This window comes from Pteropus medius, unplaced genomic scaffold (assembly GCF_902729225.1).
Source record: "Pteropus medius unplaced genomic scaffold, Ma_sr-lr_union100, whole genome shotgun sequence".
Taxonomy (NCBI): Eukaryota; Metazoa; Chordata; class Mammalia; order Chiroptera; family Pteropodidae; genus Pteropus; species Pteropus medius.
In genome coordinates, this window is record NW_024349803.1 from 13,810,072 (window position 1) to 13,954,250 (window position 144,179).

The 144,179-nt window shown below is 44.6% G+C and overlaps 2 protein-coding genes across 2 annotated transcripts in view; both read left to right on the plus strand.

Annotated features, from left to right (window-relative positions):
• The first annotated feature begins 2,867 nt into the window (after positions 1-2,867).
• Positions 2,868-68,052, plus strand: CUNH3orf20 (chromosome unknown C3orf20 homolog). The gene is made up of 15 exons (XM_039837365.1): positions 2,868-5,501; positions 6,283-6,423; positions 9,624-9,743; positions 17,683-17,818; positions 18,836-19,120; positions 26,350-26,502; positions 27,275-27,395; positions 33,436-33,567; positions 37,519-37,642; positions 38,105-38,357; positions 52,666-52,969; positions 55,041-55,148; positions 56,340-56,482; positions 66,013-66,147; positions 66,780-68,052. Exons 1-15 carry the CDS (start codon positions 5,015-5,017, stop codon positions 66,874-66,876), a joined length of 2,739 nt encoding a protein of 912 aa, XP_039693299.1. The 5' UTR covers positions 2,868-5,014; the 3' UTR covers positions 66,877-68,052.
• Positions 68,053-99,714: 31,662 nt separating this feature from the next.
• Positions 99,715-144,179, plus strand: part of FGD5 (FYVE, RhoGEF and PH domain containing 5) — a 114,636-nt gene continuing 70,171 nt past the window's right edge. Inside the window, exons 1-2 of the mRNA XM_039837367.1 lie at positions 99,715-99,872; positions 107,739-110,412. Coding sequence (XP_039693301.1) covers positions 99,860-99,872; positions 107,739-110,412 — 2,687 coding nt within the window. The 5' untranslated portion in view covers positions 99,715-99,859. The remainder of the gene's footprint in view (positions 99,873-107,738; positions 110,413-144,179) is intronic.

Genomic DNA, 144,179 nt, shown 5'->3' on the forward strand with positions numbered 1-144,179 from the left:
TCTCCAAACTTGCCAGGCTTATTTGAAGCCTCCAGCCTGAACAAGTGTCGTTCCCATTGCCAGGAATGCTCTTCCTTGTTTGCTAGTCAACTTCTATTTCTGGACCAGTTTCTGTCATTTCCATTGAGTAGCTTTCTTCTACCACTTCAAGTAATTACCTTTTCCTACTTAACATTCTTTGAGCACTTAACTTCGTGCTAGGCATTGTGCCAGCCCTTTATGTGTATCTCATTTAATCCTCATGGTCTTGGGAAGGAGAGACTAGTGTCCAAATGAGGCCCTTGAAAATGTCACACAGGTCAAGTGCCAAGCTCAAGGTCTCATAGCAAGCTAGCAATACTGCCTTCTTTGGACTTCCATTTTACCTGACAAGTCAGAAAGTACTCTGACTTGTCATTGTAGCCTGATGTGCGTGCCTCTCCCCTCATCTCCCTCCTGCTTCAGGCTTGGAACAGAGGAAACAGGCCGCAAATTAGAACGAATACAGCGCTGGGCCCTTGGTCATCTTTTATATGCTTTATAAGCTTCTTAAACAAGCTTTTCATTTCTTTGTGAGAGTTGTTTGTTGAAACTTTGCTTAAAGCCATCTACATGGATCTCTTAGACTATCTGTTAAACCTTGATGCTACAAAATATTTTTCACTTTCTTGTATGTGGCAGCACTGTACTTAGTGTCATGGAGACTACAAAAGGAGAGAAGCCATGATCCCTGTCCTCCATATGCAGAGATGAGACTTAACTACATGGGATTTAATAGCAATTAAATATGTTTGAGTACTGGATTATATAACATGCAAATTCTTCGGCATGACATACAAGTCCTTTCATGATCTGATTCTAGACCACTTTTCTAATTTCATCTGCTACTTTCCTATAGACCTCTGTAGCCCGAACCATACTGGTATATTTTGTAGTTCTCTGAACTCATCATGCTTTAAATGTCTCTTTCTTTGTACATACTGTTCCTTTTGCCAAGAATGCTTTCTCCTTCCTATCTGCCTGGCAACTACTTTTAAGAAAAAAAAAATCAAAAAGATTTTTTCAATTACAGTTGACATACGATATTATATTAGTTTAGGTGTACAACATAGTGATTAGACAGTTATATAACTTACAAAGCGATTGCCCCAGTGAGTCTAGTACCCATCTGACACCATACATAGTTATTACGATATTATTGACTATATTCTCTACACTGTGCTTTACATCCCCACGACTGTTTTTATAAATGGCAATTTGTACATCTTAATCCCTTACCCCTTTTCACCAACTGGCAACTTCTTACTCATCTTTTATGACAACCTTCAGTGTGACCCATCTTGTATGTTCCAAAAATCAATTTTGTAAGTCTCTTGTCTGTTAAACATTGAGCAACTCGAAGGCAAGGCCCATGTCTCAGTGATGGAAAAATGAATAAATGACAATAAAAATTGTGTAATTGGGAAGGAGGGAGGGATGATGTACCACCATGGATGATTGTCGAGTCAAGAATCACATGTGACTTCAAGAATAGAGAGCTAAATAAAGTGGCTTACAGAGATTAGCATTCATTCTCTCACGTGGAATAAGTTTGGAAGTAAATGGTTAAGTGCTGGTATGAATGTGCCATCATGTTATCAGGACCCAGGCTCTGTGGCTCTACTCAGCTACCATGTGTGGCTTCTGTCCTCAATGTAACCTCATGGCTCCAAATGACTGCTGAACATCTCATTTATTTCAGAAGAACGGTATGAACATCTCATTTATTTCAGAAGAACGATAAGGGCAATGGGTAAAGAAAAAGTATTCTCTTCACGAAGGCAGTTTCCTTTAAAAAGATTTCTCAGGGTCCTACCCAGCAACTTCTACTTTTATCTCATAGGTCAGAATGTAGTCACATGGTCACCTTTAGCTGCATTTTGAAGAGCTAAACATATGGTAATGAGTTATTTGTGCATTTCATTTAAAATGACACTTAAAAAAAAAAATCTTTTAGATCCAAATAGACTTTCTCTAAAGAAAATATAAGTTGGCCAATAATACGTGAAAAGATGTTCAGCATCACTGGTCATTAGGGAATGCAGATCAAAACCATAATGAGATACCACTACATCTTCTAGGATGGCACTCCAATCAAAAAGACAATAACACGTGTTGAGAAGGACAGGGAGAAGGTGCAGCCTCTTTGGAAACCAATCTGGCAGTTCCCCAAAATAGTAAACATTTAGATACCATATGACCCAGCAATTTTACTCCTAGGTATATATCCAAAAGAATGAATACATCTGTCCACACAACTTGTACGTGAATGTTCATAGAAGCATTATTCATAATAGCCAAAAAGTAGAAACTGTGTAAATGTCCATCAAATAATAGATCAACAAAATATGGTGTAGCCATATAATGGGATATTTCTACTATAAAAATGAAGTACTAACGCCTGTTATAACATGGATGAACCTCAAAAACATTATGATAAGTGAAATAAACCAGTCACAGAAGGCCACGTATTGTATAATTGCTTTCATATGAAATGTCTAGAACAGGCAAATCTACAGAGACAGAAACTAGATCAGTGATTGCCTAGGGATAAGGGAGAATGGAGAGTGACCACGAATGGGCTTTTTTTATGGGGTGATGAAAATATTCTAAAATTAGATAGTGATGTTAGTTGTACAACTGAAATACTAAAAACCATTTTACACTTTAGAAAGATTGTATGGTATGTGAATTACATCTCAATAAAGCTATTTTAAAAATCAGCTGTTATCTGTAAGACATATCTTCAAAATTAACCTCAAAGGAAAGGAACTGATGGGGGTTAGGGAGACGTGCCTCAAATCAGCTAACATTTCTAGGATTTCATTTGCCTTCTCTTCATCTGAATCCTAGCTTAAAAAAAAAAAAATCGACTCTATACTGTCAGGGTTAGAACCTCTGGCTGGCTGCCCAGATGACTGAGATTCTGAGTGGTTTCTTTGTTCTGTAGACTTATCATTTAAAAAATGAACCTATTTTTCTGAATCTCCAAAGCTGAGGAATAGAGATGCCAGGGGGTCAGCAAATAGACATAGGAAGTCACTTTATGTGCAATCCAGCTGGATGTCAGAAGAGTTTGCTCTATGAGACTCTTGTTCTTTGGAGATTTTGTTGCTGATAGATGGGCAGAGGCAACTCAAAGGCCATGAGGAAGTAGTATCACGTTTGGAAAAGCCTGTGCCAGTAGTCTACAGACAGATGACTCCTGACCAAAAGTCTCTCTCAGCCTCTGATTCCTCATCAACAAAACCACAGAGGCAATGGCCTTCTCACCCCAAGGTGGTCGCACCAGATCAAGGGCAGGTATGAACCTGCTCTGAAAATGCTGAGGGTGTACACCAAGGGTGTGGTCTTTGGCGAACTTGGAGTGGCTTCAGAGGACATGGTTTGAAAAGTGAAAAAATGAAGATTGTCTGGCAAGAGAGGATGGCCATGGATGTGGCGGGGAGCGGTTATCAGGCCAAACGTGGTAGAATTGATGGTTGGAAGGCTCTGGTAGCAAGGATTGTCAGAAGATGCCAGCCCTTCCTCTGCTCTAAAGGCCGACATTACTAGCAAGTGTGCTCATTGGGGCCATTTAAGTCAGACAACAGGGGCAGCTCACTGGCACTGCATGGAAATGCTGGCAAAGGTGATCAGAGTGGGGATCTCACCCTCCTCTGCTCTCAGATTCCCTTAGATCAACCTTTCCTATGTGTTCTGGATTCTTGAGCATCTTTTACAGAGGCTCATATTCTCACAAAGCCCCTCAGGAGTTAAAAGAAATAAGTCATTTTTGTGTAGTGTAAGATCAGGAAGTGACTATTTTTGTAAATGTGTTTCAGATTGATATGTGGACAATAATATGTCCTTAGGGGTTTCATTTTGATCAGATGGATGAAACTTTCAGATCTGATTACAATACCCTAGTTTATTTGAAGATTTTTTTTTGTAGCCATTTCATGTTCATCAGATTGTTCATACTCCCTCTCTTCAACCAGTGATCTATTTTTGCTATTAAATAAGAAGATAAAAATAAATCACAATCTATAAGAATGTCAGAATAAAAACTACCTAGTAGCTTATAGTGGTGTTCAGCTGACCAAGACATGAGTATACTTATCAGCTAACCTCATGGCCCCATATGTCTACTTGAGCACTCAGAGCCCTCAAGAAGTTCTGTTAAAGTGGGGAAATACTTATTATAGCTCATTGATTCTAAGGTACACATTTCCCTCATTTTAACACCTCTGAAATTGTGGTATGTCCTACAGTCAATGGCATCTTACATTGATTTTATTTCCTCGTAAATGGTGTATCAATTATATCACATCTTAGATTTGGTGAAATGTGACAAATGATATTAGTCATTGAATTAAGAAAACTCATTCTCCTCATTTTTTCCTGTCTGCCCTTGGATGTACATGTTGAATAATTCTATGCCTATCCTTGCATCACAATCAGGAGCTTACACAACCAGGAAGCTTATCACCCTCTTCCAGAGAGAGCCAATGAAACATCTTTTTGTTTTTGCAGGTTTTTATTAATAGACCACAAGCAGATATTCCATCTTCAGATCTATAACTATAAAAGGTACCATGAAACCTTTCTCCCTTCCCCATCCTTTCCATTCCTCTAGCCCTTGGGGTCCCTCCTTAGGAACTCAGTTTGCGTGACTGTCCCTGGTACCATTTCTGGAACCTGCTCATCTCCAGATCCTTTCCAAAGTAACTCGCTAATACAGGTCTATTTGAGGTATTTCTGAGAAGAAAAGGGAGGAGGGGCATCCCTTTGCCCTACTCTGGGGGTAGTGACCAATTATTTCCTTATCCTTCCTGGATAGGACCTGCTGGCTCAATGACCTATAAGGGCCATTTCAGCACTTCATTCTGTCTATCTCCAAGGCTTCACCTTAGGTAAGCACTTTTGCTCTCATTCACCTCAGAGTCTTTGCAACTGAAGGTCCCTCTTGTTTGAGATGGACAGTATTACCTAGCAGTATGCACACTCTAGCAACATGAACGACATCAAGAGTAACCGAGAACTGTACCTGCAGTACACAGCCATGGCCCCCAAGCTGTTGGCCCACATCTCCAAATTGCTCATTGTTTGCCGGAATGCAGGCATTGCTGTACCTAAGGGCATCAAAAACATCTTTGAGTTCACTTGGGAGGAGCTCATCACTGACCCCATGGTGCCTACCCCGTCCGACATCTTGGGCCTAGAGATCAACCTTGGAACCCCACCTGTGGTGCTTGTGGAACCAACCCCCGTGCAGATCCCCATCCAGAAGAAGCCACCACCACCACCACCACCACCAGTACAACCACCACCGAAGGTATCCACATCCTCTGGGCCATCCAAGTTCTCCGCCCACTCTCCCACCCATGGCCATCAGGCGCATGTTGGCCAGGAGACCCTGCGCAAGTTCCAGCAGCAGTCTGTCCACCTGCTGACAGAGCTGCTCACGCTGAAGATGAAGGCCATGGTGGAGTCTGTGTCTGGTAAGCCTGGCTCGTCAGATTCTTTTCCATTTTTTCTGGACCCAGAAGGGTCTGCCTGGACTGATGTGTGTGTGTCCCGCACACCCACTCCAAATAGGTATATAAGCTTGCACTGAGAACAGACAGCAGCCATGGGTCTGCTATAGGAATTGAACTCCTCCCATGATCACTCCCAAGATTAACCCCCTCACTCCTCTCTGTTCTCTACGTTTTCCTCCCATTCCTTCAACTTTGCAGAGCCAAGACTGGAAGTTTGGCTGTGGAGAATGGTGCAAGGTCAGAGATACTGAAAAGTGGAGTTCATGTGGAAATGATGCAGAGGTGTAGAGAGGTGGCACCCAGGGGCAGAGGTTATGTGGAGTTGCCTGTCAGGAGGGATGATTGATGGGTGGCAAGACAGAGCCCAACAGAGCCAGAATCAGGGAGAGTTATGAGAACTGGGGTTCACCTATGGTGACAGCATCATCCCAAGATCAAGACCAGGACCGAGAGCCACGTCAGCAATCAAGCCTTCTAGATGTTGTGTTGTTTTAAATACAAACAGCATCTGTACCAAGATCTATGGGTAGGAATAGAGAAGGGCAAGGGGTCAGAGAGCAAAGTGTCACCTGTCAGATTTTGAGAGCTCAAGACCCTTCTATTAGGAGCCCCCTCACACTTGCTTACCCTAGGAATAGATCTTCACTGTACCCTTATTTCCTGGACCATTTATGGAGGTCCTTTTCTGGAAGCATTAGCCCTGTGTTGGGAGGAAAATGAGTTGTTTTGATGATTCTTTTAGTAGGTGCCAACCCCCTGGATATTACAAGGCGCTTCGTGGAGGCCAGCCAGCTCCTCCACCTCAATGCCAAGGAGATGGCTTTTGATTACCTGACTGGCACAGTTGGGAGAAGTAGCTATGGTATTGGATCAGCGTGGAAAGGTGGGTACCCAAGCTTCAACCCTTAGGTGAAAATTCAAACAATAACCAATCAGAATGCAATGGAAAGGTCAAATCCCCGGTTTAAATGTTTGACATTTTCAAGAGTTGAGGTGGATGTGGAGCAATAGAGATTTTCAGAAGCTGAAGGTGAGTGAATAATTGGTACAGTTCGTGTGGAGAGCAGTTTGGTGGTATCTGAGAGGAGGGAGATGCTCTAACATCTTACAAACCAGCAATATCTCTCCTAGGTCATTCCTTAGAGCTGCGCTTCTCAAACTATCTGCAGTGAAGGACCAATTTGTAAATTTCCAAACTTTTGTGGAGCGACCCTTTTAAAAATATGATAAAGATGTCACAGCAACTTTAAATTGTTATATAGTTTTCTAAATGTTTACTCTCAATTTTTGTACTCACCTAGTATGGCCTGATATGGATTATACCAGTCCACAGGTCACACTTGAGAGTTGCACTTAGCATGTATGCAAGAAGTCATACAAGAATATTTATTGCAGAATCATTTAGAATGGGAAAAAACATTGGAAACAACCTAAATATCCATTGACAGGAGAAAAACAAGTAAATTATAGTCTATTTAGACAATGGAACAAAGTGAGAAGTGAAAACGAAAATGAACTAAGCACTAAAGCATATATATCAATAGAGATAAATCTCGAAAACTAGTGTTAAGCAAAAATAAAAAAAGTTATGGAAGACTACATTTGGTATGACACTATTTACATTTAAAGGATTTCAAAGTAATAATATATTGCTTATGGGTACATTATACAAAGTACAAATGTAAAAGTGTAAAGAAGAATGATGCAAAGTTGGGGGAAGTGATCTTTGGAGAGGGGAATAGATCTGGAAGACAGTGACTAGTCACATCTGTAATGTATCTCTTAAGCTTGGTGGATATACAGGTATTCATTCTGAATGCCTGAAAGTCCTCACTGTTAGGAGATTTCACAGAGAAGCATAAAACATTTATACAGTAATTCCCCCTTATCTGCATTTTCACTTTCCATGGTTTCAGTTACCCGTGGTCAACTGCAGTATGAAAATATTAAATGGAAAATTCCTAAGTTTCAAATTTGTGCCATTCTGAATAGTGTGATGAAATCTGCCACCGTCTTACTTCCTCCCACCCAGGACATGACTCATCCCTACATCCAGTGTATCCATGTTGTATAAACTCCCAGCCTATTAGTCGCTGAGTAGCCGTCATGGTTATCAGATTGACTTTTGTAGTATCACAGTGCTTGTATTCGAGTAACCCTTATTTTACTTAATAATGGCCCCAAAGCACAAGAGTAGTGATGCTGGTATTTCGGATATGCCAAAGAGTTCTCTCTTTAAGTGAAAAGGTAAAACTTCTAGACCTAATAAGGAAAGAAAAAAAAAATTGTATGCTGAGGTTGTTAATATCCCTGGTAAGAAGGAATCTACCTATGAAATTGTGAAGAAGGAAAAAGAAATTTATGCTGATTTTGCTGTTGCACCTCAAACTGCAAAAGATATGGCCATGGTGTGTGATAAGTGCTTAATTAAGATGGAAAAGGCATTAAATTTGTGGATAGAAGAAAATACATTCCGATGGATAGCATCATATTGCTCCAGAAAGCATTGAACCTGTATGAAGACTTCAACAAGGGATCCCCTGAAACAAGTGACACTGAGCCATTTACTGTAAGTAAGGGATGGTCACACAGATTTAGAAATACATTTGGACTGAAAAATATAAAAATTATTGGAGAGAGACCACATTCACAAAACTTTTATTTCAGTATGTTGTTATCATTGCTCTATTTTATTGTTGTTAATCTCTTACTGTGCCTAATTTATAAATTAAACTTTATCACAGGTATGTATGTATACAGAGGGTTCGGTACCATCCTCAGTTTCAGGCATTCACTGGGGGTCTTGGAATGTATCTCCTGTGGCTAAAGGGGGTCTACTCATAAACATTCTCCCTCACTTACACGTAAAACATATTGTAATTTTCTATTCCTCAGTTTCCTTGACTTAACAGACAAATGTTTTCCAACATGGCTATACACTTTTAATAATTATCATTTTGAGTGGGAATAAATTTCTTCTGTTTATGTTTCATAATTAACCAAATGCTTAGGTTTCCAGATTTTTTTTTTTTTATAGTGGTATAATATGCACTGGAATAGGCAACTTTAAGTACATCACTTCTTATTTCTGTTTTATTGGTGATTAAGATTGATTACCCCGGAGAGGATTTATTGGGGCAGAGGTTCTCAATACATGTTCAGTTCTGACTAAAGATTGCTTTCTTGATGGGTTTTATGTACACCAACAGAGAACTGATTAGTTTTATTCTGTCTTTACCAGCATTGGCTATTGTTAGTTCTTTTCATTTCTGCTAAGTTATAAGATACTAAAAATTGTTCTAATTTCAGTTTTTGGATTACTATGGAAGGTAAGTGATTGTTTCCATCATCCAGTGTGCAGTCTCTAGTTATAATTTTCGACTGCTTGTAAAGTTAAGTTTACCATTTTCTTTATGAATTTGAATGAGCTGTGTCAATGAACGAATTGCTTAACACTTTCCAACAATTTCCTGCCTAACCAATTAAATGATTATGTTTGGGGAAAGAACAAAGAAAGGATTTAATGAGGTTTATGGAAGAATGATAGATATTTTCCATTAGTGATGGAAGTGCTAAATATCCATTCTTGAGTGGTCAGATAATTAAATGATTCTGCACAAGACAGTATAATTCTGCAAGAGACTGATCTATGTGTTGAAGAAGCATTTGATTCTGTAGCTTGCATAAGGGAAAACTAAATTTTCTCTAAATTTTCTTTTAGCTGGCTCAGTGTTTATTCTTTCAACCTAATGCAGCAGTTATACCTGCATTTGCCCTTCGGTAATGTCACATTTTGTGCTTGTTTGCTGCCCCTGCTGCCTGCTCTAGTGTCATTTCTCTCTTGAGAGATATTGAGGGGGAAGAGGGTGCTGTGGAGATGAACTTTAATTTCTTTAATTACTCTGAGCCTGCTTGTGCATTTAAACGTCTTTTTATTCCAAGATCTGGTTGTTTTGTACAACAGAGCACTTTAGAATATCTGGTCTGCCATACTGCTAGAACAAAAAGTCCATATTACGCTTTTGGTTAAAAAAAATTAAAATTAAAAAATTGAAAGAAGTATCCCTCTCTCTTCCACTCTAGAGTCCCTCATGAACATCGCCGCCGTGGGAGTGAACTCGCCTTACCAGCTCATCTATGAGGCCTCTACTGGCTGTCTGAGTTTTTCCCTCTCGACTGGAAAGGAAGTCAAGAAGAAAGCAGGTAACTGTGGTTCCCAGCAAGACCTCTTAGCCTATCTGTAGGGGTGGAGTTGGGGAGAGGGATAGAAGATTTTCTATTTAGGTTGATATAGTTTGATTTGGTTTTCCGATAAGAAGGATACACAGTTTCCCTGACTGACTATACACAAAAGCTATTGACACAGATTCTTCCCCATGAAACTGGTGCATCTCAACCTACTCACTCCACAGTGCAGTCTCATCATTTGAATGTTTACATGACCTCCCTCCTGGTGATGTGGTCCCCCTCACCTGAGACAACACCCCTCTCAACCCCATATTTCCATCCCCTCAGTCTCCCAACTTCACTCCCTCTACTCAGAGAGATCTGTGTTGCTCCTCTTCACACAGCAAGTGGGGAACCAATATCAGAAGCGAGGTATTTGGATAGCAGACCTAGCAGTGTGTTCTAAACTAGGTCAGTTTGTGGAGGCAGGAAACAAAGATGCAGAGGGCACTCCTATTGAGGAAGACACACAACAGAAGGAAAGACTTAAGAGAAAGAATGGGTGGCAATGGGGCCAAATAGTATCACAACGACCATGCAGCCAGAAGCTCAGAGGGCAGATAAGTTGGGCTGAAGAGGGCAGGGTAAGACTTCAGGGGCAGGGTAAGGCTTCAAGGAACTCCCAGGTCACTCCCCTTCTCCCTGGGCTTCGATGGCAGAGTAAGGGAATAGGGTAAGTGGGGGAGGACTGCATTCAAAAGAGGTGATGGGAGGATTGACATAAGGTAGGAAAACTCAATGACTGTCCAATTGATTCCCACAGACACTGGAGGTAAGGCTGGAAGTTGAGAAGTTTGGATTTTATTCCTGTCCCAGCCCCTGGCTGGCTGTGTGATTTGCCTTCCTCCAGACCCAACTCTCCATATCAAGCTGATCCTATATCCTTTCAGTTAGTGAACAAATGTTTATGAAACAATTGCTAATTGTCAGTCACTGTTCTAAATGTCAGGGGTACCCCTGTGGATTCTAAGACAAAGAATGCCTTCCCTAATGGATCTGGCATCCTCAGCTTCCCTGCACAGAGTAGAATCAGCTGCCCCTCTCATTCCCCTGGTTCCTTTACGTCTGTTGATGTGTTTTCTCTCCCTGTGGTTCAATAACCCGTATCATCACTTCTGGCATCCCACTTTATGTACCTCTGATTTTATCATATCCACTCCTGAGCTGGCCCTAAATTGACAGTCACTTTAAGGGAAAACGAACAGTGATTTCATGATTTCCCACCCCCCCCCAATCACCTCAAAGGTAATGCTTGAGTAACGCCATTACTAAGCAAAAGTTAAATATGTTTCTTTGTCTTTTTGTCTATATAGCTGTTTTCTTCTGCTACCCCACCAAGATGTGATTTCTCATGACTTTGCATCATCCTGATTAGGATGTATGTTCAATGATACTGCATTTCTTATACCTTCTTGATAAGTTTTGGAATTATTCTCACATATGCATGCTAGGATGGGTGACTAACCTTCCCTAATAGTTTATAAGTAATCATGTAACCTTTCTTGCCCAGGAAAGTCCCAGTTTATGCTTATTATCTTGGCATAACTATTAATTATGCCTACTTTCACTGTAAAAACTTTCCCAGTTTGGACAATATAGAGTCATTCTGGTTTTAAGTCACTCTGGTTTGGGACCCCTACTATCTGTTCCATGCACATGTGCTATCACACCTCACCAGCTGGCCCCCTTTGCAGTTGTAGGGCCAAGAAGACTTGGAGCATGCACAGGCTCCAGGGTTTGGGCCTACTCCCTGAGGGGACAACAGGTATTTCTGGAAAGTAGCCCAACTTTACAAGAAGAGAACTGAAGGAAATCTATCAGCAGTAGATCCTGGTTGGAGCTCCCACTCGAGGACCCATGGCAACCAGGGATAGGCCAAACATGGATGCTGAGGCCAGCAGATGTTTCAGGAGGTCATTCAGCTGGTAGCTGGGCCTCAGGGCCAAGTCTCTGGTCTCTGGTGTTAGGAGGAATTGGAGAAGGAACCAGGAATGACTCAGGGTGGCAAATACCAGAGATGGTACCTACACACTAGCCAGAAACTGCAAAGTTTGACTGACAACAAGGAAAACTCCTTCTGAGGCCCTCAGGGCTCAGTTGGAGCCTGAGCAATACACCTGACATGAAGTCAGGTTTTATTCTTGAAACCAAAGTGCAGTTGTTTCTGCATATATCAAGGGAGAGCATGTGGCTCCAGCTGGGTGGGTGGTAGAGGCTCAGAAGCAGGCAGAACCTGAATAGATGCCTCTGGAACTTCAGTCATGGAGGATCTACCTCCATAATTTTATATCACCATATCCTTATACCACCTAATATTTTCTACAGGCAATAAATGTGAAAATAAGTGCAATAAGCACAAAACATTGCCATCCACAGATCTGAGCAGGCAGAAGAAAGAATAAGCAAATTTGCAGACAGGACAATGGAAATTATTGAATCTAAAGAACAGAAAGAAAATATCGAAAAAAAATGAATAGAAACTCAAGGAGCTGTGGTACACCATCAAGTGAACATACACAATGTGAGAGTCCCAGAAAGAGAAGAGAGAAAAAGGGATAGAGAAAATATTTGAAGAAATAATGTCTGAAAAGTTCCCAAATTTGATGAAATCATGAATATAAACATCAAAGAAGCTCAATGGACTCCAAATAAGATAAGCTTAAAGAGACGCACATTGTAATCAAACTTTCAAAAGACAAAGACAGAAAATCTTGAAAGCAGCAAGAAAAAAGCAAATCGTTACATACAAGTAATACTCAACAAGATTACAGGTATATTTCCCATCAGTAACTTTGGAAGCCACAGGCACTGCACTGATATAATCGAAGCACTTGAAAAAATTTTATATCCAGTAAAACTGTCCTTCAACAGTGAGAGAAATATTAAAACATTCCCAAATAAACAAAACCTGAGGGAGTTCATGACCACTAGATCAACCTTGCAAGAAATGTTCAAGGGAGTTCTTCAAGATGAAATGAAAGGACACTAGGTAGTACCATATGAAGAAGCCATATGGAGAAATAAAGATCTCAATAAAAGTAAGTACATGGGCAGTTATAAAAGCTAGTAGTATTGTAACAATGGTTTGTAACTGCACTTTTTGTTTGATACATGATTTAAAAGACTAATAACATTTTTTAAAATATTATTAGTGTAAAAGCTAGTATTACTGTAACTGGTTTATAGCTCCAAATCTTGTTTTCTATTTAATTTAAAAGACTAGTGCATTTAAAAGAACTGCTTGTTTAAGTTTTGGGGCACATAATATATAAAGGTATAATTTTGTGACATCAACAACTGAAAAAAGACAAAATAGTAAGAAGGAAAGTTTTCTCATGTTGTTGAAATTAGGCTGATAAAAATTCAAATTAGAGTTTTATAACTTTAGGATGTTAAATGTAATCCCCATGGTAACTCCAAAGAAAATAGCTGTAGAATATACAAAAAAAGGAAATGAGAGAGGAATTGAAATATTTTACTCCAAAAAAATCAACTAAACACAAAGAAGATAGTAGTACAGGATATGAGGGACAGAAAGCTATAAGGCATATAGAAAACAAAGAGCACAATGATAGAAGCAAGTCCTTTCTTATCAGTAATTATTTTTAATGGCTTAAAGTCTTAAATCAAAAGATAGAGCTTGGTAGAATGGATAAGAACACGTGATCCAACCATATGCTATCTACAAGAGACATAGTTGATATCCAGACACAAACAAGTTAAAAGTGAAAGGATGGAAAGAGATATTCCATGCAGATAGTAACCAAAGAAAATCAGGAGTAGCTATACTAATATTAGACAAAATAGACCTTAAGTAAAAAAAAAAAAACAGTTACAAGAGATAAAGAAGAATACTGTATATTAGTAAAAGTTTCAATACAGCAAGAAGATATGACAATTATAAACATTTATGTACTAATGACAAGCCATAAAAATACATGAAGCAAAAACTGACAGAAATAGATGGTTCTACAATAATAGTTGGAAACTTTGATATGCCACTCACAATAATGAAAAAAAAAAACAGATGAGATAAGGACAGAGAACTTAAATAAAACAATGACCCAAGTAATTCTAAGACATATTCAGAACACAAACAAACAAACAAACAAAAATAGAATATGCATTCTTCTTAAGTGCACGTAAGACATTCTCCTGGATAAGCAATATGTTAGGCCTCAATAGATTTAAAAAGATAGGTAGTGTACAAAGTATCTTCTCCAACCATAATGGAATGAAGTTAGAAATTGATAACAGAAAAAAAAACTGGAAAATTTACAAAAGGAAATTAGAAAATACTTAGAGATAAGTGAAAATGAACAGATAACTTACCAAAACTTACGAGTTGCAGTGAAAGTGATACTAAGGGGGAAATTTATAGTTATAAATGCTTACATTAAAAGATAAGAAAAATCTCAAGCCACCTAACTTAAGGAACTAGAAAAAAGACAAGAAACTAAATCCAAAGTTAGAGAAAGAAGAAAATAATAAAGATTAGAGTGGAGATGAATGAAGTAAAGAATAAGAAAAAATAGAGAAAATGTAATTCTTTGAAAACATCAACACAATTAGCAAATCTTTAGCTAGAAAAAAGGGAAGACTCAAATTACTAAAATAAATGGAAAAAGGGACATTATTAATAATTCTCCAGAAATAAAAGGATTATACAAGACTACTTGGAACAATTGTACACCAGCAAATTGGATAACCTACATAAAATGGACAGATTCCTAGAAACAAAACCTACCAAGACTATCATGAGGAAATAGAAAATTTAAATAGACTTATAAATGGTAAGGAGATTGGATCAGTAACCAAAAAAACAATTCCCAACAAAGAAAAGCCCTGATGGCTTCAAAGGTAAATTCTACTAGACATTTAAAGAAGAACTAATGCCAATCATTCTCAAACTTTTCCGAAAACTTAAAGAGGGAACACTTCCCAACTTATTCTATGAAGCAAGCATTAACCTGATACCAGGACCAGAGAAAGACACTACGATAGAAGCAAAACTGCAGACCAATATCCCTTATGAACATTGATGCAAAATTCCTCAACAAAATACTAGCAAACAGAATTCAGCAGCATATTAAAAGGATTATGCACCATATATCAAGAGAGATTTATTCCTGGAATGCAAAGATGATTCAACATACAAAAAAAAAAAAATGTAATTCACCACATTAACAAAATGGAGAAAGAAAACAAACATATGATCATCTCGATTAATGCAGAAAAAGCATTTGACAAAATTTAATACACTTTCATGACAAAAACACAACAAACTAGGAATAGAAGGAAACCATCTCCATATAATAAAAGCCATATATGAAAAACCCACAGTAAACATTATACTCAATGGTGAAAGACTGTAAGCTTGTCTTCTAAGATTAGGAACAAGGGAAGGATGCCTGCTTTCACCACTTCTACTCAACATAGGACTGGAAATCCTAGCTAGAACAATTACACAAGAAAAGGCATAAAAGACATCCAAATTGGAAAGGAAGAAATAAAATTATTTCTGCAGATAATATAATTTTATATGTAAAAACCCTACAGATCCCACCAAAAAAAAAAAAAAGCAAACCAATGGAACAAATAAATGAATTCAGCAAAGTACCAGGATAAAGGCAACACACAGAAATCAGTTGTATTTTTATACATGAGCAATGAACAATCTGAAAAGGAAATTAGAAAAATGATTCCATTTACAAGAAATAAAATACTCAGAAATTAACCAAGGAGGTGAAAGACTTGTACAGTGAAAACTACAAAATATTGCTGAAAGAAATTAAAAACGATATAAATAAATGGAAACAGATCCTCTTTTTATGGGTTAGAAGACTTAATATTGTTAAAATGTCAATACTACCCAGGGCAATCTACAGATTCAGTGCACTCTCTATCCAAATCCCAATTGTGTTTTTTGTAGAAATAGAAAAGCTCATCTTAAAATTCACATGGAATCTCAAGAGACCCATGAATAGCCAAAGCAATCTTGAAAAAGAACAAAACTGGAAGACTGACAGTTCTTAATTTCAAAACTTACTGTAAATCTACAGTAATCAAAACAGTGTGATGTTGGCATAAAGACAGGCATATAGACCAATGGGATAGAATAAAGAGCCCAAAAGTAAACTTATGCGTATATGGTCAAATGATTTTTGACAAGGTGCTAAGACCATTCAATTGGAGAAAGAACCATTTTTTCAACAAATGGTGCTGAGAAAATTGGACATCTACATGCAAAAGAATGAAATTGGACCCTTACCTGACACCATATACAAAAATTAACTTCAGATGGACCAAGGGCCAAAATGTAAGAACTAAAACAATACAACTCTTAGAAGAAAACTTTGGAGAAAGATTTTATGGCATTGGATTTGGCAATGATTTCTTGGCTATAACACCAAAGGCACAGACAACACAAGAAAAAAGACAAATTGGACTTTATGGAAATGTATTAATTTTGTGCATCAAAGACACTATCCACAGAGTAAAAAAAGGCAGCCTACAGAATGGGAGAAAATATTTGCCAATTCTATATTTGATAAGGAGTTGATATCCAGAATATGAAGAGAACTTTAAAACTCAACAACAACAACAAACCTAAATTGAAATGGGCAAAGGACTTGAATAAATATTTCTCCAAAGAAGATATTCAAATGGCCAATAAGCACATGAAAGATGATCAACATCACTAATCATTAGGGAAATACCAATCAAAACTATAATGAGATACCACTTCACCCCCAGTAGGATATCCACTATTACAAAAGCAAACAATAAGAGTTGAAGAGGATATTGAAACACTTGCATGCTGCTGATGAGAATATAAAATGGTATAGCCACTGTAGTAAACTGTATGGCAGTTCCTCAAAAAATTTAAAATGGAATTACTATAAGATGCAGCAATTTTACTTCTGGATATATATCAAAATAATTGAAAGCAGGGTCTTGAAGACATATTTGTATACCCATGTTCATAGTAGTATTATTCACAATAGCTAAAATATGGAAGCAACCCAAGTGTCCATCAATGGATAAATGGATAAATAAAATATGGTCTATATGTACATTGGAATATTACTCAGCCTTAAAAAGGAAAGAAATTCTGACACATGTTACAACATGGATGAACCTTGAGGACCTTATGCTGTGTGAAATAAGGCAGTCACGAAAAGATAAATACTGTGTGATTCCACTTATATGAGGTACTGAGAGTAATCAAAAAGACAAAAAGTAGAATGGTAGTTCCCAGGGACTGCAGTAGTAGAGAATGGGGAGTTATTGTTTAATGGGTACAGAGTTTTAATTTTACAAGATGAAAAGAGTTATTGAGATGGATAGTGGTAATGGTTGTCCAGCAATGTGGATGTATTTAATACCACTGAACTATACACTTAAAAATGGTAAGATGGTAAATTTTTGTTATGTGTATTTTACCACACTATTAAAAAAATTATAGTCTCAATGGATCCACACTTTCCTCTGCAGAAGGCCTGAGATTAACCAACATCAGAGAAGTGTTGAAACCGATCAAGATGGAATTGAGATTTTTGGTCTTTAATCAAAAATATAAGAAGGGAATCACTTAAGTATCCACAGCAGCACACATCTGTGCTCTCTCCACCTAGAACAAGGCTGCCTTTAAGGAAACATGGCTGGATTCATCATTCTGCACAAGTCTGTTCCTGATACATGCTTTGTTGGCTTACGGAGTGATGTCTCTGTTTTATCAGTGACCCTATAAGTGACCTTATAAAATAGGGATTCCTGTCCCAAGGAAGCATAAACGATTCTCCCAATTATTTTGACTTTCAGGGGATGCTGCTCTTCTGCTCTCCCCAACCCCTCTCCCCAGGAGAAACCATTTTCTAAAACCCCTGTCTAACCTCTTCATCTCCAACTACAGGCAAATCAAAAAATTTAGAAGAGATAACCATGTCATCCCCTCAACGAGGAATGGGAACCTCTGTATCTGACAATGTGGAGATCAGTGACCCCTGCCCAGAAGCCCGGGAGAAGCTGCAGGAGATGTGTCGCCATATGTGAGCACCTCAGTGGTTGGGGGTGGATGGAAGAGGAAGACACAGCCACCAGTAGCCTGTGTGCGCATGAAGGGGAATATCACAAAAGTGTCTGAACTGTGCCAGCAAGTGTCAGGTACCCAGTGCCCCCAACAATAGTGACAGGGTGACAGCCTGTAACCATCCTTCCCACTCACAATCCTTTTCAGTCCTCATTCGACCTCATGAGGAAGACAGAATTTATACCCATTTTGCAGATAAGGAAGCTAAGGCAGCCCAACCAGGCAGGTAAGGCATTGCCTGAGGTTCTGCATCTTGGTGAGCCTGACCCCATGCACTGATCTTTGCCTCCTCACCAGTGATACCCCATTTGCAGGACTTCTTATAGTCTGCAGCCTTGTGCCCTGAAAGTTTCTTTCTTAACATAATTTGTCAGAGTTCTCCTACAAAAAGAAAAAAAGAAAGAAAGAAAGAAAAAAAGAAAAGAAACACCTTTCAAAACAAAAAATATTAACATGGATGATTAATAATATTTATGATTTTGTGGGTCCCACAAGTCCCGGCAAGTTAAGTCTACATTTCTCCAAAATCTCAGACCATGGACCATAAAGGATTTAAAACCTAGTCATATCTAAGCCATATATGTCTTGGACTCCCTGGGCAATTACAGATACAGAGCATGAGTAGAGGGCAACCACCAAGTGTCGCCCCTTACTGTGACATTCTGGAAGGAAGCCTTCTCTCCCTGTAACATCAGGACTGATCCCCTAGGTCCCCCTCTAAAAGCAGTCCCATTCCATAGGTCCTCACCTAGCACTATAGGTGGAAAGGACTGGTCTCAGAGGAGTACCGGGACCTTCCCAATTTTCCTAAAAACACTACTTTTAAGGATGAGGGGTGTGGAGTGGGAACACATACTTTTGGGACAGGGAAATGGAATGGGAGTCTTGGGAGCTGGTGGGGGGCGGGCCTGTAGAAAGCCTCCCTGGTGAGTGAGAGCCAAGTGGCTAGAAGATATGTTGGTCTCCTTCTCTGCAGAGAAGCCGAAAGGACCTTGTGGAAAGGGAGGAATGTCTTCTACCCCATGATCTTACGCCACTACAAGGCAAAGGTGCCCTCTCAACCAATGTCGGCCCCAAAAGGGGACACTCAAACCTCGAGCTCTCATCACCCTCAAACTCCAGGTGCTCAAACTTCTACTTCCACCCCTCACCAGCCTCCCACCCAACATGCTCACTTCAGCCGGCACTCTCAGGATTGGAAGGGATCCAAGAAGACCATCAAGTTGCATTACACCTTCTATGATGGGACTTCCTTCGTTTAGTATCCTTTTGTTTGGTGCTGCCTTTTCTCCCAATAATTCAGCTCTAGGGAACGTCTGGGCCAGAAAAAGCCTTAGTATTTACTTTGAATTTTTAAAAAATTTATTGAGGTGACATTGGTTAATACAATTATATAGGTTTCAAGGGTACAACTCAAAAACACATCATCTCTATATTACATTGTGTGTTCCCCACCCAGAGTCAAATCTCCTTCTGTCACCCTTTTCTATCTCCCCACCTCCCTCCTTTTCTTCTGGTAATCACTGAACTGTTACTGTCTGTATCTATGAGTTTTTGTTTGTCTTGTTTGTTTTTTGTTTTCAGTTTTATTGATCAGAGAAGCCTGGTGACAGGTCCTCCAGGATATTAAGAGTTTCTTCAGGTCAGAGAAGGTGCCCTTTGGAGAAAGTCTGGGTGGGAAGCTGCTGATGAGAAAGTCACCTTGGACCCCTGTGTTTTTTGCAGAGGCCCTGTCACCCACTCTTCAACATGTGCTAGAACTGGTCCAGACCCCAGATACCCGACACATTTGACAGCAAGGCTGAGGTCAGAGAAGGAGAAACGATTATCCCAGATTCTGCAGTCTGAGCTAGATAGCTGTCAAAGAGGGATGACACCAAGCCATTCATTCCTACCCCTTGATTGTAGGACTGTGACTCACTCGATGTCACAAAAAGAATTTGGTACCAGAGCCGGGCCTGGGTCCAGGGCTGCCTCACCTCCATTTAGAGCTCTCTCTCAGGCACCGTTTCATGCCTTTCAGGATTGTTTTCTCTAGCAGGGAGCGGGATAAGGAAGATTGAAGGGGACTGATCAAAACCACTGGACACTCAGTGTCCCCTACCTTTGGAGGAGAGGGTGGTTCTCTGAGTTGTCAAACAGGCTGCCCAGACAGGCCTGCCTGGCAACAGCCCTCTCCACTGATCTGGGAATTCAGAATTTAAGCACCCTGCCAAAGGAGTCCTATTGTTTTTGACCATGAATGAATCCATTCATCACACTCTGCTCGGCCCTGCTTCTAATGTGCCCTGTGATAGTGAACACAGCACACTCCTTCCAGGGTAGCTGCTGCTCACTGTTGGTCATGGGGCTTCTGCCTCCCCCCTTTTCTGACTCTACACTACATCAAATAGGATAATCCCCCTGAGCTCCTTGTGAAGTTGTGTCTCTGAATCAGGGTGCTATCAGCAGGACCAGAGATGGTGGACTAGTCTATGATCAGGCCCAACACCAGCCTGCTGGGATCCTTGTTCTCTTACCTGTCTCAAGAGTGGTGAGGCCCCCCTGATGTGGGACCACCTGAAACCTGCAGGTCATCACTAATGGCACGCTTGACCCATACCCCAGCAATGATCACATCCTGGCAATTAATTTGTTTCTAGGCCCAGTTCTTGGTGAACATGCACAAGTCACTTTATATCTCTTGACCTCACTTCCCTCCATTATAAAATAAGGAAGTTGAACTCAGTGATCTTGAAAAAGAAATTCTGTGTTACTGTGTTCAAATGGTTTAAACACATGTGCAACTTGGGATCTCTCTTGAGTAGAGAAAATGTTTGGAAAACACTTCCTTTGCCTCATGGCTTCCACAGAACAGTGGGCTCAGCAGTTGATTCTGTTGAGAATTCCTGTATGTGGAGGGCCGACTTAAGTCATATGCAGATTTTCGACCACAGGGGCAGTCAGGATCACTAACCCTTATGTTGTTAAAGGGTCATCTGTAGTATGCATCAGTACTTCATTTCTTTTTTTTAAGTGGGGGGTGAAATTCACAAAACATAAAATTGATCCTTTTATGTGTACAATTCAGTGGAATTTAGTACTTTTACAATGTTGTGTAACCACAACCTCTTTCAAGTTTTAAAATCTTTTTATCATCCCAAAGAAAACCCTACACCTATTAAGTGTGGAGTAAACAGCCCCTGATGATCACCAATATATTTTGTCTCTATGGATTTGCCTATTTTGGATATCTTATATAAATGGAATCCTATAATATGTGGCCTTTTGTGTCTGGCTTCTTTCATTTAATATAATGTTTTCATTATGTTGTAGCATGTATCCAAATTTCCTTCCTTTTTATGACTGAATCATATTCTATTATATGGATATACCACTTTTTAAAATTCATTCTTTTGTTTGTGGACATGAGGTTGTTTCCATTCGACTATTGGGAATAATGCTGCTATGAACATTCTTGTATGTTTTTATTTGCACAACTTTTGTCAATTCTTGGGGGTCTATACCTAAGAGAGCAATTACTGGGTCATATGGTAATTCTATGTTTAACTTATTGAGGAACCTCCAAAGTGTTTTCCATAGTGGCTGCACCATTTTACATTCCCACCAGCAATGTATGGGGTTTCCAATTTCTTCATCCTTGATTATAATTGATATTTTCCAATTTTTTAAATTCCAACCATTCTAGTGGGTATTAAGTGATATCTCATTGTGGTTTTGACTTGCATTTCTCTAATAACTAATAATTTTGAGCATCTTCATGTGACTTCTTTGTGTATCTTCTTTATAGAAATATGTATTCAAGTCCTTTGCCTGTTTGTTGATTATCTTTTTCTTGTTGAGTTTTAAGAGTTCTTTATATATTATGGATGCTGGACTCTTATCAGATATGTGATTTGAAAATATTTTTCCTATACTGTGGGTGTCTTTTTACATTCCTGATAGCATCTTTTGGTGTACAAAAATGTTTAATTTTGATAAAGTCCTATTTTTCTTTTTTTTTGTTCTTGTGCTTTGGTTTTCATATCTGAGAAACCGTAGCTTATTCCTGGTGGTTTTTATTTTTTTCTGAAAGTTTTATAGTTATAGCTCTTACATTTAGATCTTTGATCTATTTTGAGCTGATTTTTTTCACATGGTGTGAGATCAGGATCCATCTTCATTCTTTTGCATATGCTACCCAATCATCCCAACGCTGTTTGTTGGAGAGATTATTCTTTCCCTCATTTGAATGGCCTTGGCACTCTTGTTTAAAATCAGTTGACTATAAATATTATGGTTTATTTTTGGACTTTCAATGATATTCCATTGATTTATATGTCTATTATTATGCCAGTACCACACTGTTTTGATTATTGCAGCTTTGTAGTGTTGAAATCAGGAAGTGTGAGTCTTCCAACTCTGTTTTTTTTTTTTTCAAGATTATTTTGGTTACTTGAGTTTTTTGCAATTCTATATGAATTTTAGGATAAGTTTTCTATTTCTGCAAAAAAAAAAAGATTATTGGGACTTTGTAGATATTGCATTGAATCTGTAGGTCACTTTGGGGGATATTGCCACTAACAGTATTAATTCTCTAATCCATGAATACTAGTAACAAATGATCTGAACTGCTGTATGTACAACAATAAAAAGCAATGAACAAAAAGAAATGATACCATTTACAATAGCATCAAAAAGAATAGAATTCTTTGGAATAAATTCAACCAAAAAGGTATAAGACTTGTTCACTGAAAACCATAAAATATTGTTGAAATAAATTAAAGAAGACTGTAAAGAATGGAAAAACGTCTTGCATTCATGAAGAACAACTTGTTTTTGTGTGTTGATTCTGTATCCTGTGACTTTTTTTGCGTGTTTCTAGGAATTGGTCCTTTCAGCTAGGTTATTTAACATGAAGATATACAATTGTTCATATAATTCTCTTATGATTTTTTAAAAATTATTTCTGAAAGGTCAGTAATAATGTCTCCACTTTCATTCATAATTTCAGAAATTTGAGTCTTCCTTATTTCTCTGTCAGTGTAGCTAGAGTTTTGTCAATTTTGTTGATCTCGTCAAAGAACTAATTTTTCAGTCCTCTCTATTGTTTTTCTAGTCTCTGTTTTGTTTTTCTCTACTCTAATTGTCATTATTTCTTTCCTTCTGTTAGCTTTAGCTTTACTTTGCTCTTCTTTTTTATAGTTCAATAAAATGGAAGTTTTGGTTATTGATTTGAGATCTTTCTTCTCCTTTAATGTCAATATTTATAGCTCTAAACTTCTTTCTGAGCACTGCTTTCACTTTATCCCATAAGTTTTGGTATGCTGTGTTTTTGTTTTCATTTATCTCAAAGTTTTTTCAATTTTCCTTGTGATTTCTTCTTTTTCCATTGATTGAGTGTGTTGTTTAATTTCCATCTATTTGTGAATTTTTCAAATTTCCCTCTGCCAGTGATTTCTAATTTTGTTCTGTTGAAATATACTCTCTATGGTTATAATCTTTTAAAGTTTATTGAGACCTATTTTGTGGCCTAACATATTGTCTGTACCAGAGAATCATCCATGTGAACTTGAGAAGAATGTGTATTCTGCTGGTTTTGGGTGGGGTGTTTTGTGTATGAGTGGTAGGTTTAGTTGGTTTATAATATTGTTCAAGTCTTTTATTTCTCTATTGATTTTATGCCTAATTGTTCTATGCATTATTGAAAGTGAAGCAGTGAAGTCTTCAACTCTTATTGTAGAAGTATTTATCCTTTTAATTCTGTCAATTTTTGCTTTTATATATCTTGAGGCTCTGTGTGTGTGTGTGTGTATATATATATATATATACATATATATATATATATATACACACACACACCTAATATATATATATATATATATATATATATATATATATATAACTATAGATAGATAGATAGATAGATAGATAGATAGATAGATAGATAGATAACTGTTCTACTTTCTTGAGGCATTGACCATTTTCTCAATTCAGAATGTCCTTCTTTCTCTCTTATAAAAAAATTTTTACTTAGTTTATTTTTCATATCACTACAGCCAGCTTTGCTCTCTCTTGGTTGCTATTTGCATGGAACATCCTTTTCTATCATTTCACTTTCAACCTAGTCATGTCTTTGAATCTAAAGTGAGTCTCTTGTAGAGAGCATATAGGTAGATTATGTTTTTTAAAAAAAATCCATTCTGTTAATCTCTGCCTTTGTTTGCAGAGTTTAATCCATTTATATTTAAAGTAATTGTTGATATGGAAGGACTTAATCCTTCCACTTTGCTCTTTGTTTTCTGTGTCATATCTTATTTGTTCCTCAGTGCCTCCATTGTTGCCTCCTTTTGTGTGTAATTGATTTTTTGTAGCATGCCATTTTGATTCCTTTCTCATTTTCTTTTCTCCATATTTTTATGTTATTTTCTTAGTGGTTACCTTGGTGTAATGGGTTGAATGGTGTCTGTCCAAATTTTATGTCCACCTGAAATCTCAGAATATGATCATATTTAGAAATAAGGTCTTTGCAGATGTGATTATTAAGTTAACATGCACATGTCGGATTTGTGTGAGCTCTAATACAATGGCTGATATCCTTAAAAGGCAGGAAAATAGGCACATACAGAGAGATTAAGGCCATGTGATGACTGAGATAGAGATTAGAATGATGTAGCTATAAACCAAAGAATACCAAAGATTCCTAACCACCACTAGAAACTGGGAAGAGGTAAGGAAGACTTCTTCTCTGGAGCCTCCAAAAGTATGGCCCTATTAATAACTTGATTTCAGACTTCTAGGCTCCAGAACTATGAGATAATAAATTTATGCTGTTCATGTGACCCAGTCTGTGGGACTTAGTTACAGCAGCCCAAGGAAACTAATACACTTGAGAATTCAATTGACAACAAACTAGTTTGAATTAATACTAACTTAGCTTTAACAGTATAAAAACTCTGCTCCTATACAGCTCCATTCCTCCTCCTTTATAATGTTTTTTATTAGAAATTACATCTTTATATATACATATCATTAACATAGATTTACAATTATTATTTTATGTACTTGTTTTTTCAAGTCATATAGGAGAAAAGAGGCATTATAAACCAAAAATACTATAATAATGGCTTTTATATTTACTTATAGAATTACTTTACTGATGTCCTTATTTCTTTGCCTGTCTCTGAGTTACTGCTAAGTGTCCTTTCATTTCAGCCTGAAAGACTCCTTTCAGTGTTTCTTGGAGTGGTGAATGTCCTCAGCTTTTGTTATCTGCGAAGTCTTAATTTCTCCTTCATTGTTGAAGGACAGGTTCTGATGAGAAATTGGCCATTAATCTTACTGAGGATCCATTGTAATGACAAGTCTCTTTTGCTGCTTTCAAGATTCTCTCTTTATCTTTCTCTATTGGTAGTTTGATAATAATGTGTCTCAGTGTGGCTCTCTTTGAATTTATCCTACTTGGAATTTGTGGAGCTTCTTGAATGTGCGGATTAATGTCTTTCATAAAATATGGGCAAATTTCAGCCATTATTCTTCAAATATTATTTCTGCCCTCTTCTCTCTCTCCTCTCCTTCTGGGACTCTTGTTATATTGGTCTGCTTGGTAGTCTCCCACTAGTCTTTGTTAATTTTTCTTCATCCTTTTTTCTTTCAGACAGGATTAATTTCAATTAATCTATCTTTCGATCCACTGATTCTTTCTTCTACTGCTCCAATCTGATGCTAAATCCATCTAATGATTTTTTTTTCTTTTTATTTATCATACTGTTCAACTTCAGAATTTCTGTTTGGTTAATTTTTATAATTTAAATTTATATTTTATTTTTTATCAGTTGGTGGGAAAGGATTAAGGAGATGGACCCTAGTCCCAACCACTGAAATTCTTTTGTCTGGGATACTCCTGAAATTCCTGCAAACAGGATAGTAGCTGCCCAAATCATATCCCTCTTAGTTGGAACCAATGCTTCTTGGGCCTCCTTAGTAGGAAATGAGCAGGGAAACATTGACCACTCTCCTAGATAGGTCAGAAGGGGAGGCAGCCTAGCAGCATTAGAAATATCACCGGCCTCAGAGCTGAGATACTGGCTCTATCACTTTCTTGTGGTGTGATATGAAGCAGATCATTTCTCTTCACCTTGGATTCCTCGTTTGTTGAGTAATCAGTTCATCCTGTTTTGCTCAGGAGTTTCCTGGTTTTAGCAATGAAAGTCCCACCATCCCAGGACATCCTTCAGATTCAGGGAAACCTTACACATCTTTGCAATGGCGATAATACCTACCACAAGGTGGTTGCGAACAATAGAAAGAAGATACAGGAAAGCACCAGATGCATGTGAGTTTCACGGTCATTTAGTTGTTACTTATACAAAGTGCAAAGAGGGTCTTTGAAGACTTGGAATTATGTACCATTTAACTAACACTTTGACTTGTAGACTTGCTTTTCCTGGGGCACCTGAGAGCAGAACCTGAAGAGTTTTGTTGTTAGTTCTACTTAACCATTTCCGCCAGCTATCCCTCCGGAAACATTGCCATGTGTCAGATACCCACGTGCTGCAGAGGGAGAACCATCACCTGCCTCTTTAATGACACACCCAACTTCTCTTTCCTGGCCCTGTTCAATGCTGAAGGCCAGGGCTGTGTTCACTACAACCTAAAGGCCCGGTGAGTGGGTTAGGGGAATTCTGGCTCCATGCAAATATTTCTGGGAGTAACAAAGAGAAGCACTGAGGTGGCAAATAGGAGTCCTTGGGAAAAAGAGAAGCCAGGCAGTGTCCAGAGGTCCAGGAAGGCAGTGAGGCACTGCCGACAAGGATGTAGATATTTTCAAGCCCTCGCTTGCTGGATCTGTGTCCTATAGCCAATGAGAATGGCAACTCTCCAAGTCCTACTCCACTTGTATCCTCATGGCACTAAAAACTTGATTGCTGGCTAGGTTCATGGAAGGATTCTTTAGTGGAGAGAAGTGTTTCATACTAGGAAAGAGTGAAAAAGAGACCATGGGCATCCCTTCTGTGGAGTGTTTAAAGAGAAGCACATATTTCTGCCGGCCAAAAGTTGGTTTTTGTCTGGCCTTTCATAAAGAACTGTTCTCAGAAGAAATTACTTACTTTGGGTTATATATGTTCCCATTTTTGTGCCTGAGATCCTGTATACTTGAACTTCTGGGCAACAGGGTGCACATTCCATTTCTATCCCTGGATTTGGCTTGAGCCTCCATCATCTCCCTCAATCCTGCCCTTCCCAACAGATTCTTGAAATAGCATCAACAGGTGTGAAGAGGCCTCACACCATATTCAGTGGGGAAAGTGAGGCTGCCTGCAGGACTCCAAGCTTCCTCCAGCTGGGGCAGAGTTTCAGAGCCCTGCCTGCCTGTAGTGATGATGGCTTCCTTCCGGGGCCTGGTGGCAGCTCCTCACCTCTGTGTCTCTCCTAGCTGCCCATATGTCTTGGTCTTGGATGAGGAAGGCGGGACCACTAATGACTACAAGGGCTACGTAGTCCACAAGTGGAGCTGGACTTCCAAAACGGAGACTTTACTCTCCTTGGAATATAAGGTAGGGGTGGGCAGCACAGGTGGGGCAGCCCCAGCAGCCTTCCCTGGGATGCTCAGCATTTATAGTCAGAGGGCCACCTGTAAGACAGGATACCTCCCCCCCCAGGAGTTTGTAGTCTCATTTAGAGGTTCCCAAGTTGCAGGGCAGTGGTCCAGGGCTGGATAAAGTGAACTTATCACCAGCCTACATCAACTGTTGGCTGCTGTACTCACCTTTGTCGGTAATATCTTTCCTGTTTTATTTTTATTATTAATATTATTATATTTTGATAGTATAAATGCCTTTTATTTTAGAAAGTAACCATTATTAATCATTATAGTAGTTGATGGTTTTATTTTTAATACCTATATGTGGCAATAAGAAAAGTTAACAATTCTTTGTTGATCTCCCATGTTTTTGTTTTTATAACTTTACTATCTATGAAATAAAATCTGGTAGTCAAAGGTGTCTGATAGGCACAACCCTTTTTTCATTCATTGGGTTGTTCAGACAGCCATTCATCAAAGATTAATTAATTTATTATTTAATATTGAATTGTTAATATTAAACAACAACTCAGCAAATTTAATTTATTAATAAAGCAATCGAGTGTGCTTGCCACTTTATCTAAGCAGAGTTTCTCATCTCTAGTTAGCACTACTGACATTTGGGGATGGGTAATTCTTTGTTATAACTGTGTAGGATATTTAGCAACACCCCACTAGATACCAGTGATACCCTCTCCTCCAGTTGTAACAATCAAAATATATCCCCATATCTTGTCAGATGTCCCCTGGGGACAAAATTTCCCCTAGGTAAGAATCACCAATCCTGGGGAAAAAAAGATAAATAAGACCCCTTGAATAACTCAGAAGTCTGGGTGGGAGTTAATAAGCACACAGGGTAGAGAAGGATAAGGGCTGTGAGAGACAAGCTCATAAAGCTAGAATTCAGAGAAAGATCACAGAACATAGAATCCACCCAAAGTGACATGAGATTAAGAGCCCCAAGGTAAGACTGTGGAAAGAGGCAATCTTGGAATGCATGGTGGGGTTCAAACATCCTACCTCTAACCTTCTGTCTGGTGCCCTTCCTGTTTATCATCTACATTGGCCACTGCATTCTCATCCTTATATCCTGATTCCTTGAGATCAGTGAACCTCTGCTCAGAAACATACAATCTCTTGAACACATTTCAACCTTCCTACACCCCTGACCTGAAGTGCATTTCCTTTTCTATTGGCCAATCCAAATTTTCCCTTCTTCAAACCCCTACTCAGACTTCTCCTCCTTTGTGGGACCCCAGCCCACACCATTTCTCTCTTCTCACAGTGTCCACAGTCTGGATTAGTCATGTGATGTTTAGTCATACATGAAGAAGTTCTCAGCTCTGGTTGTATATCAGAATCACCTATGGGACTTGAAAAAATGCGGATCCCCAGGCACAGCCCCAGAAGGATTCTGATTCCATTGGTCTGTTTTGAGTTCTGGATTTTGAAGTTTTCAAAAGTATTTCTGATGCTTGGACAGGTTCAAGATCCTTAATCTAGAGCTATATTGAGTTGTTGTCTTAATATTTAACTTTTTGTACCTGTAGGAAAAGTTTATACTGAAAGAAGATAATAAATTGGTTTCAGGCAGGCACCATATGTTATGTGTCAGTGTGGCCAAGTCAAAGACAACTGGAATGAGAGTCTGAGGAGCCAAGTATGAGTGCCAGCTTTCCCAGACTCTGGCTGTGCAGCTTTGTGAAAAACACTCAGCTTCTCTCAGACTTGGTTGTCTCACCAGGCCTGCTCTCCTACCTCACACTGCTTTATGAGAACTAAATGAAATAATGAAGGGGAAGGTGTTTTTCCATCACTAAAGTGTTTTATCAATGTATATTAGTTAATTGTTCTCTTCCTTGGAGCTGCATACAAAAATGCACAACAGGGCCTGATACAGTCAAGGCTGGCATGGAAGACAGTGTGACCCTTGAGTTGAAACATCAGTACGGATGCATAGGATCCACATAGAAGAAGGAAGAGAGAACATTTGGGATAGAGGGAGTAGGATCTATAAAGGCTGGAGTTAGGACTTAGTGTGGCATTGTTAAATGTTCACACATGTCTCTTATAATAGAAATGGGAGCAAGAGGTGTATATGTTGTGGGTGGAGGTGAAAGGTATTGGATGTCAGGCTGAGGAGTGTTCATGTTCTTTTGGAGGCTGCAGTAGCCAGTTTATTTTTACCCAGGTATTTAACATGTCCAGTATTCTTCATTCCTCTCTGAAAAATCCAAATTTCTCTCTGGTATCATTTCTCTTCCACCCAAATAACTTCCTTGAGCATTTCTTAAAATGCAACGAATTCTCTCTCTCTTTCTCTCCCTCTCTCTCTCTCTCTCTCTCTCTCTCTCTCTCTCTCTCTCTCTCTCTTTTTTCATGTGAAAAATGTCTTTATTAAAGGATATTTTTGCTGGATCTGGAATTCTGGGTTGACTTTTTTTTCCTTTCAGCATTTAGAGGTGATGTTTCACTGTGTCCGATCTCCATAGTTTATGATCAGAAGTCTGTTGTTATTCATATCGCTGTTCATTTTCTCTAGCTGCTTTCAAGATTTTATATTTCCTTTGATTTTCTAAGTTTGAATATGGTGTGTCTATTTGTTGTCTTCATAGTTATTCTTTTTGGGATTAATTGAACTTCTTGAATATGTAAATTCATAGTTCCCCCAAATTCAGGAAGTCTTCTGCCATTAGAAAAAGAGGGTATTTCAATTTCTCTCCTTTTCTTCTGAGACTCCAATTACATGTATTTTAGACATTTGAAGATCATCCCAAAAGTTCCTGAGGCTCTGTTATTTTTTGTTGTTTAAATTTTTTCCCTTTTCAGATCGAATAATTTCCATGGATCTATCTCCAAGTTCATTGACTTTATCCTGTCATTTCCATTCTGCTATTATGCTAATCCTGTGATATTTTTAAATTTCAGATGTTTTCAGTTCTAGAGTTTTCATTTAGTTCTTTTCTACATTTTCTATTTCTCTGACATTCTCTACTTTTTTATTTATCATATTTTCCTTTACCTTGTTGAATAGAGTTAAATTAACTGCTTTAAAGCAGTGGTCCCCAACCTTTTTGGCACCAGAGACCGGTGCTCCTCTGAGAATCTACTGCCTGATGATCTCAGGTAGAGCTGAGGTGGTGATGCTAGCGCTGGGGAGTGACTGCAAATACAAAGAAGCTTCACTTGCTCTCCTGCCGCTCACTCTTGCTGGGTAGCCCGGTTCCTAACAGGTCACAGACCAGTACTAGTTCCATAGCCGGGAGGTTGGGGACCCCTGCTTTAAAGTCTTTGATAATTTCAACATCTGGGTCATATCAGATAGGATTGCCCTCCACTGATTATCTGTTGCCTTGAGAGTGGCTCAGACTTCACTGGTTCTTCACATGTTGAGTAATTTTAAATTGCTGACATAGCGAATGTTATGTGGTAGAGTCTCTGAATTCTGATATATTTCTCTGAAGAGTGTTGACATTTTTATTTTAACAGGCAAGACTCACACCACAAACTTTTCTCACCTGCATTAGGCAGCGGCTCGAATCCCAGTTTAGTTTTTTTGTTCGTTTGTTTTCCTCGCTGTAAGCTGTCTTGAGTCTGCCTGCTCATGCCTAGTTCAGAGATCAGCCAGAGATGTGGGCATTTTATTCATAGAACTAGGAGCTCTATTTCTCCAGATCTGTCCTTTTGGAAATGTTTACTTTTCTGTAGTTGCCCCAGGTTCTGACCTTTGGTTCCTTGCACCAGAAAGATGGTAGAGTTTGGACCATGACTGTGGGTTGTCTTCAGGCTAAAGCTGTAAAACAGAAATTCAGCCCATGCTGGTCCTTTCTCTTAAGTCTTGACTCTTTAAAATCTTCCTGCTCTTTTTAAACTCTTCATAGTTTTGTTTTGTGTGTGTGTGCGAGGGGGCTTTTTTTTTGGTTTTTGGTTTTTTTGTTTATTTGTTTTTTAAAGCCTCTTAAGAGCTGATTCAGCTATACTGGAAGACGAACCAACTGGTTAGTTTTTAAGCTGAGGGCTGGCATGCTCAGCCCAGCATTTGTGTGAAAGATCTCACGGAGAGGAAAAGATCAATGCACAGGCTAATAGAAAGACTAGTTGGGGGTTACTAGCCAGACCTGACATGATTAAGGCTAGTGGCGATATTTTTAAAAGGAACCATTTCAGTAAAATAATTCAATGTTATTCAGTCATGGGCTGTGAGGGATAAATGAAAGGAAGAAGGAATTGTAAATGACTTCACAATAGAATGTGTATCTGGGTGGAAACAGAAGTTTCCGAGAGGATCAGAAACCAGTGTGTTTTTAGGTGTGCTGATTGGGTTTGCAAAGATTGTTGGATCCTCATCTAGGGTGAGAGATTGGGGATGATGGATATATATAACTGAGTTGGCTCATGAACTCATGAGAAGACAAGCAGTGACTGAATTTGTAGAACATCTTTATCTGGGGCATTGGAGAGAGGAAAAGAAACCCCCTAGAAAGGAGGGATAATAAAAACAGCTGTACCATGCTAAGCCCTTTGCCTGTTTTATCCCATGAAATCTGCTCAGTACCCTAGGAGACAGATTCTATTATTTTCCCCAGGCTCAGAGAAGGAAATCAACTTGCCTGAAATTGCCCAGCTGGCAAGTGGCAATACTGGGATTTGAACCTTGCCCAACTGTAATGCTTGAGTTTTCAACCATGGCTCTATTCTACATCTCTCTAGAAAGAGAATCGGAGAGGGTAGGGTTTCTCTTAAGTGAGAGTAATCACCAATTTTGAAGATGTCAAAAGACTTGGCAAGAAGACAGCCATGGGGGGTCAAATGTTTTCAGGGTGTTGGAGGGGACTAGCATCCAGATTACACAGTGCGAGGACAGGACTCGATGATGTAGTTGAGCGCGGCGGACCTTTGGGCTAACAAGTAGAATAGCAGAAAGAAATGAAAGGCACAAAGGAGAGTGTTTTCTTAGTTCAGAGCAGTCCTTGGGTGTATGTAGATCAAGGACATTGAAGACTGAAGGAAGCCTTGCCATGCAACAGTGTAGAGCTTCAGTCTCCTAGGCTGTGGGTAGGAGCAATGTGCTTAAATAACTGCACACGTGAACCATCCAGGGGCCTTACATGTGAGTTGCTCTGCCGCATCCTGACAGTACCCGCTCGTGTTTGGTATGGGCCTTTGTGTCTCATGAGGCCATTTCCAAAGTTCCTTATCTCATTTGAACCTGATACTAGCCTTTTAACTGTTACATATTGAAGAACTTTCACTTCAGAGAGGCTCAATGACATGCTAACAGAAGGCAGAACTGGGACTCACCCCTAGAACACAGAGTTCTCAGTAAGAAGTGAGTTGCTATAAGGGCAACTCACCCTCCTTGTGTTCCTATCTGGGACCAATACATAAGAAATATCACCCTTTGGGAAGTGCTAGAAAAGGGTAGTTACCTTTGGCTCCACCTCAGGGGAAAAGTGGTGACATATTTTGTGACCGTAGGGGAGGAGATTGAGCATGTGTGGCTTGGCCCCTGCTGGGTTCTCTTTTGCTATCTTCCCACCCATGTGTGGTGGGGTATGTTCTGGTGTTCTCTGCCATTTGTCAGTTCCCAAGGCAGCTCTGTATGCTGTAGAGCAAGGCTTGGAGTCAGATCTGGTACCTGGGCGGACATATTTTGATTCAGAGATAGTGTTGGCTTCTGGCCCAAGCTGTGTCCCCATCCAGTTCTACCGGAACCAAAGCCAACTCACCTGCCAGACTCCTGTGTGTCTTTCACAATTGGTTCCAAGCCTGGGTTGGAAAGGGAGGGGGCAGTCATGAAGAGAGACTGGAATTCTTCTGTCTTCTCCATGAAAGATACATTCCAACATAAGAACCAGAAAGATTTTATGGCTTCCTCAGTCCCAAGCCAATAGGGGTTTTATGCTTTGTGGTGGGTCAGGAAGGGATGTGTTTGGAGACGGGGTGGAGGGAGCGGGGGCGGATGGTGACAAGAAAAGCAGAGGTCCGCTGAGTACTGGTTTCTTCATCTGCAGGTGAATGAGCAAATGAAGTTGACGGTGCTGGGACAGGACTCCATCACGGTCACCTTCACTTCCCTGAATGAGAAAGTAACACTCACTGTATCAGCCAACAACTGTCCCCACAGGGTAGGGCATGATAAACGGGTAAGGCAAAGTAGACCAGGCACCCAGGCCTGACCCCAAGGCATCTCAACATGTCTTGCCACTCCACATTTCAATGCTTTTGCCCCTCCTTTTCCACCCCACCCAACACTCCTGGATGGCTCTTTCTCTTTCTCTGCTGAGTGGATTCTTACTCATCACTCATGGCCTAACCTTAGTACCTTCTCTGTGAAACTTCTATCAGTTAGGAGTCTTTCAGTTGTGACAGAATACAATGAAGACTGGTTTAAACATGGAAAGAGACTATATTGGCTAAGTAAACAGGTCTGTCAGTAGGCAGCTTCAGGCATGTCTGGATCCAGGCCCTCAACCGCATCCATCATATCTTGCCATCTCTTGGCTCTGCTTTTTGACTTTTGGCTTTATTGTCAGGGAATTCCTCTCCTTATGGTAACAAAATAGTCATGAGCATCTCTGGACTCATTATTCTACCAGCTTTGGTCTCCCCAGGAGGAGGGCTTCTATTTCCTAAGTGCTCTAGTAGCAATGCCAACACCAACATCATTAGCTCTGTTGGCTGCCTGAAATGTTCCCTAAGCCAGGAGTGTGTGTCACTCTCACTAATCAACTTAAGTATTATGTCCATCCTAGGAGCCATGGATGTGATCAGCCTCAGGTGTAAGTAACGCTGGACAAAGGATGAGGCGGGAGCGTTTTCCTAAAGGAAAATCATGGTGCTGTTATCATGAGAGTGAGAGATAATGCTGGACAGAATAACTGCCAGTATTTGTCTCTGTCACCCCCTTCTCCATCTCAGGTAGAATATGCCTTTCCCTCTGTTTGGCCCTCCCAGCTGTACTCTGCCTCCATTCTAGCACACCTTTATTGACAAGCCAATCTTCTCCACGAAATTAGAAATTCCCTGTGATACCTACTGATGTCTGTTGCCCCAGGGCCCAGCATGAGGACTGCTTCAAATTAAGTACTTACTAAATATTTGTTGAGTGGGTCAGAAAGCAGTGGAGACTGGAAACTCAAGTCTTCATTTCCTAGATCTTTATGGATTGTATGGTGTGCCTAGTCCCAAGTCAACATCATGAAGAGAGATGGAGAGAATGAAGTGGACACGATCCATGATTCCTAAGAGTTTATAATCTAGAAGAGGGCAGTTTACATACATTATGAGACTGGGGTGATCAAGGGCTCACTGATGGAGCAGGCCACTTGCATTGCACGCAGAGAGCTTTGCTAAGATTGGCTCACTCGGGATGGCTCCATGAAATAGGAGCAGGAAGGCCGCACCTCCCAGTTTGCCCAGGGCTAATCCCTGTTCACACCTGCTAGCCTAATACAATAGGTATTAGAAAATTATTCTTTTCCATAAATTTGCAGTAATGTTTTGCTTTCATGGCAACCACTTCTCTGGTTATCTGTGAAGTTTGAAACACAGCCTAGAACCAGGACATAAGCAGCTAAAGACCTCTATGAATCCAGAGAAATTACTCTAAGTCCATGAACTAAACATACCCTCTAGGCCAAGGAAAGCAACTTTGTAATTCAGGACTGATTTTTTTCTTACCTAAATGCAACTTTAGCAAGCTAGAACTAGGAGTCCAGAGCTGTGCTGTTCTGTATGGTGGACACAAGTTGCAAATGGCTATTGAGCACTTTCAGTCTGACAAGTCCAATGGAGATGGGCCATACGTGAAAATGCATACTCCATTACCAAGACTTAGTATGAAAAGAGAATGTAAAATTTCTCATTAATCATTTATTTTGATTCCATGTTGAAATGATCATATTTTTATATATTGGAGTAGATAAATATGTTATTAGAATTAACTTCGCTTTTTAAGAATTTTTTTTTATGTGGCTACAAGAATGTTTGAAACTACTCATATAGCTCCCATTATATTTCTACTGAACCATGTGAGTCTAGGAGACAGAGTTTCCATAAGGGAAGCTCCCAGAGTCACTGACAGTGTGATAGAGGCTGGAAGTTATTGAAAAGGACATTGTGACTCAAAAAGCTAAACTGTCTTGGGGACTATTAGCATAGGGATAAATAGACATTAAAATAGCTTTTGAAAACAGTACTGCATTCTATACAACAATCATTGATTTTGTCCAAAAAGACTGACTTGTCAAGAAGCGTCCAGGTCATAACCCCTTGTGTCTGAGAGTGGGGAGGTGTACTGTGTATCATAACTTTCTAACTAGAAAAACAACAGCAAATGAAGAAAGATCAGAATTATTGCAGGTAAAAGGATTTCCAGTCATTGACCTTAGCTACCAGGAAAAGCACTTCGAAACGTTTTCACATGAAATCCTTGAGGCTCAGAGAACTGCCTCCTTTTGGATTCTTGGACCATGAGAACTATAAGAAGCCCCTGAGAAAATTTGCTGGCAAAGAGCCTTGGCTAAGAAGAGGCCATAGGATCTTGGGCCAGTCCCTTCCTTTTATGGGCCTCAGTTTCTCCATCTGTATCATGATGCGTAAGGCCCCACCCAGCTTTCACACACTTTCATCCTGTGTGTGTTTGTGTTTAGGGCTAGTTATCACTCATCAGCAAAATTCATGGCAGTCTAGGAAAGCTGAGTGTGGGAGGCAGGGTGGCCTCCTCCCTCAAAGTCTCTGTCATTGGGAAGCTTGTTAAATGGCTTCCTCACATACCCATCTCCCCAGAAGAAGAGTGACAGGCAGAATGGCAGTCCCAGCTTTTATGGCCCTGCGGCCTGGCTCCTCACTAAATATTTCTATCAAGGCAGCACTTTGGAAGCGAGGCAATGCCTCAATTTAAATGCTTTATTAGCCCAAAGTGCCGCCTCAAATCCTTTTTGGAAGCAGGCTGGGTATAAATTACAAATAAATAAATAAAATTATCCCAGAAGCAGCAGCTGAGGCCAGCAGTTGGAAGGATGGTTGGGGTTTTGCCATTAATTGGGGCATTCGTTACAGAAATCCTGCCTGCAGGGCAAAGAAGGACATGTGGGCTGACTTCATTGTTCTTCAGAAAATCTGCCTACTGCCCACCCAACTCTCTCCACCTGAGGCTTCAATTCTACAGAAGAAAACCTTTTTCACACTGCCTCTGTGTTAAGTGGGAGATGTAGAAAGCATGGATCCTGCCTTTCAGGGACTGACCAACTTTAGGATAAAGAAGGTTAAAAAAAAATGACCAATACCTAGGGCAGAAAGAACAAAAATGGGCAAATGTGCAAGTTTAGCATGAAGAATGACTTCTACTGGCTGAAGAAATCAACAAAGGCTTCCTGGAGAAAAAGTCAAATCTTAACTGCCGTTAACTCAGGAATCTGAGCCTAGTTCTGCAGTATCACTGAGATGCACTGGCAGAGGAAGAAGCTGAACTGCAAGGCAGCCCCAGCAAGTGCCTCACCACCCCACAGGGGGCCCCAGAACCAGAATGACCCTTCAGGGTAACCCCAAATTGAGGCAGGAGGCCAGGGCCTTTGTGCTCACAGGTAACCAGTCAATCTATGTAGTCTTGGCCAAGGGCAGTTTCCCAGCTGAGATGCTCTGGCAGCTGGAGGGAGGAAGAGGGTTCTGGGGGTTGCCTACAGAGAGGGACTGACAGCAAAGGTTCCAGAGAGGCCTTTATTCATCTAGTTATTCATGATGCAACAAGCATTAATTGAGCACCTCCCGTATGATGGGCACTCAAATGTATCCACTTACTTCATAAAGGGCTAACTTCGATCTTCAGGCTGCATAGATATCATGATGATGGAGGTCCAAGACAAGGAACAGTTCTGCCCAGTAGAGTCAGGGAAAACCCTCTGAAGAGGGGGCATGTGAGTCAGGTTGAGCCAGAGTGCAGGAATTCACTGGGTTGAAGGGGAGAGAGGTGTGTCCAAGGTAGAAGGGACAGCACATCCTGCAAGTCAGAGCAAGGCCTGGCCTGGTCATTGCTGGCCTGGGCAGATGACCCCTGGGGAGGCAAGTGACAACACCCTCCCCTTTGCCTCTCTCAGGTGACCCACAAAATCAGCAGCTTGGATGACAAGATGTCTAAGATGAGCCGAGCCCTGGCAGAGATCAAGAGGCGGTTTCAGAAGACAGTGTCTCAGTTCATGAATTCTGTCTTGCTGGCAGCAGGTAAGGGGACAGAAAGGTGGGTGACAGCCTATCATATGGATTCCCAAGTCCTGAGTCACCTGCAAGTCATCTCCAAGGACAACTCTACAGGGAGTTGGGCGTGGCAAGGAGCAGCATGGATGCACTGTGTACCCAGTCTCTACATTGAGTGCTGTGGAGGACATAAAGCTGAATGAAACACAGGCCCCTTGGAAGAAGTGGAATCTAATCTGGGTCTTGATGAATGAATAGAAGTGAGATTGATTCGTTCTTACCTTCAGTCAGCGTTTACTGATCCACTAACTGTACTAAGGTTGGAGCACTGTGCCAGACAAAAGAGGGGAGGCAGCCTGGCAGGAGAACCTACAAGAGTGAAAGTGTGAAGAGGGAAATGAGCTGAAAGGTGCCCATGTGCAGAGACTCAAAGCAGGGAGGGAAGGCCAGGCCACGAGGGAGAGTGACAGCAGTTTCTTCTGTTAACAGGCCTGCTCACCATAACATATCCAGTAAAGGGAGAGGCAGACATAAATCAAACCAGGATGAAATCCTGGTCCCATCTCGAGCGGAGCATCAAGCTAAGTCTATTCTCAGGAGAAGGCCTTTCATTACGATCTCAGTCTGCCCGACCTGAATCTTCAGTTGGAGAGTTTGTAAGGGAAGAGCTTGGGTCTGCTCCTGTGAGCCCCACTCGGAGGGGGGCCATCAAGAACCAAGCTAAAGCCTCGTTTACATCCAGGTGGGCTTGGGCCTTCATTTCTTCTAGCTTTGGTGTGTCAGATGCTGTGATGGGTAGTAGACACAGTGGAGAAGAAAACAGATGAGACCCCTCCCTCTCGGGGTTGGAATTCTAATGGTGGGAAAATATGGAAGAGAAACACATGAACAACTGAAATCATTTCAGATAGTAATAAGGCTAGGAAAAAAATAAATCGGGGTGATGGGTTAGAACAGAGGCTGGCAATTTAGGGCCATATGCAAATCTGGCACCACTGCCTGCCTTTTTTATGGGTGAGCTAAGGATGGTTTTTATGTTTTTAAATGCTTGGGGGAGAAAAAAATCAAAAGAATTTTCCATGACATGTGAGATGATATGAAATTCAAATGTCAAGATCCCTAAGTAAGGACTTCTTGGAACACAGCCATGTCCACTCATTTACATATTATCTATAGCTACTTTCCCCACTAGGACGGAAATCTTGAGTTGTGACTGAGACCATCTGGCCTCCAAAGACTAGAATATTTATACTCCGGTCCTTTATAGAAAATGTTGACCTGGGATGGAGAGCGACTAGGAAGTGGGGTGGGATGTGCTATATGAGGTAGATAGGTTAGGAAAGGCAGTCCTGAGATGATATTATATTGAAGACCTGAAGGATGAAAAATAGGCAGCCACAAAAAGGACTGGGGAAGGAACATCAGGCAGAGGGTAGAGCAAGTACAAAGACCCTAAGATAAGAACAAGTTCGGTATGTGTGAGGAAAAGCAAGAAGACCAGTGTAGAGCCTCATGATGAAGTGAGAGTAATGTAAATTGAGGACAGAGGTAGGCAGGAGCTGGATCAAGTAGCCTAGTTAGTGTTATAGGAAGTCATTCCATAACTTTGACAGGAAGTGACATCATCTGACTTATGAATTTAAAAAAAACTTAAAAAATATATATATATATATTTTATATTTTTATTTTTTAACTTAAAAAATATAAAATAAACACAGGAAAAAAATGAATTAATACTAAATGTATAGCTCAATGAGTACCATAAAGTGAATATACCTTATAATCACCATGTCAAGAAATAGAACATTACCAGATTCTTAAAAGTCCTCTTTTGTCCCCTCTCAGTCAGTAACTCCACACTCCTCTCCACCAGGAAGATTTCTAACATCATAGATTAGTTTTTAATTTTTTTAAAACTTCCTTTAAATGGAACTATTCAGTACATATTCTTGGGAGTCTGGCTTCTTTTGGTCAACATAATTGTGAGACTTGTCCATGTTGTTGCATGAAGTAGTAGTTTGCTTATTTTCATTGCTGTATAATAATATATTGTGTGTATGTGCTACAAATTATTCATTTTAATGCGAATGGATATTTGAGTTGTTTACAGTTTTGGTAATGACAAACTGCGCTAGTGTTTCCATATGTCTTTATTTCTGGTTGATATATGCCTGGATGTGAAATTGCTGTCATAGAGCATATGTATGTGAAGCTCCTAGTAGAGACTATTCATTTTCCCAATTGGTGGTATCAAGCTCCACTCCTGTCTGAAGCATATGAGAGTTCCAGTTGCTCTACATGCTCACCAATACTTGATATTGTCAATCATTTTCATTATAACCAATCTACAATGATGAAATGGTTTTTCATTTGCATTTCTCTGGTGACTCCAGAGGTTGAACACCTTTTCAATTGTTCATTGACCATTTCGAATATTCTCTTTTGTGAAGTGCCTGTTCAGTTCTCTTGTCCACTTTTCCACTGGTTTTTTGTCATTTCTTCATTTATATTTTAGAGTTCTTTATATATTGTGGATACAAGACTTTTGTCAGTTATACCGTTCCCCTGTCTCCATTTTTACTCTAATAATTGTGCATATTGATAAACAAGTTATTAGGTTAATGTTCAATTTTCGATCTTTCTTTATAATTAGTTTTTTTATCCTGTTTAAGAAATTTCCCTATTTAAATAACATAATGATATTCTTCCAAGTTGCTTTCTAATAACTTTTTTTTGTTTTACCATTTACATTTATATCTATTCTCCACCTGGAAATGATTTCTGCATATGAGTAGATTGAAGTAGAAGACAAGTTTTAATTTTTTTGTGTATATTTTGGATCCAGCATCACCTATTGAAGATTGTAATTTTCCCCCAACTCTTTGTGTCATAAATCACAGGGCTCTTTATGTATAAGTCTAGGATCATTTTCTGGACTCTGTGTTTTGTTCCCTATTGTCCAACCTTTTACCAATACCAAACTGTCTTACTATAGCTTTGTATTAAGTATTAATGTATAGCAGAGTAAGTACTCAGACTTTATTATTCTAAATTGTTATGTTGTTCTTGGCCTTTTACATTTCCATATAATTTTAGAATCATCCTGTCAATTTAAAAAAAAATGTCTTGGGATTTCAATTGGATTGTTAATGTCTTTGTAATATTGTAATATTTCAATTCATGAACATGGTTTATCTTTTAATTAATTTATTTAGGTATTCTCTAATCTTGCCATTATATTTTGTAGTTTTTAGCATAGAGGTCTTGTATGTCTTTCCTTAGGTTTATTCTAGAATATTTAATAGTTTTTGATGCTGTTACGAATTGTTTTTAATTTAATTTTTCTATTCATTGTTGGTATATAGAAAGGAAATTGATTTTACCTCAATTTAAATTTATTTTTAATTTACTTACAGTAAGCTTTACTTTTTTGGTGTAAAAGTCTGTGAGTTTTGACATATACATAGAGTTGTGTAACCACCACCATAGCCAAGATACAGAACAGTTTCATCATCTTTCTCTACCACCCCCATTCCACACACACAAATTCTCTCATGCTATTTCTTTGTAGTCAAACTCTTCTTTGGTCCTTAATTCCTAACAACGACTGACTTGTTCTCTGTAGCTATAAGTTTTGCATTTTCTTGAGTGTTATATGAATGTAATTATACAGTATATAGCCTTTTGAATCCAGCTTCTTCACTTAGCATAATGCATGCAAGATTCATCCACACAGGGGTGAAAGTGATGCTTCAATCTTGTGAGGGCTTGTCTATTTCTTTTTCAACTTTACCCTTCAGGTATAGCTCTTCAGATCCACAACCAAAAGCCAATAATGTTCATCAGGCCAGCATCCTTGGTCGGCCCTGAACTCCCATTTTTTTCCCTCCAACCCATGAACGTGTCAGGAGCTTTGCTCAGCTTCTCATCCTATCATCTCCAAGTTTCACATTCAGAATCAGTATTTGCCGTGAGAGGTAAAGCTGTCCTCTATGTTACACTCACCTTTCTTGGTTTCTCTCTTCTTCCTGATGCCGACCCTGCAGACTTTCACTTACTTGTGAAAACTCTAATGCATTTAAACAGTTTTTAAAAATATATTTTGTTGAGCTTTTCTCGTTTTTCCCAGAGGATTGGTCTAAAACACCCTAGTCAGCCATTGTTGGAAGTGGAACATTTCTGATTGCTCTGTGGGAAAATGATTTTAGGGTGGGAAGAGTGGAATTAGAGTAGTTAAGATACTGTTTTAATAATCCAGGTGACACTGATGTTGTGCTGTCAAAGGTAGTATCAGAAAAAAGGAAGAAATACATAATGCAATATATATATATGCCTTACCGTTAAATTGTACACCTGAATCTTACTGGATTTCATTAACCAATGTCATCATAAAAAATAAATTAAAAAAATGTTTAAAAAAAAACAGAAAAAAGGAAATTAGACATATTTGTAATGAACTTTGGAGGTAGAGCTAACAGAAATGACTGATAGATGTGGGGTAAGGGAAAACAAGCATCATGAATGACTTAGGTTTTTGGCTTAAATAACTGAATAATGATGGTATTATCTCGAATGGAGAAGAGTGATGGCAGAGTAGGTTGGGAAGAGTTCGGTGACGATAAATGTGCAAATTGAAAATATGCTACCTTCGGTGTGCATTCATACCTATGTGAGCGAAGATCCTGGGCCAGATGGAGAGAACTCAGGAAACATTTAGAGTCATTGTTATGAATTTTCACAAGGCTGTTCCGTGGGACCCTGAGTCCTTTTCTCCTTTGATCCTAAAGCGCAGTCTTCTCATAGGAATTAACCATGTTTACACAGCTCTTCAGGAACAGACTTTTTTGTCTGAGTAACTCAAACTCTGAAAACTTCAGTTTCCTTATCTATCAAATGGGCATAATAATTTCTGCTCTGTCTCTCTTCTCCATGTATGCTCTTCCAGGTTCCTGTGAAGAGCAAAAAGACTATTAGACGTGCAAAAGTGCTACTTAAACTGTAAGTGCTGCAAAAATGTGGAGTGGTGTGCTTATACCATTTCCAGATATCCTCAGAAACATTGGTGGGAAGTAAGGAAGTAACTGACAAATCTGTTACACCAGAGCTGCCTTACCATATACTTGAATTAGGTTTTCCTTAGGCAGTGGGCAAACAAGGCAACAAGGGGGCTGGGAGGGGTTCATGTGGGAATCTGGAAGGCAGTTCTCCCTCTCCAGAGGTTACAGTGAACAAGGGTGAATAGAACCTGTAAAAATCCCCTTTTCTAGCCTTTCTTCTAGTACCAGGGACCCTAGAGAGGATGCCGAACAGCAGAGCACTGAGCAAAGGAGGCAGTTTTCGGCTACTCCAACAGCCGTCTTATCTAGAAAGATAGACAGCCTGAGTTTGGGAGCTTGGGAAGCTGTAAGGAGGGGCCAGTAGGCATGGAAACTTAGGTGTCAGGCTTTCAGCATTGCAGAGGCTAGTGGTGGCAAGTCAAAGATGGGGGCTATTCCAAGTGTATAGGCCTGTCTGAAGAATAAAGAAGTCAAGTTAGAACGGGAAGGGGAACAGTTGCTGAGACCAGGCTGAAGAGGTGAATTTGACGCATAGGACAAATGACTAAGACCAATATTCTTCTGAGAGGAATATTGGCCTGTGGTTGAGAGATACGTGACCCCACAGGGAGGGAATGGAGAAGTAAATGTTCCTCCTTCCTTCCAAGTCTCCTACTGGTACCCCCACTGGCAAACCCGACCAGAGTTTCTCAATGCCTATGCAAGGAAATGCAAATATACTGCATTTCTTTCTGTCTGTCTGTCTGTCTCTCTCTCTTTTTGCTTATAAGTTATCGTTGTTAATATCACTGTTCTGCACTTGTTGTTTTTTTCACATAATATATCTTAGAGATTGTTCTATGAACCTCTTGTGACCTTTTCGGTGTTTTCTACCTAATATCCATGTATAGATGCTTCATGATTGATTTGCCCAATCCTTTGTTTCCCATTCTAAGCGATGCTGAAAGCAATAACCATATATATTCATCATTTCATATTTGTACAAATATATCTGTAAATAAATTTATAAAAACAGAATTGCCGGACCAAGGGTTATGTGCATTTATAATTTATGAGATGGCATCAAATAAATCTTAAGAGCTATACCACTTTACATTCTTATCAGCAGACTATGTTACCTTAGTGTAGTTTTATTAACATTTATCACATCGTAAGTGAAATTGAGCATCTTTTCATAATTTATTTCAATTTTTCTTTGTGGTAAAATACACATAATATATTTTGTCATCCTAATCATTTTTTAAGTGTACATTTCAGTGGTATTAAATGCTTTCATAATGTACAGCCATCACTACCATCTATCTCCATAACTCTTCATCTTGTAAAACTGAAACTCTGTACCCCTTAAACAGTAACTCCCCATTCTCCCTTTCCTCCAGCCCCTGGCAACCACCATTCTACTTTCTGTCTTTATGAGTTTGAAATGGAATCATACATTATTTGTCTTTTTGTGACTGGCTCATTTCACATAGCATAACGTCTTCAAGATTCATCCATGTTGTAGCATATTACAGGATTCCCTCCTTTTAAAGGCTGAACAATATTCTCTTGTATGTATATACCACATTTTCTTATCCATTCATCTGTCAGTAGACATTTGGGTTACTTACACATTTTAACTCTTGTGAATAATGCTGCTATAAGCTTGAGTGTAAAAATATTTTTTTGAGACCCCACCTTAAATTCTTTGGAGTATATACCCATAATAGATTTGCTAGATTATATGGAAATTTTATTCTTTCATTTTTTTGAGGAACCACCATACAGTTTTCCACAGTGACCCTACCATTTTACATTTCCACCAACAGTGCACAAGGGTTCCAGTTTCTCCACAACCTTACCAACACTTGTTATTTTCTGTTCTTTTTTGATAGTAGCCATTCTAATGGGTGTGAGTTTTGATTTGAATTTTCCTGATGATTAGTGATGATGAACATCTTTTCATCTACTTATTGGCCATTTCAGTATCTTCTTTTGAGAAATGTCTATTCAATCCCTTTTCCCATATTTAATCAATTGTTTGTTATTTTGTTGAGTTTTGGAAGCTGTCTATATATTCTGCATATTAACTCCATATCAGATATATGATTTGCAAATATTTTCTCCCATTCTGTGGGTTGCCTTTCTATTCTGTGCATAGTATCTCTTGTTGCACAAAATTTTTATTTTCACAAAGTCCAATTTGTCAATTTTTGCGTCATATCCACAAAATCATTGCCAAATCCAATTTTGTGCTTTGGCTTTTCTCCGATATTTTCTTCTAAGACTTTTATTATTTTAGGTTTTACATTTAGGTCTTTGATCCATTTTGAGTTAATTTTTGTATGAAGTGTTAGGTAAGGGTCTGACCTCATTCTTTTGCTTGTGGATATCCGGTTTTCTTAGTACCATTGTTGAAAAGACTGTCCTTTCCCCATTGAATGGTCTTGGTACCCTTGTTAAAAGTCATTTGACTATATATGTGAGAATTTATTTCTGCAGTCTCTCTATTCTGGCCCATTTGTCTTTATGTCCGTCATTATGCCAATACTACATTGTTTTGATTACTGTCGCTTTGTGGTAAGTTTTGAAATCAGGAAGTTTGAGTCTTCCAACTTTATTCTCTTTTTTCAAGGTAGTTTTAGCTCTTTATGGCCTTTTCCAATTCTATATGAATTTGAGGGTTGGCTTTTCCATAGCTGGAAAAAAGGAATTTTGATAGGAGGAAGTGCATCAAATTTATAGATTACTTTGGAAAGTATTGCCATCTTAACAATATTAAATCTTTCAATACAAGAACATGGAATGTCTTCCATTTATTTAAGTCTTTTAAAATTTCTTTCAACAACATTTTATAGCATTTACTGTGTGAGCTTTTCACTCTTTATATTTATTCCTATTTTATTTTTTTGATACTATTATAAGTGAAATTCTTTTTATAATTTCCCTTTCAGATTGTTCATTACTAGTGTATAGAAATATAACTGATTTTTGCATGTTGGTCTTTCATCCTGAAAATTTGCTGAGTTTGTTTATTAGCTCTAACAATTTGTGTGTGTGCACATGTGTGTGTTTTAGGATTTTCTATATATAAATTATATAATCTGTCAACAGAAGTAGTTTTACTCCTTTCTTTCCAATTTAGTTGGCTTATATTTCTTTTTCTTGCCTAATTGGTCTAGCTAGAACTTCCTGTACAATATTAAATAGAAATGGTGAAAGAGGGCATCCATGTCTTGTTCCTGATCTCTAAGGGGTAAAGCTTTCAGTCTTTCACAATTGATAATAATATTAGCTGTAAGTGTTTCATAAATGCTCTTTGTCATGTTGAAGAAGTTCTCTTCTTTTTTATTTATTTTATTTTCTTAATTTATTTTAACTTTTTATGCATTTTTTATTAAGCTTATTGAGGTAACATTGGTTAAAAGAAGTTCTCTTCTAATCCTAGTTTATTGAGTATTTTTATCATGAAAGGGTGTTGAACTTTGTCAAATGTCTTTTCTCCATTGACTGAGAGGATCATGGGTTTTTTCTCTTCATTGTATTAATGTGATGTATTATAGCGTATAATCCTTTTAATATGCTGCTTGATTTAGCTTGCTAGTATTTCATTGAGAATTTTTGCATCTCTATTCATAAAGGATATTCATCTGTATTTTTCTTTCTTTCTTTTTTTTATAGTGTCTTTATCTGGCTTTGGTAGCAGGGTGATGATGGCCTCATAGACCGAGTTAGGAAGTTATTTTTTAAGTGAGTTTGAGGACAATTGGTGCTCTTCAAATGTTGGTAGAATTCACAAGTGGAGCCATCTGGTACTGAGCTATTCTTTTTGGGGAGGTTTTTGGATTACTGATTCAATCTTCTTACTTGTTAAAGGCTTATTCAGATTTTATATTTCTTCTTGAGTCTTCTTGAGTTTTAGTACTTTGTGTATTTCTAAGAATTTGTCCATTTTATTTAGATTATCTAATTTGTTAGTATACTGTTCACAATATCTTCTCATAATCCCTTTTAGTTCTGTAAGGTCAGTAGTAATGTCCCACTTTCATTTTTTATTTTAGTAATTGGAGTCTTCTCTCTTTTTTCTTAGTCAGTCTAGCTAAAGATTAGTCGATTTTGTTGATCTTTTCAGAAAACAAACATTTGTTTAGTTGTTTCTCTATATTTTCTATTCTTTTTTCTTTATCTCAACTTTAGTCATTATTAATTTCTTCCCTCTGCCATCCTTGGATTTAGTTTTTTCTACTTTTTCTAGTGTAAATTTAGGTTAGCTTATTGAATTGAGATCTTTTTTTCTCTTTTAATGCTATACATCTCCCTCTGACTATTGCTCTCAGTGTATCCCATAAGTTTTGGAATGTTGTGTTTTTGCTTTCATTAATGTTAAAGTGTTTTCTAGCGTTCCTGTGATTCCTTCTTTGATCTATTGTCTATTTAAGAATGTGTTGCTTAATTTCCACATATTTATGAATTTTCCAAGTTTCCTTCTTTTTAATTTCATTCCATTGTTTTGGAGAAGATATTTTGTATGATTTCATTCTTTTTTAACTTACATAAACTTTTTCATGGGTGATTATTTGGTCTATTCTGGAGAATGTTCCATGTGCTCTTGAGAAGAATGTGTATTCTGCTGTAATTGGATTAAATAATCTATTATGTATGTCTCTTAGGTCTAGTTGGTTTATAATTTTCTTCAAGCTGTCTCTTGTTTATCTTTCATCTAGTTCTGTCCATTATTGAAAGCAGGGCATTGAAATAGCCAACTATTATTGTAAAATTGTCTATTTCTCCCTTTAATTCTGTCAGTTTTTGCTTCATATATTTAGGGGCTATATTGTTGTATGCATATATGTTTATAATTGTTACATTCCTAGAGATAGTGACCCTTTACTCAGTATATAATGCCTTATTAGTCTCCTGAAATAATTTTTGACTTAAAGTCTATTTTTGTCTGATATTAGTTTAGCCACCACTGTTAATAGTTAATTACTATTTCCTTTGAGTTTGTTTCCATCCTTTCACTTGCAACTCTGTTGTGTCTTTGAATCTAAAATGAGTCTCCTGTAGAAAGCATATAGTTGGATCATGGGTTGTTTCCCCCCGCCCCCCATTCTGTCAATCTCTGACTTCTGTTGAAGATTTTAATCCCTTTATATTAAAAGTAATGACTATTAAGGAAGGACTTACATTAGCCATTTTGCTATTGGTTTTCTATAATCTTATATCTTTTTTTCCTCTGTTCCTCCATTGTTGACTTTTGTGTTTGGTTCTATGTACGTGTGTGTGTATGTATCATGGTGTGATGGTTAATTTTATGTTTCAACTTGACTGGGCTAAGGGATAATTGGGCTAAGTATAAACATTATTTCTGGGTGCATCTGTGAAGACATTTCTGGAAGAGATTAGCATTTCATTTAATTGACAGTTTAAAGAGATTTGTCCTCACCAATATGGGTAGGCATCATCTAGTCCACTAAAGGCCTGAATAAAACTAAAAAATAAAGAAAGGGCAAATTCCTTCTCTCTCTTCTTGAGGTGGGAAATCCATCTTTTCTTGCCCTTGGACATCAGAATTCCTGGTTCTTGGGTCTTTGGGACCCAGGACCTATACAGCAATCTCCTGGTTCTTAGGCTTTGTCCCTTGGAATTACACTATTGGCTCCTCTGGTTCTTTTGTCTTTGGACTGAGATTAAATTATACCACTGGATTTCTGGTTTTCCAGCTTACAGACAGCAGATTGTGGGTTTTCTTGGCCTCCATAACCATGTGAACCAATTCCTATAAATTTCCTCTTACATAAATTTCTATATATTCTATTGTTTCTGTTTCTCTAGAGAACCCTGACGCATACATACAGTTTTGATTTCCTTCTCATTTCCTTTTCTGTATATATTTTTAGTTATTTTCTTATTGGTTACTCTGGGGATTACAATAACAATTTAATTTGAATTAATACCAATTTAGCTTAATAATATACAAAATCTCTGCTCTATATAGCTCTGTACCCCCACCATGTTCTTGTCACAAATTATATCTTTATGAAATGTGTGCCCAACTGACATGAATTTGTGATTATTATTTTGTATATTTGTCTTTTAAACCATATAGAAAAAAAAACAAAGGAGTTACAAACTAAAAAGATAATAATACTGGTTTTATATTTACTTATATAGTTACCTTTACCAGTGTTCTTTATTTTCTCATATAGTTTAAGTTACTGTCTAGTATTCTTCCATTTCAATCTAAGGACTTTCTTCAGCATTTCTTTTGAGGCAGGTCTACTAGTGACAAACTCCCTCAGCTTTTGTTTATCTGGAAATGTCTTGATTTCTCTTTCATTTTGAAGGATAAATTTGCTCAATATAGAAATTTTGGCTCATTTGTTTTTTTTTTTCTTTTAGTATTTTAAGTATATCATCTCACTGCCTCTGGCCTCTGATTTTTCATGAGAAATTGGCTGTTAATCTTATTGAGGATCCTGTGTATGTAATGAATCACTTTTCTCTTGTTGCTTTCAAGATTCTCTTTGTCTTTGTCTTCCAACAGTTTTATTATAATGTGTCTTCATGTGGATCTCTTTGAATTTACCCTACTTGATGCTTATGAGCTTCTTGAGAAAACTCAAATTTGGAGAGTTTTTGGCAATATTTCTTCAAATATTCTTTCTGCTCCTTTCTCTCTTGTCCTCTCCGAAATCCCATTATGTGTAAGTTGGTATTCCTGATGGTGTCCCACAGGTATCTTAAGTTCTATTAATTTTTCTTCATTCTTTTTTCTTTTTGCTGGTCAGATGGGTAATCTTAAGTGTCCCATCTTTAAGATTGCTGATTCTTTTTTCTGCCTGTTCAGATCCGAGGTTGAATTTTTCATTTCAGTTATGGTACTTTTCAACTCTAGAATTTCTGGTTGGTTATTTTTATAGTTTCTATCTCTTTATTATTGAATTCTCTATTTGTTGGGACACTGTTCTCCTGGTTTCCTTTAATTCTTTGTCCTCAGTTTCCTTTAGCACATTGAACATAGTTAAAACAGTTGACTTAAAATCTTTGTCTAAAAAGTCCAGTATCTAGATTTCCTCAAGGAGAGTTTTTCTTCATTTCTTTTATCCTGTGAATGAGCCATACTTTCTTGTTTCTTTGTTTCATAAATTTTTGTTGTTGTTGAAAACCGAACATTTTGAACATTATAAGGTGGTAACTCTAGAAATCAAATTCTACCCTCTCTCCAGGGTTTGTGGTTGTTGATTATAGTTTGTAATTGTTTGTTTAGTGATTTTTCTACACTACTTTTATAAAGACTGCATTCTTTATTATGTGGTCACTGAAGTCTCTGTTTGGTTAGCCTAGTGGTCAACTAATTAAATTTGACAGAGACTTCCTTAAATAGTTGGAACCAAAAAACAAACAAACAAACAAAAATAAGTCTCCCAGCCTTTGCAAATAGACTCTTCCATGTTGGAGTACTCCTTCAGTGCTTTTAGCCAGGCTATTTAAACTCTGCTTTAGCCTTCACTTTCCACTTGCACAGAGCCCAGAGGTCAGCCAGAAGTGTTCTCAGGCCTTTTCTAAACATGATTCCAACCGTGGGCATGCATGTACCCCTTTAGATTCTCTCGTATACATGGAACTCTTTAAAGCCTCTATTCTCTCATGTATTTTTTTCCCCAGACTCTTTCTTCCCAAGCTTTTGGTCTACCTGCTGTTTGCGCTATCTGTTATTCCTTGCACTAGGAGGTTGTGTCTGGTATATTTCCCTTTAAATGCTATTAACAAATGCTGCCCAGGAGGCTGTTCCATTACTGAGAAAGTTCCAAGGTGGGCGAAACAGAGGCAGGCTCCTTCGCCAGTCCCTCAGGGAACCTCCAGACAGGTCAAACCACAGAACCACAATTTCTTGAGAGCAAAGTCCATAACACTTCTGGTACCAGTAAGCCACACCAGGAACATGGGCTGCCATTCCCGTGGATGCCACCAAGCTGGGGAGTAGGGGATGGTAGGTGGGTTCATTAAAATATCATAACACTCTCTTACCAAAATTTAGTAGTTTCTTTCTTCACTAAGTATTTCCTTGATTGTTGTAGAGCTCTGATAAAGTTGATTCTGACAGTTTTTGCCAACTTAATTGTTGGTTAGTGAAGGGACATAGTTTAGGAGTTCACTACTCTGCCATTTTCAGTGACGTCACTTCTATTTTTTTATAATTTAAAAAATTATTTCTATATATTTTTCTGTGAATTTTGTGTCTACTTTTTTGTCCATATTTTATTGGGTTATTATAACTTTTTCTAATTCATTTACAGTTCTTACATAGTTGGGAATCTAGCCGCTTGTCTGTGATAGGAGTTTCATATATTTTTCCCAGTCTGTCATTTGTCTTTGGTCTTTGCTTGTGATGATTTTAACAGTCAGCATTTTGGGATTTTTTTCTTTTGTGTAGTTAAATTTATCAATTTTTTTTTCTATCATGACTTCTGGAATTTTAAGTCTTAATTATAAAAGGCCTTCCCTGCTCCAAAATTATAAAAATGATTCTCCTTTATTTTCTACTAGAACTTTTTTGGCTTAATTTTTCCACATTTAAAACCTTGATCCATTTTGGGTTTATCGTTGTGTAAGTTGTGATTAATAGATTCGACCTTTTCCTCCCCAGATATTCAGGCTCTTGAACAAGAGATAAATTCTTAAGTTTGTTTAGCAAGTATTTATTAGTATCAAATAGCCTTTGAAAAATTCTGAGTAGTAAATTACTTGCATTGCTCTTGTTTTAGAATGACCCGGTTTCTAATCCTGACCCTTACCACTTAATTACCATAAAAACTTGGGCAATCCATTCACCCAGGGGGAGCCTTCTGTTTCCTGATTTATAAATGGTGATAACACTTTCTGCCTAGCCTATTACACAGGTTATTACAAAACTAGCCAAGACAATGTCTATACGAGGGGCTGAGGGTGCTCTAAAATGCTAGCAACAATGTAAGGTTGTAGTAATGATAAGAATAAAAATATGAACTCATGGAACTTATGCTCTATTGGGATGGCGAAGTGCAATCGCCAAAATAAATAAAGAACATGTAGAGTGTGTTAGATAGTAAGTAATGCTCAGGAGGAAAATGAGGCAAGGAAGTGGAAAAAGTGTTGGGGGTAGAGGGATGCAATCCTGAATGGCACTGTCAGAGAAAGTCTTACTGAGAAGGTGGCATTTGCATAAAGACATAAAAGAGGCGGGAAAATGAGTTGTGTGGCTAGCTGGGGAAAAAGCAGAGCTGGCAGAAGGAGCAGCAAGAACAAAGGCCCTGAGGTTGAAGATTAAGCCATGGCTAGAGTAGGCGGAGCTCAATGAGCAAAGGTAAGATGTTGGAGAAGAATAAGAGAGGTTAAGAGGATAAAGAAGGGGACCAGAGTGTGTACGGCCTTGAAGGGCATTGTAGGGACTTTGGCTTTTATTCTGTGAAAGGTGGAAACCCACTGGAGGATTTCAAAGAGAGTAGTGACATGATGTGACACGGATTTTAAGAGGATCCCTCAGTCTGCTGGGATAGACTGAAGAGGAAGCAGGGAAGAAAGCAGAAGACCCATTAGGAGATACTTGCAGGCATCCAAGCAAGAAGTGATGGAGACTTGGACCATATTAATAGGAGTGAAGGGCAGGAAAAGTGGTGGAACTCTGCATCTTTCTTGAATGTAGAGCAGACAGGCTTGCTGATAGGTTGGATGCAGTGTGGCATGTGAGAGAGAGAAAGGAGTTCGGGATGACTCCAAAGTTTTTGTTAGATGGATGAGTGAACGAGTAACTTGTTAATCCCATTTTGCACCTGAGGAAACTGAGGCCCAGAGAGTTCAGGGGACCCATCCAAGTCAGTGCTGTACATTGATGGCAGAGACCAGGCTAGAACTGCTGCAGCCTAGACTCTGCAGCGGGGCCTTTGTCCATGTGAAGACAGGGGCTGGGCATGGGGAGGGAGAGGGACCCGTGCTCCACCTGCTGAATGCCTGCCCACTTGCTCCTCTTTGCAGAGAGAAGGCACAGGAGGCACGCAGCCCCACCAGGTGGGCAGCCTCACCCTCTGACTGCCCACTGGTGCTGCGGAAGCTCATCTGTAAGGAAGACATCCGCGCTGGCTGCAAGTGCGTAGTGAAGGCACCTCTGGTTTCTGATGTGGAACTGGAGCGCTTCCTGTCGGCGCCCCGGGACCCCAGCCAGGTGCTGGTATTCGGGATAGTGTCAGGCCAGAATCCCACCAGCACAGGGCAACTCCAATGGCTGCTCAACACACTCTACAGTCACCGGCAGCAGGGCCGTGCCTCACCGTGCATCCAGGTGGGTCCTGGTCCCAGCAGCAGAGGTCCTTGGGTTTGGGGATTGGTAGGCAAGTGAGGGAAGACCCCCATGGAGGACTAGGACTGGCTGAGCACCTGGCTGAGAGGTTGCTCCTCTACCTCAGCACGCTTCCTATTGTTTGCATTGCATTTTTCATCCCCGCTTCTTTCTCTCCTTCTCATGGTCCCATCCCAGGTTAAGTGTCACCACATCAAGGTGAGTGCCTTTTCTGAGCGTGAGACAATGTCAGGGTCCTGTTGTTTTCTTTCAGAGCACTCACTGCAATTTGTGGTACCATACTGGTGTGAGTATTTAGAGCAGAGCCTCACTCACCACTGGATCCTCAGGGCTCAGGAATGTTTGTAGACAGTGACCAAGTACTGTGTGCTAGTCCTATGCCAGGCCCCCACCTCCACTGTCGATTCAGACACAGCCCTGGTGGGGCTCCCAGTGTGGTGGGGCACTAACTACAGCATGCCCCCATGAGGGCCATGAAAGGACAGCTGTGGGCATGTGGAAGCTGGGGAACAGGGACTGCGCCTCTAAAGGGCTGGAGAATTCCCCAAGATGAGAGGGTTTTGGCAGGTGGGTGAGTGTTCCTGGCAGAGCTAGTGGCCTGTGTCAAGGTGGACAGGGGAAAGGCCACTCAAGGTCCCAGTTTGTTGTGGTTAGAGTCCCAAAGTTTGATCGGTCGTGGCCACCTCATCGCTGCATAGTGGTTTGAGTCCCAAAGTTTGATCGGTCGTGGCCACATGGAACTCCACCTCATCACTGCATAGTGGTTTCTAAACCCCATCATCATCCCGAGTCAGCAGCCGTTCCAGCACAGTTTGAGGGATGGCCCTATCTCCAGACCAGCTAGAGCAGAGGTCTGGGAATAGGGAGCATGAGAGCTTCCAACCCACCTGCTGAATTCCTTCAAGCCCTCTTCACCCTGGTCTCCTCTCAAATCCATTGTTTTGTCCTGTCTCCCTTTGGCCGCAGTCCCAAGTTCTGAGGTTTTGCATATACCCTGAGGACACCCTCTCAAGCCCTCCTTCCAGGAGTGCTGCTTCCCTGACCCTGACATTCTCACCCTCAGGCCTGCCCCCAGCCAGTGCCAAGAGTTGGCATTGGAAACTTTCTGATCAGGTATCAGAGGCTTTTTTCTAGTCTCATACATTGAAACCACATATGTTTTAAACTTAGAGTTGACTTTAGTTTACCTTGGAACTATTAATTGTTCACTAATAATTGTGTGTAAGCACAGGAACGCATGGCAGTGCAGCCCAGTCATGATCAGTATGAGCCGGGACAGGGCCTGGCCTGAGCTGGCAGAAGGCCACGGTGGATGGGCAGCAGGGTTGGGGAAGTGCAGAGGGCAGACTCTGATGGTGGTTTTGGGTTACACTGACTCTGGTTCCACCACTCGGTGTCTTAAGACAGAAACATTTCCTGATGTTCTCTTGCTCTGATAGCTAGAACACCAGGTGTGATTCTGAGTTTCACACTGAAAGTTCAGGTGGGACAACTGTAGGCACCCGAAATAAAAGACACATAAAACCAGAAAGCATCGGATTAGCTATATTAATGGATCCATAGCATCTAGAAAGAAGGAGAAGAAAGAGAACAGTTTTACTCTGGATTGATTCGATTCAGTGGAGTTAAAGGATTTAATGACTGGGAGGTGTCCAAAGGGGCAGCCAGCAGTGGGGTAGGGGGAGGAAGAATCCTGGATATGGGTACACCCAGGAACCCAGTTTCTACATTCAAATCTCCGCAGGGCTTCTCTCAGGCCGAGGGAACAGGCACGTTCCACAGACCCAAGAGGGCCAGTCTAGTAGTAGATGTCACGTGGTGGGGGCAGTCGTCTCTGTGACAGCCTTCACCAATAGAGGCTGTCTGGAGGCATTCTCTGGGATGGCCACAGGAGCTGTGTGTACAGGGCTAAATGGCCTCTTAGAGCCAGAGCTGGGAGGGGGTATTGTATGGGGCTCCAGGACTCATTGGGAACCTGGCCTGACTGAGAATGTGGGAATCTCAGTGTGTCCTCTTGGCACGTGGGGGTGACAGGCACTCGTTCTCTCGGCAGTGCCAGCATGACCCCTACCGCCTCCTGCAGTATGACCTGGACAGCCCCCTGCAGAAGACCCCGCCCCTGCTGGTGAAGAAGTATGCTGTGGTGCAGGGGATGGTCCTGGTGAGCCAGAGCCCGGAGGGGGACTCACCGCCAAACACCTGCCACCCCAGTCTCCACAGCTCCTCCCCCTGTGGAGTCACAGATTGGGAGGTGGGGAGGGGATAGGAGGGAGGGCCAATGGGATCCTCTCCCAGCCCAGGCTGAGGCCCAGAGAGCAGAAGGACTTACCAGAGTCACCTAGAGCATAAAGCTGAGGCTGGAGCCCGGCCTCCTGTCCCCAGCCTGACCCCACATGTCCCCCATCTCAGGAGACTGAAGGGATTCTTAACTGGAAATCCAAATTCTCTTCATAAGTTTAATTTAAATAACTGTTTACTAAAAACATTGGGTTGTAAACACATCTATATTCACTGTAGAAAATTTGGAAAATTCATTTTAGAAAGCGGTTACTTCATCATATCACCCAGATTGCCTCATTTGTTCACGCAACAAGTTTGTACCAGCACCTGCTCAGTCCAGCTTTACGGGAGGCCCCGGGCGCCCCCCACGCTAACGTGTTGGTATCTGGCCTTTTCAGTCTTTTTCTGACTTTGGGGTCCTGCTTTTTTAATTAAAATGATATGAGCATTTCCCCGTGTCTTATAATCGTTTGTAACACCTGATTTTTAACTGCTGCGTTGAGTCTGTCATTTTATTTTTCTACCTGTGCCACTTTTGGGGGGCCTTTTTAGATTATTTTTATTTATTTATTTACTTATTTTAGTCAGGACAACACTAATGAATATCTTTGCACAGAAACCTTTGGACGGTCTCTACTTGTTGGAGACTGACATGTAGAGGGTGGGGGCACAGAGAGCTGTAGGACAGGATCCCTGCCCTCAAGGGACTCCCATCCTATGGGCCCAGCTGGTCAGTGCATCAGAGTTGGTTAGAAGCAGAGCTGGCCAGCTGCCTCTGAGCAGGAAAACACCCTTTCGGCCCCAGGGTTCTGGAAAAACATGTGTGAAGAGCGAGTCAGTCCGGCCGGGGGCAGAGGCTAGGGTGTTGGGGCTGCCCTCTGACCTGGGTGGCCTGGGTGGGAGGTGTTGGGGGACAGGCTCAGCCACACTCAGGGAGGGTAATACACCTTCCCTAGCCACCAAAGAAAGGCCTGGATCTGGCAAAGCTCTGAGAGCCAGTGGCCCTGTCCTGAGATTCAGTGCTGGTGTGCTGAGGGCCTTTCTTCTCTGTTTCCTTCCTATCTGTAAGCAGATGTTCGCTGGCGGGAAGCTTCTTTTTGGGGGCTGCGTTTTGAATGGATATGGCTTCAGCAAGCAGAATCTGCTGAAACAGATCTTCCAGGCCCGACAGGACTGTAAGATGGGCTACTTCCTGCCAGAGAACTACAAATTTAGGTAAAACAGAAAAAACTGGGACCGGGGGGTTGCGAGAGCGGGCGGAGGGGAGGGAAGAGTTGGCATTGTGGGAGGGGAGGGCTCCGGTGAGTAAAATAGGAGTGAAGTGAGGAGGGGGCAGAGATGGGGACCATAGCCTCAACCTGCAACCTACAGTAGAAGCTGGCATGGGAGGTCTTCGCAGGTGGACAGGGCAGGAATGAGAGCAGGCGGTGGGGCGAGGAGGCGGGGAAAGGGGTGAACAAAGCCATGCTTTTGATTTCCTTGGGGCACAAGCTTGGGAAAAGGGCCCTCTTGGAGAAAGAAGACATAGGATTGTTTGCCCGGTGCTAGTTTCTGTAGGAGAGATAATGAAGACAGGGGTTTGGGCAACGGCCCCTGTGACATTCTTGCCTTTTGTCCCATTGCACCCAACCCCATCCCATGCTGTGTGCGATTCCAGTCCAGCTTCTGCTTCGTTTACCAGCGTAGCCACATAGACAAGGGTCATTCATAGAGTGATCTCAGGCCCTTGTAAAAGGAAGTAGCATGGCCTGGCTTAAGTCAGCCTCTCAGCCTCTGAGCTCAGGCTTTTCAACTAGGTGATGCCCATCTGCTGAGCACTGCCAGGGCCCCGTTTGGGTGAGACGAGCAAAGATAGGTCTCTTGGTTCAAGAAGCATACCGCCCGGTCCAGGGAAGGAGCCTGGAGGTCATGACATTGCTGAAGGCTGTATTAGGAAATGGGACCAGATTCTAGAATGTCTGGGCCTCATGGTACTGTGGAAAACTGACTGGGTCAGGGGTCTCGAGATGAGGCTGAAGCCCCTGCTCTGCTCTTTACTAGCTGGGTGACCGGGGCCAATCTGTTTGCCTTCCTAATCCTCACTTTCCTCACCTTTGAAATGAGGGTATTAATGCCCACCTTGCAATGTTGTTGTGAAAAACTTACAAAAGCGTGTTTCCTGAAGTGGTTTGTAAACCTGCCCACACACATGGGCTTGCCTTTGACTGCATTCCCACTGCACTGAGTCCGGCAGCCCCCATTCCCACCAGGCCCCTCACACAGCTTTCTAGGAAGGCCCAAACCGAAGATGAGCCGAGGCCAAAGAAAACAGGCAAAGGCATTTTCAGAAACATTCAGAAGGCCAGTCTGACTCCTGGGGGTGTGTAGATGGGGAGTGTGTGTTGTCAAAAACTAGTTACAAAAAGACACAGACCTTATTTGGCTTCTACTGTCCTCAAATGAGGATGACCTTTAATAAGAAAGGGCAGCCTATGCCTAAGACAGGCAAGGGGCCAGGAGAAAGAAGCAGTGCGGACTGGGCAAACCACTTACTCTCTGTTTACCTCAGCAAGAATAAACATAGTTTTACCTGTATTGGGTTGTGAGGATTAGATGGGTCAATATATGTGAAGTGCTGGCACATCACTGGCATTTACTTAGAGATTATAAATTACAGTTGTTAATGTTGTTGCTGCTGCTGCTGCTGCTGCTGTTACTAAAATGAGTTCTGGGCTCCTAATTTGTTATATCCAAGGTTTCTGAAAGGACTTTTTCAACAATTTTTGAGGAATGGTAGAGAAAGAATCAGAAAACTACACACATACATACATACATACATGCACACACAGATGGTTTAGGTTCTTGAAAATGGAAAGGGGCAGATTCCTGCAACTATAAACCAGTAGGACTCTTCCTAATTCTAGAATGGCTTATTAGGTCGACAGTTTAAAAACACTTAAGGAAAAAGGGAATGGAATCTCTACAAGAAAATGTTTCCATAACAACAGTTCTGTTATCTATATCTGTGTAACTAACCATGCCAAGTTTAGTGGTATGAAACAACACAATTGTTTGTTATTACCGCCTCTGATAGTTGGGAAGCCAACTGGGCTAAGTTCGTTGGTTCTTCCTTGTGTAGTCGAAGTCAGAAGTTGGCTGAGGCTGGAGTCTTCTGAAAGGCCTGCTCACTCACACAGCTGGTGGTCGATGCAGGCTGTCAGCTGGAATACTTATGCGTGGCCTCTCCACGTGGCCTGGGCTTCCTCACAACATGGCGGCTGGGTTCCAAGAGCAAGGTCCCAAGAGAGCCAGGTGGGAGCTGCATTGCTTTTTATGATTCATCTTCATGAGTCATGTAGTACCACCTTCCTCTGCATGTGAGTCCCTAGGACCACCTCAACTTTAAGAGAGAGAAGCAAGACCTCACCTCTTGATAGAGGACTGTTGAAGAATTTGTGGACACGATTTAAAACCACCCATGGACCCCACTTCCTCTTCCAGCAGGGCAGCTAGATCAGTAGCAAGAGGCTCACTGTCAACCTAGATTGTTTGGATTTGGAAAGACACTGGGTAAAAGCTCTTGAGGTCCTCATGGACCAGATGGACAGACGTGGCTCAGGTAACTGCTTGTTCAGCCACACCCAGTGGACGGTGATCAGTGGCAGCATGAAGGGCAGACCTCTGGCAGCGCTTGGCCTGTGCACATTTTTCCTAAATATGCAAGTTGGATGAGTACATGGGAGGCTTGCTGCTCAGCTGTGCCTTTGAGTGGGAGAAATGACCGAATAGAGGTGTACAGTACACTCAGCCACCAAGAGGTGGTTCAAGAGAGAGAACAAATGATTACCTTTAGGTTTGGAAGGTTTACAGTCAGTGGATGTGAACATCCCAGCACGACAGACTATTATGCTGAAAAAAAAATCAGAAGGCAGAAGTATCGGTGTGTAATGCAAGGGAGGTGTAGCGCCTGGAGTGCAAATGTTGCATTTCTGGGTCTTCTGTTTCAAGAAGGATGTTTGCAGACAGTTTTGCATTCAGAGCTAGGGATGTGGGTGGGGCTCACCATCCTTTGGTGAGAATCATGTCTTCCTCACCTGGAGTTTTAATCTGTTTGCTTTTATATAGCTGTGGTAGGGAGGGAGGTAGGGGGAGGAGAGACAGATGAGCAGAGTAAACTAAGGGAGGGAGCAGAGCTGGGAGCTAGATCTGGAAAGGCTGGGACAGTCACTGCACTAGGGGTACTTACACCTTCTCTTTCCTCAGAGGAGCCGGCCACAGAGACAGTCCTCAGTCTGGGCATGGGGTCTGTGAGGACACTGTGGAGAAGCAAGGGCTGTGAGCAAGGAAGAAGAGCTGGGTCTGTCTGTGGCTAGTGATGGAGCTTGGTTGCCCAGGGAGACAGGGCTCCTCACTGAATCCTTGAGCTCCAGCTTAGATTGGGGTGGGCCCCTGCCTAGCAAGTAGACTAGTTGTAACAAACAGAGCAGAAGGGTAGGGGTAGGCCAGGCCAAGGGCAACTGGGGGAGGCTGTGGGGCCACCAGTAAGGCCCCAGACTCATGCAGGCCTGTGGGGCTAGGGTCTCCTAGAGACAGCTCTGCCCTGAGGAGCACCATAGAGTTGAGAAGGGACTGTAGGTCTCTTTGCATGTGTTAAGCTATGCCAGCCCAGAGGGCTAGGTATCCTGTGTCACATGCCCTACAAACTGCATCTCTCTTCTCTTTTGTCCTTCCCTCACCCGGGGGCCCAGCACGTAGGAGGCCCTTGGGAAGTGTGCAATGAATGATGACCTAGGGCTAATTTCATTCCATCCCAGGGTGTCAGAGGTTAGGTCAGAAGGAGGAAGGGCTGGTTGACGGAGTGCCGATAGCTGCCTGCCATGGTCATCAGGCCGCCCTTCACATACCTCCAGTGATGGGAGGCTCTTCTCTCCAGAAATGGCTCCCTTTTTCAGCATAAAAGTCATGCCACTCCTTCATTTTCCAAGCAACTACTATGTGCCCAGCCTTGTGTTCTGCACCGGGGATTTGGAGGCAAATAAGACCTTGAACTGCTTCACCTTAGCTCCCGGCTAAGTGGGCAGCAGCCTGCCGGAATGGACAGTGAGAATACACATGGGGCGGCATCTTGAGGACGTGGCTGCCTTGCGAGTCTGGGCTGCGTCCACCCGAATGCTGGGCGGCTGATCTTCCCCCACTTCCTCATTGGCTTGGGGAGTCCTCATCATGGCCAAGCGTGGTCATGTTATTTGCAGGCCTGCGATCCATGCCTGAGAGCAGAGGCACACTGTGCTGTAGTGGGGACCAGGTCAGGGCAGGATGTGACATGGGGGTAGTGGGGCAGGGACAGAGGGCAGGAAGGGCTGGCCAAGCAGAGAGGAGCAGTGAGACAACTTAACCCCCTGACCCATCCCCCCCCCCTCCACCTTTCTCAGGAACAAACACCAAGAAGTTCTATATGCCAGGAGCCCCTGGAGGGGAATGATGGGGATGTGGGCCATGTTAGCTAGAGACAAGATAGGGCCACCTGATTCTCGCCAAGGCAGCCGTCCCTTTTCCAGGTGCAGCCGGGACTGTGGGGGCTTTGAGTAGGAGGGCGGCCTGGGCAGTTTTGTGAAGAAGGGCCCCTGTCTCTCTCTGGAAGAAGCCCTGGAGGAGCAAGGCTGTGGGAGGCTGGAGCTTTTGACTCACCCTCAGTGCTGGGACCTTTAAGAAAGGCTGGTCTCCATAATCCAGGGCCAGAGTTCATTCACAGAGCAATGAGACTGTCCATTACTAGCTGGTGAACTACACAGGTATGAATGCACTTCCTTTGCCATCACAGCCTGGCTCTGGTGGAGGCCTTGTGAGGCCTTGCAGTGATGCCCCTCCCTGTCCTGGTTGCACACTATGCTATGCAGCTTTCACCTGGGGATCCTTTCCCTGCACCCCACTGGATTTGTCTCCATTTCTCCATTAGCTGTGCTTTGAGTTCCTAAGAAATGCCAAGCCATGGCCCATCCTTCTCACTGCAATTTGCCAAGCCCAAGCCCAGGCAGTCTAAAGAGAACCACTCCCAGGGACTGCTTTCCTGCCACCTCTGTGTCCCCAGGACTTGAAGGGGTTAGGGGAGGCAGCCCAGTCCACACCTCAGGGCCACAGAGCACAGATTCATCCTGCTGTCAGTGCAGTTTCTGCCACCTGGACCTTCCTTTGCCATGCTGCCCACGGGGCCGGCTTGGGGCCCAGCACAGAATGGTAGAGCGAGGAGCATGAAACCGTATAATCCAAGCCCAGCTGCTGGTGATATGGGAGATTGGGAGGAGGTGCCCCTAGCGTACCCCTCGCACTGGGACAGGGAGCCAGTGAGGACAGGGAAGCGCCCTGCAGAGGCAGGGCGCCAGGCCATGCCACAGACATGGCTTCAGACATGTCACTTTCTCTCCCTGGGCCTCAGTAGTCTCTCTCTGGGTTGAGGACATCATTCCTTCAGGACCATTCTTAGAGGAGTGAGTTGAGAGAATCAAAAGCTGTAAGAGAAGACGCATTCTGTAATGACAAAACGTGTACCCTGTAAACCGCAAAGCTCTGTGCAAACTATAACAGGCCCAGTCAACCACAGAGCACCTTCCAAACTGTCTGGAAATCTACAGAAGACAAAGTCCTTTGTAAAGTGCCACACATCCAATAAATCACCAAGGGCTTTGGAAGCTGCGATGTGCCCTGTAACCTGCAAAACAAAAACTTGTCAAGTGCTGTGTGCCCTCTGCCCAACCTGAGAGATGGACCTGCTCCGAAGCACTTTGTAAGCGGGAAGCCCTGTAAAGTACTTTATAAACTGCAGTGTACCCTACGCCCTGTAAAGCACTTTGTAAACCACAAGACACTCTATAAATGATGAAGTGCCTTATAAACTGTCAAGTGCTCTGTGAAGTGCAGAGTACATTACAGGCTGGAAAGGCACAGTGCTATGTAAATGCCTAACACCCTCCATAGGCTTAGTAGACTATAAAGTACCATCCGTATGTGAGGGGAAGCTCGTCACAGTTGTGTCACTTAGTAACACTCCTACCCCTCACCCACCTGAGAAGAGGCAAAGGGAGGCTGAATGGGAGCAGAGGCGAATAGGCAGGGGAGGGCTGGGGCTTGGTGTCAGGAAGCCTAGGTCTCTCCTCGGGTCAGCTGTCCTGGGGGCACACGCCCTCCTCAGCTGACCCTGCCAGGACCTCTTTGAAGATGGGGATAGGAAGAGTGGGCCAGTGCTCAGGGAGGAGCCAGCCACTTCCAGACCCTCCCACAGTGATGCCACTCTGAGAGAGGCACTCAGCCCTTGCCAGCTGCTTACGCCAGCATCCTCCCTCCACCCCAGGAAGCACACCTGGAGCCCACCTCCCAAGGCCTTGCTTACTCTGTCCTCAAGTACTTCAACAGTTCTTGCAAAAGAGGGGTCAACCCAGGCCCTTGGAAGAGCGTGTGAGCTCTGCGTGTTTACAGGGACACTGTATGGCAGAGCTGGCCCTCGAACTTCCCTCCCTGTCCTAAGTTGCCTCCCCAGCTCCACAGCCAGGCAGCTGGTCCCTAACTAGCCATGGCAGTTCTCAGCACAGCTCTGGTCCAGCTCCAGGGTTTTGTAGCACTGTGAGCCCATTGCCGACCTACTCTGTGTCAAGCCACTCTGTTAGAGGATCCAGACACATGTGAGGCATAGGCCAGGCCTGGTGGGTGAGATAAGACCTGTCAACTCGTGGAGAGGAGAAAGTAGAGCCTGCCAGAATGAGGCAATGCCCAGGCTCTCCATGCATTATGAGGTGACTGCGGACCAGTTCATGAGGAGTCCTGGGAAGACCTGTTGGAGCAGGGACCCCTGCTGAGGGGTAAGCAGGCACTGGCTAAGCAAGGAAGGGCATGTTGGGGAAGCTTCTGTGACTTGATCATACAGGCAGTGGGTAACTATTGAAGGTTCTTAAGCTGGGGAGTAGCTTGATCAGAGTGGGCTTTAGACTTATGAACCTGGCAGGGACTGGGTTAGGGCTAACTAAGAAGGACATAACAAGCTTGTCACAGAAGCAGTCACTATGGATGAGAGCAGTTTTAAAGCCACCTCTGTCCTGTACTGGGGGCCTGAGTGGGCTGAATAGAGAGAGGTTACCTTCCTGAAGTAGAGCAGGGGCTCAGAAACGGGGCTGCCTTGATGTCATGGAAAGGTGGGCTTCATGTCCCTTAAGGGCTGGCTCTTACGGACACTTTACTGAGTATAAAGGTTTTTGAAATTTCTGGAGGGGCCTGCTGCAGGTCCCTAGATGGCCTCCTCCACTTATGCTTGACCAAAGATAATCTTGACTTCCACCCCTAGATCATTCTTCCAGGGAAGCACCTGGCCTACTGTCACCAGGAACAAGAGTGTTCCTGTTACCCCAGCAGGATGGCCATGTGGCCCCACTGTCTTAGTCACTCGTGTACGTTCCTCTAATGTCTCTTCCATTTGGTTCATTTGTTCATTCACTCACTCATACCTACTGAAAGCCATGCCAAGTCCTCCCCTCAGGTGATTGGAGGCAGATTCGTAGAGCTGTGAACTCAGCACCATGATAAGCAGTGGAGCAAATCATTTCTTTTCAAGAGTTCAGGGAGGGCTTCCTATAGGAGGTGACACAAGAACTTGGCCTTGAAGTATAAGTAGAGGCCCAGTAGAAAAGGAGAGGGAAAAACACTCTTGGCAGGGCTAGGATAAGCAAAGACAAGGCACACTTTGGGGACCAGAGAGCAGGATAGCTGTGGATTTAGTAGTGGGGGCTGCCAAGAGGGCTGTTAGAAAAATGTGCTGGTGGTTTGTGGTCAAATTCAGATAGGCTTTGAGCTGGAGTCACTCCGTGGAGTTGGGGCTCGCCCCTGCAGAAGTTTAAGAGCCACAGACTGGCTTTAAGCGGGAGCTGCAAGGCCAGATCAAGGAAGATAAGCCCTCAGGCAGCAGCATGGACACTGAGCAAGAAAGGGTGAGGCTAGAAGCAGGGAGGGCCAGGTAGGAGGCCCTGCCCTGGAGGGGCCACTGCAGACTAAAGAGCAGGCTGCAAACTCAGAGCCCCGTGCGTGCGTCTGTTTCTAGAGTCTGTCTCAGGGAGTAGGTGCTCAGTAAATACTCATGTTGTGAGTGAATGAATGAATGAATGAATGAAGAAATTTAGAGAGGCTATGCTTCTTTCTGGGCTCTAGAAAGTACACTATGCCACCCAGAGAGCCCAGGTACACTATATACATTATGTACACTATGTACACTATGCCACCCAGAGACCCCAGGGAACTCCTCCCCATCCACCCTGGTCTGGGGCCTGGGAGGAGCCTTTCAGCCTGGCCCTGCCCCTGCACCCCTTCCCCTGCCCTCTGGGAGTGTTGGAGATGGATGCCAGTGCCCCTAGGCTCAGCCCAGACACCTCCACAAGCCACCCAAGGAACTCACTTCTCCAAGGGCTTCAGGTAGGCTTTTGCCCTTGTCTCCGTTGCAGTGTCGCAAGGGGTCACTTGGACTTCGTGTGTGCGTGTGTTCTCCCCATGGGAAGGGGTAGCAGAGTGAGCCATGTAGGGAGGCGTTAGTTTGACACATGCAAATATTGTGAAATACCCAGATTATGTGACCCTTTTTGGTATTTCTCCATTTTTTATTTTTCTGGGGTCCTGAAAATGATGAAAGAGACCCGCTCTCCCTTCTCCCCTCGTGTTTTGTCTCTTGTCTCTGAAGCGCCCTGCCCTTAAGTTAGTCACATAGCAGGGACTCAATAAATACGAAGAGACTATGAAAGGGCAAGCCTTGTCTCTGCCATGAACCGACCATGTGCCACCCAGCAAGCCCACTCTCCTCCCTGCTTTGGTCATTAAAATGGGAACCCTGAGCTGTCCGTCTCCCAGGGCTTCTGTGATGCACAGAACCGTCTTGTAACCCAGAAAGTGTTTGTAGACCGTGAATGGCTTCAAAGCCTTGAGCTGTAGCACAAAGGTGAGGAGTGACCCTGAGTGTTTACTAGTTTCTTAGGGCAGCCATAACACTGTTCCAAAAACTGAGTGGCTTAAGCAGAAATTTATCATCTCGTGGTTCTGGAGGCTCGTAAATCTCAGATGAAGGTATGGGAAGGCCAGGCTCTCTCTGAGCATGCTAGCAAAGGATCTATTCCAAGCCTCCAGATTCGAGTTGTTCCTGAGCTGTGGCAGAACCACTCCAGTCTTCGCAGGGTACTCCCCTTGTGTGTATGTCCACACGTCCCCCTTTTTATAAAGATACCAGGTATGTTAGATTGAGGCCCAGCCTATTCTGGTATGACTTCATCTCAACGCTGTATCTGCAATGACCCTCTTTCCCACATTCTGGAGTACTAGGGGTTAGGAGGACTCCAATATGTAAATTGGGGGTGGGAGGTGGGGGGGCACACAACCCATAACACTATACATGATGACTGATTTTCCTGGCCTCCTATCCTCTCTCCTTTGCTCTCTTGATGAAGCCCTCCTGCCCCCACTGCAGGCCTCTCCAGTGGCCAGTGCTGAGTATACAGATGTTATGGACACAGAGTTAGGACAATCCTGACTTTAAAAAGAAGCCAGGGAAGCCGACCTCCAGTGAGTCTCTGGGTCCCCAGGGGGTCAAGTCCTCCTTTCACTCACCCTCTAGAGAAGCATCTACACCATTTTCTCTCCAGGAACTAGAACATTAAAGGGACAGCTCCCAGTGAGGGCTGATGCCCAGGCATCTCCAGCTCTTGGCCTTCACCGAGCACTGTCTTCCCTTTCCTACACCCCTACAGTGCTTCAACCTCCATCCAGGGCCTGGAAGACCCTGACTCAGTCAAGAGAGCAATGTTGGAAGACATCCAAGGAAGCTTCTCCTCATTGAACACGTGGGACAAGATGGAAGAATCTTCCTCTGAAGCTGAGAAGAGGTAGGTGGCCACTTCAGCCTGGGGCTGAGGGGCCCCCCTGAGGTCAGCACAATGAGTATGTCTCACAGCAGGGCCCTTGGCTCTGCCACAGGCCAGAGGCCACATAGGGCTAAGTGACCTTGGGCAGTCATAATCCCTTGGGCACAGGTCATCTCCAACAATCACTGACCTCTGGCCCATTTTATCAATACGATGTCTGGTTTGGTGTTGAGGCTGCTCTCTGGAGCTGCTGGCAGTGGTCTGAGTGGTAGAGATCGACACCTTTGGGATTGGAGTCTGTAAACTTTGTAGTGAAACCCCACAAAGCCTAGACCCTTCTGTCTGAGAAGAGTAGAGACTACTGGCTGTCTCCCTGCCAGAAACTTCCTAGACCTTTCAAAAGTCCACTAACTTGGCTGTGTTCATTAGGAAGTGAAAAACCAAATATTTCTCATGAAGATAGAAAAGCAAAACTGTGAGCACCTAGAAAAGTCACAGGTGCTGCTGGGACCCCCAGGTTGGAGTGGCACCCAGAGGGCGTCAGCTGTGCGTGGCGGAGGACCACATCCACCTCAGCTCAGCTCGGAGCTCTGTCCAGACCAGGCCTCTCATCTTATTTCTCAGCATTCGCTTCTCTCCATTTTGATTTTTAGGATGAAACATCCTGATGTGGAGCTGCATCCTCACAACAAAACTAGGAGGAGCAGCAGGAAGATAACCACCTGGAAGAAACTGGCCTCCAAGAAGTGATGCAGCCCCTCGGGCCCTCAGCCACCCAGAGCAACAGGCCTGGATGTGGCTCCTTCCACACCCAGCCCGCCACCCTGTCCCGCCTCCCAGCCCTACCCGCTTTCTCTGAGCCTCTGTGTAATAAACAAGTGTACCTCCAGCCTCTGGGTGAGGCCATGGGCGAGGCCGGCTCTACAAGGCCAGAGGACCCCCAGCAGCCCTGTTCCAGGCCAAGTCTTTGGAAACTTGGTTCCTCCGACCCAGAGCTTCCCCTGTGGCCAACGAGGTCAGCCTGGGACTCTCACGCTCCCAAGGAAACAAACTTCTCCAAGGGGGCCAAGCCAAATGAGACATTAACCCTGGAGGTGGCAGCAGGGGGCGGGGGCGTCTGAGATGGGACTAAACTATGCCCTCCTCCCCTTCACTGGGTAGGGAAGGGCTTAGGCTCTGGCCCAGGTGGAAACCGGGGTGTGAGAGAAAAGAGGGGGAGGGGGGACACAGAAAGAGAAAAGTGGAACAGAGGAGAGAAGAGAAAAGGGAGAGATGGGGAGATGAGATGATGAGGAGGGAAAGAGCGGGAGGGAAGGGAGCGGGAGCGGGAAGAGAGAAATGTGGAGGAGGACGAGACGGAGGGAGAATAAAGGGCAGGTGGAAAGAGAAGGAGAGGGCCGTGGAGTGGGACTGAAGAAGCAGTGACAGGCCACACCCAGGGACGCTTTGGTGGCACCCTGAAAGCCAGAGTCCCTGGGCCCCCCATTTGCTAATGTCCCCATTTAGCCCAGCCTCAGTGCCTGACCTAATAGGCCTGAAGATTCCTTACCAGCATCAGGGGCCCAGAGATGACAGCCCCTCTCGTGTGCTGACACCGCCCTGGCGGCACTTGAGAGGGACAGATAGTACAGCAGCTCTGGGCCCACTTGTCGGAGGCTCCCAGAGCCACCTCCCAGGAGGAGGGCAAGGACCTCATAGGTCTGCCTTGTTTTCCAAGCCCAGAAAAGACTTCAGGCCCTGATCTGTGAGTGATATTCAGTGACATTCTCTACACTTAACTGCTTGTGCTCCCTTTGTAATAGATGCTTTGTTAATCTGAAATTGTTGAGGTTTAATTGTTATCCTTTGTATCATTCAAAGGCTTTTAAAAAAAATTATACATTTGTCCCCTAGAAATGAATTTGAAATAACATGCTATGTTCGTAAGCCTGCATCCTTTCATACTTAAGGGGCTTGATATTTGTTAGGTGTCCTGGGCGTCCAATGACTCTCCCCACCTCCCTGTCTGAGCACAAGGACACACAAGGACCAGAAGGCAAGGGGAAGCAAGTTCCACCTCTGTCCTGGCATGCAGGCACCTTCCGGCCCCTCAGGCATAACACTGCAAAGGTTGGAAAGAAGACGTTGCTCACCCTCTTACCTTCCACCCTGAATTCAACGTTGGGCCTGCTTGCTCAGCCGTCCATGTCCACAGCTGCATGCACAGGAAGTACAGACCTATTTCTAAAGGGCACGCCCTGTCCCAACCCAGGTACTCGCCACCCTGAAATGAGCTGAATGTGAGCAGGGACGCCTCCCACTGATAGGACAGGGCCCAGCGAATGTCCAATGCTACATAATTAAATTGTTCCCTGGGGGAGGAGGGAGAAAATGAGAAGCTCCCTTCCCCATGAGAACACTAGGAGAGAGGGATACGCTTCACCCTTGCAACAACACCGCCCTCAACAAACCAGGCATGATGGAAAGGTGTGAGATTATCTGAAAAAGTCAAACTCTTGACGAAAGTAGCTGGATTTTATCTTTAAGCTCCCTTCTATCATCTCTTTTCTTAGATTTAGGGAAGTCCAAGGCTTTCTAAAGCAAAAAGTTGTGGCACGACTCCAGTGGAAGCTCCAGAGATGGCAAAAACATCACACATGCTGCTGACATTAACTCCAGGCCCTTCCAGGCATCGTTAATCAATCGCAGAGGTCTCAATCTAGGTGATGCCTCAGAAACCATCTTCAGCAAAGGTCCAGGCAGCCACTACCAATCAACTACTAATCTTTGCCAGACATGGAATAGTCCTCTCCCATACAAGGGTCTCAGTTTTTAGGAAGACCTTTTGGAGGCAGTGAGGGTAGAGTTAGAGCCAGAGCCTAGAGGGTAGGTCTTGTTAAGACATCTCGTTGGGTGCTACCTGTGCCAGCAGGAAAGTAAAAGGTGATCTGATTACTCACCTCCCAGGTACTTAGCCTGTCAAGGGGACATGTAATGCTCAGTAGCCCCAGGACTGAACACTCTTTCCCCAATCCTTGTTCAGACTGACCCAGCAGAAGGCTCAGGAGGGGAAGACTATACATGAATAGACTCAGAGTCAAAAAAAATTAAAACTAGAAGGAAACCCAGGGATTAGAGTATCTAATCTCTCACTTTATAGTGAGTGAGGCTGAGGCCCTGAGAAAGGAAGGGACTGCCAGAGGACACGAGGTCAGCACATGGTAGCGCTAAGTAAGGTGCCTGCTGCCAAATCCACCATCTTTCCTCCACTTCATTCCTCTGTGTGGAGGTGGACCTAGGGCCAGAGGAAAGGGGAACCAGGAGGGCAGTGAGACGAAGATAAGACTTTCATTCCCAGCTGTAGTATGGATTAAATGGCCTGGAAAAAAAATCTCATTACAAAACACACAGAAATATCGAATAACATAAATCAAATGCTGTTTTAATTACATATTGGCGCTCCCAGGTAGTGAGGAAAGTCTTCAAGGGCTGAAAGAGGATGTGGGAAACCAAATGGTAAGCAAGCACTAAAACCACAGTGGTCCAGAGGCTGTTTTGTTCATCCCAGCGACCCAGAACCTGGGCTTTAATGGCTGTAGGAGACGTGAGACAAAACTTTGGGCCTGAGTAAGACACTAAGCTTTAAATGAGGCTGCCAAATGTAAATCTGAGACCCTTAATACATACAAACTGACAAGGGAACTTGAATGTCTCACTCAGTCTCAGAGAGAAATGTTTTGGTTAAGGATCCTTCTGACAATGTATAACCCAGGTTGGCCTTCCAGAGATTTGGGGGTTTAGTGTGTGTGTGTGTGTATATATATATATATATATGTGTGTGTGTGTATATATATATATATATATACACACACACACACACACATACACATACATACACATACATACATACATACATATATACATACATATATACACACATATACATACATACACACATATATATACATACATACATATACATATATACATACATACATACATATATACATACATATACATACATACATATACATACATACATACATACATACATACATACATACATACATATACATATGCTGTCTATGAGGTCTGGGAAACCCAGGCCTGACAGAAACAAACACAAATCTTCTCCGAAGATATTCACTCTCAGCCTAGACCTCATAGGATTCCCACAGGGAGAATCCAGTTGAACATGAGCTCACAACCCAAAATTTAAAAATATAAGCCAAAGTGAATAAAAATAAATATCGAACATTAAATTGGGCATACAAGACTTTGGATATTGGAATTGTCAGATAATATAAAATGAATATTTTTTTAACATTTATATAAAAGAAGGATCTGAAAGCATAAGCAAGGAACAAGACATTATCAAACAAACAAACAAAAATACAGACTGAATTTTACTTCCAGACATGTTGATGTGACTGGTCCTGGAGTGTCCTCCTGACACAAACAACCAAGACAAGAGAAAATGAGTTCTAGAATTCCCCAGCTTTCTGCCAGAGATAATTTCTGGATCACTGTGCAGGGAGAGAGAATTCAAGCAGAGTATGACAATATTGCTGAACTGAGGCAAGAGAAGCAGAGTTTATAGAGACAACAGTGACTAGAATTTGTGAGACAGGGTATCAGACAAGAGAGAGCTATGCAGACAGAACTCTAGAAATCTGCATAGGGGTCTCCCTGAGTCTTCAGCTGAATGCTAAACTGCACATTTTAGGGTGTGACTTCATGAGGTCAGGTAAAGAACTGGATTTCCACATGTAAAAGAATGAAGTTAGACCCTTTTCTAACACCATATTAAAAAAAAATTAACTTCAAATGGGCAAAGGACCTACATAGAAGACCTAAAACAATAAAGCTCTTAGAGAAAACATAGGACAAAAACATCGCGATATTAGATTTGGCAATGTTTTATGGATATGACACCAAAACACAGGCAACAAATGAAAAAATTGACAAATTCAACTTTATGGAAATTTTAAAAATTTGTGTATCAAAAGGTACTATCTACAGAAAAAAAGCAGCCATATATCTGATAAAAAATGAATATCCAGAATATATAATTTCTGAAAGAACTTAATTCAAAACTGGGCAAAGGACCTGAAGAATCTTTTTTCCAAAGATGATACACAAGTGTCCAATAAGCACATAAAAAGATGCTCAACATCACTAATAATCAGAGAAATAGAAATCAAAACTACAATGAGATGCCACCTCACACGCATCAGGATAGCTAATGTCTAAAAAAACTAGAAAACAGAAAATGTTGGTAAGGATATGGAGAAGTTGAAATCTTTATGCACTGTTGGTGGGAATGTAAAATGGTACATCCACTGTGAAAAATAGGATGGAGTTTCCTCAAAAAATTAAAAATAGGAATACTATATGACCCAGCAATTTCATTTCTAAATATACCCAAAAGAATCGAAGGCAGGGTCTTGAAGAGATATTTGTACACCCATGTTGACAGCAGCATTATTCACAATAGCTAAAATGTGAAAGCAACCCAAGTGTCCATCAACAGATGAATAGATAATCAAAATGTGGTCTACATATACAGTGGAATATTGTTTAGCCTTAAAAAGGAGGGAACTTCTGCAATATGCTACAACATAAATTAAAATTCCTTGAAGATATAAAGCTGAGTAAAATAAGCCAGTTAACAAAAGGTCAATTACTGTATGACGCCATTTACATGAAGTCCCTAGAGAAGTCCAAAGCACAGAAAGTAGAATGGTAGTTGCCAAAGTCTGGGAAGAAAGGATAATGGGAGTTATTATTTAATGGGTATAGAATTTTAATTTTACAAAATGAAAATGCATAAAATGACAAAATTTATGTTATGTGTATTTTACCTCAAAAACAAAACAAAAAAAACCCTGTAGCAAACATTTTCCTTTAGGGAGACACTGTAAATGAATTCTCCGTAAAGTTAGGTACAAGACAAGAGTACTATGGCCAATACCACTAACCAAAATATATTGAAGATCCTGAGCACTATATGGAAAAAAGAGAAATGAGTGTCGTAGTCAGTTCAGGCTGCTATTCCAAAATACCATAGACTGGGTGGTTTAAACAACTAAAATTTATTTCTCACTGTCTGGAGCCTGGAAGTTTAAGATCAGGGTGCCGGCATGGTTGGGTTTTTGGTGAGGTCCCTCTTCTTGGGCATGGCCTTCCTCCAAGGTATGGCTTTCTTTGGTGTGTGCTCACAGAGGGAGATCTGTCTCTTCTTCTTCTTAGAAGAGCACTGATCTCATCATGGAGCTCTACCCGCATGACCCTGCCTAAACCTGATTACCTCTTAAAGGCTCTGCCTCTAAATTACCATCACATTGCAGGTCAGGGCTTCAGTGTAGGAACTTGGGAGGGACACAAACACACAAATGTTCAGTCCATAACAAAGATATATAAGAATGCGAAAGGAAAAGAGAAAATTGTTACCATTTTTGCAGGTGATTAATCATCAATCCAGAAAAAGCAACCAAGAATTAATAGACAAACTATTAGAACTAATATGGATTCAAACAAGGTGCCGGACACAAGAACAACGCAAAAGTCAGTTTCTCACAGTGAGAAGTGGTGGGCCAGTTGCACGCACAGCAATACAGGGTCTTAAAGACTCAGCACGAGTGGATGAGAAATAGATGGAGATCCATAACACAGTGGCATTGGTGCCAGGAGTGAACTGAAGCAGGAGAAAGATGATGAAGCAGAGTGATTGATTGCCTGAGAGAGGATGGGGCCTCTCTTTTGAGAGCTCAGAAGGTCTCAGGAAGATGAAGAATAAACCTGAGGCCCATAGTTGTAGAGGTCCCTAACACCGCTCACCCAGAACCAGCAAGTATATCTCCCTTCAAAAACCAAAACCTGCTTCTCCCTGCATTCCTCCTCCCATTCAAACCTTGAGACTGTAGGCTAGTGACTTTGGTCTTTAGGACTTCACTTCTTCATCTATAAAGTGGGAATGACGACAGTTACAACCTCCTAGGGATATGAGTGGATTAAATATGATACGATAGAGGAAGGACTTAGCTCATGCTTGGTAATTGTGGGTGAAAATAACTTTATTAATAAAGTCATTAACCCACTTACCGTTCGCCCCAAGAATACTCGCCAGCAGTGCTTGTGGATGCTGCATTTACCCCAAGATAACTCGCAGATTACAGTCCCAGCCTTACCCACAAAGTATGCCATACATTTCTCCTGCTTTTCAGAGAATTACATCAAAATAGGAGTGATGCAGTCGGGACACCTCGTTTGAATAGAAAACAGATGTCAAATGATCTGGAAAAAAAAAAGGATCGCAAAGGCCACGACTGTAGCCAGATTCTGTGGTGAACTTACGGCACTGAAATGGTGTGACGAGAAAGGGTGACAATGTTTTCAACATTCCACAATGATACTTGGGAGGGACACAAACACACAAATGTTCAGTCCATAACAAAGATATATAAGCATGTGAAAGGAAAAGATAAAATTGTTACCATTTGGAAAAAAGAGAAATAAGAGTGAAGTAGACAACAGAAATGGAAAGGAAGGTAAGAAGCCATGAGCCGTTGTGGATTATAACAAGAATGTGGGAACAGTGATCCCAGTTGATCAGACGCTCACTTCTTATCCAACTGGGAGCAAAAAGCGCAAAAGTTTTGATATAAGAAATTCTTTTGCCGCCTTCTAAACATTACAGTGCTGAACTCCTACATTCTGTTCAAGGACAATCCTGAGCACATGATCAGCCATGGAAAACTTCAGACTGACGTTGATTGAAAGAATGCTGGAAAAGCATTGCAAACCAGGGCAGCAATGTCTTCGAGGACATTTGTGCTCTAATGATGTCACACCTCTTGGCCTATCTGGAAGACGTTTCCCCAAAAGCATACCACCAACACTAGGGAAACAGAATCCAACTGGTTCCTGCAAAGTTTGCTGCTCGCACAACGACAAAGATGGCGAGAATTGAAATGTGATATTTTCGTGCAGAGCGCGCTGTTCTGCTTTGTGTTCTGTGCTTTGAAATTTACCACACGAAAAAATATTAAATATATTTTTAATAAATATATTTTTTAAATTATTAAATGTATCATCATATACATATGATCATCATATACATTTCAGTTACATTAGGATCAGACATAAGTTCTGTTTAGAAAGAACTCCGAGAACAGTTTTTATATTTTATTTTCACATTGAAAACCAGATTTGCTTCAGCCTCAAAGAACGTGTTTATGCAAAATTAAATTAATGCTGGCAGTAAGCTGCACTTTATTTTTTCTAATCGGGAAATGGGTTAAAGAGTGCCCCTACCCAATGCCAACCTCCACCACAGCAAGGCTCCCCTGCTGGCTCCCCTCCCGGTCTCAGGCTCCACCAAGGGTTAAGGAGCTCGGCTGCCTGCTCAAAGCAGGAATGAAGCAGCAGCCCCCAGCGCAGTCTCCCTATCTATGAGCGATCTCCTCCCTCCCCCAGGCTCAGGCCTTGGGAAATGAAAGCCCCTCTAGGCCAAAGCACCTCTGCGGCCTGCATCATAATGACTTTCCTTGGACAGGGAGGTAGGGATGGGCCCTCCTCTCTGGCTCTTGGCTTCTTCAGGTCTCTGGGATGCAGAGGCCTCTGAGCTGCCCTGGAGCTGTCAGCTCGGCTCGGTGTGGGAGAGAGATAGAGTCATTCCAGCTCCCGGCCCTGTGGGGCTGGAGGAAAGGGAAATGGGGTGGGGTGAGGGGAGCTAGGAGGGACTCCTGGAGTTGGGGGGAATGCTGGCAGGTTGGGGGTATCCAGTCAGTGTGTCCGTCACTCTAGGTCTCAGAGAACCAACCCAATCTGCCATGGGTCTGCAGATTACAGCCCATTAGTGAGCTGTGAAATCCATTTAGTGGGTTGTGATTCGCATTTTTAAAATGAGAACTGGAATAGACAATAGAGTGCATTGCATATAATAAAGCGACAAGCTTTATTCCAGTCACAGATCCTGGCATCTACCTGCTGGGCCATGTGACCTCGGAGTGACCTTCCAAGCTTCAGTTTCCTTATCTGTCCATGGAGAAGAATAGCACCCACATCATGGGTTGCTGTAAGGAATGAAGGAGTGGTACAGAGGGCTCAGGGAACATGAAACCATCGTGAGTGTTGGCTCTTTTTTTGTCTTCACTGTGTAAGGTGTATTTCTTCCCCGGGAGAGGATATCGTCATAAAAGCTTGAAAATCACTGGATTCGAGGATTGGCCACAGGTCCTGCTTATGGCAAGAATTCAGGGTGCAGCCTTAGGCAGGGGGTGCTGCTCTTAGCAAATTAAGAGAGAGGGGCCTGAGAGGAAAAGGAAAAGCCGGAGCCCCCAGAGGCGGGTCTGTGTGTGTGCAGCCCTCCACGTTTACACCATTCGCCGGCCTCCCTCACCCCACAGGTAAACAACTTGCTGTGGCTGCTGGAATCATTTTGTGTAAATACCAAAGAATGTGATTGCTGGATCATATGGTAACAACATGTTTAGTTTTTTAAGAAACCACTCAACTGTCTTACAAAGTGGTCGTACTATTTTGCATTCCCACCAGCACTGAATGAAAGTGCCTGTTGCTCCATATCCTTGTCAACATCTGTGTTATCAGTATTTTGGATTTTGGCCATTCTGATGGGCCTGTAGTGTTATCTTATTGTTGTTTTAATTTATACTTTCATAATGACATATGATTTTGAGCATCTTTCCATATGCTTATTTGCAATCTGTACATCTTCTTTGGTGATATGTCTGTTCAGGTCTGTTGCCTACTCTTTAAGAGGGGTTTTCATTTTCTTGTTGTTGAGTTTTAAGAGTTATTTGTATATTTTGGGTAGCAGTCCTTCATCAGATGTATCTTTTGCAAATATTTTCTCCCGGTCTGTGACTTTTTTCTTTTGCTCCCCATTTTTCAGAAGTGGAAATTGAGACACCAAGAAGTTAAGTAACTTGCCCCAAATTACACAGTAAATGGCACGGCCATGCATTAAATTCAAGTCTTTTGACTACAAAGCTTGTGTTTAGGACAAAGATTAAAACACAGGAAATAGGAAAAGACAGAAGAAGGAGAGAAGAAGGGAAAGGGAAAAATTAAAAGCAATGATTTTCTTCAGAATTACAAATATGGGCCTCTCCTGCCCCAAAGCTGGGGGGAGGAGGGTAAGGTGAGGGTGTCAGGGAGGGTGTGGCAGGCAGAGGTGAAGCAAAGGTAGGGTGTGCACAGCCTTGGCAAAGGCTTGGAGGCAGGCAGCACGGGGAAGTGTGTGGCTGGCAGGTAAAGTCTCTAGAAAGGAGCAGTGGAGGACGTGGTAGGAAAGTGGATAGGAGCTAAAAGACTTTGAATGCCAAAGTAAGGCTCCTGACTCCGTAAGGCCCAGTTCCCAGCTTTCCATGGCAAACAGGCTCCAAGGTGCCAAGGACAGAGGGAGGAGGAGCAGAAGGGGTGGAAACCTGAAATCACCTTCCCTATCCAGAGTCAGGGTCACCTGTGCCCAGAGTTTCCAACTGTCACTGCAGTGTCTTTGGTTTACGAAGCTGATGCTCCCCACCTGTGTGCCACATCCTTGAGCTCTTGAGCCAGGAAGATTCCTGGGCCATGGACACTTGGTCATGGCACAGATTTTGGCAGCCCGGCATAGCCCTGACCAGGAGAAGTAAGTAGGTCTCTTCCACAGCCTCCAGGCCAGCCCCATCCATCATCCCTGCTGCCTCTGCCCCAGCCTAGACCCCTGTCGGAGCTCTTCTGGACAACCAGTCTTCTGGCCCCCACAAGTGGCACTCCCTGCTCAAAACTCTTCTATGGCTTCCCATTGCCTTTGCAAATGTTCTTTCCTGTGCCTTATTTCTCCCTGTGCCTTTAACTAGTTTTCTTCTACTCATAGTTCAGGTCAGATATCACCTCTTGCAGGAAGTCTTCCCCAAGCTTCTGGGGTTCTATGTCTCTTCTGGGTTTCTGAAGCACCCCACTCCCATTTCCCATACTTTTTAATACCTGTCTGCCTCAGGCTCTCTTGTTGAATCTGGGCTCCTCCAGGAAGACCTGAATCTCATCTCTCACTGATGTTCCTGCTCCTGCTAGGAGCTGATCCAGAGAAAGTCTTCACAGAGTGTTTGTTGAATGACTGTGTGACCGATTGAGTGAGTGTTGGAAGAAAGAGAGGTAGGCTGGTAGGAAGGGAGGGAGAGGAAGGACTTTGGTCAGTCCTGACTTAGGAGCAGACCTGCATGCCCCAGAGAAGACCCCAACTTACCCAGCAAAGCTCCCTTTCTCTCCTCTTACCCTCACGTGGGCTCCAGTGCACTTACTCTTTGGCTCATCTCTCATCCTTAGCTTCAGTTTAGAGGCAGCCAAAGCCCTCCACTCTAAAAGACAGTTCTCCCTCCTAGACTCACTGAAATCCATCCTTAGAGTCCCTCCCGACAAGAGGCTCTCATAGGCTGGCACGATTTATCTCACCCTGACTTGGGGTGCTGATCACCCCACATGAGCTACCTCATTTAAAACTCCTGAAGGCCTAGGGTATAGGCGCTCTTATGGGACCATTTTACAGAGGGGAGTTTATGCACAGTTCAGGGTGAGGAACTCTGTTATCTAGTGCAAGAGCCTAGGAGTCGGGAGACATGGGTCTAGTCCTGCATCAACGATAGATTTGCTTACAAACACAGGTGCAGTCAGTGGGCCTCCTCCAGCCACTGGAGCTACCACGGCCCGCTACTCATGTCCACTGGACTACTGGGCAAAGACCCGAGGCCAGACTGTTCTGCAGGATGTTGGGTCCAGCCCAGAGGCCACCCAGCTTCCCATAGCTCCATGAGCTCCTGATGGCTACTATCCCCAAACCAGACACTACAGGCTTTGCTCTGTCCCCACGAGCCTGTCGCTAGAGCTGAGTGGGGGGCGGTGCTGGGCTGGCCATATTAGTGGCAGCTAATGCTCCCAGGGCAGCAAGAGTCCCTCTCTCTACCTATAAGTCATCTGCTCAACACATCGACAAATATGTGTTGACCCACAAGGCTACAGCCGTGAACAAAATGAGCACAATCCCTCCCTGAAGAGAGACAGACACCAAATCCAATAAGTACAACGCTCACTGTGTTCCATGTGATGAGTGGTATAGGGAAGTAAAGCAGGGAGGACCTCACGGAGGAGGTGACCTTTGACTAAAGACCTGAAGGAGATAAGAGATGAGCCATGTGGACGTCTGAAGGAAGAGCTTGCCAAGCAAAGGTCCTGGGGTAAAGTGCACTTGGAATGTTGAAAGAGCAGTGAGGGCCCAGAATGGAGGAGCTGGGGGACAATAGGGTAGGAGGTTAGGACAGAGAGGTAACAGTTGGAGGAGACCTTGTGGACTACTGGAAGGACTTCGGCTTTGTCCCTGAGTGAGGTGGGAGCCACAGAGGGTATGGAGCAGAGGAGGGACAGAACTTGACTTGGTTTTAACAGGATCCCTCTGGCTTCTGGGGAAGAATAGTCTGTCTGGGGGCAAGGTGGAGGCAGGCAGATGTGAAGGTATTTTGAAGATCAAGCCAATAAGATTTTCTAATAGATTGGATTTGGGGTGGGAAAGAAGAGAGGTGACAGGAATGACTTCCGTGTTCTGGTGTTGAGGGCTGCAGAGGAGCCGGCCTAGGGAGGGGGGCATTAGGAACTGGGTTTTGTTTGTCCTGATTGGCGATACCCAGTAGGCACCCGGGTGGAGAGGGCTGGTGCCATCTTCCCCAGGTCCCATCCAACGCATCTCCTCTGCAGGTGAAAGAGGAAAGGAGAGGAACTCTCAGCTCCAGGAGGAGCTTCCTGGGGGAATCGAGGCCCTGGGGGAGCTGCAAGAGGTAAAGGAGATACCAGAAAGAATCACACACCCCAGATCCTGGGGTTCCCCGACCTGAGATCCAGAACTCCCAAGTGAGGAGGGAGGTCAGAAGGGGAGTCCCCTGAACATGGCTGGAGTTCTTTCAAGGGAAACTTTTAGCCCTGTCACTAACTGTAAGCTATTTTAGGTGAAAGTAGACAGGGCTCAGAGTGAGATTGGTATTCTTTCCCTTTCTCTTCCAATCCACCCATTACATCAAGGACAGTCTCAGGTGGGTGCTACGCCATCTTTAACACCTCTTTGACACTTACTAATTTCCCTTCTTAACTAAGGGGGAGGAGGGCAGTTGTCAAGCTCAGAGCCTCAGCTGGCAACAGTGTTTGGCTGGAATTTAACGCTTTAGTTTTATGTCCAGTCTTTTTTTATAGTGATCTTGTATTTAATTTATGGAAAATCATGGCAGTGATTGGAAGTTTCTTTTAAATACATCTCAGTTGAAAATGTGAATGGATTTCATGAAAGATATTCGATAAATAAATGTAGTAAGCGTAACGGAGGTGATGCATCAATACCTGCCATTTGGGAAACGCTCCCTTAATAATCTTGTTGGTAGGGTCGCTGTGAGGTTTGGCTTGTGTCAGTCCTTTTGTTTAGGATACTTTCTGTGTCTACACCTCGCTGTGATATTTTGCTGCCTTTTTCTTTCTTGTCCCCTGGCCTTTTCCTCTAGGAATTGGGGGAGTGGCTTTGTCCCGCCAGCCTTGGCCAAGCTCTGCAACATCTGAGAACCTTTTTCTGTAGAGCTGGGTCTGAATCCTTGTTGGCTCCCAGTCCACTGGGGGGCGTCTCCACACTGGCGGGATCTGCCACTTGCTCTATCTGGATGCATTGACATCACACCTCGCGCCCTAGGTTCTTGGGGCATCAGAGCAGCACCAAGTTTTGCTTTCTGCCTACCAGGGCTGTCCAAGTCACAACCCCCTGCTCTCTGTGCACCGTCTCAGCTACCTCTCTCTCAGCAGCTCGCTGATGGTGAGGTGATGATGAGAGGTGACAAGGCTGGTGAAGTCACCTGAAGGATGAGGGGCTGATCCCAGAAGACATGATAGTGGATGCTGGGCTAGGCCCCCATGCTCCATAAAGAGCCACTTGAAAGGGCAGCGAGAGGAGCAGGAGATGAATGGAGGGAGGGGCCTCAGGACTGAGCCTCCTCCCAAACTCGTGGGCTCAACCATATGGCCAGACTTTGGAATAAAGCTAGGTTCCCCAGACACTGGGGTCTTACTTCTCCCTCAGAGGTGCTTAAATCTGACTCCCAACGGGCAATGCTTAACACAAAAGGCTGCCGTTCCTGACACACAAAAGGTAAAGGCTTCTTTTTGGAATCTCCCAATATAAATCATCATTTTTATCATATTTACTCTGTGTCAGGCAGTATTCTGAACACTTTACAGGTATTAACTTGATTAGCTCTCCCAAAAGCTCTACCATGTAGATGCTCTTATTCCCATTTAAAAGATGAGGACATTGAGGAACAGAGAGGTGAAAAGACTTTCATAAGTTCTCATAGCAGGTCAGTGGCAGAGCTGGACATCAAACCCAGAGAATTTGGCTTCTCTCTTATTAAAAGCCACAGGCCAGGACTATGTGGGCAGAGGGGGCAAGGCTATGGTCTCTGTTCCAGCTGGGACCTCCAAGGCTGCTGGTACAGAAGGGCCAGCCCCTCCTAACCTTGGCCTGGGTGGAGGCCAGAGCCATAGAAACCTGGAAGGGACCTTGGCCACCTGCATCCCACCTGCCTCTGTCAGCCTTTGACAGATTTCCTAGTAGGTAGGCATGCCACCTCTGCTTGTGCACCCCCAGTGATGGGGGGCTCACTTCTTCCTGGCTGCCTATACCCTCCCTGCTCTGCTCTGCCTGAGAGAAACCTCTTTCTCACCTTGTAAATCGATGCCTGCTGGGGTCTGGTGCTGTGTCTCCCAGACCTGCCTATCCCTCCTGCTCTGGACAGCACCTGGGGCCTCTCTAACCATGACAGACCCAGTAGGGTTTTCTGAACTCTAAAGGCTGTGGCCCACGGCGCTCTAAAGGTATTTTGAGAAATTCAAACGAAGACAGGGCTGCAGCCACCTGTGTAGGTGTTCGTGTCAGGGCCGGTGGGGAAGTAGTGGTGTCAGGGCTCTGCTTCCACTCAGCCTCCCCACCTTTGCTCCCACAGAGAGGCCAGCCAGTGCACTGTTTCCAGGGTCTGGCCCTTTTAAATTTAGCTAAAGGAAAAAGCAGTTTGTCCAGGCCTGGAACGCAGAAGCAATCAGCAACAGGAAAAAGTCATCGGAGGGGAGTTTTCAATGAATTATGGAGGCATTGTTCCTGCGCCTAAGGAGCCAGGGCTGCTGGTTCAGGCCTCACTGACCCAGCCCAGGCCTTTGGGGCCAAAACATTGCCTGGAGCTGCGTCAGGACAACACAATGTGGGCGTCTGAAGGCAAAAAAAAAAAAAAAAAAAAAAAAAAAGCAGAGGAAGAAAAATACTGGAAATTCCCTGTTCTAGCTATGGAAGAGCCTTTCTTGAAAATCAACAGCAAGGGAAAGATTGCTGCCCTCCCAGGCGGGGGGCCTCAGGGAGCAGGAGGAAGTCACAAGCGATATTTTGAGATATTTTCAGTCTGGTGTGATGCTGGTTGATTTTCCAAAACATGAGGGCCTCATGCTGGGGGGAGAGTTGAGGTTGGATTGGGGCTGACTGGGGGGTGGGGCCAGAGCTCAGGATGGGCCAGGAGGAGGACATAAACAGAAGCTGACCCAGTTGGAGTGCTCCAGTGTCCCAGCTGGCTGACTCACAGGCCCCTTGCAGCCAGGGGACGCCCAGGGGGTCTCCTGTTGATCCAAAGGCCTTTCCAGACCTTGATGAGAGGACCTCACATGACTCCTGGGGTTCCCTGCGTGGAAAGCCAGTTAGGTGGCTAGGTAGATTCTGCTTGTCACCTCTCCCAATGGGAAGCTCACTACCTATTAGTCAGCCCATCCCATATCTGCACAGCTCGGACCGGAAAACACAATCACAGTGCTTCTGGAGGGGACACAGTAGTGAACAAAACAAAAAACTTCTGTGCTCATGGAGCTAACATTCTAGTGAAGAGATGCAGATAGTACACATAATAACATTTATAGTATATTAGAAATTGCAAGCACTATGAGAAGATAAAGCAGGGAAAGAAGGAGAAGGTGCTTGGGATACAATTCTAAAAATAGGGGGTTAAGGAGAAATTTTGCCCTCACTGTCAGTAGAGACCCAGATCCTTGATTATCTCCTGGGTCCCAACTTTTCCCTCAGGGCCCTGTAGCCCTTCCACTCCCTCTGTCCTGGGATAGCCCTGCTCTGTTCCAGGTGGAGCAGGGCCAGCGCTTCATGCAAAGGGAGCCCCAGCCCCTCCTCACCTTTCTCCAGCAGCTCAGAGCTAAACACCTTTCCCAGAAGTAGGCAGAGCATTTTAAACCCTCTACTTCAATGAATGAACCTAAGGTCCCAATTTAGCTGTTTTTTAGCAGCTGATTTCACTGTTACCTCCTACTGAGCTCATCTACCTCTGATGCCCTGTGCTGACAACAAGCCCAGCCTCCTCCATCCATGGGTAGTGCGGGCTTGCAGACCCCGCACAAGAATTTGCATTTAATCCTAAGTGGAATTCTGTCCATGCAGCTTACAGAGGTCTTTTTGGCACAGAGGTGGACAACATATGAGACAGACAAAGTATTAATATCAACATACAAAAAGTGCTTAAAACTAGATAAGAAAAATACAAAACGAAAGAAAGAAAGAAAGAAAGAAAGAAAGAAAGAAAGAAAGAAAGAAAGAAAGAAAGAAAGAAAGAAAGAAAGAAAGAAAGAAAGAAAGAAAGAAAGAAAGAAAGAAAAAGAGAAAGAAAAATGTGGGCAAAGAATATTATCAGGCAATTTGCTAAAGAAATGCAAATAGCCCACAAACAAATGAAAAGATGATCAAGCTCTCAGGCAGTTGTGGAAATGCAAATTAAAAGAACAATGAGATGCCATTTTTCTCCCATCAGATTAGAAAAAATATTAAATATTGATGACATCCAGTGCCAGCAAGAAGGGAGGCAGTCAAGCAGTTTTGACACTGCTGGTGAGAGTGTGAGCTGCCATAATCTTTTGGGACAGTAATCTGCAGTTTCTATTAAAGTTTAAAATGTGTATGTTCTTTGATCCAGCAATGGCACTTTGGAGAATTTGTCCTGCAAAACTACATAGACACGACACATAAGGAGATACCTATAAGAGTGTTTGCTATAAAAGAGAGCGAGATAAAGAGAGAGAGAAAGAGAATATCTATCCGTAGTGCAATGATTGAATGAATCCTGGGACATTCATGCTAAAAAATATTAGGCAGCTGATAAAAAATAATTAGATATGTGTGTATGTATATACATATATATATGAATGTGGAACCATGTTTATGGTATATTATTAGACAAAAAAAACAAGTTGCAAGGTCAGGTATATGGTGTGATCTTATTTTTCGTAAGTATGTTTGAAAGAGTAAGGAGGAAAGAAATATTCACCAAACTGCTGATATCAGTTACCCCAGGGCTATTGTTTGACTTTCACAATAACTTTTTATACCTCTAATCATTTAAGTAGCAAATACTTTTTCTTAAAAGTCATTTTTAAGCTGTTCTTATGGAGCTCTGCCATAATGAACAAGGGACACCAGAGCGGAAGGGCGAGCTGGGGGGCCTGGCCCACTGCGGATCCCTTCCCTGGGCCTTCCAAGGGATATTCAAGTGTCCACTCCTCTCTTCACCCTCACACTAACAGGAATCACACTGAACCTCATGGGTTCTCCCTGCCTCAGTTCCCCACATCTGCCTTTCCCATGCCTCAGCCTGTGCACGGTACAAGTTCCAGAAGCTGTGCAGAAAGGACTGGGCTGGGTTTCCTAATCTTGGTCAAAGATTTAAGAGTGCAGGGTCTAGGCTCAGGATAAGCAGCAGTATTCATCTCGCATGCCAGTTCTGAAAAGTGGCAGAGGCTGCTATACAGAAAGAGATTTTGAGGCTGTTTCCAGGCTCCACTGGCAAGAGCGCTGTGACTGAACGTCTGCTTCCAACAGTGGCCTGGTAAATGGGAGCAACAGAGATCGGCCATGCTTGATGTAGGCCAGTGATTCTCAGACTGAAAACGGCACAAAAATCACTGGGGATCTTATTAACAGGCAGATCCAGGTCCAGCAGTTCTGGGGCATGGCTCACGTTTAGCAAGCCCCTAGGAGATTTTGATGCTGCCGTTCTGAGGACCACCTTTTGAGAGGCATGAGACAAGGATCTTTATGACCTCCATTCACAGTTCCCTTCTCTTCTCCTTCAACTTCCCATACGTTTGCAAACAGAATTGATCAACCCCTTTCCACTATCCAACACTTTTTATACCCATCACACTGCTTGATTCTTGGAATAGCCCAGGTTATTATCTTCCTTGACAGATGAGAAACTGGAGGTGCAAGAGGGGACAGGACTCTCCCATGGTCCCTCAGCTGAGTTTGGTAGAGGTGGGCCTGGATGGCAGATCAATCGCCAACCTTCCTCACCCCCAACCATGTCGTCTCTGGAGGCAGGAACCAGCGAGAAAGACCTTGCTGCTCCCCGGAAGTGCTGCATTCACTTCCATAAATAAGGTCTCCGATGAACCAGGTCCCTCCTCCCTGGGCAACCTCTCATAGCGAGCTGGGTCTAGGGCAGCCGCCGAGGGAAGGGAAGCTCGCCGCCGACAGTGTGAGTTATGGGCTCCGGGAAGCCCATTAGTCACCGAAGCGAGAGAAGTTAACTCGAGCTTATTAACTCTAAACGTTTATTATTCACATTGATCACTGCGGGCAGACAGCACCCGACATCCCCCACTCCCCCACCCCCACCAGGGAGCCAGTCAGCGCATTCTGATTGCCGGATGGCCATGCCTGCATCCCAAGTCCCCAGGAAATGCAGGCAGGGCACAGACAGACTCAGCTGCCTCTTCCAAGAGGCCAGGAAGGGTTTCTCACCAGTGGCCCTGTCACTCATCCGTTCCCCTCATACCTGCCAGCCCCAGTTCTGGGCCAGATCCTGTCCCAGGGAGGAGCTTCCAGTGCCCAGACACCATCTCCATCGTCATGGTCTGGCCCTGAGGCACGAGAGGTGGTCAGGAGCCCAACCTTAAGGTCTGCTTGGTTTGGTTTCGGGCTCTGCCACTCGACAGCTGGTGAGCACGTGACTTTTCAGAGACTCCATTTTGTCATCTATAAAATGGGGTTGTTTTTATTCATTCAATAAATATGTGCCAGGCGCTTTCTAAACCCTAAAATGCATAAAGAGCAGAAAAGTTCACTGCCTTCATGGAATTTATATTCTGGATATGGAGACAGGCATAAAGCTATTGAAGAAAATAAACAGAGTAATTACAGACAGCAGTGAATGTGATGAAAATAATCTTAAGTCATGTGGTCGAGAGTGACCAGGGTCTTGGGGGGATATTAGTGAGAGTGCCAGGGACAGCCACGAGGAGGTGGCATCTGAACCTAGACCTGAACGACAGGAAAGAGCCAGCTAGGGAGAGATCTGGGCCAAGGGGAGTCCAGGCACAGGAAATAAACAAACACCAAGGACGATGGCCCAGGTTCACACAAAGCTTGGTGTGCACTGGAGAGGAGGACAGGGCGGGTGGGGGTAAAATGGGATGAGGAGGAGGGAAATGGGAGCCAGCAGCCAGTATAAGGATTCCGGATTTTATTCTTAGGGCAGTGGGGAGCCACCGGGTGGTTTTAGGTTAAAAAGGCCATTAAGGGTGTAATCATGCTTGATCTCACCCCATGTCTATTACAAAGTATAGTAGACACTGTGGGGCCTGCCCGAATCCCCAGGTGCTTCTGTCCCACAGCTGCAGTGATGTTGGCTGCTAACGGCTGACAGCTGTGCTCTTCTCCTGAGCATGGCCCTACACTGCTACCCTTCCCCAGGGTGGGCCCCTCAACTCAGGCTGCAGCCAATCTGTGGTACCCTTTGCCCTCCAGAGCTCCCTCCCCCCAGGGGGCCAGACTGAGGCCACTCTCCACATGGGACCAGTCTTGCTTGCAGCTTTGCTCCTGTGGTCCCTGCATCCTTCACTCCTGCTGAGAGCACTTCTTCAATAATTTACATGCACCTGGATTCCTAATGCAGGCTCTGCTTCTAGGGGACCTAACCTAAGACAAGAGGATTAGATCAAACGGTGACTATAAAGGCTGAGCCCAGTGCCTGCCACACAGTGGTTTGCCCAAGACATTGATGGTTTTAGCACTGAAATCCTGCATCCCTCAGGAGAGTTTGTCACCAGAGGTAACTGCTTGATAGGATTTATTCATTTATTCATTCATTTAGCAAATACCTCCTGGTCTCCCTGTGCCAGGCTCTGTCAATAGAGTCACAACAGGGTCTCATCCTCAGGATCTCACAGGCCAGTTGCAGGAGGCAGGGAATATCATCAGATGCTTACTCAGGCCTATGAGGAGGTCAGGCGACCCATTCAGGGTGGTAAGGTGGGGCTTCCCTGGAAGGAGGAGAAGGTGCTGCCCAGTGAATGGAGGCAGCACACCCACCCCAGTGAGCTGATGATCAGGAAAGCCCTGGGCTTTGGATCTACAATACAGAGAGAGGTTATGAGAAGCAGGTTCTGGGGGCACAGCAGCCATGCCTCAATGTCTCCATTTGAGAAAGGCCCTCCCAATCCAACAGGAAGCCCAGAACGTCTGCAAAGACCTTTTTGGGAGAAGCCCTCCAAAGCTGCCAAGGCCACTGGGCCATCAGTCAAGGCAGTTAAGAAGGAACAAGGAATCTCCTCTGATTCAGTAGGCACTGTACAACCCATGACAACCCAGACGAGTAGGCCTATTATCTCCATTTTACAGAGAGGGAAACTGAGTCTTAAAGTGGAGTAGTGACCTGCCCAAAGTCACATAGCCAATGAGTGGTAGAGCTGGGGCAGAGTCCTAGGGCTCTCAGGCTCCACAGCCACTGAACCAGTTTACTCATTGAAAAAGACAAAGGAAGCATTACTGCCCATATTTGATTCATTCCTTTACGCACACCAGCATTATCCACTCACCAGTTACAGAGGGAAGTGGATAAAAGTGCAGGTTCCAGAGCCAGCCTGCTGGGTTCAGACCCCAGATCCACTGTACAGAAGCTACGGGACCAAAGGCAAATGACTTACCTTGTCTGTGCCCTGAGGTCCTCATCTCTCTAAGAGATCTCAATAGTACCTTTCTCCAAGGGTTTTTGTGAAGATTAAATGAGTCAATATATGGAAAGCACTTTGAACAAGGCCTGGCATATCACCTCAGCTATGATTGCTTTTTTTACTACTATGACTTAGTATGATACAAGTCACAACAATAAAACATTGGAAACAACCTAAATGTTCAGCAATAGGGGAGTTATTAGCCAACTATGATTTATTGACTTAGGTGGCACAATTAAGACAGGTAGTCTTGGTGCAAAGCTCGACAAATAGACTAAGAGAAATAGACCAGAAAGTCCAGAACTAGATCAACATGTGTAGTAAATCACCAGATGATAATTGAGATGCTGCAATATAGTGAGAAAAGGATTATGTTTTAAATAAATGGTGCTGGATCAGTTGGCCATGCATATGGGGAAGGAATGATTCTTGACCCCTACCTCACACCATACACTCATATCTATTTCAGTGATCCCTACACAGCCATTCACCTTGACCAGAGTATTGGCTCTCTCTGCACTCAGCAAAAGGTGAACTTGGAATAATAAAGTCACTTCAAATGTGTGTACAGACTCTGATGAGAAAGCCAAGGTGAATTTCAGTGGTGTTGATGGCTTCATATGAATGAAAATTTTGGTTGTAATGGTTGTCCTTACGGTAAAATGAAGGACAGTCCTTTATTTTGAAGTTCACTCACACGACTCACCCAATCCAAGATAATCACAGAAGGAAGATGAATTTTAGGCAACAAGTAGTCAATAAGAAAGTTCCAATTTCCTTTGGAGAAAAAGGAAAACATGTTTTGTTGTCCCCTGACAGGGAGATGGAAAAAATAAAATAACCAAGGGAAAAGTCACCCCACGCTTTCCTCGCGGTTGTGGGCCCCCACCACTGTGGCGCCGTGAGGAAGTCGAAGGTTGAGTGAGCAAAACATGTTTTCCTTCGGCAGGACGTCTGTAAGAACTGTTGGAATCAATTATTGGAAAACACGAAAATAAAATAAACTTCAGCCCATGGTAAACATTACCCCTTCTCTCTGGGATTAGGAAAACAAAGGCCAGGATTGGGGTCAGCATGGAACAGTGGGCAAGCACGTCAAGCAAAAGGCAGGGACCTGGGTTTCGGGTGAGGCTGGGTGAGTCAGGGGCCTTCTTGAGCCTCAGTTTACTCATCTGCAAATTCATAATCTTGTGGCCATTTCATAGTGTTGGGAGTGAACTCACTCACTCAATAAATCTGTTTAGCTCCTACTCTGTGCCTGGCTATGAGCTGGGGGCTGGACACCCTGAGATGCTGCTGTCCTAGCACTGATGTGCATAGTGCCAGCTTCATTGTGGGTGACCAGTTCAGTCTCGTAGGGACACACATTCAGGAGGGCCTCACACTTGGTTTAAACCCCCCGTGTTCTGCTGTCGCCATCTGAAATTCTTAATTTTTGAACAGGAGGCACCACATTTTCATTTTGCACAAGGCCCTGTCGATTATGTAGCTGGTCCTGGGTATGAAGCGAAAACCAATGATGCTTTTTGATTGCTCACTGAGTGTGACTTCTCTGGGTCCCGCTAAGGGTTGGCACAAAGAGGTGTTGATAAATGGGGGTGAAATGAACATGAAAGGAGAAGCCAGGGGTTATGAATACTGCTCTACCACCTCCCCAGGTGGTACCTCCACCACAGGAACCCCTCAAGCCCTTGGAGGTGCTGTGGCTGCCACTCTTCTGGGGAAAATTACCTCCATTTTGATTGGGAAGGTCCTGAGTTAAGTACAATGGGAAAAGCACCAACTCTGTGATTACAACTGACCTGGGATCACAACCTTCTGCTGCTCACGGCTGTGTATCCCTGAGCAAGTCTCTGAGCCTCCACCTCCTCATCTGTTAAATGGGTATAATCATGTCTGACATAGAGAGTGCTTGTGGAGATTAAGCAGATAATGTTCAAAGAACCACAGCTCTACCAGTTTGAGGAGGTATCAATCCCATATCTCCATAGGCAGGCTTTAAAAGTAAGAGTTTCACTAGACCCTGGGACCCTGTCCCTGGGGAGCAAGGGCTGGATGCTACTGCATGTCCATAAGTGAAATGTGAAAAAATTGTATTTTTAAATAGTTAAAAATTAGTTCACCAAACTGTCAAGTCAATGAGAAATGGTGTATGGGTTAAGCCTTCACAAATACAAGGAAATATCCCTCTGCTAGAGATGTCAAATCCTAATTGATTGCCTATTGTGTGCCAAGTACTTCTTTTACTGAGCAGTTACTATGTGCAAGGCACCACCAGGCTAAATGTTTGAGGGTCATTATCTTATTTAATCTTTCTAATGGACACATACAGTAGGTGCTAGAAATGCCCCCATTTACAGATGAAGAGAGAGATGCCCAGAAGGGAAAGGGACTTGCCCAGGGCTCAGAGTTGGGAAGTGGTGGGGCAGGAGCTCAAATCCCAGAATGTTGTCCACACACTCATCTAAACTCCGAGCTGTCAAAGTTCTGTCCCCAGCTCACACTGTAAGATCATCAGAATGATTCACACCCGGGTCCTGCCAGACCACATGTGGAAGGTCCTTTTCCCCTCCCCCCACCCCATCCCCTCTCAAGGGACCCTCATGAGCTAGTATCTGACTCTAGCCTGTAGCCCTCTTGCTCCTGCAGCTCCCGCAGGAAACCATGCAAGTTAACTGCAGCCTCGACTAGAAGGATAGAGAACAGCAGCTGTGGGGCAATGGACGAGCACCGAGTATTTTCAGAATGAGCCCAATTCATTTCTCTAAGTGTCTGGGTTTCAGGTGGGAGGAACCGATGGAGTTGCTCCAGCAACTGATGGTGTCTGTGACAGGGGGTCACATTGCCTCCATATACAACCACACGGGTGCACACATGCTTATTAAGTTAATTAATACGGTCTTTCCAGAGCTACTATCTCCCTCGCCCTCTGCCACGGGGCCGGCGGAGAGACAAACTCTCCACTCCGGAGCTCCATGGAGAAAATACATCAGGAGTCGGGCATTGTGACTCATCGAAATACTTCTTTTTAAACCACTATCCTTTCTGGTGCATCAGGGAAGGTGACATGGCCACCCCCATTCTGCAAAGCTATCACACGAGGGAAGGATGACCCTGTGAGGATCTGAGCTCTCTGGAGGAACTCAAGTGCAGGTGGTGTCAGAGGTAGGATGTGGGAATCGACTGCTCGGCAGGGTCTTCCCAGGGCTGCCTGTCTCCTCAGCAGACAGCAGGGCGTGGACAGGCCCGCACCCTCTGGACACTGCTGCACACTTCTTGGATCGTTAATAGTTAGGTTCTCCTCTGATGACCCAGCTGGAACTTCAGGCTCTTTGGCTAGAAAGCAGTCCCTGTGTTCCTCCCACCCCAGGCTCCATGCACTGGCCTTTCAATGGGGCCACGCAGGTAAACAGATAACTAGATGAGACAATGATCTCAGATATGGGTGATTATAAGCAAAGAAGAGACACAGGGTGATAGGATGGTAAGGGGTTGGGGGTTGGTGGTAGTCTGGCGCACTTCTGTGAATAGGTGACATTTCAGATCTGACTGATGAGGGAAGCCGGCCTGAGAAAATTTGGGAAAGTGATTTTCTAGAGAGCAGTTGGCAGGTACAAAGTCCCTGGGGCTGGAGGCAGCTGGGCAGAGTCAGGGATAGAGAGGAAGGCCAGTGTGGCTGGAGCACAGGGAAAAGGGGCAGAGGTGGGTGAGGTGTGGAAGTGTCCAGTCTTGGAGGCCATATTAAAGAGAGCAGATGTTATTCCCAAAGCGACTGTTGAGCAGCTGCTACCGGCGCCACAATGCTGGGAGCTGTGTCCCTGGCCTCCTTACAACAGCTCTTGGGCATTGAGAGAGGGAGGGAGGGGTGTGTCCTGGTAGGCTGTCAAGGAAAAGGCTAGGCTCCTGAACAGTGCATGCCACAGGGTCCTCGCCCTGCCCCACCTCTCAAAACAACAACAAATGACTGCCTCTCCCTATGACTCAGGTCTCTCCAGGGTCACAGCAAAAGGTCCCCCAGAAAAGAGGTCTTTTGGAGTTCTGGGTCCCCGTCACCCGTCACTCTGAGCTGCATCCCACCAGCACCCACTACCAGACTGAAATCTTTAGAAATGTAAGTCATAATGTGTCCTTCCATGGCTCCTCCTCGCTCTAAGAATATAACACAAAGGTTGTGGTGACCAGCCTCTTCCTTCTCCCTCCCCACTTGTCTGAGCCTAGCACCTTGCTGCTCTGCAGATGGCACAGCCCCTCCCCACCTCTGGGCCTTTCCCCTGCTGGCCCCTCTGCCTGAATGCTGTCCTCCAGGTCTTCGCATGGCAGGCTCTTTCTCACTCTCCCAGGATCCTCGCCTCTCCTTGGCTGCCAAGCTGAAGAGATGTCTCCACACTCCCCTCTGCATCCATTGCTTATAGCTCTGATCATTCTCTAATCATTTACACTGATTTGCGAACTACTTTACTGCCTGCCTCCCCTAACTACAAACTCACCCCATGAATCAGGAGGCTTTCATCAGTGTTGTTGTCACTGCCATATTCTTGGGGCCTTGAACAACTCATACAACACAAATGAATATGTGTTGGATGAGTGAATGACCTCGGTAGATGCTCATAAAAGCCCCATAAGGCCAATGCTCTAATAGTCCCATTTCACTGAGGCTAGATGGTTAAGCCACTTGCCCAAGGTACACAGCTAGCAGGGAGCCAAGGCTTTGATGGAGACACTCTGACTTCCAACCCTACATTTGTGCCCTGCTACACTTGGCTTAACTGTGTAGCCGGCCAGCCCTTCCCTCAACATACTCAACATGCAATGGGTATGAAATCCCAGCCCTGCCTTTCCTTCTAAAGGTGCTGAGACTTGGAGGATGTCATTGAAGCAAAACCCCCTTGTCATCTGTACCATACCACACCCATGAGGGGTTGGTAAGCAGGGTTTCTCAGCTAGGCCTGCCCTCAGAAGGGTTAACGTGGCCTCTTTGTCCCATGGTTGTCATGGGGACAGTTCCTGTCCTTCAGGAAGCAGGGAGAGCAGTTTCCTGTTTTGAAGAAGGCTTGAGGGCTGTTTTCCTCCAATCAGCCTACCCAAAGAGGGGCAGGAAGCCCAGGGCCGGGCGCCCCTGCTGCTGGGTGTGTGGTGCAGCCATGCCCACACCCAGCCAGCCAGGAGGGGCCGTTGTGGAAATGCAGCCTCGGGAAAAAGCCAAACAGGCCAGCAGAAGGAAAAAAAAAATGGCTGGGCGGAAGAGGGTGGTCACTTCCTCCTCAGACCTTGGATCCCACCCAGTGGTGATAAAAACTTAAAGCTGGTCCTGCCCAGCCCCGGACTCCCCTCCCCCAGAGCTCGGCCTTTCCTTGGGGAGCTGAAGGTCAGCTGGACAAAGGCCTTTGAGGCCCCTGCCTGCACACTGGACACTTCAGCCTAACTGGGCTTCTGGCCCCCAGTTCCCATCCCCATCCCCTGTCTGGCATGCCCTTTCCTGCTCTCCTCTGCTTGTGTAATCCCTTCAGGGTGCAAAGCAAAGTCTTCCTCCTCCTGGAAGCCTTCCCAGCATGAATTTGAGCCCCCCAAAATTATGGATAGGGAACATTCATGAATTCAAGCCTAATCTCTCTTGGGAGGCCCTGCCCCAGCCTCCTCAGGTTGTCCCATCTCTAGGCTTGTCCCTCCGACTCCCCTACCACTTTAGCTACCACAAGGGGCTGACCATGTTTCTCCTTCCCCAGAAACACTCTACGGTCCCTATCACCTGTGGTGTAAAGTCAAACTCTTTGGCTCACTACTGAAGAGCTTTTCCCTACACCGTCCCATGCTGTGACCACAACACCCTTCTCGCCTTGCCCCAACCCCGCCTTCCTCTTCCAGACGCACAGGTTCTTGCTCAGGCTGTTCTCCTACCTGGAATAGCAAACTACTTCTCCACCTGGAAAATGACACTTGACCTTTAAAGCCCAGCCCAATGTTGCCTCTTCTTCTCTATCTCTTCAGCTCAACTTAGTCCCCTGCTTTCACTCCTGGCCCCACTGTATCATGTTAGCTGACGAGAAGACCTTCTCTCAGGCTGAACTGTGAGCTCTTCAAAGTCAGGAAAGTGAAGAGAGAGAACTAATAGTCCTTTAATTCTCCCCATGACCCAAGAGAAAGGTCTCACTATTCCCATTTTACAGAGGAGAAAATCGAGGTGCAGAGGTAAAGTGTCTCGTCCAAGACCACAGAGCCGGTGACTAGTGGAGCCAGGGATCTTCAAGACCCCAGCTCCTCTTTCTCTGTGCCTGGCCTGGGTGTGTGCAGGGGGTTGGGCGTGGGAGATGCCCAAGCCGAACTTATCTGAGGTTCCCCTCACCAATCTTTGAGGAAGGGAAGGGTGGCCTTGCGAATTGTCCACCCTGCAGGTGTCTGGCTCAGATTTGCCAGGCCCTGGAGCCAGAAAGGCAACTCAATGGCTTTACAGAGGAAGATAAGCCCTACGAGCTGATGCTGTCTCAGCTGAGGCATTAGGACACGAGGCTGCAGCGACTTGGGAGTTAGCAGCTGAAAGGGGCTGCGGGGCCAGAGTCATTTCCTTTTTAATAATATGCATTTTATCCCTAGAGACAAAACGTATACCTGCTCTCGAGGAAAACAGGAGGCCCAGGGGGATTCAGCTCTAAAGTGGGATGCGAAGATGGTTGCCAGTTGGGCCCCAGCTTTTTGGAACAGCCCCCATCTTGGGGGGGAAGCGAAACCTTGATTGTCACCTCCTCTGGACTGGGGCAGGACACAGAACCCAGGCTGCCTCCTTGTGCTCCCACGAGGCTCCCCCATTGTCCCCTCTCACCCATTCCAGGATACAAAGAGTACTTAATAAATGCTCCCTCCTGTCCCTCTCCCACTCTGATTGTGGGTTTTGTGCAACCCAGTTCTTGGTGTACTTTGCAAACATTTATTGAGCACCAACTGTGTATTTGACTTTTAAATGATAATAGTCATTTATTGAGTGCCTTTTGTGTCCCTCTCTCCCCTACCGAATGCTTTAGTTGAGTTATCTCATTTAATGAGCAGACACTATTTTCATGTTCAATTGATGGGGGCCAGTGTTCTGAAGTGGATAAGAAAGCTGTCCCCAGAGCCAGGGTGGGATCCCTACCTTACTAGCTGTGTATCCCTGGGCAGATGCCTCAGCCTCTCTGTGCCATGGTAGTCTTGTCTGCAACATGGGAGCGATAATGTCACCTACTTCAGCGGTTTGTTGAGAGAATTAAATAAACTAATAACATATGCAAAACACTGAGTGCACAAAATAAGCACTCGGCAAATACTATTGATTTACCAATGGGGAAACTGAGGCTGGGACTTTGCCCCCGCCAGTTCAGTGTGGCTACTGAATATCACATTCAACTGCCAGTCTGTGCTGCCTTCGTATGAGCTTACAGAGCCTGTGTGCTCTTTGTATTGAGAGCACACAGCCATATCCAGCTGTGGTGCTGGCTCTGCACTTTGCCAAAGCTTCAGGCAGGTGGTAACAGGGAGCTAGATTTCAGCAGTTTTGATCTGAGGTTCCCTAAGCTGTTTGCAGGGAGGTGAGTAGCCCCGATGGTCTATGGATAATAAAAAGACAGGAGATGTTTGCTTATATGAAGGATCTTGATCTTTTATGCTGAGTTATATGTGTGTGTAAGTGAGAGGTGTGAGGGTGGGAACTTCAGTGGGGAGGAGCCTGGGGGTCTTAAAGGGTCTACTGAGAAGTGACTTTGATTTCAGAGGCCCCAGGGAACTGGCCAGCCTCACACCAGGGGTCTAAAGGCATCTGAGAGGCAGCGGTGCTTCCTCGTTAGTGCTCTCATCAAACTTGTTGGTAATTGCCATTGAGTGTCCTGCTTCCTCTGCTGGCATAGGAGCTCAAGAAGGCCAGAGTGAATGTTGCCTGCTTACCCGGTACCTCACCCAGTGCCTGGCACAGAGTAGGCACTCAGTGCACTTTTGTGGAAGGAAGGCAGGCAGGCAGGCAGGAAGGAAGAAAGGAAAGGAAGGAAGGAAGGAAGGAAGGAAGGAAGGAAGGAAAGGAAGGAAGGAAGGCAGGAAGGAAGGAAGGAAGGAAGGAAGGAAGGAAGGAAGGAAGGAAGGAAAAGAGAGAGAAGGAAGGAAAGAAGGAAGGAAAGAAGGAAGGAAACAAGGCAAGAAAATAAAGGAAGGAGGAAGAAAGGCTGGCCACCTAAGACCCTGGTCCTGATTCTGCCACAATGATCTTGAACAAATGTGGTCCATTGTGAACGGCACAGGCCCTGGCAACAGACAGACCTAGGTTTAGTCCCAACTCTACCACTAGCTCTGAGTCTTGAGTCTCTCACTTCTCTGACCCTCAGTTTTCTCATCTGTAAAAGAAGATAATAATTAAATCACTTCATATATCACAAGAGGCATGTGAAGAGAGGGCTCAGTAGATGTAGCTATCAGCATCTGTCGTGATTATCAATGTTATTATTGCCTGCTGTTATTGCCACAGCCTCCTCACTTGACAATGCGCTAGTTATCCAAGCGCCTTTCACCCCAAGTTCCTTAGGCTCTGAAGTTCCCACTTGGCTGTTCTTTGGGCATATCAGAACCTTTGTGTTAGTTCCCTTGAAGGCCCCTTCCAATGCTCCTGCGAACGTGAGCTGGGTCATTACCATGAAGCTGGGAGCCGCTGGCCATTCTGACCATCCAAGGCAGATAGAAAGAAGGGAGGAAAAGAAAGGGGAAGATGGAAGGCCTGGAGAGGGTAGGGAGCCCTGACTCCTGCTGTGCATCTGCCTTAAAGGTAGTACGCCCCCGGCCCCTTCTGCAGAAAAACTAAAAGGGGCTCCTGTCCTCAAAAGGTAAAGCAAGAGACTGCAGCCATTAGAGGAGAGGTGCACTTGGACCTGGATGTCAGGAGGTGTGGATTCCACCACTGGCTGTTCTTCTAACTTGCTCTATGATCCCAGGCCAGTAATTTTCCCTTCTGGGCCTCAGTTTCCTAGTCTGTCAAATGGGCATAACACCTACCCTGGGTGATTCATGGTCTGCTGAGAAGAAGAGCTTAGATGGTGAGAGTGATTTGGAAAATGTGAAAACCTAGGTGGACTTTTTGGCAGTTAAGAACTCAGATCATGTTCTCGGAGTGAATGGGGTATGCATCCTGGCTGAGTTGTAGGGGTAAGTCACTTCCTCATGTGTGAAAAGGGAATATAATAACCCCTTTATAGGATTCTTGGGCGAATACATGGGTAAAGGGCTCAAAACAGGAGCGACAATGGCCATTACCCACCCCACCCCACCCCCACCATCCATAGTCATGTTCTTCGTGGTTATTTACAACCATTCTCAAGCTCAGTGAGAGGTTACAGCTCCGTTCCATAAGGACTAAGTAAGTCCAAGCACCAGAATTAGCACCGGATGTTTGTAGAGCCTTATGGTCTTTCACATCCATTTTCTTGTGTTAGGAAAAGCAAACAAAGGAATGAGCTGTTCAGCTTCACAGCCCATCACTCCATGCCGACATGTGGTTTCAGCTCAACAAGTTCAGACCTGTGTTTTTTCCCAACTGTCATTGGTGCTATGATCTTTTTCAAGTAGACTTTGCTTAGCCTCAAATCCCAAATTCAACAGTAGTGGAAAGGGCTTAGCAAGGCACTATAGTCTCTCCCTGCTCTCCCTTCCTCTGTGCACACGCCCTACAGCGAAGGGTAACATTGGCCATCCATGGAATGAGCTGAACCTTCCTCTCCTCCTCCTGCCCTGCTTATTTGGGTTTATTACTAATTCCAGAAACAAGCTCAATTTTTAAAACATGTTTTCTTTTTGCATGAAATATATCCCCCCACCTTCTCAACCATCGGCTCCATCACCTCCATCCATCACCTCATTCAACCTCATCATCTCTACCTTCATTAACTTGATCAACGTCACCATCCCTGCCACCACCAGCTCTGCCACCTCCATCTCCTCACTCAACTTCACTATCTCCACCACTTCTATCACCTCCATCACCTTGACCAACTCTACCACCTCCATCATCTTCTCAAGTCCATCTCCATCACATCTATCAATTCCACTACCTCTATCTCCTCCACCAACAACAACAACTATATCACGTCTTCTATCTTCACCATGACTTCCACAGCTACTTCTATCACCTTGCCATCTACTGCCTCCACCTCCTTTGCCTGCAACAGCATGTCTCCCACATCCACTGTTACTTCCATTTCTACCAGCTCCATGCAGGGATCCATAAAGTTTACTAAGAACTCAAGCAACACAAATTCTGCCATAGATTTTCTATTTCAGAGGCACAAGTTTCTCCACAAAAGGCTGGAGGCTTAAGGACTCTGTGGTGGCTCAGAGATGAAAAGTTCATTTGAAAGAATAAAATTCATTTCTTGATTTGAGGAAACTGAGATACACCCTAGGCCCTTACCTGAAAGTATGCGTAATCTAATTTCATGCTGTGAGCATTAAAAGATGAAAATAAAATAAAACAAATCCTGCAAACCTGGTTAGGTGTATGAAAATGCCTGGAGAGTACAAAAAAATATATAAGATTTTTCATAATGACAGGAAAAAAAGAGTTTAACATCATCAGAGCCTTTCCACATCACCTGACTGAATTTCACTCATTCCTATCTTTAGTAAGTGTGCATTAAACGCCTTCTGTGTACCAGGCATCAACTGGCTCATGTAACAATCCAAATCAGACCTTCGTGCATGTCAAATTTTTAGTGAGCACCTAATATGCATTAGGAGTTCTGCTAGGTACAAGCCCCCAGATATCCAAAAACCTATCAACTTTCCAACAATGTATTAGTAAGGAGACAGATCAGGGATTAAGTTCTCATCCTAGAGAAAATCTGGGGAAACTGGAATGTCTTTTCGCTACTCTGTGTCCTTTGGTAACACATCTGGCCAAAAAGAAATGGGCTGGGTTATCTAGGGAAGTTTTTCAACAACCGTTATGCATACACAGGTAATCTGGAGATCTTGGTAAAATGCAGATTCTGGTTCAGTGTGTCTGGAGTGGGGTTTGAGGTTCTGCATTTCTAACAAGCTCCTGAGTGATGTTGATGCTTAGAGCTGAGAGGCGTTTCATCTACGCAATGAAAACATCTGGTTATCTGGGACCACCTGACAGAAGGAAGTCCTTGGTACCGCAGTCAGTGGACCTTCTACCCTAGCCCTTCTGCACCTTATATTGGGACACGCCCACTCTCTACTGCCCAAGCCAACCTCCTCAGGCTCTTCCAACAGACCATGCCTTTTTACATCTCTAAGTCTTTACCCAAACTATTCCCTCTACTTGAAAGGCCTTCCCTTTGCTTGAACTCTCTCCACTCTGCAGCCATCTCAGTTCCCACAGGCTCCTGCACACTCTGGTCCCAGCCTAACACTTGCCTGCCCCAGGAATCAGAACTATCTATCTGCCTATGTTTGCATGGACAGTCAGAGGGGAGCTCCAGGTGGAGGCTTGGTGGGGGTCGTCCATGTTGCCCAACACTAGTCCTAGTCTCAGGGAGGTGCTGGCCCCAGTGTGCTGAGCAAACGAAACAAGCTCCTCATCAGCCAGGTCTCCTTTCCAACATCACCTCCTCTGGGAGGCTTTCCTCGATCACCCATTCTCTAGTGTTTCTCAAACTTCAGCTTGCATCAGAAGGACCTTAGCAGTTTGTTAAACACAGCATTTCTGATTTATTAAGTCTGGGGAGGATTCTGAGGATTTGCATTTTTAACAATTCCCATGCTGTTCCACACACTTTTGCGACCACTGCTCTGCCCCATTACCCCAGTTTATCTCCCTCAAGGCACTTATCACTCTCTGAGATGATATTTATTGCGTTTTTATCTTGCGTCTTCACTGCCCTTCTCCCATCTAAGCTCCATGAGGGCAACAATTTGGGGCTGTCGGGTGCTCAGCACAGCGCCTGGAGCACGACTCAATGAATGCTTGTGGTAGAAAATAAAGATGGACGGTTCATTTGGCGAAAGGGACGAGGAAGTCCCCAGAAGCCCAACTAGCCCGCTTTCCTCTGGCCCCGATGCTAGTTCCTTGAACCTCACGCGGCTCCAAGTGCCCATGGCCACGGCCCCTTTAAATGTGCACGGGGACGCCTCGCCCCTCGGATCCCCCGATCCTTGACAGAGCAGAAAAGAAAAAAAAAAAAAGCCTTCCTCTTCACGAGCGGGAGGAAACGTCTAGGAGGGGGAGGAGGCGCGGCGGCCGGAGTGCAGCGCGCCCCGCGAGGAGCCGGGATCCTGAGCGGACGCGACGCCGTGCGCTGCCCGGGCTACCGCCCCCCGCTCGGCGCGCTCGCGCCCCCTCCCCGCCCAGCCCGCGCGGCCCCGCCCAGCCTCGGAGGCTCGCGCCCCGCGCCCCCACTTGCCCTACGCCCCGCGCGGAGTCCGGGTGAACGCGACGCCGCGCGCTGCCCCGGCCACCGCCCCGCGCGCCCCGCCATCGCGCCCCCTCCCCGCCCATCTCCTCTCCGGCCCCGCCCAGCCTGGGAGGCTCGCGTCCCGCGCCCCCCACTGGCCCTGCGCCCCGCGGGGAGTCCGGCGCGCGCCGGGGGGCGGGGCGGGCACCAGGGGGTGCAGGCCCCGCGGGGCGGCCATGGAGTGAGGCGGGGCGCAGACTCGCTCTCCGACGGAAGGACAGACGGACCGACGGGCAGCCCTGGGCTCTGCGCGCTGGAAAATGAACAGAGCAGGTAGGAGGCTCCGCGCGATCTCGGGCGCCGAGGTTCGTTCTTGAGGGAGCTCCGGCCGGGCGTTCCAAGTTGGAGCCCGCGGGGCGCCCGGAGAGACGGCGGAGAAGCCCCCGACCTTCCCAGTCTTCTGGGCTTCGGTTGAGATATGGGATGGGCGGGTCCAGAGCCCCCTCTGCGAGGAAGCTGAGAATCATTCGGGCCCCCTGTGCGAGTCTCCCCGCCACAGGGACGCCCCCTCACCCTCGGCGAGGCCGCGCGCTCGCCATGTACGCCCTCAGCCCACTCCCACCGCAGCCCTCAGAATGAGGGTTCCCGCGGCAAGGGAGAAAGACGCCCCCTTTGCAGAGGCAACTTGGTTGCGCCCCTCACCCCTGCTCCTTGGGGTCCTTTCCAGAGCCTCGCTGGCCCCTCATGGATCTCTCCTGGCACATGGGATCCGTCCAGGCTCTTCCCGGTACCGAGGTCTAGTCCTGGTCCCTCAGCACCCGGCCGGCACCCTTACGAGGATTCTTGCTCCTTTCTCTCTTCCCAGACCCCGAGACTTGGAGCTTACTCTCCGGATAGGACCAAAAAACCTCAAATTATTCACCTCCGCAGCTCACCCTCCCTTGCAGCGCCCTGGCCCTGGCTCTTTGTGCTTCCCCCAGGGGACCGAGTGCCGAGGGGACACTCCTCGCCGAGGCTGAGCCGCGTTCCCTCCCGCCCCTGGCGTCTCTGCCCTGTGAATCTGACTCCCCAGATTAGGGATTCCGTGCAATCCAGAATGCGTCTGACAGTAAATATTAGCGATCCCTCCAGAGGAGTGCCATTTTACAGATTTAGCGACTGAGACTCAGAGATGGGCGGTGCCTGGAATCCAGGCCCGGGATTCCTGACTCCATCCACACGGAGTGCAGAAAGTTCGCTCCGAGGCGAGTTTGCAAGGGAACAACCCAGCTAACTTCATCTGCCTGCCAAGGAGCGATGGTCACTCTTTTTTTCTTTTTCTCTTAGAATTTAGTAAAAGGCAGGTCTCTCCCCAACCAACACCCTTGTCTGAAGCCATTCTCCGAAACACACATCCCTAAAGAAACAGGAAGCCACCATTTTGGCTGTCTTAGAACCATATCCTGCTGTGCTCTGTGAGTGAGTGAGTGAGTGTGTGTGTGTGTTTGTGTGTGTGTGTGTGTGTGTTGTGGGTTTTTTTCTTTTTAAAATCTTTTAATGAAAAAAGTCATTGTCTTAGGAGTGAGGTGCAGACAAGAGACATTGGTTGGACTGATCTGAAAAAGGAGCCACTTTGGCACTTGGGAGTGTAGCGGTCACCTCTCTGTGTCCAGGCCCTGTTGTTGCTGGGCATGTGGGCACCTGGACAGTTGAGTGTAAGTCATAGGATTGGGGGCGGTGGGGAGGCAGGGGCAGGGATGTCACTTCGTAGGACTGGAAAAGGCTGGAGCAGGTCCCAGCACCAGGCCAGCCACTCCTTGGAGGAAGGTCGCCTCCTGCCTATTCTGGCACAGCCTGGACAGCCAGGCTAGCTTTTTCCTATACTCCTAATAAAACTCTCTTTAAAACAATGGTGAGAGCGGTTCCAGTTTTCCCACGTTTCCCTGCATGAGGTGGGCAAGCCCTCCCTTCTCTGAGAATCTGGGGGATGGAGTGAACCGTAATAAACCGAGGGGCCAATTTGGTCCCAGGACATCTCAGCAGTTGCTGCTCTTGGGTTCAGCCATCCTATAATTTGTCTCCAATATAAATCTGGTTCCTTTTCTGTATGATGGCAATGATAGGTGTCTGTCACATTATAAGGGACCAGCAAATACTAGCTAATATTTACTAGGTACTTACTATGAAGCAGGCATTGCTTTTAAGTGTTTCACTTGTATCAGTTTATTTTTCCGCAGTGACCCGATGAGGTGAGTACTCTTGCTATCTCCATTTTATAGATAGGAAAACAGCTGCAGGGATTTAATGATCACTGACTTAATGGAGAGCTGAGACAGGATTGAAGCACAGACTGTCCAGTTTGAGAGCCTACTTTTTAATCCAATGCCTAACACATAGTAGGTACATAGGAAATGTTTGCTAGTTAACTTCGGTATTTTATGTCTGTTATTTTTTTGAACTTTTCAACAGCCTTAAGAAAAATGGAGGTATTTCTTCCATGTTACCAAGAAAGAAACTGAGGCTCAGGGAGGCAAAGTGGTGTGCCCCAGATCACACAGTTGATGTGTGGCAGAGCTGGGATTGGAGTCCATGACTGTCTGAGTCTGGGGCCCATGCTCTTCCCACTCTGTTCCATGCTATCTTCCCAGTAAGTGCCCTGTTGTGGATCACTGGACTAGCTTAACAGCAGCTTAATTAGAAATCATCAGGCTTGGCGTGGACATTCCAGCAGGCACCCAGGAATGAAAGTTAAATTAAGATGCAATTGGAAGGTGAAATTGGAAGATAATTACTCTTGGAACATATGGTTATGAGAGTTCCAGGGAAAGTATAGTGAACTGCAGTTGAAACGACTTGGGGACTGAAGACAGGAATGTCAGGGGACAGCATAAGAAGAACCATGAGTTTAATAGGCTGTAGTCGGCCAGAGCAGAAGGCACTTACTGACTGGTGCAGTCCTTTCACTCTACAGATGGGGAAACTGAAACTCATGGAGGAGAAGGGAGTTGTCCAAAGTCACACCTCCAGTTAAGGGCAGAGCCAGGAGTGGAGATTAGAGCTCTCGACTCCCAGTCCAGTGCTCCATCCAGTATCCCTTCAAATTGAACCTCTACATAGCTGACAAGGGAGCAGCAAGTATGAATGTGTGAGTGACAGATATTTAATTAAAATAGAGAAAGAAAATATAAACTTGTATAGGGGGCTGGTTGGGGATGATTTCTATCACCAGAAGCTGTCAAAAATCTCTTCCTCCTGCCACTGTGGTTACTTCACCCCCCAGTTAATTCTTGGCATCTTGGCTTGAAGGGTATTTGCATTTAAGTCATCCTCAGGCATAGCAAATTGCCAATAGGTCCTGGGCATTGATAACTCAGGCTGGGAAGAGTGTTACCCCCAGACTCTGTGATACAGAGAGAGAGAAGGTTCATGCACCAGCCAGAGGGAGTCAGGAGACAGCAGAGGGTCTACCAGCTCCATCCATGCTGGGTTCTAGATAGTGAGAAAGTTACGCAGAAGAGGAAGCCCCAGCTCTTATTTATTCTGTAATCCCTCTACCCCCATCATACTCAGGCTTAGCCAGACTGGACGCTTTACCATACTCCCAAAGGGCTTTACATCCAGCTTCCTCTGGGCCTCTGCATACTCTCTTCCTCTACCTGGAATACTCAACCTCTTTTTCGATTTTGAAATCCTCCCTGTCCTTCACCGTGCACCACAATGCTACCTCTTTCCTGAGCCTTCTCCAGCGAGAGTGGGTCTGAGACCCAGATAGCTTTGTACCGAGGGCAGGGGCTCTGTCTGGTCCTTTTTTGTGAGGGAGGCAGGGAAGGAGCAGAGCTGGAATCCCTCACACTCCCTTTATTTTCTTTACTCCCTCCTCAGCCTACTGGCTCCTTCTCTCTCCCTCCTTGCCCCTGCTGTTTTCTCTGTCCACAGTCCTTTGCTTGGTAATATCACCAGGTTCATGCCTTAAAGTCCATCTCTGTGGTAGATACTTCCAGCCAAACCAATCCCGAGAGCCCAGGCTAAAATACCCAAAGGCCCACGTGACATCTCCACTGAGGTTTGATAGATACCTCGACTCTAACATGTGCTAACTGAAATTCTGGTTCTTCTCCCCAGCACCTATAGGCTTCTCCAAGTTAGTTGGTGGCAACTTCACTTTTCCAGTTACTTCAGCTCAAACCTTGGAGTTGTTCTTGACCCCTCTCTTTCTCTTATACCTCCTATTCAGATCGTCTGTACATCCCACCAGCTCTACCTTCAGATTTGGAATCTGACTCTTTTTGACCACGCCCACTGCTACCAGTCAGGTTCAAGCCTCCACGATCTCTTGCCCTGATTATTGCAAGAGGCTCTTCAGTGGTCTCCGTGCGCCCACCCTCGCCACTTCTCTTTGTCTCAACACATTAGCCAGAATGTGCAAGTCTTTCTGCTCAAGCTCCTTCATAATCTGTACCCTCTCCACAACCCCTCTGACTTCATCTCCTGCTTCTCCTTCTCACTCACTCGCTCCACTCCGGCCTCCTTGACTATGCCAGGTCATTCCTGGATTCCTTCACCTCTTTCAAACCTTTCCTGTAATATCTTGTCAATGAGGCCTATCCTGGTCACTCTATTTAAAATTGCAAAAACCTCCAAGTCCTAATCTTTTCTCATAGACTTTATGATAATTTAACATATGACATGTAATATACTTATCCTTTCGTATTGCTTATTTCTCACCACTAGAATATAAGGTCCATGGGGGACAGGGTCTTTGTTTTATTTATTGATGTGTCCAGAGATTCTAGATGAATGCCCAGCACATAGTAGGTGCTCAGTAAATACCTATTTAATGAAATTTGATTAAAGGAAGTTGGATGGGAGCAAATGAAGACCAGTCATCCACTTTATGGTCAGTTAGTACTTCTGAGCTTGGGATTCAGCATTATGTAAACTGCTCACTTGACTAGCTGTCCCTGGTCTCTTTGGCCTCAGTTTCCCTGCATTTTTCTCTTCTATGCTTCACTAGAAGCTGAGAGCCCAGAGTCTCCACTGTAAAGGAAATGCTCAGTGGCAAGAAAGTCAAGGTAGAGGTTCAAGTGACTGCAGCAAGAAACCCACGTTCTACCTGGGCCCTGCTTCAGATTTTCTGAGTTACCCTGTGCCAGTCACCTGCCCTCTCTTTGCCTTCATTTTCTCATCTTCCAATGAGGGGTCAGACGAGGCCTTTGTGATTCTGGTATCCTTTGATCTCAGAGTGGATGCAAGTGAAACTCCCTGAGCTTCAAAGCTGGAAGCAGGCCATGGACACTGTGTCCTTGTCATTCCTAGGGGTCTCTGTGGGAAAGGCATTTTCTTGCAGAATCACGCCTCAGACGCCCACTGTAACCTTTCCCAAGGAGACGGCACCCATGGATCAATAGCTTGATTGGATGAAGGATGGGGTGAGGGTGGGAGCGATGCAGCCAAGGTGATGGTCGTTTTTCATGGCCCTTTTGTCCCTCTGTCAGATCTCATGGCGCCCACATGAAATACCACCTGTTAAGGATGAAAAATGAGACTCCCCACCCCCAAAGAATAATTTCATGCCAGTGCCTGACACCTTATGTTGAGAGCTTGAAACTAATATTACATAATATACAAATATATTTTATATGTTTATATAAAAGTAAGAGCAAGATTTATACCAGGGGAAGTTGTGGGGTAGGAAAAGATAGATTTTATTAGAATAATAATAGCTACTGTTTATTGTGTACTCCTATGTGAAGGCCTGCTACTAAGCACTTTTAATATATATTTTTAATCTTCACAACAACCCCTTGAGAGTAGGTGTTACTGTTGTACCCATTTTACAGATGAGGGAACCGAGTCTCGGTTTCATAGCTTATAAGAGGCAGAGCCATATTTTGAACCCAGATCAGCTAGGCTCCAAAGGCTCACTCTGTTATTCCACATTGAGCTTAACTGTTTAAGCTCCAAATTGATGGGTTTTTTTTTTTTTTTTTCTGTTTTGTTTTGTTTTTGCTAATCTGGACAGATATTTTTCTAACTAAGGACATAGTTGATTGGTTATGGAAACTAGGAGTTAGGAAGTCGCATACTACATCTTGAAGACTCTGGGTTATTCTCTGTATTTCAGTGTCAGGCCCGGGCATTGATGCAGATGAATGTAGGTGTGTTAGGGGGTTGATGCAGTGGGTACCTTCGCAGTGGGTACTTTGACAGCTGTTCCTCTTTTCTCTCTTTCCTGCTGTCAGCTACCACATCTTACAGCTGGCAGTGTTCCTGCTCTAACCTATCCCCCAACTCCTTCTAATTAGCTGTGCGCTGGGAAACCAGACAACCAAGTTCATTAGATGTATGTGCAAAGTACAAGTAAAGAGGCTCTGAAATGAGGCCCTTTTAGAAATGGAGAGCATGGGCTTTGTAACCCTGTATTATTACTATTCCAGGCCTTTCTTCTTTCCTTTGGGGCCTCAGCTGAATTTTACATAGTCCTTCCAGTTTAGGGAGATGATATTGACTTTGGCTTCAGACATCTTGAAATTGAGGTGCCTATGGGATAGTCCCATGGAGATGTCTCCAGTCAGGGTTGTGCTGACCAGTATCATAGCCACTTCAAATTTGGCTAGTCTGATTTGTGAGCATTTGAAATGTGACTAGTCTGATTTGTGATATGCTGTATGTGTAAAATATACTTATTCAAAAAAGAATGTCAAATATCTCATTAATAAATTTTGTATATTGATGACATGTTTATCCAAATGTGAGTCATTGATTACATATGATATTCCAAATAATGAGTTGAAAAAACTGTATTGTTAAAATTAATTTCACCTGTTTCTTTTTCACATTTTAATGTGGCTATGAGAACATTAAAAATTATATATGTAATGATAAATGTGGCTCACGTTATATTTCTGATGGACAGCCCCGGATTAGATTCGACTGGGATTAGATGCTGCAAAGATTTACCTGAGAATCAAATGCATGGGGAGGAGAAGAGTTTGCTGACAGACCTCTAAGCCCTCTGCTCCGCCTTCCTTCTGGCCAGGCTGGCATTCTGAGGCTGCTCCGCATCAGACTCAAGTCTTAGTGGGGATGGAACTGTGAAATGATACTGGGCTGAAGGGAGACTTGTACATCCTAATCCATGGGCAGTGGGGAGCCAGGCAGTGCTTTTGAAGCAGGGTTGTCAGGTGGAGTTGGATTCCTGGACATCTACCTTCCTTACTCTGTCCACAGTCTGGCCAGGGGAGTGGGCAGCTACTCTCTTTACCCTTCTATTTGTCCAAGTTCCTCTCATCCTGCAAAATTTAGCTAGAATTTTACCTTCTCCAGGAGATCTTCCCTACCCATGGCAACTCTTGCTTCTCAAACTCCTGCTGTATGTACAATGTGTACCACATCTTTTATTCTGCCATGTTCAGTAGATCCTCACCATCTACAAGGGAAGAGACCTTTTGAAAATATTCATACATTTTCTCCCATGAAATGTGGATGCCATGAAATTTGAATGCCATGAAATTTGGATGCAGGGCACATAGCCGGACATCATTCTTGAAAAATGTAGAATTCAGAGGTGACCCTCAGAAGAATCATACATCACTGTCATAAGCTTTTAGTGTATCATTCTTGAAGGAATGAGATAATGGCTATGCAGTCATAATATTCCAAGGACCTGCAGCTCTGTCCTCTAATTGTTTTGTTAGTCTTTCTCCCTAACTCAACTGTGAGTAGCCAGCAGGGATGTTCTTCTCCTCTTGACCCTAGAAGACTGTAATCTACAGTGCTGTGTGTATAGATGCAGCTATGCAATGAATTAACTGTAGAATGAATGTAAGTTCCATGAGGGCAGCAGAGATGGTGACTTGTCAAGTTCAGCATTGTCTCCTGGGTACCTGGCACATAGAAAGCATTTAATAAGTAGTTGTTGAATGAATGAGTGCAATGATACACACCTTTATTTGAGTGCAAGATATCATTCCGTTGGGTTTTGTTGGTGGGACTGTGTGTAGAACAAAGACGTAGTCACTTTGTTTACAGAGTGACTCTTCAGTGAAAAGTTGAGGTATTTTAAAGATGATGGTGGAGGCATAAACCTAGGCAGAACATAATGGATTGGGTGGACGTGGGCTGGGAAATCATCTTCATTGTTCTCTCAAAAATGGTTAAGTTGGAGTAGAAATAAAGGTAACTACCTTTTTTCTCCTTTTCTCTATTTTTATCCTTTAGATTCACCAAAACCACCAGTTGCTCCCAAGCCAAAGGCTGTCAGTCCCCTCACACCAGTGACTACACCCAAATTATCTTCGTCACCCCGGCCTGACAGTCTTCACAGTCCTAACTCTATGTCAAGGGGGCCAAAACCCCCCATCGCCCCTAAGCCCAGGCTGGACACATCCAACGAGTGGAGGGCCAGTGTGTATATGATCAATAGCTTGAACAAATGCAGCAATGGGAAGCTGCTCTGTGTAGACAGGGGGCTTTACGACGAGCAGCAGTCCAACCTGGAATGCCCCGAGACTGAGGCCGATGAGGATTACATCGTGGTCCCCAGGGCTCCGCCAAGTGAGGACGAACCCAGGGGTGGCGACTCTGTGGAGAATGCAGTCATGGTGGCTCCGGATGCCACTAGGGAAGAGGAATACCAGGAGGGAAGTGAGGAGGAGGGCACGGGAGCTGCTGAGGACGTGTCAGCCCCAGCTGAAGTTGCACTGTGTGGAGGGGACGACGAAGGTGTAGCCCCCTCTCCTGAGAATGTTGGGGCAGATGACTGTGCCCAAGACCCAGGAGCAGAGGAGGAGAAGCTCACAAGTGAGGAGGAAGAGAAGCTGGCAGAAAAAGACAACATGTACAACCTGGAGGACAGGGGCACTTGGGATGGAGAAGTGGTCTTTCCGAGTGATATCATTCTAACTCAAGTCAATGTAGAGGGTCCAGCAGCTCCTGGCAAGGATCCCAGCCCCCCTGAGACACCCAGGGAGGCAGAAGAGGATAGTGAGGTAGGCTGTGCCAATGAAGAACCAGGGGAGCCAGATGAGTGTGTGGATTTTGATAGGCCCACCGAGGAGGGTGCAGAAGATGCCAGTGAGGAACCCCTGGAGAATGAAGAATTGGCCACAGGTGTCCAGGAGGTGAAGACAGCCGTAGACAGCCCTGAAATCTCTGAGGAGGAGTGTGAAGGCGCCACAGGCAGTGGTGACCAGGATGATCAGGATGAACCACCTGACCAAGATGTGAAAACTGACCAAGAAGAAATGGAAGCAGTCACCCAAGAGGCGGGAGAAGATGCTGGAGAAGGTGAAGACGCCGTGCAGGAGGATCCTGCTGAGGAGAGCTGCCAGATCATTCCTTTCGAAGGTGACTGTATGGATGACTTCATGACTTCACTCTCAGGAAGTCCCTACGAGTTCTTCCCTACTGAGAGCACCTCTTTCTGTAGCGAAAGCTATGCTCCCCTTTCTGAGTCAGCAAAAGGCTTAGAGTCAGAGCAGGAAGCAAAGTCAGGGGAATGTGCAAAGCAGGACGCAGTGGCTGGAACTTTGTGTGGCCAGCATGGCTCCCTGCAGAGTGGCTCTGGGGAGGGCCCTTCTGTCCCCGATGTGGTGGTAATGTCAGAGGACGAAGATGCCGTAGACGACGCGCTCACCAATCCCTACGAGATGGGAGTCGATCTGGCATGCGGAGCTGACCCTGGAGAGGGAGAAAAGCCTGAGACACAGGCTTCATTAGACACCCTGAGTGGTTATGGCACGAAAGAAGTGGACTGTGATGCTGAGGGTGGCCTGGTCCCCATCGACAGGAAGAACATCATCTCAAGGGCTAGGCCCCACTCTGGGAAGGTGGCTGGCTACGTCCCAGAAACTGTCCCGGAAGAAACTGGACCAGAAGTTGGCTCATCAGCCATTGGCATTGGAGGTGCCACCGAGGAGGCAAGAAAGATGGTTCTGTCATTGGAGGGGAAGTCACTGGAAGCCAGCAGGGCCTTGCCAGCAAAGCCCAGAGCCTTCAGTCTATACCCTCGATCATTCTCTGTGGAAGGCCGAGAGATCCCAGTCTCTGTGTACCGGGAGCCGGAGGCGTCTGGCTTAGACAACCATTGGATCAAAAGGAAAGATGACAATCTCTCTCTGCCCTGTGTGATTGGTTCCTCCGGGAGTTTCTCCCAGAGGAACCACCTTCCGTCCAGTGGCACCTCCACACCATCTTCTGTGGTTGACATCCCACCACCTTTTGACCTGGCCTGCATTACCAAAAAGCCCATCACAAAGAGCTCTCCTTCGCTCCTGATCGAGAGCGAGCCCCCAGACAAGCACGGCAAGAAGAAGAAGTCATCCTTTAAGCGGTTCCTGGCATTGACATTTAAGAAGAAGACTGAGAACAAAGTGCATGTGGATGTCAACGTGTCTTCTTCCAGGTCCTCTTCGGAATCCAGCTACCACGGGCCTTCCCGGCTTCTCGAAATTGACCGCAGGAGCCTCAGTAACTCCCCTCAGCTTAAGGCCCGGACTGGCAAGCTCCGGGCTTCCGAATCACCCTCCTCCCTCATCTTCTACAGGGATGGCAAGAGGAAAGGTGTACCCTTCAGCAGGACGGTGTCCCGAGTGGAGTCCTTCGAAGACCGTTCCCGGCCCCCCTTTCTGCCCTTGCCCCTGACCAAGCCCCGGTCCATCTCATTCCCCAATGCCGACACTTCGGACTATGAGAATATTCCAGCCATGAACTCGGACTATGAGAACATCCAGATCCCTCCCCGAAGGCCTGCGAGGGCTGGGACATTTACGAAGCTGTTTGAAGATCAGAGCAGAGCCCTGTCCACAGCAAACGAAAATGATGGCTACGTGGACATGAGCAGCTTCAACGCCTTTGAGAGTAAACAGCAGAGCACAGACCAGGAAGCAGAAAGGTACCATGAAATTAGTTTTCTTTGTTGTTTAGCAAATGTAACTGTCTGAGAAATAAACTTTGGTGTAGGGGAAAAAGGGACTTGCTTTTTTGCCTCAGACTGTATTTCTAGCTCTGTGACTTGGAGTGAGTGGCTTTACCTCTGTGAACCTCAGTTACTTCGTCAGTGAAGTGGGATTCATGCTACCTTATAACAGTGTTTGAGAAGATCAGAGTAGATAATCTATGTGAAAGTATTGTCTAAAATGCCAAATTTGGTACAAATGTGAGCATGTATATTTGCATTATTTGGGGGACATTTCTCATCTAGGTAGATGGCTTTGCTACTCCCCTCTGGGAAAGTCACCAAGAGAGAAAGTTCTGGAATCTTGCCAAACTAAATATCTTTCACCATCAGGAAAATACCCTAAATTGAGATTGATACATTTTTATTATGTACATATACTCTCTATTGAAGGGAACTAGAAAAGACTATTTAAATTGTTTAAAAAGCCAAGGGTGCCCTGAGCTAAATTTCTGAATAGAAGTCTTTGAGAGGTATATCTAAGCTGATTTTTGCGGGAACTCATTCACCTTGGAAGTGAGAGTGAAACACTGAAATTATTGACAACAGTGGGGGTTTTCTGACCCCACCTTTCCAAGACTAACTGAATGCCCTTAGTAATCATCCCAAGTGGATAATTGCCAAATCTTGCCGTTCCTTATGTATTTGGATGCAACTTAAAAGTGATGCCTCTCTATCCCAACCATTACACTCTTTGGAGGTACCTGATCTGAATTAATGAAAAGCCAAAATAGTTGTGATTTTAAAAGAAATCCTGATTTTTTTTGCCCTTGCTTATGCTAACTGAGCCCAGTCCCAGACAGATGTTTCTGCTAGGGCTTCCTAGGGGACCTGCAGTAACGAATAGATAAGAATGATTTGCAATTAGCATTAGCCGTCACTGGAGCGTAGATGCTAGAGGTGTTTGTATGGTTTATTCTCTTGAGTTTTTCACATGGTTCCCCACCCTGGTTCCATCTTCTCCCTTCCCCAAGCCCAGGCAAGACTATTAATTAATTCTTTCTTGGATGAAAGGGTTCGTTTGCTGGAGCAGAGATAACCAAAACACTAGCGCTGTTGGAAGGGCTGAGTTTAGTTCGGATAATGTGAATGTGTGTGACGAGGACAAGAGGCAGAGCCGACAAGGTCATTGCATCAGTAGTTATCAGCAGGGTTTGATGAGACCAAGCCCTAGCTCAGTTGCCTCCTAGCACTAGTGAAAATATAACCAAACCGTGAAACCACAAAATCTCCATAGTGGAAAGGATCTCGCAGGGCATATGGTCAAACCTCCCACCTCTAACAGGTCTCTCTTTTGACCGAGTCTGTGCTTGAATTCCTCAAGCCGCAGGGAATTCACTACTCCCCAGACCTGCCTCCCCTGACTGAGGCAAAAGCTACTTCCTTTTAATATCCCTACCCCACTCATGCTGGCTCTCCTCTCTCAAGCCCGGTGAGTGAGCCCGTTTTCTCTTGTGTATGACAGCCCTTCAGAATTGATATCTGCTTCTGTAGAATCACAGAATTTTATAGCTGGAGGGGAACTTCAGACAGTTGGTTTTGTTACAGAGGAGAAAACTGAGACACACGAGGGGAAAGGGACTTGCCAAGGGTCTCTCAGCGAACTAGTGGAGGTATCAGTTCTAGGACTCAAATTTCCCGACTCTTGGTTCAGGAACTTGCAGTGAATTATGGGAAGGGATGCCTTGTCTGGTTTGTGCATGCTGCTCACTATGAGACCCCAGGCTACATTCACCTTTTAATCTATATGTAGTGCCCCCTTGGCGTTATGCAGTATATAGGCTAGTTGGCCATATGCAGAGGCCTGTGGCCTTGGTCTGTACTTTGTCCAAAAACAAAACAAAAGATTCCTTCATTCAAACTAACATAACTATAAGGGAATAAAATACCCAAGAAAATCCTAATACTTCCGTATCTTGACTGCTTACCGTGCGCTAGGTGCTTTCCCTGCGTGATCTCACATTTGATGCTACAGCCTGGGGGTTTGGTTGAGTATCCTGAACTGTCAGACTCTGAATTTCAAAAGCACTGTTGCCCCACTCTGATACTATTTCACCAAAGGCCAGACTGACTGGGATAAATCTCCTGTGCAGGAACCACATCCTCCTGGAGATCAATCAGTGAGCAAAGCTTTCTTCCGTTTTCCTGCAAGAAACAGATGGAAGCAGAGGGGGAGAAAAATCTCCTCTTTGGGCTGGAACAGGTCTGGGCACGGGACGTTTCAGACACATCAAGTCGAGAGGCACGAGGGACTGCTATGGGAGAGGGGGCCCCACTGTTGCTTTGCCTGAATAGGAGCTCTGAGAATCTAGTGGAAGGGTACCGCTGATCTGAGATGCATAGCTACCGGTGCTTCAGGTTGGACAGGCTGAGTGGGTGGCGAGGCAGTTCCTCCTTCTGCTCCTTGTCCTGTCTCCACACCTTGCTTGAGTATGAGGATCAGAGGCAAAAATCAAAATGAATACCAACAATCCTGAAAGAGCGCAGGACAGTGCATCGGGAGAAGTGGGTTCAAAGCCCACTCAGTCACTGACTTCCTGTGGGATCTTGGAAAGGGTTGGGCCACAGTTTGCTCATCTATAAAATGGTAAGATTGGAGCAGAACTGTATTTCTCAACCATCCACCTTTCCTGTACCACCTTTCTATTTCTGTTATACCACCTATACTCTTACTTGTCTTTAAGGAAATCATCTTTTTTACTTAACAAGAAATATTTAGAAAGGAAATTTTATGTCACTATTGGGAAATGGAAAAACAGTATCAGTTGCCGTAAATAGAAGACAACTGTACAAATAAGATACAAAGGAAAGTAAACTAACAGTGGTAAAGTCAAGCTTGAGGTTATTACTTGCCAAGGCTGTGAGCTGAAGGCCTGGTCCCTTTGTTAAACAGGGAGAGGTGTTAAAGACATCTTGGCACCACACAGAGACTTTCTACTTGGCATAATCAGAAGGATTCTTAAGGATTGAAAAGGGAATAACTCTCTCGTGGTGTGATTCAATGTTATTTAAATACAGGTCCTTTTTCCACTAAAAGTACCTCCCTTCAAGAAACTGAGGAGTATATAATAGAATTCAGAGAGCCTTTAGGGACCCCTAAATCAGAGCAGCAGCTCAGGGGCTAATGGATGATAAAGTTTCTTCTATGCAGTTACTTCCCCTGAGATTTGTATACGCACATGTAACATTTTAGGAGCTATAATAATATTCTTATTAATGATCTTCTATCTTATAAAATAAAGGTGTACACATTGTTATCCGTGTACATTTTCCCCATGGTATACAAAAAAAGCTTTTGTCATCCTTTAAAGTGTATCCCCAAATATTCCTTTTTTCCTAAATTGACCCTTATGCACAAAAAAAAAAAGGGGATGAGGCTAGAAGTCTAGTCTAACACTCTTACTTTTCAAATAGGATGTTTTGGTTGGAGGAATCCAGTCTTGACTTCTGAATATCCCATGGCATCTCAGTATGTTGGTTATGCGCCAGGAGCTTGATAAATGGATATTGATGACCAGGGGTTTTATGATTCCATGTGAATTGGTGATTTTGAGCTTCACAAGGGTTCCAGAAAGAACTATCACTTACTAAGTTCCTATCTTCAGCGACACAGTGGTAGATGCTTTGTATATATTTATTACATACTCGGTTGATGCAAAACACTATAAAAACTGGTTTGTTCTAAATGTCTCATTTAAAACTCCGTAATTTATGTCTGTTTTATGCATGATGTTGAGTCTTCCTTAATCACAGCATTATATACATTATATACATCACAGATGCCACTTTTCTCCAACATTTCATTATGAAAATATTCAAACCTAAAGAAGAATTGAGTTTTTACATACAGTGAATGTCTGTATGCCCACCCCCTATAGCATAGCATTAACATGTTACCACACTGGCTTTCATATCTTTCTGTCCAGAGCTCTCTCCGTTCATTAATGCGTATTGGATTTGGTGTATATGTAGTGGCTTTTTATGTTTACAGTTGAAAACATTGCAGCCCAGGGAGAGCTTGTGAGAGCTCAGAGATAGACTTTTGAGCCACGCTGTCTGGATTTCAGTCTACACGCCACCACTTACTATGTGTGTGACTTGAGACAAATTACTTATCTCTCTCTGCATTAGTTTCTTTATCTCTAAAAGGGCATGATAATAGTATCTGCCTCATAATGTCATTAAGACTACGTGAGTTAATACAACACATAGTGAAATGATAAGTAAGCATTAGCTGTTATTAAGTGACATGACCAAGGTCACATAGTGATGGATGCAGTATTCAAATTTGACTCCAGAGGTATGGATGGAGAGTCTAATCCCTGTTACTCTGGGATGTCTCTGTTTTTCTATCTCTGTCTCTGTCTCTCTCAAGACTGTTCTTCTGCATGTTTGACTCAGTGTTCACGATATCACATCAGTAAAATTGAGACCATGAACTTGCAAGCTTTAGCAGTGGGGTGTGGCATCAGCATTAGTTCTAACCCCTGCATGAGACGGGGTCAGGGATGCAAACAACAGCCTGAGCAGTACTGACGTGACATTATTAGCAGCCTCTTACACCAAGGGCACAGCAGGACCATTACGATTCCATTATCATAATAGGAATGCCTGTCTCTGTGACTCTGACTATAGCTATGATTTCACTTATAATTCATGATTAGTTAGGCATGTTAGGAATTTCCAGTCTCTATTTTCCAGGTGAGAAAAACCGAGGCCCAGTGAAGTGATGTAGACTAGTGGTCCCCAACCTTTTTGACACCAGGAACTGGTGCTCCTATGAGAATCTAATGCCTGATGATCTGACGTGGAGCTGAGGTGGTGATGCCAGTGCGAGGGAGTAGTTGCAGATACAGATGAAGCTTCACTTGCTCACCAGCCACTCACCCCCTGCTGTGTAGCCCAGTTCCTAACAGGCCATGGGTGGCCTGGGGCTTGGGGACCCTTGATATAGATTATTCTCTATCACATAGGTAGTAAGTAGTTAAACCAAGATTCGAACCCAAGTCTTTCTGACCCTCAGTCCAGTGCTCTTTTCATTACCCATTTTCTGTGGTCGCAAAATGTTAGCTGGTGGTTTTTATCTGATATCTGCCAAGTGTCTCCCTTGCAGGAGACAGGCTAGCACAGGCACTTTTATAACGTTGGCTTTGCTAATTGGTCCAAAGGCCTCAAGGAAAAGTGAAAGGACACTTTTTTCCCCTTTCTTTGACAGCTGCTGGATTTGTTGCTCTGTTGGCAGTTTGTCAAGAAGACTGACAAGCTTTCCTTGAACTTGCTAATGAGATACTTAGATATCTTTCCATCCCTCAGGGCCATGGTGGAGACCCTTGCCTTCCTGTGGTCAGGTATGCCTGTAGAGCAGCCAAGAGCTCTGGGTTCGGAGCAGGCCATCTGTTTGGGATCTACTGCTCCTTAGGGGAGCTTCGGATGATCCAGCCCACCTGGGAGCAGCAGTTCATGAGTGCTCGTGCCTTCCAGAGAGAGCTATGGAAAGTCCAAGGCCCAGCCTTTCAGGACTCTTCTCCCAGCCCAGATTCTGATGGAGCTGTTCTTTGTTAGAATTCAGTTTGAATCGCATGCTCAAGAGTTTGAGGATAAGGAGTGGGAAAATCATTGAACATTTTGGCTAATTGACGATGACCATTTGAGAAATGAGTAATTTTCGGCAAGGAACTGTGCCAAGTGAAGTATGGAAGGAGATGGCAAGGTGGACCAGGCACCATCACTTGTTTCAGTGGACGTATGGTGGGGTGGGGGGAGGGACCCTGAAATACAAGATAGAAAATGCTCAGGACCAAAAGAGTAGAAGTCCAGAGGGAAGGCAGGATGGCTTCATGGACAGGGAGGCATTTGACTGGATACTGAAGGAAAAGTAGGATTTCGACATATAGAGATAGGGGAAAGGATTGAGAACGTACAAAGAAACATAGGACCATGATTTTTAGTAGGTAAAGCTGCAGTAAAAATGGTTTAATCTTACTTCAGAAGATACCTTGATATCTTTATTCTGGAAAACAGTTCACATTGCAGACATGGCGAAGATATGGAGGAGATTGGGTTGAAAGGCTTAAGGACTAAACTCAAACACCACCTTTTTCTCATTTCCAGTTCTTACAGCAGAATGTTGCACTGGCTCAGCTAATTCACTCACTTCTCCTAACATTTATTGAGCATCTACTCACCTGTCAGCTACTGTTCTAGGTAGTAGAGGGATGAAGGTCCCTGCCCTCAAGCCATTTCAGTCTGGCTGGGAAGAGAGACTTCTAGAGGTCTTTAAAACCTGGTGTTATAAAGGCTTTGTTAGAGGTCCCTCCAAACAATTCTGGAGATAGGTAAGGTGGGTATTGCCAGAGTTACAGGAGTTCATGATGGAGACAAACAATCCAGAAGGAGCCCAAGCCTGTGCCTGAGTCTGGGGCTAAGAAAGAATCTCGAAGTGTTCAGATGGAGCTCAAAATGCAGGTCTGTGAGATGAAGTTGGGGAGGCGGGTTGAGGCCCAGCCGAGAAGGGCCTTGTATAGAAGGCCTTGGAAAGTTAGTACATACCCCTGAGCAGTGGGGAGTCTATGTGCATTTTCAGCGGGGGCGTGCCACAGTGGGGATGGTGCATTGTCACGGACACCTTGTTGGCCAGTGGAGAGTGGAGGGGATGGAGAGACGGAAAGCAGGGAGATTAATCAAGAGGCTGTTGCAATGGTCCCCTCCAGAGAAAATGAAGACCAAGCAGGGCTGTGGCCATGGAAAAGAGAGGAGTGGAGTTCTGTCGCTAGAATGTCCACAGCAACCCAGTTCTCCAGTGTCAGCTCTAGGGCCAGCTTATGTCTGCCTTCGCTGTTCCCTTCTCATTCTTTTATTCATATGTTACAGTCTATCTGGTCCCAAATAAAGAAAAGATTTGAGTTGGTTTCCAGTAAAAGACATAGCAAGAAATAATAAGAATTCAGTCCTTAAAAAAAAAAGTTAAATGATACAAGCCAAGTCATAAAGTTGGGGAAGGTAATTGTATAGGCAATCCAGACCGAGAACAGAGAGACCGCTATTAAAATTCTGAAATCTAGAATAAAATCCAGCATAAGGGTGACTCCTTCCCTCCTCCCCAGCCCCCAGAGTACCCCCAGCATCTTCAGAATGCAACAAATATTTTTCGGCAGTGATTCCCTGAGAGAGTGAAACCTGACTTTTATTTTTTACGAAATAAAAATATTTTGTGCTCCAGCAACAAATATACGCATCATTGTAAAACAAAGGTGAATTACAGCCTTGGCTCTAAACCTTGGTTGGGGGTATGGCAGAGTTGCAGCTAAGCCTCCTGCTGACTAATTCCATCCGTGCCCGAGAGCTGTGTGGCTGGATTTTCTGTACATCCCAGCCATAGTTTTCATTGGTATCTTTGTAACTGCCTGTAAGCCGGGAGCATTCCTATTATTACTATGTTTTTGACAAATGAACTCACGCAGAGCTTTCATTAAGTTTCATTGAAAGGACCTGGAAATGCCATAAAAATTATTATAATCTCAAAACCATCACATTCCTAATGCATGTGACTAAGCTTGTTGAAATTGACTGATGAGAATATTCAGTTTTTAATTTTCTGACTTAAGACCATCTGCAGCTGTTTCTTTTAGCAATAATTTTTAATTAAATGCAATAAAATTTACAGGCAAAGATCCTAATAAGAAAATCGTGTCAGGAACACACTTATTGTAACATTTTACTAGCGTGATATTAAGGCCCCCAACTACTTTTTTCCTTGCAGAGCTATAACGTAGACGAAATCCTGATTAAGTGTTCATCACAATGTGGTTTTACCTTCATAAAATCAGGGTTTCCCTCTGTGGGTGGTGTGAAAATAATTCTCACTAATAGAAGACAGTCTCATTGCATGAGTTCTTTGGTGAAATGTCAGCAGCAGGTCTCTTGGACCAGCTGAGCCCCAGAGGAAGTGAGGTCTTTGTTCCAGCCAGTTTGAATGGTACTAGATGTATTTGGGCCTCACTGTTCCCTGCCTGTTGATTGGGAATGAGCAAATCATGCACAGGATGTAGCCAAAGAGAAGTCATCTCTGTGTTTAGTGCATTCCTTCAGTAAATCTATATCAGGTACCTACTGGGTGCTTAAGTGCTGCTCTATGAGCTTCAGATACTGTAGCAAGTCCCTGCTCTGACAGAGCTGGTATTCTGGGGAGAGGCAGCCAGTAAACAGACTAATAAGTAAACGAAATAATCAGAAATAATCGTAGATAACGGCATCATTCTTTGGAGATGAGATGATTCTTTTATGAAAAATAAAAAAAGCAATGTGATAGAAAGTGGTTGGTGGAAGGGACACTTTCGACAGGGTGGTCAGGGAAGGCTCTGAGGAAGTGACATTTTAGTGAAACCTGAATAATGATCAGACGTCATCAGGGAGAAGGGCATTCCGGGCAGAGGGAACAGCAGGGTTAAAGGTCCTAAGACTGGGGGCCCTTGTGGGGTTTCTGGAGAGGCCAGGAGGCCAGCATGGTTGGAGTACGGAACACAATGAGAGAGTGATAGGGGATGGAGTAGGCAAGGACCTTTGTAAAAGATTTGAATTTTACTTTCATGAGACACCATTCGAGGAAAGTGTTAGGATCCTAAAATGTTTGAATTGTCTGAACTCTTCAGACTGTTTTATAGGACTTGTATGTTTAGAGTCAGATCAGCAAATAATTTGAAAATGCGGTAAAGAGTATTCGTTATGGGAGAATGGTCTGGGAGTGTAAAAAGGTTTGAATTTAGATCCTGGCTCTGTCCTTGACGATATGAGTTTTGAGTATCTAGGTCTCTGTTCTCTCTCCAACCTGTGACTGCTCTTGGAATCAGCAGTTCTGAGTTCTCCATCTGAATGCTCTTTACAGACGATGGCAGTGGTCCAGGGAACTGAGAAGAGACTGGCCTAGCCACACTGGAGGAGGGGTAGGAGGTGATGAGGTTTGGGAGGTTCTTGAAAAGGAATGCTCTGCATTTCGACTTGTACTCCTTATGGTAACTGATTTGATCCGTGAGCCATAAGAAGCTATTGAAGGTTTTAGAGGAAGGGAGTGATGTGATTGGCTAGTGCTCTGGCACAATTATTGTTAGCTATGTGAGGTGGAATGGAGGAAAAGAAGCCACCCCAGTAAGGTGTGTAAACATCCATGCATGGATGCAGGACAACAGGACCTAGCTTCTTCAGCCTCTGCAGTATGACAGCCTCCCAGCACGGCTATTGCACAGTCGTTCAGAGCAGAGTTAGCCCAATCTCTGGCTGGCTGGCACTCCCCAGTGTAGGGTTATCAGGGTGGTTGATGGCATTTAAGCAGCATAGGACAGAACCAGAGAGGCAGTGTGGCACAGCAGGAAGAGGAAATGAGTTCGAGTTCAGCTCTACCCTTTGCTCAGTTTACCTCTGATCTGAACCTCAGTCTCCTCACCTGTTCAAGTGGTCTCTTCATCACTGAGCTATCATAAGGAGCCAGAGGGTGCATGTACGAGGGCTTTGCCAGGTATTAAAAAATAATACTGTCCGTCGTGAGCTTTGCTGCTAGGAGGACATCTGTTGCTGTGTACCACAGCACATGAGGCTTTCTTGAGCGTTCACTATATGCCAGGCACTGTCTTAGACTCTTTATATTTTGTATGTTCACTCAGTAAATCAGAAAAGCAACCCTGCATGTACTGGTTTTTGTTTGTTTGTTTGTTTGTTTGTTTGTTTGCTTGTCTACACTCAACAGATGAGAAAACTAAGGTATAAAGAACTTAAGGACCCAGATCCAGAATTTTAACCTGGGCAGCTTCTGGCACCTGTGCTGTCAATCCTGCTATGATGTCCTTTCTTATGTGCATCATTTCACTTAACTTGCTGAATGTCCCTTTGGAAGTAGCTATTCAGTTTAACTATTTTAATAAAAGAGGAGACTGAGGTTCAGAGGGGTGACATGACTTGTAATTCAGTAAGTGATGAAGCTAGGACCGGAAGGAAGGCATTTCTAGGTATGAGCCCTTCCCTCTTTCTGGTTCACCGCCTTCAAGAACTTCTCACCTGGAACTGACCCTCTAAATGTCAGTGGTAAAGACATACAATGGGGTATGAATCTTCAGAATGGAAACGTCCTTATTATAGGCATTCAGAATGGACAGCTTACAACGATAGTCCACTCGCTTAGGTGCACATGGCCAGGGGATGATGTGAAACTGTATAGAAAGGGAACAGCACACACTATCGCAGTAACAGTCAGTGGGATGATATTATGCAGGAGGTTAATACCTCCTTAGATCGCCTTGTTAGGCTCAGGAAGGGCCCTTGGGGAATTTATCATCTGTGCTTACGATACTGCAGGTCAACAGGATAAAAAGCTCATAATAATTTCTGAGTGATGAATTAATATGTTTCATCTGGCCCTTTGAGAATGCCCCAAGACCGCCCAGCCTCCAAGAGATGAAGGCAGCCGCTGAGCCATGTGTCGGGGAATTCTGAGCTTGCAGCTGAGAACTGTGGTGGTTCCCTGTCTTGGAGAGACATGTGTCTTTGGCTCTTTTCCTGCAAGATGAATGTCTCAGGGTTGAGATTGTTTTTCAGGATGATGTGGCTGGTCTCTATGTAAACAAACTCATTTTCTGCATGCATGAGGTTGATCTGGAGCCCTGGATAGGACCCAAGGGAAATTCATTCAGTTCAAGGCATGACCCAAGAACTTGAAATTGTAGACTTGCTTGCATGATTGTAATTAAGAAAACAAGACACACTGACAAAACTCCTGCCTTACAGAATCTGCTCGGAGACCTTAAGTTCTGCTGTACTCTATTTTGATGAGACTTTCTTATACTGAATGAAGTCCCGTGAGGGAGTGAGCTTGCCATCATTGTCAGTAATTAAGCACAAGCGGAAAGGATACTAGACTCTTATCGTGAGGCTGTTGTGACTTGCACAGGCCAGGAAATCTGAGCTCTCGGGGTCATTTTTGGCTGGGCAGATAGAGTATCAAGGAAGCAGGTGGACTGTTATAGGTATTGCCTCAGCAGTCCCTGAAAGATGTCCAGGCCCCAAGACTGGAGAGTGCCCAGAATACTCTAAGAAGACTCAATATCAGCTCTGAGACCAGTTCTAGAAAGTGCCTCCTATAACCATGAAGCATGTTTTTCATGCCCAGTGCCTACTGCAGCCAAATCCTCTGAAGGGCAGAAGTGCTGAAAGGCTGACCTGCTGAAAAGGCAGCACTTGAAGGGTGACAGCCCTGGCTCAGTCGGGCCTGTCTCGGGAGAGGCAGAAGTCTTCCTTCCAGAGTCAAAGGCTTGGCCACACAGAAGTGATGGGAAGATGAGTTATTTGGTGCTCCTGGGGAGCTCCCTCACACACAGTCTCAGTAGTTTTCAAACTTTCTGTTGAAGCAGGATCCTTTTTCAAATGAAATTTTACTTGGAACCTCAAGATAGAAGGCAAGAGTTTGTTATTTAGTTCTCTGTCGTAAGTTTAAATTTTTAATACTTTATAGGAAGTCAATGAGATTGCCACAATGAATAGAAATCTTGGAAATTGGGAGTTATGGATTGCAGTGCTGCTCTTACAGCCTAATGAGGGCCGATGATGGATTAAAGTGGTATATTATGGAGGTGGAGAACATGTTTTCTAAAGCAAATGGCTAGGTTCAAATCCCAGGTCTGCCAGTTACTAGCTGTGTGTCCTTGGGCAAATTACTTGACTTCTCTGTGCTTTAGCCACCTCATGTGTAAAACTGAAGAAAATGGCATTACCTACCTCAAGAGGTTGTAAGGTTTGAATGAGTTAACATTTGCAGGGAGCATTTGAGATGTCATAGTTATCACTGTAGCAGGGTCTGTATCTATGAAATTCCAAGAAGACATTTGTGAATCCTCGCCCACTGGAGCTTAGGGTTTTTGAGGAATGCAGTTTGAAAACCCATCTCATTTTATATAAGCTAGACACTCTTCTCTTATTAAGTGCTATCTGTTGGGTATACATATTTATGTCTTTTTCACCAATAATTTAATCAGTGGTTTACCCTTTACCAGACACAGTAGGGGCGGTGGGGAAATGATGGTTTCTGCCCATCGTTCAGAAACAGGCTTTTTGTTCTGTTGAGGGGGAAAAGGTGCAGCAGATTAAGAAGTAGTTTATAGGTAAATAACTATTGACTCATAAATTCCTGGATTATAATAACCCCTCATCATCTGTTTTATAAGAATGGAAACAAAATTAGCAATGTGAATGGGGAAAGGAAGCAACACTCAGCAGTTTCTACTATCTGCCAATAAATTATATACTTGTATATACTCCCTACAGTTTGTGTTATCTCATTGATTATCAGCCCCATTTACAGGTGAGAAAGCTGAGACTATAGGACATCATGTGGCAGGGGAGGCAAACAGAACCCATAACAGGCACAAGGAGGCAGGTCCCTATCCCATTGAGCAGTGCTTGCTCCTGGCAGGAGTCGCCCCCATCTTAGGAGGCAGTGAGTCACCCTCACCGTGAGTGTGTGCCAGAGGGGCTGTCTTGGAGACTCCTTTGGTGGGACAGAAAGCTGAACTTGAAAACCCAGAAAGTTCAGAAGGTCATGAAACCTTGATGTGGCAGCCACATGCTCATGTACTGCACTTTACAGTTTATAAAGCTTTTCCATGCCTGTTCTATCGCTTCTCCCAACAGTCACTGTTTGGCGTAGATAAGACACAGATTTAAAGCACAATTTAAAGAGAGTCCTGAGGGAGCATCGGGGGTAGCCAAGGAGAGTCATTTTCTGGGTGGGGCCTTGAGTGAGCCAGTTTCCTGAAGGTTTCTGTCTCCTCAGCTGTAACATGGGGATATTGATAATGATATGTATCTAATGGTTAAGAGTAACCCATGCTAAGTGCTTGGTGCAGGGCCTGGTGTGTAGTAGCTTCTCAGTGAATGTAATTATGGTATTATAATGATTGTACCTACCATGGAGAAAGGATCCAAGGAGGAGGAGGCCCCTATAAGACTGAGGGTTTGGGTAATACCAGGAAAGAGGTAATGAAGATCAGAAAGGGAAACAGAGGCTCAAGATCATATAGTCAGTAAGTGGCAGTCAGACATAAAACTCTGAGGTGTCTGCTGCACAGCCACTGAGCCATTGGAGGTGAACAAAGCTGGGTCCCTGGGACCAACTCAGGACAGGGTGTGGCGAGTCCTGGGCCACACCTGGAGCTGCTCTGGGTGATAACAGAAGAAAGCAGGGTGATGTCATGCAGCTAGGGATTGTTCTGGGCCCACGCCCCCCTCCCGGGAAGCTCCTTATAGATGCTACATCTGGTTAGTTTCCAGGGAGGTCCCTGGTCCAAACCCAAGTTTCTTTGCCAGCCTGAGGCCACAGGTCAAGGCTGGGTTCAGAGCTGTAGAGTGAGTCAGTGGCTTAGTGGGGATTAGACTTGTCTTGGCTGTTCAGCCTCTGCGATGAGCACCTCCCACCCCAGGCCCAAGGCTTCCATCCGAAGCCAGCCAGCAGCACTTGTTGTGAAGAGGTGTTTGTCCCAACTTTGGTCTTCCTTTGACCCTCCCCTGGACCCCAGTGTTGGGGAGGAAGGTTCAAGATACCACCGAACCTGTCTGAACTCCCTCACTTTACAGAAGACAAAACAGGCCCGGAGAGGGGACTTGCTTCCTCGATTCCTCCGTCCACTAGAAGAGCTGCTTCCCTCTTATATAAGTGCATGAGGTAATGATGGAGAGGAGGACAGTGAGGACAAAGGAAGGGCATGACACTCTGATGGGGGAATTTCAGACACTGTAGAAATGCTTGGGAAAGTATTCTGGAACAGAAAGCCTTCTTTGTGTTACTCAGACTCCAGCAGGTGACGCCAACCTCGCAAGCCAAACCTCCCCAAGATGGATCACTTTCTCCTTTGCACCTCTGTGTAGAATCTGCCCTCTGTGTCGTTTATGTAACTATCTCCCTTACTGCACTGGGAGCCCCTTCAGGGCATCACCACCTACAGCTCATCCCCATGTCCTCAGCACTTGGCATAGGGCTTGGTACTCGGATGGTGCTCAATAACTGTTTGTTAAATAAATGGATGTATTCTGGGGATAACTATGTTATCTCAGAGGGGCACACCCCACCTGGATAGGACTATCCACAGATTTTTTCCCAAGCCCCAGCAGTGCTCTAGGTGCAGGGTCAAGAGAAACAAGGCAGTCAGCCTGGGGAGATGGACATGAAATGCCTGATTTCAGTTAATTATTTAAATTCAACTATGCTGAGTGTTACAAAGAAGTGCAGGCAGTTCTAAGTGCTTCTAACAGGTGCCTTGACCTATTCCTCACCCAAGAAGACCGCTGAGAAAATGAGACTTGGGCTTGGTGCTGAAATATGTTGCGGAATTAACTTGATAGAGAGTGAGGGGCAGGAAGAGTGTTCCAGGCATGGGGAACAAAGTGTACACAAGGACTCTGTGAGAAAGTGCAGTTATCTTTCCCATTTCACAGGTGAGGAAACTGAGGCTCAGAGCAGGGACATGACATGCCTAAAGCCACATAGGTATCGAGGGGAGAAGCTGTGGTTTGCCTCCAGGTCTCTAACTCCAGAGCCTAGACCCTTTCTCCCGCCAGCTCCGCCCTGGACAGGAAGGAAGCCAGGGCTGACCTATGTGACATCACAGTGTGCTGGGCCAAAGCCCTCCATTCCCACTGGGAGGGTGTACTCCACACATTCAGGTGCCTCTCTGCTCCCTCCCTCTGTGCACCCAGGGGCTCACTCACACCCAACTCCTTCCTTTTCTCATTTGCTCTGTACCTCGTTTGTCTTTGCACCTGTGCGATCTGGGCTTCTGTCTCCTCAGCCATGCTATGGAAGATCAGGCAACAGACATTCTCAGGCTCCTGACAGTCTGGGATTTTACCACAGATAAGTCTGACCTTGGAAAACATCTATGAGCCTCCTGTCTAGAAATGCTCAGACCAATTTAAGGCACATTCACTGGGCATCTACTACATGCCAGTCCCTGCAGGATTGGGAGCTGGGGATCACAGACGAGGCTCGGAATTAAAGTCTGGAGGGGAGGCTGATCTATAAACAGGTGACTGGATGCAACTATAAGTCTAATAGGAAAATGAACAACATCCTGGCAGCACAGAAGGAGCGGCCAAGTGCTTTGAAGAAAAAGCTTCCCTGAGGAGTTTGCAGGGTTCAAATTAGACATTTGAACTGGGCTCACAAGGCCAGTAAGAGTTTTCAAGGTTAAGAGTGTGGGAAAGGCTTTCCAAAAGGAAGGGACGGCATGCGCAAAGGCACACAATTGGAAACGGCCTGGGTGTACAAAGACTGGGGACAAGTGCACAGTGGCCAGACCGCATGGAATAGGGAATGGCTGAAGGTGAGAGTTTAAAGCCACTGGCTTGAGGTTCTGAAATGTGGCAGGTAGACTCAGAGGCTGAGAGTGCAGGTTAGCAGTGGGCCTCCTAGATTCTCAGCCAGGGGCAATCCCTTGCAGCCTTCAAAGGACCTTTCCCTGCCCATTTCAGCCTTCATTGAATTTATCTGGGATTATGCGAGCTCCCCTCCCTCACAGTTGGAGAAGGGGAAGGTATGGATATAACAATGTCTTTTGAGGCTGGGGCCTGGTCTGCCTTCCAATTATCCCCCAAGAGGCTTCTACTCTGCTCTCAGGGTTTCATTCTCAAGTTGCTGCTAATCGAAGATGCCTTGTTGACAGGCATAAATTAGTTTCCTTTGAATAGGCCAATTAGAGCTAATAGCTGGGGAAAAAAGGTACTTAGATGGCTTTGGTCCAAGGACTAGACTTCTCTACATTGTGGCTTTTCAGAGTCCTGGTCTCTGAGTCGGCATCTGGCTTATTCCATCTCTGTCTCTTGAGCCTAAGGAGTAGCTGAGTTTTGTATAAAGTCCAGCCCTCGTGAATTCTCCTCTCACAGGCTGGGAACTACTTGTGGGCTCTCTGTGACTCGCCGTATCTAAAATGATTGATTATGATTATTCACAAAGGTGTTCATAGTCTCCTACAGTTTGTGTTTGGGCTTGGAGCCCCGAGTCTGTCTGAGAGCAAGAAATGGCCCAGAACATCTGGACCCTTTGGCTCTCTGCCTCTTGCCTTAAATCTTTTTTGTGGTGTTCTGCTTTCTGGGCCTCAGTTTCTCTCCTAATAAAACGAAGGGCTCAGGGAAGTGATTTCTAAGGGTTGTTTGGAGTCTGAGATGACATACCAGTTTGCTCTTGCCACCTAGCAGTTGACCACACATTTATTGGCTTAAAACAACATCCATTTTTTAATCTCAACAATTCATTAGGTCCTCGGGGGCCAGATACTCTGTTTAGCATCTCACAAGGCCAAAACCAAGGTGTTGGCTGGCCTGGACTTTTATCTGGAGGCTGCCAGGGAGAATCTACTTCCAGGCACATTCGGGTTGTTGGCCGACTTCAGTGCCAAGTAGGACTGAGGTCCCTATTTTCATGCTGGCTGTCAGCTGGATGCTAGGCTGCCTGCATTCTTATGCCTTCCATGCAGCCTTCTCCAGCAAGGGCGGGTTGAGTGTTTCTCACACGTTGAATCTCCATCTCCAGCCAGACAAAGCTTTCTATTTTAAGGACTTAAAATAGATTAGATTGGCCTACCCATATAATCCAGGATAATCTCCCTATTATAAATACATCCGCAATGTTTCTTTTGCCATGTAATGCAAAATGTCCATAGGTCCCAGGATTAAGGTGTGGACATTTTGAGGGCCATGATTCTGGCTATAACAGTGTGCCCTCTGACCACCCCCCCAAAATTCATCACCCCCAAAATTCATTCCATCCAAAGGTCCCTAAGATCTAATTCCACGACAGCATCAGCTCAACAGATCTCATCTGAATTTCATTAGCAGTAGAAATTCCAGATCTTACCATCTAAATCATCTAATTGGGTATGGCTGAGGCTCTGGGTATCATACATCCTGGGGCATAATTCCTCTCCAGCAGTGAACATGGGAAACTAAAGAAACAAGTTATCTGCTCCCCAAACTGCAATAATGGGATCAGTTCTAGACATTCCAGTTCAAACAGGGAGAAAATGGAAAACGGAGTTAGATGACATTTCAGATGATCTCACACCCCTCTCCCAAAACTGTAGGGAAAAAAATATAGCAGAACCAGACCCTCAGCTTCCTCTTCACCTCTGCAGATAGTGGCTGACTGTATTCTAGCCTGGTCTTTGGAGCCTTGGGAGAATACTTTTGCACAGAACACTTTTGTACAGTTTTGTATCAGTTGGTTGAAAGCAATAGGGAATGTAATCGAAACATAGCAAAATGATTAAGAGCCACGTTTGATATGAAAAGGGTTTGCAAGCTCCACAGGAAGTGGGAAATGCACGGATTTTTGCATTAGAACTGCCACTTTCCAGCTGGGTGGAATTAAAGAAGTCATTTCACCCCTCTGAGCCTTAGTCTCTTCTGCTATAGAATGGAGCTATTACTGCATACCTCATAGACTTGTCGTGAAGATCCAGTGGCAATAGTATGTGAAAAATATTTCGTAGATTTAGAACTGTTTGCATATGGTAGCTGTATTTGTGATCTTGGCCCTGTTATGCCTACCTGGTGTGGGGGTCCCAGAAAGTTTGGCTGCCATGGCATCTTCTCCTCCTCCTGTGGGATGACCTCCACCCATGCTAACCTGGCACCCAGAATTCTGGCCATGGAGGAGGAAATCGTGTTGTTGGGATAATCCAATAGGAGAGAAATCTGGCCAGTCCATTTTTGTTCAAAAACCATTTTAAAAATGTTTCTTAAAAGGCAACATGCACTCTAAAAGTTCAGATCTGCAGGGAAAAATCAAATCTTGCACCACTGAGCTCCTGTCCACTGGCCCCTCCCAGATATTTTATGTGTATGCAAACATGCAGGGATCCGTAAGTACTTACTTACTTACTTGCATACACATAAAATACCCTCAACTTTTTCTGAACATAAATGGAAGTGTATTGGCACTCTTCCAGACCTTGCTTTTGTCACTTTAGACATTGTTCCCTATCAGGGTATATAGATCTGTCCTCATTCTTTTTAATGACTGCAAGGAATTCCAGTGTCTGGTCGTCTAATGATGGATATCTAGGTTGTTTCTAGTCTTATGGGCCTCTGAAAATGCCACAATTAGTAACTTTATATACACGTTTACACACGTTTAAGAATATATCTGAAAGTTAAAAGAAAAAAGACAGTCCCACCATGCCAACATAATCACTGTTAGCACTGGGTTGTGTTTCGTTCTTGTTTTGTGTGAGTGAATCCAGGGTGTGTTTAATGTGGGTGTAGTCATGTTGTGCATAAAATCTCTTATCTTGCTTATTTTATTAAATTGCATATTTTAAGTATGTGCCTAAATTATTACATAACTTACTAAATTAATTAAAAATGACTAAGACCGTCTGAGCTAGGCTCTGCAGATACAGCAGTACCAAGTGACTGCACAAATACTCCATCTGAGTGGTCGTGCCCTAAATTAACGTACTCATTCCCTTTCACTGTTAATTCAGGGTGTGTGTAACATCCTACTGCATTGTATAGAATGCTCAGGTAAACATATTTGTAATTAAAGCTTTTTCAGCACTTGGGTCTATTTTTACAGAAGAGGTGGCAGGGGGACAAGGGATTCTGTGTTGCCAGAATGCTCTCCGGTAATCACCTAGGCCTGCTCAGTCGGCCTCATCTAAGACCAGAACAGTGGTACCACCAAGGGGCCACCAATGAGGAATAATTGTGAAGCCCATTCATTAATAAAAGCGAAGACAGTGGGGGTGATAATGGTAAAGCGCAGGATGAATGGCCGCCTCTGTGGAGGCGAGGCTGGCGTGTGTGCACTTGCAGAGCGCCGGGGCCCGCTGGGGTAAACTCAGCTCTGTAACTGGTTGGTATCAAATTATGGAGGGCTGACAGGCAGAGATGGGTGAATAATTCAAGAGTCTGAGGCACAAAAAAGGTTACTGAAGAGAGGAAGGAGATGAATAGGCTTAGTTAAGGAGAAGACAGATTTTTTTAGGATAAGATTTCAGAAAAGATATAGGAAAAGTCAGACGCCAAAGGGCATGGGTATAACTGACAATTATCCTTTCTCCCTTATCTAGAGAGGACACAGGTTGGGGAGTGGGGTCCCAAGTAGTCTTCCAGGGATCAGGGCACGAAAGGAAGTGCCATCGCCAGGCAGTGCTGACCTTGCCAGTATGCTTGGGGTAGGGGGGTACCTGCCCTCCCAAACGACCCTCCCTTGCCTGCTTTTCACAGTGCCCAATCACTTGAGAGTGCTTATTCTTGGGGCTTTATAAGCCCCCGAACCCTACTCCTACAGTGTGCTAGGGTTCCAGGTCCTGGCTTCCTGCCATCCTTATCCCCCTACCCAAGAGTACTCAGGCAGTTGCTAAAATCAGGGTGTTTGGCTTCCATCTCTGCTTGCTGTAGCCCTTGGCCTGACCGTTAAGTCAGTGTGCTTTATTTTTCCTGGAAAGGCATAACAGCTTGGGCTGCTGTAGCTTTCCGGAACCCAGGGAAATAAAACTACACGTCCCTATATTGGAAATGCCAGGTTGTCATCAAACTAACTAGTGGTGTGCCCAGCCAGGCCCTGCTACCATTTCCCCGCAAGGAGTGCCAAGAGGGTCTTCTCCATCAACCTCAGACCCCAGGATTCCAGCCATCCCTTGCTCTGCAACATGGGACCAGCTGCTGTCTGGAGGCTGGGGACAGCTTTCAGGGATGTGGGGAGGTGAGAGTAGATGCGGGGCAAGCACTTCTAAGAGCAGCCTCTTTGTCATCACCAGAGCCACAAAGACTAGGTCACACAGGCCAGCTGACCCCGAGCCCACCTCAATGCCTTGCACTCTCGTTGGCACCCATTTCTGCCAACATCTCTCTGCTCCCCTCTCCATCCCTCTGTTAGAATTCTGTCTGGTCCCCTTACACCCGAGCTTTTGCCCAAGCTGTTCTGTGTGCACAGCTGCTCTATCACTCCTCCTGCAGGTTTGCATCCTTCCCAAGGGCATAATTTGGCCTGTTTTAAGTACCACCTTCTCCATCAGGCCTTTGTTGTATCTTCTGGCAATTAGCATCATCTGAATTTTCCTATCGATTTATCCTCCAGGGCCTTTCCGCTGCCTTCCCCATTTTGTAGCTGCGTGCACATTACTGTGTGTAGCTCCCCGTAGACCCCAAAGTCCTAGTGAGCAGGCCCTTCTCCCTCCTTAGGTGTCTGGCAGGAGTCTTGCATGTTCAGTACTATGCATGGATGTGAAGATGGGTGGGTGTTGGATGGACAGACAGACAGGTAGGTAGTTGGACAGGAGGATGGGTGTCAAACACTGGTTCCGCTGTCCATGGTATCATCTTGTCCAAGACGGATTGGCCCAGGGAGACCTCTGTGCCACCCTTCCCCCGCCCTCCATCTTCCTCCCCGTGATTAAAATAGAAAACAATTATATTTTTAAGAGTTTGTTATATTTATCAAGTGAAGTCTTATGTTCCTTGTTCTTAATTTTAAAATCCTAGGAGTTGAATAGTTGATATTTCTTCAAGGAAAAGAGAATCTAAATCAAGTTGCCTATTTCTCCTGTCTGACATTTTTGCTTGATTTATTTTCTTTTCCTTTTTAGACTCTGGCTCTTCATGAAAGGAAGGCTCCCCATCCTGAATTTAGCACAGTGCCTGGCACACAGCAGGGTCCCTGTAAATACTGAACAGCACCGTAGTGTGCTCAACAGCCTAAGAGCCCCTGGGGTCCGCACAGCTTGGAGATTGTCCTCTACATGTGCTAAAAGTGAGATTTCAGCTTGAAAGGAGAGTAGGCCGATAAGCTCTGCCAGGTGTCCTCTCTGCTATAGTCTTTTCCTGTTAGCATTGAGATCTGGGGCTGGGCTCCCCCTTCTCTCTTGGGGGCTGACACTGAGTCAGACCCGGCTGCACATAGCCCTCCGCCCCAGGGCTCTGTAGCAGGCATCGCATGCAGAGCACCATCTGGATGCTATGCGACTCACCAGCCCGGATGGGGGGATGTGCCAGGTCCACCCTGCTTCTCCCCAAGCCTGTTGTTGACAGGGTCCCAGCCAGCCCCTCCCCATCAAGGAGCACTTTCTGTGGATAAAGCACCAGTCTGGTGGCTGGAGGGAATGCAGGACTCTTGGGGTCTAGACCTGTGCATGCCCAGGGAGCTTTTCCATCTTCCTTTGATCCTCACAACAACCCTGTGGTTTGAAGAGAAGGGATTCCTACCTGACAGGCGGAGAAACTGAGGTGCAGAAAAAGGAAGTAGCTTGCCCAGGGTTGCACAGCTAGCAGAGCTGGGATTTGAGCCTGAGTCTCCTGACCCTATCAGCTACAGCATTTCTCAAATCTTAAATTGTCTAAGAACAACAAAAACCCAACACCTATTAAAATGCACCCAGAGATTCTGATCCACAGGGTCTGGGGTGTGGCCTAGGAATCTGGATTTGAATGGAATCCCCTAGGTACCCCCCAATTCACCCTTAGAGAAACCCTCCCCTAACCACGAGGCTTCTCCTTAGCTACCTGCCAGGAGAAGTCTTTCCTTTGGTCAGGCTCATTCCAGAGGGGAGGCGGTCTTGGGACCAACTGACACTTCTGTGTTTATGTAAAGGAAGGTATCTTGGGGAAAGAGTTTCTTCAGGGACAGCCAGCCTGGATAGGTAGGTGTAGGTAGCAGTGCCTGAGCAGCTTGCTTTTCAAACTTGGTTTAAAATCCTGGCTACATAGTTCAACAGCTTTGTGATGTGGGGTTAGTTGTTTCATGTCTCTGTGCCTCAGTTTTTTAAATCTGTGAAATGGAGCTAATAATTCATATCTTATAGACTTGTTGGAAAACTAAATTGCACAGTGTTGTGCTTGAATAAAAAAGAAACCCAAATTTCTCCAAAATACACCACACAAAACCCTGTCACTGTGCCTTTGTTTATGCTGTTTTTCCTTTCTGGAAAGTCTTTCCCTCATCTGCATTTTAAATACTGCCAGTCTGGTCAGTTGCAATAGCTTGTGATGAGGTATGCAAGGAGGTCCCCACCCCTGAGTTTTAGAGCAGCTGGGTGTCACATCAGCTAAGATATGCAAGGAGGTCTCCACCCCTGGGTTTTAGAGCAGCTGGGTGTCACATCAGCTGGGGTTCTAACTTCTGTGCCTACTGAAATTTAAGAGTTAGCAGAAAGTCTGCCTGAGCTCACTCAGAAAATGCCTAGGCTTCTGAGTTTTTATTTGTTTGTTTTGTTTTGTTTTTCCTTTTCTGACACTCCTACATGTCAACAAAATGTTCCTGATACCCATACCCCTCCCCAAGTCATTTCCGCTGTAAGGATTCTGAAGGCCGATAAAATACTCCTGAAACAAACATTTCATCTAGCTCCATTCTGAAGTCATCCTCAACTTGCTGACCTCATCAACCCATACCTTATTTTTCCTGGGAAGTTGAGGTAAAACTAATGATGTTAGTCAGTTTGGTGTTGAGAAGGAGATACCCCACCCCTCCCTGAACTCTTCAGTTCTCACCAAGCCGTGCTTGAGCACCTCCAGTGACAGGGTTCTGGTCTCCCCATGCAAGGCTGTGGCATCGTTGCAGTTTTATATGTTAATTCCTCTTCCTGCTCTGAGAGGTTTAGAAAGTTTCCCTAAACAAAGGAGTCTGGGAACAGGTGATGCAGGTGGGGTGAAAGTAGCAGGACTCCATTTACTGAGGCTGGAATGTGAGGGAGTTCATCCAGACGAGCAGAGTTACGAGGTGGGCTTCATATTAGAAACAGCACGGTTGAGGTGAGCTCTGGAGCGGAGCTCACACTAGCATGCGCTGTCTTACAGACTTTCCTTTTTGAAACCGCCTTAATACACTTGATGGTCAGATCCTATGGAGCTGAATGAAGATCTCCAGCTCCTCCTTGATTAGTGGCAGAATGAATCCCAGAATCTAAGACTAAATTTGGGGCCCAGGTGGCCCAGCAGGTAAAGAGGAAGGGTGATGAGATGAGTCAGGCTGCTCAGAGGCCGGATTTAAAGCTGGGTGTGGATACAGAGGTGAGAACCCATGCCCACCCAGCCCTATGGTTCATTTAGGTAAAGGCGACTTGCTCTTATGAAAACTCTCCCCTGGCTAATAAGACTTCCAGCCTGAGTTCCATAAGACTTTTCTCCTGAATCACTAACTGGGGGCAGACTGGTTGTTATCCTTGAACCTGGGTACACAGTCTAATCTTCATGTGGACGAAAATGTTTCAACTAGTTTGGAGGCTCAAGGGATCCTCCACAGGGTGCTGAAAGATGGGATTTGTGAGGCTGGGGCAAAGGGAGGAGGGTGTCGTGCTGAACTTCAGGGTACTGTTTTCCAGCTCATTGTCTCATTTCTAGTACTTTCTTTTGTCCTAAGCCAGGATGGCCTCTGTGATGGGTGGTTTGTTCAGCCTTCCATTGTCGTAGTCTCTGTCCTGGGTGTGTGGAGAGCAGGCTGTGTCAGCTGGCATTGCAGCCAAACTCTCAGAACCCATAGTTCAAAGCAATTACTGACCAAAAATAAAAAAGCAGGCTTAGCTGTACAGCTTGTAAATAATTCCAGATACCGGGCTGCAGGCCCCCAAAATGGCTCACACGGTACCCGAGGCCCATGGGGGAGTCATCTGACATGTAGTCAGGAACCACTGTTCAGGGTCAGGTCCCTCAGCCTCTTTAGGCCTCGGTTTGTCCTCTCAGTTAGAAGTGATGACGCCTACCTTATAGGTTTGTGGGGAGAATCAACAGGTGAAATACGTGGAGATGTTTGTAGACTATCGAGTGCTATGCAGATCTTAGCTGGGCTATAAGAAAATCCTGTGCAGGTTATTCTTGGAGCCTAAGGTGTTCAGTTTGTGACAAATTAAAGGAGGCTAAACTTAGGGAATCACTCCCCTAGAGGCAGTATATATAGTTTTTATGGAGTCAGAGAGATCAGTTCCAGTCTTAGCTCAATCACTTCACAAGCCTCAGTTTTATCATCTATGACGTGAGATGATAATTCTTGTAGATCTGTCATGAGGAGTAAATGAGACCATGCAGGTAGGCGCTTGGCCCGGGCTTGGTACACAGGAAGCTTTCCATGTAGCCGTGTGTTAACACTATATCGAGAAAGACGTTCAGAGTTTATCGTCGAGGATGAGATTTTGTGATGATTTGTTGGGGGATGTCAGTCATTACCTTAAACACCTAACATGTCCATTTGCTTTCCCACTGTCTGATCTCCCAACAACCCATGAGGGAGGCAGAGCAGGGATTTTCATCACCATTTTCTAGAACAGGAAACTGAGGCACTGAGGAGGGAAGTGGTTTTACGCGAGGTCACAGGATGAGTAACTGGAAGGATGAGAATCTCCCGACTCCCGGAACAGCCTTTCTGACTGAACTGTTTTGAAGCTGTAAATCCAACCCCAGAATTTATCCCCGGTGGGCTGTAGTCTGGAGACTTGGATCTGTCCTGGATGGATATTTCAGAAAACTTTTAAAACAACAACAACATAGCTACTATGTTAAGAGTCACTATGCTAGGCTTTACATATATGTCATCCCACTAAATCCTCATACAAAAAAAAAAAAAATCAGAATCGATACTATTATTCTCCCCAGTTTACAGATGAAAAAAACCAAGTCAGAGAAAACTTGCCTCAGGCTGCATAGCTGGGAAGTAGCAGAGAACCAGATTTTGGAAACTTAGGTGGCTGGCTCTAGAGTCTGTTCTCCTAGCCAGCATTCTCACTTCAGGGACTCAACATGTGGGAGTCCATGCAGAGGTGCTGGGGTAGAGATAAGTAGAGTGTTACCCTGCATTTTGCTGCAGACTTGCCTTGCAGCCTGGGGCAAACCTCTTCCCCCCACACTCCCCTGCCTTACTTTTCACACCTTTGTCATGGGAGCATTGGATTGTCCAGCTCTAGCAAAGGGTGGCATTTCTCCCGGTCCCAGGGAAGGTTTGAGGTGTGGGATGACTAGCTGGAGCTCCAGCCAGCCATTGTGTGTTGGACTTGCAGGATGGCTGGGTGTGGCCACGGCACTGCCAGGCCCTCCCCAGGGAGGAAGTGTCCATGTTTACAGGAAATGCAGGACAAGGCCTGGGAGGTGAGTGGAGGAGGGGTGGCCTGCCTCCAGGAGCCCTGAAGCTGTGTCTAGGCACTGGTGGGGCTGAGGGCAGGCGCTCCTCTTCTCATCCCAAAGATGAAGCTTTTCATTGGTGTTAAGGGGAAACGTCCCACTTCCTAGGTACCCCTAGTCTTCCCCTTGCCTCTTTCCCCCAAGATTGCCACATCCTGCAGGCCTCCAAAACCCCAGGCCAGTGGACCCCCTCCCGTGGGAGGCTCCTGGGAGCAGTGGAGAGAGGGCTGAGTGGGGTGACAAATCTACCTCTATTCCTTCCTGCCCTGGACCTCAAATTCCCCACCAATTAAATGGGCGACTTGCTGTAGCCCTAATGAGCCCACAACAAAGCTCACTCTCCTCGTGGAAGCCACAGCTCAGCCGTGAGGATCCAGATGGGAAAACACAGCAGACTTGTAACCTGTGAGTACAGGTTGGCCTCACAGAAGTATTCCTTAAGAGAGGTGTGTATAAATTGGAATTTTGTAAAAAATGCCGTATGGATTATTTTTTTAAAGCCTGAATAGGAACTGGAGAGGAAACTGACATTCACTGAGTTTATGCTAGGTATGGGGCACTGTTGTCGTTGCTTTTACGTGCCCTATATCACCCTTTAAGAGACACAGATTGTATTTGGGTTCAGGAAAGCCGAATTTAAGTCTTTAAACTGCCACTTGTTAGCTGGGTCACCTTGAGGATTTAAATCCCCCAGGCTCCTCAGAGCCTCATTTTTTCATATATGAAGTGAGGATACGAGTTCGTTGTTTCCCACACCCACAGGCCTGCCTGAGCTCGTGCCTTGTCACTCCCACCCAGGACTGTGGTCAGCCTTCTGTGTTCTCTCAACCTCCGGCATGTCTCCCTCCCTTTGCTGTTCACAGGTGGCCGGGGGAACTCTCCAGGGAGCATGATCCGTCAGGTCTTTTCCTGACTAAAACCTTCCATGGCTCCCCATTAACCTGGGATCCATGGTCCCAGTGCCTTAGCCCCACAGGTGAGACCCAGGCTGCTCGCCATCCTCTTCTCCAGCTCTCCTTACCCACAGTGGATGGACGACTGTGACTCCCAGCACCCCCCTCTCTATGCCTTTGCATGAACTTCCCGGGAATGTTCTCCCCTACCTCTCTTTACTGTATTTGTCCCTTGCTCGACCTTCAGACTCAGCTCAGGACTCGCCCTGGGCCAGAACCCATCTGCGATTCCCTCCCCCCGACAAACATGTTTAGGATCACTTTTCAGTACTCCTTCCTCGAAGCAGTCACCACCCTATCTCCTTTCTGTCTGTATCCTTGCAAGGCCATGAGAGCCTCAGGGGCGATTAAGGGGTATCACATCTGTGTCCCCAGTGCCATACATGCAGTAAACAGTCAGCAAACGTGGAATGCGTCAGGTGCACACAGTGGGCACTCCATCTGCGTGAATTGCTGTGCCTGTGCTGGGTAGGGCAGCCCAGATTTTGGTACATCCCAGTTCGAGTCTGTTCACGGATGCACAGAGGGACCTGGCTGGAGGCGCTTCCCCTGTGAGTCAGTAAAAACCAGCAGGCATTAATTGAGCACCTGTGATGTGCGGAGTTTAACAATGCTGGCCGGCAGGAAGGAACTCCAGTTCGCTGAGGGAGAGAAAACCTGTGAAAAGCTAAGATCATCAGATGAGGAGGGTTTGCAGGTATAGGGACATGTAGAGGGGAGCAGGGCCTCTGCAAGTATGGGTGATTGGGCAGGGGTAGACGGTGAAGTTTATGCAATTTGGCAGGTCTCTTTAAAAAAAAGGAATATACAATTAAGAATATAAAATAATTTGCAGAGCCTTGAAAGAGACCCGTGTGTGTGGGACCTGAAGCTTAAGCCTTCTGACTTTCCTGATAGACATGCCTCTGTGGTCAGGGCAGGCTTTCTGGAGTAGGAGGTAACATTGGCGCTGGGTATGGAGAGAAGAATCCATCAGCTGAGGGACCCGGGGCCCTGTCTGATGTGAGGGCGTCAGGTCAGCAAACGTGTCCCAGATGTCTATTCTTGGCGACAGCCCTTGCCCTTGAGAAACAGGGTGGATTTATAGGATCTTAAAGGCTTTTGGCAAAAGGAGGCATTATTCCGAAAATGCTTCTTCCCCATTTGGGGCAAAGGAGGTGAAGGGAGTTTCTCAAGACGACCAGATGAGCCTGTGATGAGACTGCATGTGTGTTGTTGTGTGTAGGGATCCAGATGTGTGGCCCTTGCCTCATCACCTTCCATTCCGGGTCTGAGCCTTAGTGTGTTCATCTGTGTCTGGCTCTGTGTGATTGATTTCCTCTGTGTCCCCATCCAGGCATCCCGCTGCAGCTGCATGTGACTCGTGTGTTCATGTGTGTTGGAAAGGCCCCTGCCCTCCTGCCTGCCTTGTGCCAATTGCACACTGGACACTTCTGTGTGTCCTGGCACCTCTCACGCATTTTCACGTCTATCTCCCAGCACAGAGAAGGCGGTGGTGAACCAGATGAATAAATGTGTCTAATAAGTGGGTACAGCTGCAAGTTACCTACTTAGGGTTCTGTCTGGCAGAAATTGATAGAAGAATAGCAGAGTAGACCTTGGACAAGGTGTTTAACCTCACAGAGCTTCAATTTACCCAGATAAAAAATGGCAGTGATAATGGTATTTGCCAAAGTGATTGAGAGGATCAAATGGGATAATCCATAAGTCTCACCCAGCTCGGTGTTCAGTAAACATTAGCTGCTACTGCTGATGGAGCTGTACAGACTGGTCGTTGAAAGGACAGGCTCTGAAGCCAGATTCCCTGTGTTCACATCCCAGCTCTGCCCTCACCCTGTCTGCAGCCATTTCTCCATCTGTAAACTGAGCATATTACCACCTACAGGATACAGGGGTTGGGAAGACTTCATAAGGCACCTGGCACGTAGTAAGTGCCCCGAAATGCTTGCGTCTCCTTCTGCTATTATTGCTGCTGCTGCTGCCGCTACTGCTATTATTATTGGCTGACTGTGTCCATGTAGAATGAAGAGGTGGGGAAAAGGGATTTTTTTTCAGACCACCACACACAGAAACCACAAACAACCCCCCAAGCAGCTTCTGGCAGCTTCAGATGTGGTGTGCGGTTATGAAATCATAGTGCCCTTCGTGAATCTCCAGCCACCGCATCCTCTCCAGCTGGCCAAGTTGGCAGCAGCGGCTCCCCCACCCTTCCCGCCTCCCCTGTGTTCTGCCTGATTGAATCCCATAGCAGAGATGACAGAAGAAAGACGTGTTCAAGTTTCTTCCTGCTTTGGGCTGGGTGCTGTGGAGCCCATCTTGTAGATGAGGAAACTGAGGCAATTCCAGCCCCCCGTCTTTCAATATCTGCTGAACCTGTGGATGAACCAGATTCAGTCACACAGTGCCTCTCTCACCCTCCACCACTAGCCATACTTGAAGTAATATAAAATTATAGCCTAAATCCAAAAAAAAACCAAACTTCATTTACCCATTAAGTCTCGGCTGGCCATAGCATTCACAATGGTGGCAGCCCCTGCCAGGGCCATTTCTGCCAGAGATGTTGAGCACCTGCTGTGTGCCAAGCACCAAGCTGTATGTGCAGAAATAGAGAGAGGCCCTCACTGGCAGGCTAATGGGAAGTCAGCTCAGTTAACGGGCAGAACAGTCATAGAGCACGTGTTTGTTGAACACCCACTATGTGCCACTCACGGAATACAGAGAAATGCATAGCGAGGCCATAATTCCTACCCTCATGCTTACGGCTAATAGGGGAGCTAATACGGGAGTGTAAATAACTGGAGTCACAAAATGTAAACCGTGACAGGAACCCCTTCCAGCTGGAGAGATAGAGAAGGCTTCCTGGAAGAAGTGGTAGATGGGGAGACCTCAGTGTAAGTGGAGGAGGCGGGCGGGCATGAATTCTGCAACAGCCTTGGAAGAGGCACAGCGATGGGAAGGTACAAAGATGTGTGTGGACCAGTGAGTTGGTAATTTGGCCACACGGTGATGGTTGATGATGCCAGAGAAGTGGCAGGAACCACTAGGATAAAATTCCTCAGCTCCGCAGGGGCCTTTGCAAATTTTTGGACGTAAAATCACAGCACATCATGGTGGGAAAGGCCTTCGCAGGTCTTCTAACTGCCTTACTTTACAGATGAGGAAACCGAGGCCCAGAGAGAGGAAGGGGTCCGCAAGCGTCACACAATAAGCTAGTGACAGAGGTAGAGCTACAAGCTAGCTCTGTAAGACCTTGAGGAACTCCGCCTGATTAATTCAGCCATGGCCTTTAGCTCAGAGTGATTGTAGCAAATAAAACTGCCAGGCGCTTACCTCATTCATACACATCATCTCATAAAACCTGGGACAGTAACTATAGTTATCATCTCCGTTTCACAGATGAGGAAACCAAGGCAGGGAGGTTAAGCAACTGACTTCGGATCATTGGACTGACAAGTGGCAGAACTGGGTCTTGACCTCAGGAGGTGGAATTCCAACACTTGTGCCCTTTATCACTTGAGACCTTCCTGTGGCCCCAGAGCAGGCCAAAATGTTGGGCTCAGAGTGAGGCTAGGCCCATGTGCCATCAGAGCAGCTGCTGCTCAGGGCCAGAAATGTGGGACTCTTCCTCTGCTGCACGCATCACACCCCAAGTTGCACAAATTACTGTTTTTCAAAGCCAGAACCTGAGAGACCACTGTGCTGATAGGTTTGGGGCCCTAGCTTATGATTTTTCTTGTACTCTCATTGGTCTGTCTTTTTATGAGGCTTCTGCAGATCTTCTGATCATAATAATTTACCCCCCTGAACCTTTAAACCTCACTAATCATCAGAGAAATGCAAATTAAAACCACAATGAGATATCACTTTATGCTTGTCAGAATGGCTGTTATCAATAACTCGAAAAACAAGTGTTGGCGAGGATCTGGAGAAAAGAGAACCCTCATGTACTGTTAGTGGGGTTGCAAATTAGTACAGCCATTGTGGAAAACAGTTTGGAGGCCCCTCAAAAAATTAAAAATAGAACTACCATTTGACCCAGCAATTGCACTTCTGGGTGTCTATCCAAAGAAAACCAAAACACTAACTTGAAAAAAAATCTGTGTACTCCTGTGTTCACTGCAGCACCATTTACAATAGCCACGATATGGAAGCAACCTAGTGCCTATCAATAGACAATTGGATAAAGAAGTTGTGGTACATGTATACAATGGAATATTACTCAGCCATAAAAAAAAAAATGAAATCTTACCATTTGTAACAACATGGATGGACCTAGAGAGTATTATACTAAGTGAAATAAGTCAGAGATAGACAAATACCATATGATTTACATGTGGACTTTAAGGAACAAAATAAACAAACAAATGAAAACAGACTCATAGATACAGAGAACAAACTGGTAATTGCCAGGTAGGAGAGGGGTTGGGTGAAAAGGTGAAGGGATTAGTAAGTACTTATTGATAGTTACAAAATAGTAATGGAGATGTGAAGTACAGCATAGGGAATATAGTCAATAATATTGTAATAACCATGTGTAGTGTCAGGTGGGTACGAGACTAATCAGGGGGATCACTTTGTAAATTATATAAATGTCTAACCACTATTCTGTACCCCTGAAACTAATATAAAATAATATTGAATGTCAACTCCAATTGAAAAATAAAAAAAAAATTTTAAGTATTTAAGGACCTTTATCTCTGGCTGCAGATATTAGTGGCAGCAGGACTAGGATAGAGTAAAGAGATAAGTTGGTTAGAAACAAAAAAAAAGAAAACATATGTCCACATAAAAACTTGTACATAAATGTCAGTAGCATTTTTTATGAGCCAAAAAGTGGAAACAATTCAAATGTCCATCGAGAGATGAGTGGTTAGACAAAATGTGTGACAGCCATACAGTGCAATATTATTCAGCCATAAAAAGGAATGAAGTACATGCTGTAACATGGATGAACCTTGAAAACATGGTGCTAAGTGAAAAAAGTCAGAAGGTCACATATTACATGATTCTATTGAAATGAAATATTCAGAATAGGCAAATCCATAGAGACATAAAGATTAGTGATCGCCAGGGACTGAGGGGAGGGAGAATTAGGATTGACTACTCAAGGGTATGGGATTTCTTTCTAGGTTGATGAAAATGTTCTAAAATCAGTGGTGTTGGTTGCACAACTCTGCGAATATACTAAAAAAATACTGAATTGTACACTTTAAAAGGGTACATTTCGTGGTATGTGAATTATATCTCAGTGAAGCTATTCCGACAAGAAAATACATCCCTATAAAACCATTGACTCTGTGTTTTAAGAGGAAGGGTGGGGATGTCACAGTTCAGAGAGCAAGGATGCACTGCTGTTTTTACTTAGTGAAAATGGAAATTGAATTTTTAAAAAAGCCTCTCTTTCAGTCATATTTCCGGGAACGATTACAAGCACTATCCCTTGGCTGACCCTGGGTGCAGGCTGCGTTCCGTCCAAGAGGGAATGGAGTAGAGGCTCACCCTAGAAGTGAGAAGGCTCCAGGCAGGCAGCTGCACTCAGAGCCTAGCCTCCAGGCTGTGGGATGCCTGCGGTCTGCTCTCAACACACAGTTTCACATCTCTGGGTATTTTGTTTCTCTCCCTCCATTTCACAGATGTGCAAACTGAGGCCTGCCAGAATAGTCACGTAGCCCAGATTATGCAGTGGGTCAGTGGTGAATCCAGGACCCCTGGGTCTCAGACCCTGTCCTCTTGGGCTCTGTCACTGTATCAGATTGAAGGTTCTCGATTATGGTGCAGATATCTGTATCTGAAAATCTCAATGTCTCTTTAAGAAAAGGGAGCATGGGAGAAGTCAGTTTTGACTTCTGAAGAAAGTATCAGAGCAGAAGGTACCACCTGGGGAAGGCCTACTAGAGGGATCATTTGAGTGAACTCTGAAAGTGTTGGGGTGGTTGAAGGGTACGGGGAGTGGGCAAGGGGCAGCTCTCAATATCTGAGGGTTTGGAAATCCGATTGTGCACCCAGCTCACCCCTGCATCCACTTCCAAGCTCTTCCAGCCACTCTGCTAATTAGGATAGTCATATTGGCAGAGTCCATCATCCTGTCTCCTCTGTCTCAAACTTTCCAGCTCCCAGGGAGCTGAACCCTGAAGCCCGTGCCCCTCCCCACTGAGCTGGCTGGCTTTAGAAAGGTCCCAGCCTGTCTCGGGGGAGCCAAAGGATGTTGCAAAGGATGTTGCATCTGAGTCTGGCCTCCTTCACACATATCGTTGCACTAGCAAAGATGGAATTTGGGGCCAGAGAGCCCACTGAGAGATGCCTCGTGGGGGAAATGTTTCTTTTTTTTATGAGTTATTAGGCCCTTTTGGCTTGTTGGAGGTTATGACTCCCAGCAAGTGTCACACAAGATGGGATTTAATGGGCAGAGGTGGACAGCCATGGGCCGGGTTACAAAATGCTCATCCTCCCACGTGGATGCACATGTCCTTTTTTCACTCTAGGCTGCTGGAAAGGGCTGTGTTCATTGGAAGGGTCATTCAAGGTAATGAGCTCTGGGCAGCTTTAATTTATGTTCCCTTTAAAGCGCAAGTCAAACCAGAGGGAGGACACAGCTCCCTGGAGACTAGTCTGGGGGTTTAGAACTTGGCCCTTTCGCAGGCTCATCTGAGTTGGCCAGAAAGGACCTACTACATGCCAGGAAGTGGCTGCTTTCACCATCGTGTGCTCATTTAATCCCACAATGAACCTACATAGTCATCTCCACTTTACAGACATGAAAGAGAGAGGTTGGGTGACTTGCCTAAGGTCACACAGTGACTCTCTTCTATCTGACGCCAAAGTTCTAGGCCACTTGGTCTCTAAACTTACAGTGCTGACCACCTGGCCTTTTTGCCTGTTTTCCCTGGCATGTTTCACCACTCCTGATATACAGATTTTTAAAAATTAAAAACCCAAAACCGAGGCATGGAAAGGTGAAGTAACTTGCTTGAAGTAGAATTGGGATTCAGACTAAACAGTCTGACTTCTGAGTCCACCCTCTTAACCAGTACTTTGTACTGTACTTTCTTTGAGGCCAGAGAATGCTTTAGCCATCTTTGACTCCTCTGTGTGTTAGCTCCTTGAAGTAGGTGCTGTTCCATATTTGTTGAATAAGTGAGTGAGGGAATAGGTGGATAGAAGGATGGGTAACTAGATGGCTGGATAGCTAAGTAGGTAGATGGAAGGACGGCTGGATAGGTGGGTAGATTAATAGATGCATGGATAGATGGATAAGTGGATGGGTAGTTAGATGAGTGTGTGGATAGATGGACGGATGGACAGATGGACGAACAGACGGACGAGGATATAGATGGGTCGGTGATTGGATTAGAGAGTTTTCTCACATGTAATATATTAGTTCACAGAAGCTGTCTGGAGAAAACTCCTTACTTAGTTATGATTATAAGATTATAATGGATGTTTTGACTAGACTGGCTATAGAACAGAGATAACGTCTATTTGCTCTCTACAATACCTACATACAGTACAGAGGCTGGATGGCTCTTAATAGGTTTGTTTTTGTTTTTGTTTTTTTTGAACGACTAAAAAAACAAATAGATGAGTACCAGATAGCCAAAAATATAGAGCCTTGCA

Coding starts and splice junctions, on each gene's coding strand:
- CUNH3orf20 (XM_039837365.1), top strand. CDS start 5,015: ATGAACGACATCAAGAGTAACCGAGAACTGTACCTGCAGTACACAGCC. Junction 6,424..9,623: donor TATTGGATCAGCGTGGAAAG/GTGGGTACCCAA, acceptor CTTCCACTCTAG/AGTCCCTCATGAACATCGCC. Junction 37,643..38,104: donor TTCTGTCTTGCTGGCAGCAG/GTAAGGGGACAG, acceptor TTCTGTTAACAG/GCCTGCTCACCATAACATAT.